This window comes from Muntiacus reevesi, chromosome 2 (assembly GCF_963930625.1).
Source record: "Muntiacus reevesi chromosome 2, mMunRee1.1, whole genome shotgun sequence".
Classification (NCBI taxonomy): Eukaryota; Metazoa; Chordata; class Mammalia; order Artiodactyla; family Cervidae; genus Muntiacus; species Muntiacus reevesi.
The window spans coordinates 124,516,903-124,623,623 of record NC_089250.1 but is presented as its reverse complement, the minus strand read 5'-3'; the positions used below and the strand labels follow the sequence as shown (position 1 = coordinate 124,623,623).

Here is a 106,721-nt window from a genome sequence, read left to right as displayed (position 1 = left end):
TAATTCTATGTAATGTAATTGTCATTAAATTTTACTCCTTTAGACTCTAAACTCAGGCTTGTATTATGGCTGCCCAAATGCTAAACCACACAGTAATCCAGGGGATTGTGGAATCTAGTATTAAATGACATTCAGGGATGACTTTGCAGTTTCCCTGCCCCTGATAATGAATTTTCTGTCTTGTGGTTACTGTCTCTCTCTCCCACACTCTCTCTCTTTCCCTCTCCCTTCCCCAGCATTCTGTGTTAGAAATATCTGAAAACTATTTCAAGAGGCTTAATGTTCTTAAACCTGTCAGTTTTCTGAGACATTTTAACACCAGAAGAATAAGGTGATTTTCTTTTTTAAGGTATGAAAGCTACAGCAGCTATGTAACTACAACACCTACATCCTCACTAATTCCACCTCCTTTTTCCTGCAAAGGCAAAAGAAACTTCAATCCAGATGCCAAACATTTATTTTATTTGGGGGTGGGTGGGATGTTAATGTTCAGAGTTGACTCAGTTTTTTCCCATCCCCTACTAGAGTGGTTGGCTGGGAAGACTTAAGAAATTAACCAAATAGCAGTCACTTACATAAGTGCACCTTTATGGGATGTTTTTGTCAAAAGCCAGACATTTTCCCATTTCTATATAATTGCTCTCTCCCATTTCCTTATGGTTTTCCAGTAGTCATGTATGGATGTGATAGTTGGACTATAAGGAAAGCTGAGGGCTGAAGAATTGATGCTTTTCAACTGTGGTGTTGGAGAAGACTCTTCAGAGTCCCTTGGACTACAAGGAGATCCAACCAGTCCATCCTAAAACAAATCAGTCCTGAATATTTATTGGAAGGACTGATGTTGAAGCTGAAACTCCAACACTTTGGCCGCCTGAGGTGAAGAACTGACTCATTGGAAAAGACCCTGATGCTGGGAAAGATTGAAAGCAGGAGGAGAAGGGAACAACAGAGGATGAGATGTTTGAATGGCATCATCGACTCAATGGATATAAGTCTGAGTAAGCTCCGGGAGTTGGTGATGGACAGGGAGGCCTGGTGTGCTGCAGTCCATGGGGTCGCAAAGAATCGGACATGACTGAACGGCTGAACAGAACTGAACTGATTTCCCAACAGGCAAGCATCAAAACAGCACAGTTGTCTCCTAGCAAACAGAGGGCCTCTGCCCAAAGTCTTGCACATTTTCTCCAAATATGTTTTCTCTTCACTGTTTGCCAGGCAGATTATTTCTTTTTAAGTTTTACAAGGTAGATTGCTCCCTTGTTTTCAATCTCTTCTCATCTCTTGCATTTCCTGATCACCTAATGATAGAGTATGTCTCTTTTCTTTAGGACAGCAATGGATGGCGTTCTCTCACAAATAAAAGCCAGAGACAGTGTGCAAAAGGGACTGACTCCCAGTTGAGTCACCCATCTGCTGTCTCTCTAATAGAAGGGTTGGCAGAGTGAATGCCACATCCCACACTGAAAGATCAACTGTTCTCAAGAGAGGGGGGTTGTTTGTTGAGAGAGCATGTATTATACATTTAGAAAAAGTGTATTCTAGTGCAGTGGAAGGGGCTAAAGTGCCATGGCTAACAACATGGAATATTTGCTCTGTTACTTATAGGTTATGTGACCTCACAAAATAACTTTTTCTCTTTAAATCTTAGTTTCTATATATGTAAAAAGGGCCTACAAGTTATTTCCTTAATTGAAATGTGGACTTTTTTTTGGATTTAAATATTTACAATTGGGATGTCATTTAGAATTTCTGACAGTCTATTTTTTCTTTTCTTTTATTTATTTTCTTTTATATTTTCTTTTCTTTTATTATTTTTTGTTTCCTATACCCTGGAAACCACTATTCTACTTTCTCTTTCTATGAATTTGATACCTCATATAAATGGAATCACATAATATTTGTCTTCTAGTGACTGGCTTATTTCACTTGGCATAATGTCCTCAAGATTTATTCCTTCTTTTTTAGGTTGAAGGCATGGATTTTTAAAGGCTGAGAAACATTTATCATCCTGACGGTTAAGCAAAGTCTCTTGTGCAGTCTTAAGTACAGGGGAGGGAAGGGGAAAGAGAAGGAAAAGAGGAAGGAAGATAGGAGAAGGATACTCCAGAGGACAGTTTCTGAAAAGGAGAAAGAAATACAGAAAGGAATTAGGAATACACACTTTATCCCATTTTGCCCAAGGTAAGCTCAACCACCAAACTCCCCTGGGAAGTCAGAAGTAATCCCCTTTCTGCCTTTCAGAAGGCAGAAATATATGTTGATATATATAAAGGTCTTCCAGGCCAGACTGATTTTTGGAGTCCTTGCTGTTTTAAATTGATTATGCAGTTGGGTTTGCATTTACTGCCCATAATTAGATCCTGTTAGACTTTGCAGGAAAGCACATCCTGCCGTGATTCAGGGCGCCTGGAAATGAGTTTGCTTGTTAAAGGGCTGTATCATGAAGACTTGTTTAACAACTACTTAAAAATTTGTTATTTATTCACTTAGGTAATTTTGGCTGTGCTGGGTCTTCATTGCCACGTGCTGGCTTTCTTTAGTTGTGGCGAGCAGGGGAAACTCTGGTTGCGGCGGAGAGACTTCTCATTGCAGCGGCTTCTCTTGTTGCAGAACTCCAGCAATGGATGGCATTCTCTCACAAATAAAAGTCTCGGGCTTTTTTCTCCTGGACAAATATGTTTTCTCTTCACTGTTTGCCAAGCAGTTGACTTCTTTTTACTTTTAAGTTTTACAATAGTTGCAGCTCTAGGCGCACGGGCTTCAATAGTTGCAGCACTTGGGCTCAGTAGTTGTGGCACGTGGGCTTAGTTGCCCCGTGGCATGTGAAATCTTCCTGGACCAGGGATCAAACTGGTGTCCCCTGCAATGGCAGATAGATTCTGAACCACTGGACCACCAGTGGTGTCCATGTCAAACAACTTTTATAGCATTAACATGCTTAATATTGTTTAAACTGGGGAGGAAAGTCACTGACATCCCTTTCTCAGTAAATTGTCATTAACTGTCCTGGATTACTTGGAGAATTTAGAGTGGGGTAGTCATATATTGCCTCTAAAGAATAATCTTTACCACTACATGGTAATATAAAATGGAAAAGGAACAACTGTTGTAACATAGAACAAAAATTCTCAGAGCAATGAAACGTGGGGGTGAAGATAAAAGGCTCCATCCATAATATTTATATCATAGCCTAATATAACAAGTTGTATCAAAGAATGAAAAAAACTAAGTTAATAAAAATACTTGTGGAGAGGCAAGAGATGTCCTGGCATAGGGAAAGAATTGGTAAATCGAATTGCAAAGGAGAGAGAGAGATCTGAGAAGGAAGAATTCTGCAAAAGAGTAGAGCATATCTAATCAGGGAATAACATTCTACATATAGCTTTCTGCTTTAGGACTGTCACTGCCTTAATCTGTTTTACATTAAAAATTTGAACTGAGTTAATTCATGACATTTTCTTACAGAGATTTTTTTTTCTCATTTTAGAGAAGAAAACATGAGGGAAGACTGCTGAATGGTCATTGTTACTTTTAAAAAAATTTACACAAATGAATTCATGTACTATTTATATAATTTATCAAAATACTTTTTTGATGAGGGCCACATCAATGAGTCCCAAACCCATTTTTCAAGTACACAGAAGCTAATCTTCTAACCAAGTCTAAAGTAGAATCCAAACACAATAGCAGTTAACATTTTTCTGAAAAGTGCCATGATCCCCTCACTGTGCTAAGCGTATCACATGCATTACCTCATTTTATTATATGAGGTAGGTGCTATTAAACCCGTGTTTATATGAGGAAACTTACCCACGTCCACTAAGATAGTTTAGAAAAACAGGTACATACTGAACTGCTCCAGTTCCTTTTGAGGTTGAGAGGAGCCAGGCTTAGAGACTCATCTGCCCATCTGCCCTCACCCCTGTTTTGTCCTGCTTGCCACAATCCGAGTCCTAGCTTCTGGGACTTCAGTGAAACACTGCTCTGCCTCAGAGAGAACAGTCTGGGGCCTGTTTGCTGGACACTGTGCTAAAGAATGAGGTGACTCAGCTGCTCTGCTTAAGAAGAGTTCTAGCTACCCAGATGTGCTTAACTTTATGTGTCCACTTGATTGAACTAATGGATGCCCAGACAGCTGGGTGAGTGTGTGACAGTGACCACTAGATTGAGTAAAGAGGAGCCACCCTCACATATATACAGTGTGTGTGTGTGTGTGTGTGTGTGTGTGTGTGTGTGTGTGTGTGTGTGTGTGTGTGTGCGCATACTCAGTTACTCAGTCATGTCTGACTCTTCATGACCCCATAGACTATAGCCCGCCAGGCTCCTCTGTCCATGGGATTTTCCAGGCAGAATACTGCAGTGGGTTGCTATTTCTTTCTCTGGAGGATCTTCCTGACCCAGAAGATCAAACCCATATCTCTTGCATCTCCTGCATTAGCAGGAGGGTTCTTTACCACTGCGCCACCTGGGAAGCCCTGTATACATACACTACTATATAGAAAACAGAAAACTAATGAGAACTGGGGCAGGGGGGCTTCCCTGATAGCTCAGTTGGTAAAGAAGCCACCTGCAAAGCAGGAGATCATGGTTTGATTCCTGGGTCAGAAAACATCCCCTGGAGAAAGGATAGGCGACCCACTCCAGCATTCTTGGGCTTCCCTTGTGGCTCAGCTGGTAAAGAATCTGTGGGCAATGTGGGAGACCTGGGTTCAATCCCTGGGTTGGGAAGATCCCCTAGAGACGGGAACGGCTATCCACCAGTATTCGGGCCTGGAGAATTCCATGGACTGTATTGTCCATGGGGTCACAAACAGTCAGTCGGACACAACTGAGCGAGTTCCACTTTCACTTTTCACTTACTGAGAACTGACTGTATAGCATAGAGAACTGTACCCAGTGCTCTGTGGTGACCTAAGGGAAGAGCTCAGTCGTGTCCGACTCTTTGCAACCCCATGGACTGTAGCCCACCAGGCTGCTCCATCCACAGAATTTTCTAGGTAAGAGACTGGAGTGGGTTGCCATTTCCTTCTCCAGGGGATCTTCCCAACCCAGGGATCGAACCCAGGTCTCCCGCATTTCAAGCAGACGCTTTACCGTCTGAGACACCAGGGAATTCCTGGTGGTGACCTAAGTGGAAAGCAAATCCAAAAAAGAGGGTGTATGTATATGTAAAGCTGATTCATTTTGCTCTACAGAAGAGATTAACACAACATTGTAAAGCAATTATACTCCAATAAAATAAAAATATAGACGATCCACACTCACCAATGTGGGCAGGTGTCATCCAATCCTTTGAGGGCCGAAAAGAACAAAAAGGCTGAGAAAGGGCAAATTCTCTCTTTCTCTTCTTGAATTCAGACATTCATTTTCTCCTGCCCTTGGACATAGGAGGACACAAGAGTCCCTGATGTGGGACCTTTAGACTCCAGAGTTTACATCAATACCCCTCTCTCTCCTTCCTCTGTTTCAGGCCTTTGGCCTAAGGTTGAAAGTTACATTATAGGCTTCTTTGATTTTTAGACCTTCAGACTTGGACACTACTGGATTTCCTGGTTCTATAACTTGCAGACAGCATATCATGGCATATATCAGCCCCCATAATCATGTAAGACAATCCCCATGAAAAATTTCCTCTTACATATCTATGTACCATATACCCTATTAGTTCTCCTGAGAGTCCTGCCTAATACACAGGGCTGATCAAAACTTTATTAAAATAGATTATGACTGGAACCACAGAACACTTTCCTTCTCAGACCTCATCAAACAGAAACCAAAAAATACTTAAACATTCTTGTGCTTGCTGTTCAGTACTCAGTTGGTTTTAATTTACCATTTAAAAAATAGGTTAAAAAATGGACAAAAACAGTTTTGAAGGACACATAGGCTCCACACGTAACAGAAAATACCCATAAGGGAAGTACCTGCCTGTCATTCCTGAAAAGTTTACGGTTGACTTCACAACCTTCAAGGCTGTCTCACTGTGCCCTTCTTAATCCATGGTTCTGGCCCAGTTTCAAGCAGACGCTCAGTCCACACTGGGTCCTGACTCTATGGAGATTTACTTGCGCACAAGGAAGTTTGTGCTTCAAGCCCAAGCCCCAGGCGGGGAATGGTCCCGTTGAATCTTCTGGTCTGTAGCTAGACAGAGTTAGTGAGGGAGGGTGTAAGGATCGAATCTGTGAGCCAACAAGCCGAACAGATATTCTGGAAATACTTTTAAAGGTATTCAAGAAAGAATGCTTGAATTACATGTGCGCCAAACACCTGTTCTGAGCCATCCCAACCCTGACTGAGTTTCGCTGGTTTTCAGTTATGGGACAATAGACTCACAGGGGAAAAGGCCCTGCTGTGTCTGAAGACCACACTGTGGGTCAACTGTCCCAGGACAAATGAGAGGTCTCATCAACCCAAAAGAGCACGCAGAGGTCAAAGGAAAGAGGAGTACTTGAGTGGGGAGTTCCTTCACAAAGACTTATTTATTCACTTACTTTCGGCTGCACTGGACCTTCACTGCTGCATGGGCTTTTCTCTGCAGAGATCTGAGGCTCCTCTCCACTGCAGCGCTTCGGCTCCTCATCCTGGTGGCTTCTCCAGTTGCGGGGCCCAGGCTCTAGGTGCTCCGGGTTCAGTAGTTGTGCGTGGGCTCAGGAGTTTTGATGTATAAGCTTCGTTGCTCCACAGCATGTGGGATCTTCTCACACCGGAGACTGAATCCATGTCCCCTGCATTGGCAGGCGGATACTTAACCATTAGTCCAACAGAGAAGCCCTGCAAAGACTTTTGACAGCACAGCCACAAAGAGGCACAAAGAAGAAACCAAAAGGAGCTCTTCTATTTGCAAAGACAAATGTGTTTTCACGGAGAACAGGTGGAAGAGAAGCAAAATTGGCAATCAGGGACTGTTCCCAGCAGTGCCTAGGAAACAGGTAACTTCTGTTCCAGAGAGGAAGAGCTGGTGGTGGTATTCCTAGCAGGGCAGTCACTCTGCTTGCCTCACTTATCCATGGTTAAGTTCAGGAACTACAGACTCTGGACTCCTGACGTATGCCCTGTTCCATCATGCCACACTCATCAGGAATGCCTGAATCTTTTCATCAAAACCTTCCTTTTCACTCTACTCTGAAAATTTCTGGTGAGAACCATGTGTCAGTTTTTCTAGGGTCTTCATTAAACTTCCCAGATTGTTGCTTTGATTCTATCAATAGTCAGCACTCTCCTCCTGGTCCCAAGAAGCTCTTCATTCATCTCTTTTACTCCAGAGACTTCTCCAAATGGTTTAATTCCTTATTTCAGTTTCTTCCTCCAGGATTATACTTTTTTCCGCGATAAACAGCATCCGGCAACCACTCCATATTCCAAATGCTAAGAATAACAGTTCCATATCCTGAAATATGAGTTTCTGAAAGTAAGCACAATCCCTCTCATAAAGTCTGTATCATTTGAGTTGGGTCATGAGGGATGTGTTTGTCAGGTGCAAGGTGGGAGATCATTCTATGCAAAGAGAATACATTGTGCAAAGATACATGACCATGTGTGAGCTAAAAGATGAAAAGGAGGCATCCAGGGACAAATCGGGATGGGTATTTTTCAGTACACTGAGGCATTGAACTTCCATGATACAAACCAATAGAAATTTTTAAGCAGTGGAGTGATATGATTAGTGTGTCTTTTAGTAGTATGTATGGTAACCTGGAAACCAACTCTTTGGAAAAGACCCTGATGCTTGGAAAGATTGAAGGCAAAAGGAGAAGGGGGCAGCAGAGGATGAGATGGTTAGATAGCATCATTGACTCAGTGGACACGAATTTGAGCAAACTCTGGGAGACAGTGGAGGACAGGGAAGCCTGGCGTGCTAAAATTCATGGGGTCGCAATGAGTCAGACATGACTTAGCAACTGAACACACACACACGACAGCCTTGAAGAGGGAGAAATTAATGCCAGTGTCTTGGACTCTTAGTGTTTTTTGAATGATATTGCCCTGATTGTCATCTCTGACTGAGTGTGTGTTTTTATCTATCGAGTGGTGATAGACTGACTTATCAGGACTGTCCATTTAACAACACTGGAAGTTTTATTCCTGGTAATGAGCACTTACTTGGAATTAGTGCTTCCCTGCAGTGGGAGTGGCTTGGGATAGTCTCACTTGCTGCATTATATCCAAATACTACCAGCTTGGGAATGTAACTCTCCAAAGTAGACAGTGCCCAAGCCCAGACTGTTTTCCCCCTATTTACAAGGACACTCTCACACTTGCCCTGTGAAAAGGAAGAGCAATGTCTGGTAGGGTCCCACTTTCAGGAGCCCAAAGATGGTGTATCAAGCTCGCCCCAGTACACACTTCTGCAGGATCATATGACCTTGCTGGCGTGTTTCAGAAACCTGTTTGCCCCAAAGTACTTCAAATTTCCCACAGCTGATTAGACCATGGTTGGCAAACTAATTCAAGAATAGTCAATCTATACTTTGCTCACTAGCTGAAAATGCATAGTCTGAAGTAAAAAGATGAGTTGTGTCAATGGGATTCTTCCCTTTAGGGAGATAAATAGGGAGTACCAAAAGGCTTGGCTGTTTAGCAGCAGAAACAGTGAAGAGTGCTTGAAGACTGTTTGTTTGAACAGTGTCAGAAAGTGGAGTAAGGGTAGTGGGAGCTCATACCCTGTACAAGAGAAGTTAAGGGGGAGTTGGAAAAAGGATGGTGGGCCAGCGTGCAGAGAGAACCAAGATCTCAGGAAAAGGAAAATAAGAGAGGAGCTAGACTCCAGACTGGTTTTAGTTTTTATATTTGTTTTGGATGTGGGGGGTGGTGAGAAGGGAGAATGAGAGGCTTCTAAATTAAGTTTCAGATTCTATTAATATTTCTATCATTCTTTCACTATCTTATTTCCCTGAACGTTTTCTTTTAAGTTACCTGAGTGGATTTTTGTTCCTTGCCCTTTGTAAGCATTTGGGGTGGTATGGTAGCTATTGTTTAGGGTTTCCTGGAAAGCTTTCTTCCCACCCTCACCTTGTAACACATTCTGATTCCTGGCCACAGGGAAGAAAGGTGGACATGTCCAGGAGGTTTTGGGACATACAATGCTGAAACTGGGTAGGAGTTTGGTTGGAAAAAGAGATTTTAAAATCTTTATCATATACATAAAAACAAGGAAATAATTTTTATAGAGCACTTTCAACATATTAGGTAGTGTGTTTGGCACATTATATTAATACCAGTTAATTCTTACAATAATATATGGAGATTATCTTCTCTTTGGACACGCGGAAACTGAGGCTTAGAGAATTTAAGTGCTACAAGGTCACACAGTGGATAGGGATCAGAACTTGGATTCCATCCCAGGAGAGGGGTCAGTCCACAAAGCCCACGTTCCTCCAGCTATGCTGGGTGGCCTTCCAGTTTATGGGACGACACAAGGTCTATCGTTTAGATAGACCTTATATTAATGGCGAGAGGTCTGAGACTGGAACTCCAGGGCACTCTAACTCTTGAGAAGAGGATTTGGTAACAGAAAAAGGGAAGATGAAAAAAAAAATTACAGGATGAGCTGTAGCACACATTAGAATCCGGTACATGTTTTTAGAGCTAATTTGTTATTATCATTTTACAGATTGGGAACTCCAGTTTCAGTTACTTGATCAAAATCCATCTGCAGAGACTAACCCAGACCTGGCACCTCTGGGCCCAGACGGTGGGTGAAGGTCTCCGACCCGGGCAGCCGCCGAGTAGGATACAGGAACTACATTTCCCAGTATGCTCGGCGGGAGGGGGCGGGGCCGGGCGGCCGCAGGTTCCTTCCCAGAAGCAAAAGCGGAAACAAAAGAGTCTCGCCGGCGTCCCCGCCCGCACACTCGCACACACTAGCGCTCGGGCGCACTCGGAGCAGGCACCCGCGCCCGGAGCGAGCCAGACAGCAGCGAGCCGGGGACCCACCCGGCTGAGCCAGCCGAGCAGCCGGCGATCCGAGCCCGCACTACCCCACGCCCCCGAGCCCTGCAGCCGTCTCCCGCTGGCCGGTGTCCCCGCCGCCCTCCCTGACCGATGGCGCTGAAGCGGATTCAGAAAGTGAGTGCCGGGGCCGGGCCTGGGGCAGCGGGGCGGGCTTCGGCTCGCTGCCCACGCTGACCCCTGTGGTGGTCCCGAGAGACGCGCTGGGAGGGAACGTGCAGGGAGGATGGGCTAGGGCGGGGACCGGGGGCCAGAGACGCCGGCGGGGCCAGCGGGCACCCGACAGGTGAGGTGGGATCAGAGGCAGGTCCCGGGTGCTGGAGGTGCTTGGAGGCAGGGGGCCCGATGTGCGCTCGCGCCGGAGCAGCGCCCGGCGATCCCTGGGAGAGCCTCTTCTGTCTCCAGACCTTCCCAGAATATGTGCCGCTCGGTCACTGCTGGATTTTGCCTTACACCCGGCTAGCTTTGGCCCTTGTCATGCTGCTTTCTTCACGCTGTTTCTGAAGCCTGTCCTCTTTTATGATCTTGCCTTCCCGTGCTCCCGGGAGGGCATGGAAGGTGTGGTGGGCCTGCAACCTTCCTCCGCGGAGCTGTTGGGTTTGTTCTTTCTCTCCTCTGCGGTTGGCTCTTGCTCAGATGCCCGAATGGGCTGGGAAAGCCCATTTGGGGCCGAGAAACCAGGAGAAGCCTCCTGTCCCTTCTATTTTGGTGCCTCTGCTGCTGCCACTTGAGGTCACATAGCTGTAGTGAAAACATAGTTGCTGATACACAACAAGATGACCTCCTGGCTGTGATTCATGGTGAGTCAAGCCAAGCAGGTTTTTTTTTTTTTTTCCCCTCGCCGTGATAAACTTATATGTAAAGTTTGAGACACAGCAGAAACTGTCACAAATTAAATTGTTCGATGCTTTGACACATGGGTATAGGATGAGGAAGAAATGTGTATATTTATTAAACAAATATGTATCCATCCCAACTCGGTGTAAGGAATTGTTTTCTCTTGAATGTTTTTTGCTACCGTCTGTAACGTGAACATCTTACAGACCTGAGATTGGGGCGATTTCTTTCTGTTTACCCTTGTTTCTTGTTGGGTTATTTGGTCTGTTCACTGATACACGTTTTAGGCTTTACTGTTATGGTTCACGTGGAGAACACTGAGAATTTCTTTTTTAATGGGAAGTGCGTTCAGCGAGTTAAGCCAGCAATGGACGGCATGTTTTGTAAAGGATTTCAGAAGAAATACTAGCGAAAAAAATTTTTTATCAACTTTTTCAGGCACGAATCAATAGGGCAGTGATAGGAAAGTATACATTGTATTCTCAGTCACCGTTGATGTCATCTTCTGGTACAGAGGACAGCAACTTTCTGACCCAGCCAATTTGGTGGTGGTGAAGGGGAGGGGTCAAATGATAGATCTGAGAAATCCTGTTATTTTTTGTGCCTGTTAAGGTTATTCTCACTGTAAAGCACATAGCTAATAATCAGCACGTATTGATTAATATGTTTTCTGATTTGAAGATAATGCAGTTACACACTTTTTTCATACACATGATTCTGATTTTGAAACCCCACTCAGCATCTTTGCCATGCCTTGTATACTTTTAAGTGATGATGTAATGTTGGCTCACATTTGAGGTAAACACATTTTCCAAGGAAGTCTTAAAATTCTATTTCCTTCTTCCCTAGCTGTGACAGTTTTTTTCAAGACTGCATGTACAGTAGCTTCAAATAGTGTAAATTTGTCGACAGTAAGTGAACATTCAAAGAAAATGGACACTGTTAAGCGTTCTGGGCAGTTTATCAATCTCCTTGCTGAACCAGTGTATTTGGCTTATATTTATAATATGGCATATATCCAAATCATATTTTTAGTCACTATTAGTTATTTTTAGTTTATAACAGAGTTGTCTGGTAAAAAAAAAAAATTGGGGATGACACAACATCCCATCTCTGTGTGTCAGTCTTTGGCTTCCTTTCTCTGTTACCAAAAAAAGTGACTTGTACAGATCTCTTTTCCATTAATCACTTGTTCAGACCACTCTCAACTTTAGGAAGTATTTTGTTTGATTCCGCACATTTTCTCTTTCTTTACTACCTTCTTGATGAGAAGTTAATGCCAGGGGAGGTGTGCTGTTTGCCATATGAACAGTTAACGTTACAGAGCCCTCTTTGATATCATCAGTATATAAGTTCTTTTTGAATCTTGGGTGCTTCAACAAAAGAATACATGTTGTTAACTTTTGGCCTTTCTTTTAAAATGTATTAAAGTAACACTGTCAGGTAAGGTCATTGGGTTGCGATTTTCCTGGACCTAGAGTGGCAGGCTTTGGAACGGTGCAGAACCTTAAAGAACTTTCAGAAGTGGAGGGCAGGGGAACAGCTCTTGGGCAGTACATCAGAATCAACCGTGGGACACTGCAGACCATCCCCACTGCTGTAGTCCATGGGTTTGCAGAGTTGGGCACGACTGAGCCACTGAACTGAACGAACCACTGCTGTAGATGGAGGGATGCTGCTGAGTCCCTCAGATGGGCTGCTGTGGGAAAAGGTCGTGAACTACTGACTGTGGTTCAGAGAAGGAGCTTGAGGTTTGGAGTGGAGTGCTTTGTCCAAGTTAATCTCTTAAGAAGTGATTTGGCGTGTTTTAAAAAGGTCATGACTTCACAGTTTTTCACTTCATAGGAAAAGATGAAAGATGGTTGAATTAAATGTATTTGTATGAATATACAAAGCATGTGGATGTGAGTGCTTAAAATATATTTCTATGCTAAGAGTATGCTAAGTGATTTAATACTCTAATTTAGACACCCAGTGCCAGTTTTGCATTTCAGCTCATAAATTCACACACTCTTTCCCTATTTTTAGATACAGTGGAAGATGTTGTCACAGTCACCTAAATCACTAAAGGGAAAAAAGTCGAACAAAGTCTGAGGAAAGATACCCTCAAACATGTCTGAAAAAAGAGAATAGTTTTTCAGGTGGACATTTATTATTTTCCAGAATTAATTCTGGAATTAATTCTGAAGTGTTTCTTCTTCTTTTTTCTTTTCTTTGAAATATTTCTTCTATCAGTGGGGCTTCCCTGGTGGCTCAGATGGTAAAGTGTCTGCTTGCAATGCGAGAGACCAGAGTTCGATCCCTGGGTTGGGAAGATCCCCTGGAGAAGGAAATGGCCACCCACTCCTGTACTCTTGCCTGGAAAATCCCATGGACAGAGGAGCCTGGCAGGCTACATTCCATGAGGTCAGAAAGAGTCGGACACGACTGAGCGACTTCATTCTCTCTCTCTTTTATCAATACAAACTTTTGTAAACATATTTTGGAAATCATTTTTTAAATTGCAAATATCATAGTCCTAAATGTCTTGAAAACCAGGAAAAAAATAAAAGGAAATTCTAACACAGTTATCATCTTAGTATTTTCCTTCTAGATTTGAGTTTTGCTTTGCAAATATAGCAACATAGATGACTATTTCTCAGTGTATAATTCTGTCAACAAAATGGAATATTTATATTTTTAATTTCAATTTAACTTAAAATGTATATACATAATGTAGGTTAAAATACAACTTTATAAGTGTTTTGAGCTGTTTAATCTTTTGATTTGTACAGTTTCACATTAGATTGCTTTATGTCAGTCTAGAAAATCTTCTGATACTTCAAAATTGCAACAACAACAAAACCCCAACAACAATAAAACCCCAGCCTTTTGTGGATGAAATATCAAATGGGAGAAGAAGCTGTGGTTTCTATTCCTGGCTCTGTGACTTACTAGTTTGTTTCCCTATCCATACAATTATGCTGCTGATAAGTAAAACTGGCGTGTATGACATATAATGGTTACTCTCTGCTAGACACTGGATTAAGTGCTTGACGTATATTAGTTGATTTACTCATTAGTGGAGCCACAAGGTAGAAATGATTATTATCCCCATTTTACAGATGATGAAGCTAAGGCACAAAGATGTTGAGTAATGTACTCAGAATCACATTCTATAATTGTAAGTGGCAGTGCTAGGAGTCCAAACCAGACAGTTGGCTCCAGAATCCCTCCTCTTAACTATTTCGGTATATCCAGATGAACTCACATCTTCTATCTATTGTACTTAAATTGGATGACATAGAGTCAGATGAGTTTGTGGACATGTTTTGCAAACTGGGACATTCTATACAAATGTAAAGTGGCATTATAATTAATACCTTGGCATATTTAATCATATTCATAGACACATCACTCAGTGTGTTGACTATGCATTGTAAATTTCTGCTTTAAAGTGATGTGCTCTAGATCAGTTAACATGGTAAAAGAATAATATAACTTAGTTTATCTTTGTTCCATCACCTTAAATTTTTCCCCTCTGAAAGGATTTAGGAAACAATGGTTGTAATTCATAAATGTCCTGTCAAAAGAAAATTTCATTGTGAAGTTTTTATTTGAGAAAATGGTATATGAATTAATCTAGCTATTAGTTCCCATAATAGCTTTGAAAAGTAGTCAACAGTTCAGATATGTTAGAAAGACTTTCAGATTATAAGATTGTGACTCCAGGTTCCTTCCGTTAAAAAGGATACGACTTAAAAAGTTTTAAAAAGAAGGAACACAGTATCTGTGCTTCTTGGTAGATAAATGGTTTGCCTTGAGATGAAAAGAAGAAAATGTTCTTTTTCTAAAAAGACACGGTATGAATTTTTCTGCTTTTAAATCTTTGTAATTAAGTTCAGTCTTTCTTTTGCCTCCAGGATCATGTATTTTTCTTCCTTTTTCACAACAAAGGTGTAAAAAGATTAGATAACCTATCCTACTTTAAAAGTTCTGAGGTTCCTTCTCTGTGGAAATAAATAGCATAGATCTAAATATGGCAGTTTATGCCTATTTTAGGAAGCCAGGCACATATAAAAACTAAACCTAGCAGGATGTGGGATTGCCGCCAGTAAAGCAAAGTAGCATCCTTATTCATTTTAGTTCCCCGAAATACATGTAGAAAACATATTTAATGAACACCACTCATCAGAATGATCAGTTAGTAATACTTTCCATCAAACTGAGTTAATGGTTGTCTATAATGAATTGACTCCCCTCCCCCATTTTAAACACTGGATAGATTGGGAGTATGTTTAATTAAAAATAAGTATTTAAATACTTATCCTGTCTCCTCTTAACCCTGTATGCTGGCTTAAAAAATACTGGATAGGGCTTCCCTCGTGGCCCAGTGATTAAGAATCTGTCTTGCAGTACAAGGGACATGGGTTCAATCCCTAGTCTGGAAGATCCCATATGCCTTGGAGCAACTAAGCCCATTTGCCACAACTGCTGAAACCCATGCATCTAGAGCCAGTGCCGGCAACAGGAGAAACCACCACAACGAGAAGCCCATGCCCCACAATGAAGAGTAGCCCCTACTCACTGCCACTGGAGAAAGCCCACTCACAGCAACAAAGACCCACCACAGCCAAAATAAATATATCGTAAAAAAAACCCTCTGGAATATTTAATATAATCCAGATTTGCAGGTTTGGGTGTTGGAGGGACCCTCAGGGCACCTCAGAACAATTGAAAGCAAGACAGTTTCTGTTTCTGTTGGTCTAGATGGCCTCTGAGAAGCTGAGGGTTTTTCCTCCCAAATGTATCTCGGTTCTGGGAGGAATCTGAAGGTTCAGTTACTTACACTAGGCAGTAGTGATAGATAGGCTCCGGGAGCTGTCCTCAGTATTGGGGGGGGACCACCATGGCACTCTTCATCTCCCACTGTGGGTCGGATCACCACCACGCTCTGCAGCTTCCTGTCTTGCCTTTTCCTGGATGTCGTCCCCACTCTTCTCTATTCATTTTATCCTGTTTGCCTGGCTCTTCTTCACCGACAGCTTATTAGATTCCTACTCTCTTTTCAGATTGCCGAAAGCCTTTCCATCTGGGGAGGGGTGGGGGTTGGTTCCTTCACCTTTATTAGCAGTAAAATTAACCCAATGGTTTTCCCTCCAGGCTGCCACCCTCCTTTTGTGAGATGTTTCGATTGCTCTAGGGCATCACCGACTCAATGGACGCGAGTTTGAGTAAGCTCCGGGAGCTGGGGATGGACAAAGAGTCGGACACGACTGGGCGACTGAACTGAACTGAGAGGGAACCCAGCTGAGGTGTTGACCTGGGGCTGTAGTTCTTCTCTAAACCCGTGAAACTGTTGAGGGTGTTTTTTTTGCTTCCCCCAAGTTTTAATGTGTTGTATTTTCATTTAGTTAAAAATACTTTCTAATTTACCTTTTGATTTCCTTTTTGGTCCTTGAGTTATTTAAAAAAAACATGATTTGTTTTCCAAATAATTGGGATGTTACAGAACTTTTTGTTACTGATTTCTAACTTAATTTCATTGTGATCATAAGATGTGTTATTATTTGATGCCTTTAAAATTTTTGACCTGTTTTATGGCCAAGAATATGGTCTTTATTTTTTACTTACACAATAATAACATCCTTCCGGCATGCAACATAGATTTTTGAATGAATAGTGTTTAGTGATTTCTAGTCTTAATTTTGCCCATCTCTGGTTGGCATCTTTTGTTTAATTGCTCAGTTGTGTCTGACTCTGTGACCCTATGGACTGTAGCCCACTAGGCTCCTCTGTCCATGGGATTCTCCAGGCAAGAATACTTGTGCTGTTTCCTTCTCCAGGGAATCTTCCTGATGACCCAGGGATCGAACCCCGGTCTCCTGCATTGCAGACGGGCTCTTTACCATCTGAGCTACCAGGGATTTCTAGTCTTCATTTGCCAGTGTCTGGTTGGCTTCTAGGCTATGTCTAAGGAATGAATGCAAAACTAAAGTCTACACCTTGCTGATATTTTAGTGTTTTCTTGCACTTTTATGAGCTTTCAGAAAAGGGGTGACAAAATCAGTTTAGTGAATCACAAACAGCAGTTTTAAAAATAGAATAAAAAATATTAGTGCTTTGGATATAGTAGTGGTGGTGTTTCATGAGACCTTAGTTTTAGTTATGTATATGTGTTCCTGTGCATGTGTGTTATGTGCACCAGGTTGTGGTGTATAATCCTTTTTTTATTAGTAACTGCTGTAATGAAAGTTTGAAAATCACTGGTCCCATAGCATAGATCTTTAGGTGAGATCACTGTTGTCAGAAATACATGCCATATATTTATCCATGCATGCATGCTCAGTCGCTCAGTCTTTGTGACCCCATGGACTTTAGCCCACCAGGCTCCTCCGTCCATGGCATTTCCCAGGTGAGAATAATGATGTGGATTGCTATTATTTCCTTCTCCAGGGGATCTTCCTGACCCAGGGATCGAACTTGTATCTCCTGTCTCCTGCATTGGTAGGCTGATTCTTTACCACTGAGCCACCTGGGAAGCCTACCATATATTCATACATGTACCTATATGTGTACATATATATATAGAGAAGGCAAATGAACCTATATACACGCATACACGTACACAACACGTAAAATGTTCTAGTCTTGGAACATTTCTGTTTGATACAAACTGTCAATGCTCATTATTTTCTACTACAAGTAGCAGCATTTTATAGTCACTGAGGTAGAGCTGTAGTATTCAAGAATAGTACTGGGTGATACTAAGAGAGATTAATTGCCTTATTATGAAAATGCTTAAGTGCCTACTATGTGCCAGTTATTAGGGATGAAATTATAAAAATGTAAATATTGGTAGATAGGTTTGTGTTTTAAGTAGGCTTTGAGAAATAGACTGCTGCCTTTTTTTCTTTTTCCTTGAAGCATATCTTTCTTGGTTACTATGAAATAAATAGTAGCTTTTGATAATGTAGCATTTAAACTGCTCTGTGTTGCATGTTCCACCATGTGTCAAAATTCTATTATGTATGTAATTTCCTATCATGTTTTTCTTGCTTTTCAGAGTGTCTGAACACAGACGCTCTCAAAGCTTGTGAAGTAGTGTTCATTTCTATCCGTTTATAAGGTAGAAGCCTCCTGGGAAAAGATAATAAGAATTCCTTTTCATTCCTTCATTCGTCACACTTTGGTTTCTCTTGAGCATGACTGAAAATGTGCAAATGGCCTTAATTCAGTACTGGAGCATTGTTGGCTTCAGTGTTGATTGAAAATAATATGCTCTAGTTATTACAGCCTTGAGATGAGTATTGTTTTGAGGTAGGAAGAGCGCTGCAGTGGAAGTCAGATGGTCTGGGCCTCTGTCCTGGCTTTGGCTTTGTGACCTTGGCCAAGAAACTCATAGTCCTTATTTTCTTTATCTAGAAATTTAATGGGTTGAACTAGGTAACTACTGTGGCCTTTTCTGACTTATAATTTTCAGCACACTTAACTAATGTTATGTGCTATTTTCCTTTTGTCCCTCAAACAGCAAAAATGCTCACAAAAATAAATACGGAGCAGTGGTACTGTTTTACTGCTACATGAGACTTGAATTAAAATTCTATTTTAAATTGTCAGAATTGAAATAAATGTGGGCATCTTAATGTATAATATAAAATTAATGAGTCTCTAAAGATATATTACCTTTTGATTAAAGAGCATTTATTTGAGATGCAGATAAGATTTATTTCTCTTTTTATACTGGTAACATAGTGTGATTTTCTCATTCCATTTAGCACCCATCTGTTTCACAGGTATCTTTTGTACTTTAGAGATAATTTTAGGACTTCCCTGATGGTACAGTGGATAAGAATCCTCCTACCAATGCAGGGGACATGGATTCAATCCCTGGTCTGGAAAGATTTCACATGCCACAGAGCAGCTAAGTCTGTGCGCCCCAACTATGGAGCCCACAGGCTGCAACCACTGAAGCCCCTGTACCGAGAGCCTGTGCTCCACAATGAGAGAAGCCACTGCAATGAGAAGCACGTCCTGCACTGCAAGTAGGGAGTAGTCCCTGCTGACCGCAACTGGAGAAAGCCTGTGACCAGCAGCAAAGACCCAGTACAACCAAAAAAACAAGAAAGATTATCCATACATTTAGACAACTGCCTTGCACAACTGCTTTACATATAGTAGATTTTTTAAGATTCAAATTAATGCATTTATGGAGCACCTTATGTATTTAAGGCATATGCAAAATATGATAAGAAGATGTATGGGAAAGCAAGGTATAAGCAGCATTATCTAAGAACTTTTAAACTAATAAAGATATGAGATGTATCACAACAACTCAGTATACTAAGGAAAATACACCATACTTGAGCATGAAGGGAGTCAAAGGTGGGAGAGGCGAAATTTATTTGCGGGAAATCAGGAAGAAATCTATGGAGAAGATAGAACTAGATATAGGTTTGGAAGATTGGGTAGCATTTTTTTTTCCTATTATAAAAGAAATCATGTTTATTGTAGAAAATTCAGAAACTGCAGACCAAAAAAGAGTGGAATGGGATTTCCCTGGTGGTCCACTGGCTAAGAATCCATGTTCCCGATGCATGGGGCCCAGGTTCATTCCCTGGTCAGGGAACTAGATCCCACATGCCACAACTAAGCCTGATAAGAGCCAAATAAATAAGTAAATATTTAAAAAAAAAAAAAAAAAAGAGCGGAGTGATGGTGTTGGGTAGCAAAGACATGGAAAGCAGGTTCATAGAGGAAGCTACAGAAATGCAAACACTGGAAAGTACATGACTTATTTGGAAAGGAGCAGATGATCCTGTTTTGGGGGGTCAGAAAATAGTACGACCTTAAGACTTCATACTGTGGATAGGCCTTGAATACCTGTACTGACAAGTGTTAGTCGCTCAGCTGTGTCTGACTCTGCAACCCCATGGGCTGTAGCCCACCAGGCTCCTCTGCCCCTGGGATTCTCCAGGCAAGAACACTGAGATGGATGCCATTCCCTTCTCCAGGGGATCTTCCCAACTCAGGGATCAAACCCAGGTCTCCTGCGTTGCAGGTGGATTCTTTACTCTCTGAGCCACCATGCTGACAAATGTGTTCTTAATGCGGAAGTTGGGGGATATCATGGAAGGTTTTTAAGTAAGGAAGTAACATTCTTAATCCTATTGCTAGATACACACTTTTGCTCTCATAGAACACAAGATTCTTTACTGTTTATAGATTTGTCACAAAAAAGGACATATAGAGTGCCATGCGAATATAGCAGGGACCCTTTAGAGGCTTCAGGGAAAGCCCCCTTAAGGAAATGATATTTAAGATGAGACAAAGTGATTGTGTGTGCGTGTGTGGTGGGGGGTGTGATTAGGAGTCTTCTGTCTAAAAGGAAATAATGTTTGAAACTAGAGACAAGACAGCATTTGGGGGAAGTGAAAGTCATTATGACTGATATAGAGAATGGTTGGGGGAAAGTGGTTGCACATGTGGGGCTAGAGAGGGGAGAGATGCTCAAAGTCATTTTAAGGATTTATAAATCTTCTATTAAGGCTAATGAAAAACACTGAAAAGGTTTGACAGGGTACTTTCAGGTACTTTGACCACAGAGTGTTGGTAGAGAAATAGGTTAGTTAAGACATTATTGCACTTGTTCAAGTGAGGTCCAGGAAGGTCTGAGCTAGCCTGATGGCAGAGGACATTTGGAAAGGGGTGTATGAGAAGAGTTGTAGGATGATTGTACCAGCCGGCCTTTTTGGGTTGGTCTGACCCTGTGCTTGGCCCTTCAAGTCACATCTCAGGCTCTGGGCCTTAGAGTCTCTACAGACTCTTTGGTCTACTGCCCAGTCTGATCCCAGAGTCTTTAATAGTGTCTCCCTGGTTCAAACCTTTGGTTTGTTATTCTGGAATGTCTCTCTGACTTTTCTCAGACTCTTCTGCCCTTTGGACCTCAGTTTTTATACACGATGGTCCTCCTCCTGGGACCCTTTCAGTGGGAGGATTTGGACTAAAGGGGAATCTGAATAGCTTGGTACTGGTTAGTGTAGAGGGGGATGGGGTGTGCAAGAAGGAAGGAATCATGGTGATCCCAAGTTTAGAGTTCAAGTTACTGGAATAAATGCATTTTTACCATAATCTTCATAAGGTGGACTCAAACACAGTTTTTTACTGGGATACCTTGAATTTGTCAAGATATATTTTTATTTATGTAAGTCCTATGGTGGGAATATTACATATGGTGGTGGTTTAGTCACTAAGTTGTGTCCGACTCTCAGGGCCCCGTGGACTGTAGCCTGCCAGGTTCCTCTGTCCGTGGGATTTCCCAATTAAGGATGCTGGAGTGGGTTGCCATTCCCTTCTCCAGGAGATCTTCCTGAGGAAATATTATGTATGAAGTGAAAGTCACTCAGCTAAAGTCACTCAGTCGTGTCCCGGTCTTGCTACCCCATGGACTGGAGCCTGCAAGGCTCTGCTGTCTGTGGAATTCTCCAGGCCAGAATACTGGAGTGGGTTGCCATTTCCTTCTCCAGGGGATCTTCCCAACCCAGGGATTGAACCCAGGTCTCCCACATTGCAGGCAGATTCTTTACCAGCTGAACCACCAGGGAAGCCCAAGAATACTGGAGTGGGTAGCCTGTTCCTACACAGTGGATCTTCCTGACCCAGGAATTGAACTGAGGTCTCCTCATTGCAGGTGGATTTTTTTACCAGCTGAGCTACCAGGGAAATATTATGTATAAAGGGAGATTTTTGAGTCTTTTCTTTAAAAGGAAGTCATGTTTTAAACCAGAGGCAAAATAACATTTTGGGAAATTGAAAGTCATCATATTGTGGTACTGTGGAGAGCACTGTGGGAAAGTGGTTACAGATCTGAGACACTGGCTAGATAATGTCCCTAAGTGACCTCCAACATTTATTCTAAGCTGTACTCTTTATAGGACTTCAGACTCAATAAATATTACTTTGATGCAGCAAAGTCAATAGTGTCATTTCTTTCTTCATCATCTTTTTGTGTAGGATTTGGCTGTGATGTCTTCATTTTTAATAGACAGTCTTTGCCAGAGATACCTGATCCAAAGAGACAGTGAAGCAGCCAGGACCTTTTTATTGAAGTGAATTTGGTTCCTTTAACTTAATTAATTGGATGTCATCAGCATTTTGAAGTCTTCCAGAAGGAATTTTCATGGTCTAAAATACTTTTTTTTCTTTTCTTTTTAATTCAAGGGCTTAGAGAGGTTCTGTATTCAGAGACATTTCTGAGAATTGTTTGACATCTCCTTATTGAAATAGCTCTAGTCAACTGGATAAGGAGATCAGAGTCTGAACTGTAAGCCCATGAAATGTTTATTTACAGACAAACCAAATATAGCTCATATATCCCTTTAGAGACAACATCAAAATGCAATCCAGTAAGAATTGCTGTCTTGTTTTAGGAGTTTTGAGATAAAGATGGTTGTGTCACATTAATTAATAGCCTGTTGAGCCAGGATTTTTTAAATAACATTTTCATATGCTTTGGATTCAGTAATTTAGATTTTGGACTGTAAATCAGGTCCTGTGCATGGGCTGCTAATGTCTTTTACGCATACCCATTGGGGTATATATTTTATCTATTATGGAGATTGAGACCTTCTGAATGTTGAGACTGGAGAACAACAAAGCATTTTCAGTCTGGTCAGCACAATTTGTTGGAGAATATTTACTGCATCCTGTCATATTAAGGATGATGGTGAATAAGGAAACTCTGACTTGTCATCTTTCCTTCTCCACTGTTCAGATTGGGCTCTTACCCTTCTGGGAGCTGAGAGATTAATGAGGCTTCTCTTCTCTTACATTCCCTTCTTTGTTTCCTCTTATTTGTTTACTCTCTTTGAATTAGGCTGCCTCATCTACTTTTAGATTTTAAGTCCCCTAGAGGCAGGGACTGTGTCTAGGTTGGTTTTATGGAGAACACTCAGCATATTGTAGGGATGTTATAAACATGCCATCTGTGCCAATTTAAAATTCAGTTTCAGGCCTCTCAGTACTTTTCTTTGTGTCTGGTTGGATATAGAAATCTGAACTAAAGTAGAGGTGCTTAGCCATGTAAGGCTATATAAATTCATTAAGTACATGTTTTTGTGGACTCATAGTGCTTTTATAATGGTAGTCATAATACAGAAACAGTATCTTGTAATCTGCCTTTCATTACTGTATCTTGTATTTTTTTTTGAAATTTAAATACCCTAATTAATTTTTTTGTCTTTAATTTGAGTGTCAGATTGGAATAGAAAATTGCTTCATTGACATGGACTATTTTGGGGTGTACATTCACCTCTTTGATATTTATTGCATAGTCTCTGTTTAAATATAACATTAGTTTGTTTTAAGCTTACTTTGTCTCAAAGAAGACAAAAGTTGAAACTAAGTATTTCAGTTTTCAATTTAAAAAGTCACCAGAAATGAAATTGAAAGATACACACGCAAAATATATGTATACACAGTCTGTTAACTATAACTGAGTTCTTTTCATACATGGACTTACAGCTGTAGTCTCATTATTTGATGACCATCTTTTACATTATATGATTTCTCTCTGTGTAACTAGCAGTAGAATTCTGGATCATGATATATTCCTGTGTTCACCTCTAATGGTTACTGTCAGACTTTTTTACTAGTGGCATGTGAGTTCCAGTTCCTTCGCATTTTTGCTGTCATTTGTACTTTTCTTTTCTTATATTTTCACCATCCTTTGAGGGTTATAGTGACATAGCATTTTTGTTTTAATTTGCATTTCCTCGATGATAAATGAAGCTGGTGTATGTTGGCCAGTTGGATACTCTCTTTTGTAATGTGCTTATTTGTCTGTCTTTGAAAAATTGATCTGAGGAATATTTTTATTTAAACATATTCTGAATTCAAGCCTCTTGTCAGATATATATATTACAAATATCTTTTATTTCATGGCTTACCTTTTCACACTTTTAATGTGTCTTTTCTATGAACAGGTAGATGTTCTTTATTTTAATCAGGTTCACGTTTTTCTCTTTTTCTCTTATGGTTAATGCTCTGTGTGTCTTATTTAAGAAATCTGTGCCTCCCCCAAGGTCATGAATACATTTTATGTTTTCTTTCTAAAGCACTGCTACTTTACCTTCCATATTTAAATCTATGATCTATTTACAATTGGTTGGTTTTTTTTGATAAGTTTGAAGTGGAGGAGATCAAGTTTCTTTTTTTTTCCCCTACCTTTTTTTCCCCCAGTTGACCTGGCAGCACTTAGCAAAAAAAATTTTTCCTTTTCCTTCCACTAGAATGTCACTGTCTTCACTTTTAATTTTTGAATTCCAAGCTCGCTATTTTCTTTCCATTTTCAGCACGTTGTTGAAGTTAAAGTAAGTGCTAGTAGGACCACTCGGATGTCAAACACCGTCTCTTATGCTTCTGCATCAAAAGTGTTATTTGTTTATTCAAAACAGATCATATCCGAAGTTGGGTTTGAAAGATATGCTTTCCATTTTTTAAACGTGCAGCTTTCTGTCGTGAAGTTTTGTAGAGCCCTGGGGAACACCATTCACATTGAAATCTATGTGAGTGGTGCCGCTCAGAGCTGGTGCACGTGGCCTGTGGGGCAGAATGCAGCAGCCCTGAGTGCTGTGTTTAGTAACTGGCAAATCAAAAAAGAAAAACCATTACCTTTTCCTGTGCTCCAGCAATCCACATTTTTAACAAATGAGTGTTATTTGTGTTCAAGTATTGTGGTGTGCCACAATTTTAAAGAAGTGGAGTTTAAAAAGAAAAGAAAACTCTGAGGTGATAGCTCTTACAACTTTTTTAATGTTTCACATTTGAGTTTATTTTTTATCTAGAAAGCAGTTTGTGTCAGCCAGGATATTTTATACCAGTTCCTTTCTAGATCACGCTTTCTGTCGTAGGAGAAACTTTCCAGGACTCCCTTGAGTGATCGAAACTTTAATGGACACGTTCAGGAGGTGACCCTTGAGGCCTGTAGCTACTGTTATAAGTATTTTCCTGGAGACATGTAAGGTTCCAGAGGACCTCTTTCCTATATCTTTTAAGCTATATCTAATGAAGTTACTTTTCTCCACAAATAAGTTCTCCTCAAATTTCATGCCCTGGTTTTAATCATCAGCAAATGTGCCTGACCAGTGACTTGTGAGGATTTTTTTTTAATTAACATCATAATCTTATACCATTAAAAGAAATCTTGAAAACTTTGAGAGTGGAGTTGGGATGAGAATGTAAAGTCAGAATCATGACCCCTGTTAGGAAGGATGTGTAGAAGTGCTTCACTCCTGCTAGGCTAAGTTCAGCTGGTTAAATTGAGCTAGGTACAAGTAAGAAAAAAAACCTCTGTCGGCGCCACAGACTGCAGCTCTGTCTATGGGTTTCTCCACCACCAAGGATCACTGGTGATTGGCAGACAGCTTAACTCTGAGTCAGCTCAGCACAAAACCCTAACTCATCTTGGAAAGGCAGCCCAAAGCTATGTTCTGAAAGTAGGTCAGCAGCATCTTAAATAAACCATAAGGATGGAATATTTCAACTTTTGAGGTCTTCCAAATCAGAAGAACCACAACAAAAAATGTCTAACAGAAATTTTGTGTGGCTTTAGACACTTTGATAGAATATCATACATTCTGTAAATTGAAAATAGTTGTCACGGCAGCATATGTTTTTGATAACTTAATGATGAATATTCTTTAGAAATGCATTTCTAGATGTTGTTATATGTTATTTAAAAGGCTACCCCAGCCTTTTTAAGTGACCTGCACTGTTCTCTAACACCTGTTTTTAAGATTTTTTTTTTATTATATGCGATCTACATAAGGGAGTATTGATTCTGATTCTGTTGTCAAATCTAATTATTTGCATTTTGAAAAAAATAGAAATTTGAGAGATCTATACTTTGCTGATCACACTGTTTCTTCCACTGTATTAACTCAAACAGTATCAAGCACATTAAAAAGAAGGCATTGTGCTAACTCTAATGGAGGAGATCATGAATAAATGCAAAAAAATTCCTAGTGTTAAAATAATATTCTGGTAGAAGAGGAGAGGGAAGGAGGAAATTAGTATTTCTTAAGGTTCTATTACACATGCTAGGCATTAAGCTTCTTCACTTACATGTTTTCATTTAATTCTCAATATAGTTCTTCCAGTGATGTCCTCACGTGAGGCCTTTGAGCAGGAGGTAAAGGGAGCTGCCTAAGGTCACATAGCTAGTAAGGGTCAGTAGTAAGGCCAGGTCTGACTCCAAGCCTCTTGTTTTTAAAGTGCCAATTGAGCAGACAGCCACTGTTACTGTTAGGAAGAAGGGGTAAAATTTGGCCATAGGGAGACAGATGGAAGGTTGTTTTAGGAGAGGGAAAATTTTGAAGGCCAGAAAAGTTAGACATGTTCAGTGAACATCCAGGTACTCAGGCCAGACCTGACTACATGATTCTCAAACTTTTTGGTCTCAGGACCCCCTTATATTAAAAGCATTGAGTGCCTCAATGAGCTTTTGTTTGTATAGGCTGTATCTATTAATATTTACCATGTGAGAAATTAAAACAGAGATATAAAAATATTTAGCAATTTAAAAACAACAATAAACTCATCCAGTTAGAACTGGACATGGAGCAACAGACTGGTTCCAGATAGGAAAAGGAGTACATCAAGGCTGTATATTGTCACCCGCTTAACTTATATGCAGAGTACATCAAGAGAAACGCTGGGCTGGAGGAAGCACAAGCTGGAATCAAGATTGCTGGGAGAAATATCAGTAACCTCAGATATGCAGATGACACCACCCTTACGGCAGAAAGTGAAGAAGAGCTAAAGAACCTCTTGATGAAAGTGAAAGAGGAGAGTGAAAAGTTGGCTTAAAGCTTAACATTCAGAAAACTAAGATCATGGCATCCGGTCCCACCACTTCATGGCAAATAGATGGGGAAACAGTGACTGACTTTATTTTTCTGGGCTCCAAAATCACTGCAGATGGTGACTGCAGCCATGAAATTAAAAGACGCTTACTCCTTGAAAGAAAAGTTATGACCAACCTAGACAGCATATTAAAAAGCAGAGATATTACTTTGCCAACAAAGGTCCGTCTAATCAAGGCTATAGTTTTTCCAGTAGTCATGTATGAATGTGAGAGTTGACCATAAAGAAAGCTGAGTGCAGAAGAATTGATGCTTTTGAACTGAGGTGTTGGAGAAGACTCTTGAGAGTCCCTTGGACTGCAAGGAGATCCAACCAGTCCATCCTAAAGGAGATCAGTCCTGGGTGTTCACTGGAAGGACTGATGTTGAAGCTGAAACTCCAATACTTTGGCCACCAGATGCGAAGAGCTGACTCATTTGAAAAGACCCTGATGTTGGGAAAGATTGAAGGCAGGAGGAGAAGGGGACAACAGAAGATGAGATGATTGGATGGCATCACCGACTCAATGGACATGAGTTTGGGTAAACTCCGGGAGTTGGTGATAGACAGGGAGGCCTGGCGTGCTGCAGTTCATGGGGTCGCAAAGAGTTGGACACGACTGAGCGACTGAATTGAACTGAACTGAACATTATGTATTAACATAAATAACATTTTTATTAAAAACAACTATATATTCGTAAACACCAACAACAAGAATAAAGTGCCACTGTTTTATACATGTTCAGATCTCATTATAGTCAGGCTTATAAATGATAGTTGAATTCTCATATCTCGTGCATTCAGTCTGTCACAGTATTACTTATCTTTAACCTAGAAAATTCTACTATATACCCATGAGATAATTGAGAGTGAAAAATACAAATATTTTAGTCTTATTATGAAATTAATTTTGACTTCATGGATCTCCTGAACGTGTATCTATTGAAAGAGTAGGGTTAGGACTAGAAAATGAAAAGACCTTCATTGGTTGAATTTGGTCTTTAATAAGTAGTAGGGAGCCACTGACATTTTCTAAACAGAAAAATGAAATAAATCAAGCTGTGCTTTTAGAAGATTGTTATGCAAGTAATTCATAGAGTATTGGGAAGCAATTATAGTTGAACTGTAATAGGTTTTTGAGGTAATAGTTACTGGGAGCTTCCTAGATGGCTCAGTGGTAAAGAATCTGTCTGCCAAGCAGGGTTCAATCCTTGGGTCAGAAAGATCCCCTGGAGAAGGAAATGGCAACCTACTTAAGTATTCTTGCCTGGGAAATCCCACAGACAGAGAAGACTGGCAGGCTATAGTCCATGGGGTCACAAAAGAGTCAGCCATAACTTGGTGACTACACAACAACAACAAATAGGTATTGGAGTAGAATATATTATTTTGTTTGTCTGACAAGGTGAACAAGGAAAAGGGGAGTCAAAATGAGCCTGGTGACTAGGAGACTAATAATTCCATTAATAAATAAAGGGAACACATAAAAAGAAGGAAGCTTGGGAAGGAAAATTGTGAATTAAGTTTTATAATATATAAAAAATATTTTTCATTATTTTTATTCTGAAATAATTTAGTCTTATAGAAAATTTGCCAAATTAGTGCAGAAAGTTCTCATAAATCCTTCACTTAATTTCCCCTATTGTTTACAACTTACATAACCATAGATATAGCTCAGTTGGTAAAGAATCTGCCTACAATGCAGGAGACCCCATTTTGATCCCTGACTTGGGAAGATCCCCTGGAGAAAGGAAAGGCTACCCACTCCAGTATTCTGGCTTGGAGAATTCCACAGATTGTATAGTCCATGGGGTCGCCAAGAGTTGGACACGACTGAGCGACTTTCACTTTCACTTTAATTTATTGTATCAAAATAAAGAAAGGAACATTGATACAATATTGTAAACTAAACTACTGACCTAATTCAGATTTTACCATTCAATTTTTGACTGTGTTTTCCTGCCCAAGGATCTAGTCTGGGATCCTTTCCTGTCCAAGGATCCAATCTGGGATCCCAGGTTTAGTTGTTGTGCCCCCTTTGTGTGTGTGTATTTGTGTGTGCTTTAATCTGTGACAGTTCCTCAGCCTTTCCTTGTCTTGTAAAAATTTTTAATTAAAAAAAATAAGACAGAAGGACTTCCCTTGTGGCGCAGTGAGTAAGAATCTGCCTGCCAACGCAAGGGACACAGGTTTGATCCCTGATCCAAGAAGAGAGCATCTAAGCCCATGCATCAAACTACTGAGCCCAGATGTTGCAACCACTGAAGCCTGTGCGCCTAGAGCCTGTGCTGCATGAGAAGAAAAGCCAGTGCAATGGGAAGCCCACGCATCTCAACAGAGAGTAGCCCTTCCTCACCGCAACTAGAGAAAGTTGGTGCGCAGCACCGAAGACCCAGGGCAACCAAAATAAACAAATAAGTTACAGTGACCTTAAAAAAAAAAGAAGATGCTTATATGTAGTGGGGGAGAAAAGTGTCATTTAATCTCTCTTAAAATACATAAGAAGCTGAGTAAAGCAGCATTTTTTTCCTCTAAAAAGTTGAAAAATTAGGGAGAGTGGGAGGGGAGGCTCAAGAGGGAGGGGATATATATGTAAAATTTTATACATATATAAATTATGTATATATGAATTATATATAAATTTACTATATGTAATAAATTATATATATTATTATATATATATATGTATAATGACTGATTCGTGTTGTATGGCAGAAACCAACACAATATTGTAAAGCAGTTATCTTTAAAATTTAAAAAAGTTGAAAAATTATTGTAAAAATTTAAAACAATGTAAAAAAAATAAAAGGTGACAACCCACCCCTAGAGATAACTACTATTAAGAGCTTGGTGTGTATTCTTTTAGTTTATTTTCTATGCATGTATAGTATTATGGAATCTCTTGGGCATACTTCTGCCACATATATTTTTCACTCAAAAACTACTATTTTCACACAACATTGTTTGATGTCAACATACATTTCTCATTCTATTTTTTGTTTTTTTTGGCTCTGTATTATGTGGGATCTTCGTTCCCTGGCCAGGATTTGAACCTATACCCTTTGCAGTGAAAGCACAGAGACTTAACCATTGGACCACCAGGGAAGTCCTCTCATTCTTTTTTTTTTTTTTTAAACATTTATTTATTTGGCTGCGTCAGGTCTTAGTTGTGGCACTCAGGTCATTCGGGATCTTTCCTTGAGGCATGTGGGCTTAGTTGCTCCACACATGGGGTCTTAGCTCCCCAACCAGGGATTGAACTCATGTTTCCTGCTTGGCAAGGCATATTCTTCGCCACTGGACCACCAGGGGAATCCCTCTCTCATTCTTTTTAACAGCTGTAGTATCTGATAATATGGCTGTATCATGGAACCATTCCTTTTGTGATGGGCCTTTAGGTTATCTCAGTTTTTCTTAATTATACAAAATGCCTGACTAAACATCTTTATATGCGTATCTTTTCTGTTTGGATGATTATTACTATGAGGTGAAGCTCCTGGATCAGAGACCGTATGCATTTTGAACTCTGATGATTATTGCTAAATTTCCCTCCAGAAGGTACTATCTCAACTTATGCTTCCTCCAACAGCAAGTGACATGCTTATTTCCTGCCAGTCATAATGGTGGTATTCTAATAGGGTGATAGTGGTTTGATTTGGGTAATAACTTTATGGGTGTCTCACAGTTTATGCATTGCTTTATCTTATTTTTCCCTACAAAGTATTATTTTTGCTTTGTTTTGCTTTTGTACACACACACACAATAATTAAAATGAATGATTCTAAATGCTTTGTCTTTGAGATATTTTGCTTTTGATCAGCATGGAATACATTGGATCTTATGAGGATCTTATGGACTTGAGCAACTTGTATAATTCACAAGACAATAGTTCAGTATTAATTCTTAAACAGTGGAGAGAAGAGCAAAGGAAGAGATTACTGACCCTGGCATTTCTTTTAAAAATAAGAATCATTAAATTATTTTTAATTCTCCATATGTAGCTGCAGTGCTTTAAGTAGATACATAAGAATTCCAGTTATGGTAGAGAAAGCATAAATCAGGTAACAGGGCAGTTTCTGGAAAACTTTGAGTAAACTAAATCAGAAGGGAAAAGTATGAGTAGTCTTTAATTTTTTGTGTTTATCTAAAAGTGCACTGGCCTCTGAATAGACTTAGAGCAAAAAGGTGCAGCTTTGATATGTCTGGTTATAGTTTTTTGTTTTATATTTTCACCTCAAGATATCTCAGAAGTTTTCCTTTATCAAATTTGAGGTCTGTCTTTTTGCAGTCAGGGGAGGGTATATATAGTGTTTTTTGTTTTCTGTTGGTCACTCTGTCTGTGCATATATACCATAGTTTCAGTAACATATTTCCAAACAGTGTAACAGGGCATATTTCCAGATACATATTTTGATAAAGGGGTAGAACATTAGAAATTTCAGTTCAGTTCAGTCTCTCAGTCGTGTCTGACTCTGCGACCCCGTGAACCACAGCATGCCAGGCCTCCCTGTCCATCACCAACTCCCGGAGCCTACACAAACTCAGGTCCATTGAGTCGATGATGCCATACAACCATCTCATCCTCTGTCATCCCCTTCTCCTCCTGTCCTCAATCTTTCCCAGCATCAGGGTCTTTTCCAATGAGTCAGCTCTTCGCATCAGGTGGCCAAAGTATTGGAGTTTCAGCTTCAACATCAGTCCTTCCAGTGAACACCCAGGACTGATTTCCTTTAGGATGGACTGGTTGGATCTCCTTGCAGTCCAAGGGACTCTCAAAACCCTCCTAAAAATTCTAGGATGTGTAAGTCTTCTCACCAAAGCACTTGTGTAGTTTTTAGTAGTAACTAATGATTCGTGTGACTGTTAAGAATGTTTGATGTACCATCAGCTGCCTCTTTTCTATAATAAGTGAGCTTTCCTATAATGTCAGCTTTAAATAGACAGCTTAAGAACCTGACCTTTGCAGGAGTTCACTTGTTAGATTTTATCTTTCTTATCCTTAACTCTCACTTCCAACAGGAGGTAGAATCAGGGCACAAAAATTTAAGAACATGATAACGAGTATTTTTATATACTATTTTGAAGGGATTTGAAAGAACAGTCTGACATTTGAAATTTGAACACTATTCAAGACTATTCCAAGTAAAATATGGTTTGGGGTTTTTTTGTTAGTAAACAAAATTAATTTGTATGTATTTCTGTATGATTTACTCACATATGCATTACTCTGTAAAATATATACATGCAAATCGTTAACAGTTTTTAAAATCTCAATTAGAGATTATTTTCTTCTTTTTAAAATTATTTTTTAATTAAAGTGTGGTTGATTTACAATGTTAATTACGGCTATGCAGCAAAGTGATTCAGTTATACATGTATATATACATATACACACATACATCCTTATGTATATTTTCTTTTCTATTATGGTTTATCATAGGAATATTGAATATCGTCCTCTATGGTATACAGTAGGGCCTTGTTGTTTATGCATTCTATATTTAAAAGCTTACATCTGCTAACCCCAGCCTCCCATTCCACCCTTCCCCCAGCTCTGTGTGTGATTCTGTTTCAGTTTCATAAGACACTGTCATTTTTTATTTAACTAGTTTTCTAGTTAAAATAAGGGCCAAGAGGTTCCATTTATTCATTTACACTAATGTTAGAAAACTCAATGGGATGAATCTTTTTAAAAGCAATCTCCTTTAAAAGCCCAAATTAGAAAATGGGTAAATAAAGCAGTCATTCTAAAATGAGGCTATGGGGAATTCCTGGCAGTCCAGTGGTAAGGACTCTGTGCTTCCACTTTTGGGGCTCCAAGTTTGATCCCTGGGTGGGGAACTGACTCCTCAAGCCACTTGTAGAGGGAAAAAGAGATTTTGCCCATGATCATGTGGCAAATAGGTGATGGTGCTGCTGCTGCCGCTAAATCGCTTGAGTCGTGTCTGACTCTGTGCAACCCCATAGACGGCAGCCCACCAGGCTCCTCCGTCTGGACTGAAAACTTCAAAGCCTTGCTTTTTTAACAGTATCACTGAAATCTTCCACTTTATCGTTGAACTATACTGGACCAAAGAAGCTGCTAACTGTGTTAGTTAATTCTTGTTAGGAAGAGAAGCACAGCATAAGCTGTGGGGCAGAAACAACAAAAACAAAAAGGAAGGTACCGAGTTACGCTGGAAGGGACTAAAAAACTTGGAAGGAGACCTGAGTTTGCACTTGGCTTGCTTACTTAGCTCATGTATCAGTTTCTTTTTTTTTTTTTCTCCTGTTTATTTTTTTCATTTATTTATATTAGTTGGAGGCTAATTACTTTACAATATTTTAGTGGTTTTTGCCATACATTGATATGAATCAGCCATGGATTTACATGTGTTCCCCATCCCGATCCCTCCTCCCGCCTCCCTCTCCATCCCATCCCTCTGGGTCTTCCCAGTGCACCAGCCCTGAGCACTTGTCTCATGCATCCAACCTGGGCTGGCGATCTGTTTCACAATTGATAATATACATGTTTCGATGCTGTTCTCTCAGATCATCCCACCCTCTCCTTCTCCCACAGAGTCCAAAAGTCTGTTCTATACATCTGTCTCTTTTTCTGTCCTGCATATAGGGTTATTGTTACCATCTTTCTAAATTCCATATATATACGTTAGTATACTGTATTGGTGTTTTTCTTTCTGGCTTACTTCACTCTGTATAATGGGCTCCAGTTTCACCCACCTCATTAGAACTGATTCAAATGAATTCTTTTTAATGACTGAGTAATATTCCATGGTGTATATGTACCACAGCTTCCTTATCCATCGTCTGCAGATGTTCATGTATCAGTTTCTTAGGAAAGCTTTTCCCTACCACATCCTCTTTCTTCTTTGTCTCTATTAGAGCAGTAAGCTCATTGCAATGATGCTAAGATGCCCATCTTTTTCATTTTAGCATTTTTAAAATCTGGATGTGCCTTATAATTGATGGTGTCTTAAAATGAATCAGCAACATTTCTTCTTAATTATTGATATATAAGGATGTGATTTACCATTGACAGCATCTTAGATTTGATGAGTGCAGTATTTGTTTACATGTGTTCCCATGAAATTGTTCACATCATCCCCAAAGTTTTCAAATACAGAGTATATACAATAATTTTCTGATTTCTAGTATCATCCTCTTTTAAGCTGTAGCCTTGTATGTTGAATAAATTTTTCTTCGCTATCACAGGGATCACAGATATGGTGTATCTACTTTCCAGATCAACATCATCTAGTATATTCCCATATCTCAGTAAATGGTATCTACACCTGTAGAAGGTCTGCTGCCGGGGTCTGAACCCCAGTTCCCCCCATGCTAGTTCTGGGAGCACATAGTGAACCGTGTCTCTTTTATTCTTCATTTGTAAAATGGGAAGCATAATGACACCTACCTGACAGGATTATTAAGATGACAAAACATTGAGTAAATATTAGCTGCTGCTTGTTTTCATCATATATATTTATGACTTTTCTCCTTCCTCTATACACATAATTCATCATCAACCCTGTCATAAGTAGTCTTTTCACAATATCCCAAATCCATCCTCTTTGACCTACCTCTTCTCTAGTTCAAGCCCCTATTATTGCCTGTAGCAATTAATTTTGTATTTCCCCTTTTTCCCATCTCTGATCCATTCAGTACATAGTCAGAGCCATCTTTTAAATCAGATTATGCCACTTCTTAAAACCCCTCCCAGTGCATTTGGTATAAAGCCCCAAATCCTTAATATGGTGTATATTGTTCTGTTTTCTGCCTGGCCTCTGCCTGCTCTTTCAATGCATCTTATGCTGCCATGCCTGACAGTAGCACTCAGTTCTCCCAAAACTAACTTCTACTCATCCCTTTAGATTCAAGCTGAAATGTCACTTTCTCAAAGACATTGCCTAACTGATTGCCTTACTAAATTAGGTTCTTCAGTCCTAATTTACAGTCTTTTATATTGAATTTACACCTTTCATAGTTAGTGGTGGTCATTTCCTTCCCAATTGAACGTAAATTACTTCCCCACAGTCATAGCGTTAGTTATGGTAGAACTGGAATGCCAACCTAGGACTGACCAGCTACAACTGTGCCATTTCCATGATCTTTTGCTTCCTTGAAAGCAGAAAAGAGCATATGAATCAATGTGCTTGGCTTTAAGATATGGCCCAGCTGCTCTCCTTTCTTTCCATTTAACCTTCATGTTGTTCCTTAAATATCCATCTCTCTGTGAGCCTTCACTCTCCCAAATTAGATTATAAACTTGTTGAAGTAGGATCTGTGTGTGTGGTTTTTTTAATCTATATTATACACCTAGTTGGAGAAGGCAATGGCAACCCACTCCAGTACTCTTGCCTGGAAAATCCCATGGACGGAGGAGCCTGGTGGACTGCAGTCCATGGGGTCGCGAAGAGTTGGACACAACTGAGCGATTTCACTTTCATTTTTCACTTTCATATATTGGAGAAGGAAATGGCAACCCACTCCAGTGTTCTTGCCTGTAGAATTCCAGGGATGAGGGAGCCTGGTGGGCTGCCATCTGTGGGGTCGCACAGAATCGGACACGACTGAAGTGACTTAGCAACAGCAGCAGCATACACCTAGTACCTATATAAGTACTAGGGGCATAATATAGATTTGAGGGGAAAAAAATCCTAAGTTACCTTGTATACAGTAGATACTCAAAAATATTTTGCATTGGGGATGCTAAAGAAAAACAGTATTTTAATTCATTTAATTTTTTTTAAAGTTTGGAGCTGTCTCATGAAGGAATTTAATACCTTATTCCATATTTTTCTATCCATCAGTGACATAGTACATTTTATGTGTCCATATTTTGAATAGAACTGCCTAAAATGATATTTAAATGAATTGCTTGTGTCTTCATGGATTATTGGGCTTGTTTCACTGAAAAAGAATTAATCCAAAGTATTTTTGCTTTGCTTCAGGAGTTAAGTGATCTCCAACGTGACCCACCTGCTCACTGTTCGGCTGGACCTGTGGGAGATGACTGTAAGCTTTACTCTCTTGCTAGGATTTTGCTACCATTAATAGTACAGGTTTGAACTCTTGTTAATGACTCCAAACTCCTTTGTTTGTTTCAGTGTTCCACTGGCAAGCAACTATTATGGGGCCTGTAAGTATGATTCATATATGTGAAATTAATCCCTTCGGTCATCCTTCATTCTTACCATTTCATCTTTGATCAGATGTTTGTGGCTAGGGTTGAATTTTCTTGTACTCTGAGTCACTCAGAAAGCAAAATATGAGTAAAGGATTTATGATGATTTTCCAGGGCCCTGGTGGCGAATACTTGCTCGGAACACATTTACAGTGCTTTGCCAAAGCCCTGACCATTATGCATAGTAATGGATCACACACAGTTTGCAACCAGGCTTTGTGTTTACTTTATCTTTTTTTAAATACAGAAAGTTGTTTGGAACTAAGCGTAATTACTCTCCACGTTTTAGTAGGTTAGATATAAGTCTAATTAACCCAATAATGGAATTCCTACAAGTAACAAGCAGTAAGTTTCATTGCAGTGTTTCATCGCTGTGTGAGATCAGGTTCAATTTTGCAGTGGCTCTGTTGCCATCTCATGAGCTTGCCTCTTTTGTTGCATTGTCCTGAATTCAAAAATCACCTGCTGTTCTGTAACTGGCTTCTCTTTATACTTACTGCCTTTGTTAAGATTATTTCTTTCTACACCTGAGAAGCAGTTGTGACTTTTCTTTTTGTGGGCAAAAATGTGATTGTGTGAGAATGGGCACTGACAGCTCAGGTCTGCTTCTGGATAAGAGTATATTAGTAACATGTTTCCATGAGCATCATTCTGTCCTCCCCCCTTTGAAAGGGCTTTATCCAGGAAGCCATAGAGTTTTTAATCATATTGCCTCATGCTTAACTTTTAAAACATACACCAGTTACTGAATTTTCAGAGCAGGAGTCCTGGGCAAATGTTTTAAATCACTAAATTGTTACATTAAGTTAGTTTTTTAAAGGGTGAAGTGCAACATATTTATTTAACTATTTTGATAGGAATCTTTTTTCATTGCTTACCAAGAACTTTCAAAATAATATCACCTCTCACCCTTATGAATTATAGCCCTCCACAAATATTTCTCAGGTGAATCACATGTAGCAGTTTATGTTACTCATACCCCCCTTTATTTTAGTAATGTAAATATGCTGCTGTATAGTATGATTGAGTATCTAAGAAGATCATATCTGTTGATTGTAATTAACTTATATTTTCTACATTCCTTATAATTTTTGCTAAACTAGAATTAAACAATGTATATAGTAAGAATAATTATACAGTACAGTCCTCTAATATCTATGTAGAAACTTAAGGAGGAATCAATGATAGCCTTCTGTTCTTACCAACATGTTGACAGAGTATAGCATGATACATTTAATGAAAATAAATGAATTAAAATAGAATTTAAAGGTATTTTTGCTACTTTTTCCCCCTCTCCCCTTTTTAAATCATCCTTTTTTTTCTCTTGCTTATAGCATAAATATTTCCTAATTTCTATAAAGACATATGGCCAAATTTGAATTCCTCTTGTAAAGTTGATTCCTAATTCGATAATTCTATGAAACTGAATTTCTCTAGTTTCATTTGCAGCTCTTTCGCATTTTCCACATTATTTTGTAAACTGTTACTAAGTGAAGATTTGAGGTTTAAATTATGTAACAGTGTCACTTAGCCTTTTCTTTTCATAAATTGGTCATTTCAGTTTATCTCTAGTCTTGCCCCTTTAAGGGCAGGAGCACAAAAACTTAGGTTTTATAATTCAGAAGATATATACTAGCCTCAGCCCTTTTCTTTCATACTGATTACTGCTGCGAATCATCATTCTTTTCTGACAGAGTCTTGTGTGTATACTTACCTTTAACAATCTGTACTCACAAACAGGTTTGTTTGGGCAAATCACACCACTCCACTGTGTGTGTCCTAGTTTTGTTTTGTTTTAAACTATAATTTCGGCATGATTCCTGGAAAATCCTCCTTCATGCCTACAAAGAGAAACCTGTTTTCAAGATAAATGATTTGAACTTAAGACAAAATGATGGCATTTTATTTTTCAAACCGTTGTATTTGGAGGGAATCATTTTGGATTACTAACAAATACAGCAGTCAGACACTGATGTAATTGTTTTGTAATTTCAGCCTGATAGCGCATATCAAGGTGGAGTCTTCTTTCTCACTGTACATTTTCCGACAGACTATCCTTTTAAACCACCAAAGGTATTTTTATTTTTTATCATTGATATCACCCCAGTGTCAGGGACTTTACTCTCCATCCAGAGATATTTTCGTGATGTCAAAAGACTGTGGGTGGGTTGACGTGTCCAAACTTTTATATAAAGCCACTGAATCTAAAATATGTTTCCTCATCAAATATTTTACTATGTCTGTAAACAAAAAGCAGTATTTGTTAGGTTAGAAATTAGCTTCCCTAACCTGTCTTACCTTCCTCATTACATATATGTAGTTTGGAAGTTTTTATAGTCAAGAATTAGACTTTTCCTTTCAGGGGATTTTCTTTCCAAGGCTGATCTTTCTTTCTCAATTTTTAAGTATTCAACCAACATTTATTGAGCACCTACCATATGCTGTTGCACTGGGGAATACAAAATATAATAAATAAGATACAGTCTTTTTATTATATTTAGTATAGGAAAGATTAAGAGCTTCCCTGGTAGCTAGCTAAGCTGGTAAAGAATCTGCCTGCAATACAAGCCCGGTTTGATTCCTGGGCTGGGAAGTTCCCCTGGAGAAGGGATAGGCTACCCACTCCAGCGTTCTTGGGCTTCCCTGGTGGCTCAGAAGGTCAAGAATCCACTTGCAATGTGAGAGACCTGGGTTTGATCCCTGGGTTGGGAAGTTCCCCTGGAGAAGGGATAGGCTACCCACTCCAGCGTTCTTGGGCTTCCCTGGTGGCTCAGAAGGTCAAGAATCCACTTGCAATGTGAGAGACCTGGGTTTGATCCCTGGGTTGGGAAGATCCCCTAGAGGAGGGCATGACAGCCCACTCAAGCATTCTTGCCTAGAGAATCTCCAGAGACAGAGGAGCCTGGAGAGCTGCAGTTCATAGGGCAGCTAAGAGCCGGACACAGCTGAGCAACTAAGCACAAAAATAGGAAAGATTAAAACACACTCTTATTAAATTTAGCTTAGCTCTAAAGAAGAAACCAACAGATGATGGGGTGTCAGTGAGGGAGTGAATCATTAACAAATCCTGTCACTCACGAGATAATTACCTTAGATTTTAAAAAACATCTGATTAACTTTATATATTAAATGATATAACAATTCTTGTGAAAGATTAGAATTCTTGGTAGATTTCTTAGGACAGGTAATAAGCTGGGGCCCCTCAACTTTCGTCCAGAATAGGGTCAGCAGTCTATTTCTAGACCCAGGTGTCAATTGATAATCAAATTAAAGAAAGGATCACTTTGAGGGGTGATGAAAGCCATGGTTAATTATCTCAGGTGCTACTCAACTAGTCATACCAGCTAGTACAGACTTATTTATTACACTTTCTAAAATACTTCTCAGTTGCTTGCATTAGGAAGAGTAGGAAACTGAATTTATTTGCTTTCACATTATCAGTAGCTAAAGATACATTTGGATAAAGTAGATGCTCATCCAGTTTGTGTTGAATACATTTCTCCTCTAAGGTTATTTGAAATTGAGGACATTTTACTCTAGAGAAAATTGGTTCTGTTTGCTTTCATAGTTCATGGATTATCAACAGTTTTGTTTTGTTTTATGTTTAGATTGCTTTCACAACAAAAATTTACCATCCAAACATAAACAGTAATGGAAGTATTTGTCTTGATATCCTGAGGTCACAGTGGTCACCAGCTCTGACTGTGTCAAAAGGTAATTTCATTTATCAGATTTAAAACAGTTAATAACAGTGAGAGAAAAAATACAGCAAAAATGTCTTAGGGACCAAAGTTTGAAACAAAAAACCAATCTACTGTGTTTTCTTCTGCTTTGCTTTTGCTTTCCTTTCATAGCTTTTATATTATCTTGCTTGGGGGGATTGATGGGCTGATCTAAATGATGAAATCAGAGAAATTTAAAATGGTAGAACTAGAAATTTGGAGATAAGCTTGTTGACATTTGATTCCTTTAGTTTGGGCTTTATCTTTAAAAACAGAAAGGGACTCCGAAAGAGATACACATACAGAAGTAAAAATAAGATTTTAGGACCAGTTGTCCCGTTCATTAAATGGAATTATTTATTGACATAATAAAGCTTTACCTCTCTTTTACTTCATCTAAGAAGTAATGGCAAACTAGGCAGATAAAGTAAATAATTTAAAAAGACAGGAATTCCCTTGCAGTCCAATGGGTAGGACTCGGACTTTTCACTGCCAAGGGCCCCAGGTTCAATCTCTGGTCAGGGAACAAGCCTCATGGTATGGCAAAAAAAAAAAAAAAAAGTGAAAGACATATTCACACTTTAGAATAATGCAGTACATGTAGCATGTTAGTCTAAACTTCAAGCAATCAATAGCATCATTGTAAGGACTGATAAATACTCCATGCAGATTCTCAACTTTCACAGTTATGTAGCATTATTCTTTGCTAAATTATGAGATGTGTATATAGGGCATCTGAAGTTGTTTGTTTCATTCACTAATGCTGTTTGCTTTGTCACCCTCTTAATTTTGTCTTGTCTCTAACAGAAGAGAGCCTGAGTTACTATTTTGATTTAGAAACGTCTGCCCCTCAAAGTAACTTGGTAGTTTTCCCTTTTTATAAAATTTAAGAACACTGTTTCTCTTGAAGAATTTAGAGGAAGAATCAATGATCATTAAAAAATTTTTTTAAATAATACTACGTGATTACATAACTTGTGTAAAAATTGATAAGCTTTATAGGAACAGTGTCCACAGCCATGATTATTTCAAGTATTAGATAAGTAACAGCCCTTCGGATCATTTAGGTATTTATGAAAGGCAATTTTTCTGACCTAAAATGTCCCTATAAAATGTTTGTGTAGATTCTAGTATTTTTTAAAAAATCTTTCACATAACTGTTACATACTAGATATAGGAAAGATAACTGTCATAAGGTTATTCAAATTAATAAACTTACCTGGAATAGTATCACAAAATGAAATTCAGTTAGCTTATGCAGGAGGAGAAGGGGATGACAGAGGATGAGATGGTTGGATGGCATCACTGATGATGGACATGAGTTTGAGCAAGCTCCAGGAGTTGGTGATGGACAGGGAAGCCTGGCGTGCTCCAGTCCATGGAGTCGCAAAGAGTTGGACACAACTGAACGACTGAACTGAGTGAACTATGCAACTAAATACAAGAGAAAGTGCAGACTGCTAGGTGTTAAATACTCACCTTCTGATATTGGTAGCTTTTTATAAAAAACAATTCATTTTGTCAACTTCTAGAAACTTAAAGAAAGAATTGTTGGAGTATAGTTGCTTTACAGTATTGTGTTAGTTTCTGCTGGACAGCAAAGTGAATCAGCTTTACATACACATATATCCCCTCTTTGTTGGATTGCCTTCCCGTTTAGGTCACCATAGAGCACTGAGTAGAATTCCCTGTGCTGTATGGTCGATTCTCATTAGTTAGCTTAGAAGCTGTCCTTTAAGAACAGTTTCACATAGCCTTAGTTTCCTCATATGTTGAATGAGAATTATAATAGTGTTACCACATATGGTCACTATGCAACTAGCACATAGTAAAGCACTCAGTTCAGTTCAGTTCAGTCGCTCAGTCGTGGCATGCTGTCTTCTGTCCATCACCAACATCTGGAGTTTACCCAAACTCATGTCCATTGAGTCGGTGATGCCGTCTCATCATCTCATCCTCTGTCATCCCCTTCTCCTCCTGCCTTCAATCTTTTCCAGCATCAGGGTCTTTTCCAATGAGTCAGCTCTTTGCATCAGGTGGCCAAAGTATTGGAGTTTCAGCTTCAATATCAGTCCTTCCAGTGAACACCCAGGACTGATTTCCTTTAGGATGGACTGGTTGAATCTCCTTGCAGTCCAAGGGACTCTCAAGAGTCTTCTCCAACACCACAGTTCAAAAGCATCAATTCTTTGGTGCTCAGCTTTTTTATAGTCCAACTCTCACATCCATACATGACTACTGGAAAAACCATAGCCTTGACTAGATGGACCTTTGTTGGCAAAGTAATGTCTCTGCTTTTTAATATGCTATCTAGGTTGGTCATAACTTTCCTTCCAAGGAGTAAGCGTCTTTTAATTTCATGGCTGCAGTCACCATCTGCAGTGATTTTGGAGCCCAGAAAAATAAAGTCAGCCACTGTTTCCATTATTTCCCCATCTATTTGCCATAAAGTGATGGGACCAGATACCATGATCTTAGTTTTCTGAATGTTGAACTTTAAGCCAACTTTTTCACTCTCCTCTTTCACTTTCATCAAGAGGCTCTTTAATTCTTCTTCACTTTCTGCCATAAGGGTGGTGTCATCTGCATATCTGAGGTTATTGATATTTTTCCCAGCAATCTTGATTCCAGCTTGTGTTTCATCCAGCCCAGAGTTTCTCATGATGTACTCTGCATACAAGTTAAATAAGCAGGGTGACAATATACAGCCTTGACGTACTCCTTTTCCTATTTGGAACCAGTCTGTTATTCCATGTCCAATTCTAACTGTTGCTTCCTGACCTGCATACAGATTTCTCAAGAGGCAGGTCAAGTGGTCTGGTATTCTCATCTCTTTGAGAATTTTCCACAGTTTGTTGTGATCCACACAGTCAAAGGCTTTGGCATAGTCAACAAAGCAGAAATAGATGTTTTTCTGGAACTCTCTTGCTTTTTCAATGATCCAGCGGATGTTGGCAATTTGATCTCTGGTTCCTCTGCCTTTTCTAAATCCAACTGGAACATCTGTAAGTTCACGGTTCATGCATTGCTGAAGCCTGGCTTGGAGAATTTTGAGCATTACTGTACCAGCGTGTGAGATGAGTGCAATTGTGCAGTAGTTTGAGCATTTTTGGCATTGCCTTTCTTTGGGATTGGAATGAAAACTGACCTTTTCCAGTCTTGTGGCCTCAAATGAACATTAACTATTGTTACCTTTTCCCTTAAAACATTTTTTTTGTGTGCATAATAGTGAAATCAGGGTACAGGGTTCTTGTTAGCAGGAGGGGGGAGATGAGGAACCTCCCTCTTACTTAGTTTATAAAGTAGCTTGTATTTTCCTTTTATGTGTTCATTTATCACTTCTTAATATTCTAAATGTTTTATTTCACTTTTTATCATGAGTTTAGTTTGGAAACTTTCTGGAGACATGAGCCCAGATAATTTACCCTATTTGTTTAATATACAGACTTAAAATGTCATTGGGTAGATGGAAGATAAAAGAGGAATGAAATGTTAGTTTTTCTTAGCCCTTATCGCCACCTTTTCAGGTCATTTAAGGATCACCTCTGCCTTATAAATTCACCTTTGGATGTGTAACAGTAGGAAAAGATAAAGGAACATAGCAGAGGAAGGTGAAGATGGGAAGATTGTTCCAAAGACTCCATTTATCCCCTTGGAAGTGGTGGCATGGAAGCAGACAAATGAGGAACCAGAGTCCTTATTCCCTTCTTTTTCAGATACTTAGGTTTTTGTTTGTTTGTTTGTTTTTGCTTTTTAAAGTATAGCTATTTATATTAGTATTTGGATTCAACATGGCAAGAGACAGCTACTATATTTTTTCAATTTTAATTTACATTGTAAAATATACAAGTTATGTAATGATAGCTGCACATATTATTTTTAAGTGTATTTGATACAAATAACATACATGTAATAAAAAATTTCATTGAAAATAATTTACAAATCTTCCCTCTTTAGCTCTAAGTCCAAATAAAAAGTGCATGAGCTCAGTCTCCCAAAATAGTTTGAATTATTAACTATAATTTGATTGCTTTACCTTGAATTGATTTGAACACAGATTTTTTGCATTAAAATAGAATAAAAAGTGGACAGTTTTCTTGTTAAAGTAAAAAGGTATCTCTAAGAAACATCTGAGGTTAGGATGCTATTCTAATATTTTCCAGTTGTGTATTTGGAGTCTGTGTGTTTTAATCTCAAATGTAGTTTAATGTGTTCATTTTTCTTTTTTTCTTTATAAGTTTATTGTCTATTAATTAAAATTATTTTTACATATGTACTTTTGTATAAAGTAGAAAACTCATTACCTAATATGTTGTTCTCTTTTAAATCTAGTTTTATTGTCCATATGTTCTCTGCTCTGTGACCCTAATCCAGATGATCCCTTAGTACCAGATATTGCACAAATCTATAAATCAGACAAAGAAAAGTAAGTGTTTGCTTATATTGGTTTCTGTGCATTTCTGTGTAGTCTGCCAAAACATAAGTATTATCAGTGTATTTAAGTACATTTAGTTAAGCTTATTATTTTTGTTAAGTTTATCTTTCCAAAGGAGTAGATCTTTTTCTTTTTAAACTTTGTTACTCTTTTTACAAAAAAACTCACCCCTTCCCACATATTGTTTCATCCTTTACTATTTAATAGTACTTGTTTTGCCTTTGCATAATATGCATGTTTTTTGATTCTAAGTAGTAAATTTAAAATTTAAGAAGTTGGTAATTGGAAAGTACTGAATATCATATTCCTTACTTTCTCCCAGGAGGAGAAGTTATCCCTAACTCCCCCTAAACTGACCTACATCTTGCTGGTACCATTGATTCATTTGCATTTTACAGATAATGACCATTCAGGGTTGACTTTTATAGATTTGTATTAGAAATTGACTTCTTTATTTTGTTATTTATAACTTAGGTACATTTTCATATAGGTTGTAAAGAGATCTATTCGTTTAAGAAATCCCTTATGTTTTCTGTTTTATTTATGTATGAACCAAAGTCACATTGACCCAATAATTGGTATATGTATGATTATTGTGATTAAATGTAAAAAGTTAGACAGTTTTACATAGACAGATCTTCTAAAACATTTAATTTGTATGTTTTTACTGTATCCCTTTTGTATATCTACAGATACAACAGACATGCAAGAGAATGGACTCAGAAATATGCAATGTAAAATCAAAAAAAATTTCATATATACCAGAGTACTGTAAAATCTAGGTTTTTTCAACATTAGCAGTAAATTGAGCACTGTTTACTGTTTCATTGTACCATGGAATCCTTTGATTTTTACCCATTTTAAATGTATTTCTGAAGCAAGACAAAACACACTTCCAGAAATATTCTTGAGACTTTGATGAGAGCATTTATCATTTTGTATGCATTGAGAAAGACACTTATTATGGTTTTTAAGATACTTGGACATCTGCAGCTTCAGCTTCAAGATCTACAATGCATCTGAAAAGCAACCAAATTATTTTTTGCTGAAACTAGATGTTTTTACATGAAAAATACTGTATGTGTTATCTAAGATGTCAGTTTTATAAATCTGTATTCAGATTTCATTCTTTGTTAGCTCACTTTATAATTTGTATTTTTTTACTGTATAGACTAAATATATTCTATTTACATGTATGTCAACTTGTTACTTTTTTCCTGTGAACAGTATTGAAAAAACCCAACAGCTGATAATGAAATGAATTAACTGTCTCCCTTGTCTTGGGGTATTCTGTAGATTGACTGCAGATTTCTTAAACCTGAAATGATCTTTACACTGTAATTCTCAGTATACTGATTATGGAGAAACACTTGTTTTGATTTTGTTATACTTGACTTAACTTTATTACAATGTGAATTAATTGCACTGCTAAGTAGAAAGATGTATAACTTTTATTTGTTGCTATTCACATCTGAATTTTTTTCTGTATAGGCAATATTATATTGACACCTTTTACAGATCTTAATGTAGCTTTTTCCATTTAAATAAAATGCTTTTTCTACTATTTGTCTTGATTACTTTGAAAGATAAAAAATTGCCTTATCTACAAGTAAGGATCAATACTCTATATAAAATTTTGCATGAAAATTAATTCCAGCTTCTAAGGATGAAGTCTGTTGTACTTGGCATTGAGTGTGTGCCTAGTCTCTCAGTTGTGTCCACCTTAAGCACCATTAATTATATAAATTTTGCTTTAGATTTGCATCTGTCTACTAAATTGTCAATCTAAAGGATGATATACATTAGTCCTTTGTTATAGAAGAGAATTTAGAATATGTCGGGGTTTGTCTTGGATCACATATAAAATGAATTATTTTCTAGAGTACTGAGATGAATATAAGGCAATGTCACCCACACTGAAGAAAAGTCTTTATAGACCTGAAGAATAATTAGGTTAATTCATTAAAATACCCCTCTAGATGTAACTAGCATTGTATTTCTTAACATTTTAAAATCTGGAATTTCAAAAATAGAATTTTAGTGCTATCACAGTTTGAAAGAGGACATCCATGTTTTAACCATAGAAATTATAAAGAAAATTCTAAAATGACACTTTTGCTCTGTTTTATAATTTGTCAGTTTAAAGTAACTTAAATGAGCAGATTATCTTTGAAGATTTTAAAGAATATGAGAAAATCCTGATGATTTAACTTAGAAAAAAATACATCTCTAATTATTAGCATGCTTACCAAACTTGAGTGTCATTTTCAAGAAGAGTTGTAGCTCTTCTGATTATTGCAGTAGCTGTATAAGTGTCCAAAAAATCTGTGATGGGTATAGTCGTTAGCAAAGATTTTAAATCACTGAAGTATTTTACCATGGTTCATTATTATTAAAGCACAAAATAACCCAGTGTTAGAAAATGTGTTTTTACAAATGAATGTAAAATAAATAAATGAATTGTGAAATGGATGTTTAAGAAAATATAGGTTTAAAAAGTAACTATATTAAGTGATGTCTTAAAACAGCCTTATCATGAAAAACACTACTTTACTATGTTATTATAAGCTACATTGGCCCAGAATTTGAACACTCAACATCATTAGATTTAAGTATTTAGTATATTTTGATAATAAACGGTTTTGTTTCATGATTATCTTTCACTTTTTAAAAACCTTTTATTTGTGTGACATTTATTTTTGGAAGTGTCTTTTTTTTCTGTATTAAAGTTTTGAAGCTTGCCTAACTTGTTTGCCTTTGCTTACATATGAAATGTACAGCCACCTCTCTTGAGTGGGCACAAATTCTCATCATTAATTAAAAGTCAGAAGCAGCATAATGATCAGTCAGATCTCTGTTTTGGGCTTATTGATGTGTTTAATTCTAAAAAAGAGTACATCAGTACCTAATTAAATCTGAAGACAAGGACCTTCTTTCATAGATTAGCCATTAATTTAAGGACCTCTTGGGAATAAGGAAAATGGGTAGTCTTTTGGATCCCACTAGGTCCTCAGTGCTTTGAGACAGTTAGAAACTGTATTGAGATTGGATTCTGGACACTGACAACTGCCATATACAATAAATCCATGATACAGGCTATGCAGGATAACGTAACCCTTATCCCCCAACTATCTCAAAAGCATACGATTCCTGAACAAGTTTTACACATGCTTGTGTAAACCATATATGATTATTCATTTTTACTGCCCCTCCATGAATTCTGTTAGGGGAATTTTTAAAGTTACTTTGTCAATTTCAAAAGAATCAAAATGGGTTAGGTGAGAAACACAAACAGTACCAGGGTAACTTGTGCTGAGTTAGTATTCGAAAGAGTAACTTTTTAAAAAGTGATAAAAACATGACCATATGTAGTTTTTCATTTCCTTTATTGTTTTATCACAATGACCTGCTTTGTACATGATTCAGTCATTGATGTTTTGCAGAATCCTGCTCTGTCACAGTTCTGTATTTTTAATGTGGAAAGATTAGAGAAATTTATTTTCCCCTTGGATTAAGAGAAATTCTTGGTGAAGCTATTGAAGTGACTATTAATATAATAAAATAATGGCAAATCCAGATTTTAAAAGTTTATTTCCATCACTCTGTCGACTGTTAATTGTGACTTCCAAAAATTTTTCTTAAAGCAGAAGTTTAATTGCAGTTTAATGGCCCTAAAATGTGATGCTGATTATTTGTGGCAGTTCTCATTTTTTATAGTACTTCTCTGACTGCTCTGACAGTTGTGTTGTACAGACAAGATAGCAGGTAGAGATTCATCTAACTTCACTAGTAAAATTCCTGTGTATAGATAACTGCTGCTGCTTAGTCTCAGTCATGTCTGACTCTGCGACCTTATGGACTATAGCCCACCAGGCTCCTCTGTCCCTGGGTTCTCTAGGTGAGAATACTGGAGTGCATTGCCATTCCCTTCTCTAGGGGGTCTTCCTGACCCTGGGATCGAACCCACCTCTCCTGCATTGCAGGCAGATTCCTTACCATCTGAGCCACCAAGGAAGCCCATAATAACTAGCCATTTCTAAAAAAATTTCTTTGTACTGAGATCTGCAAACTCCTAAACTGCATATTGATACACTTTGACCAGGAGTTTTTTCATTAATAGTAATAACTTTGTAGTAGAAATTAGTAGAAAATTTGTGAACAGCTGACATTTTTGGTCCTGGAAGTAATTTGTGATGCAATAGTGTCTTGGTGATAGCCTAAAGTAGTATTCCAACACTTATTTGTATCATGTTACATTTAAATTTCTGCTCTCATTATATATGTAAGAATGTGGTTTTGCAGTAATAGGAAGAGGGAATACTCACCTAAAAGTTTTAGCAGTTGAAGGCATTTTCCTATAATAGGATACGTTTCTTTAAAAACTTACTTTCAGCACTCTCTTAGGTTCTGCGGTTGCAGAGGAAGAGGCATGACTTTCTCACCCCAGGAGGAAGTTGTTTTTATTATGCTGGCATGTGTCCAAGTTCTGAGCTATGCTTTCCTCATATCTTTTGCTTGCTTTTGTTGAAATCTTTTTAGTGCAAAAGAACACTATGAGTTGTGTGTACAGTATTTTATTGTAAACTCTTTATATACAGTTTGGGGAACAGTTGTGATGCCACTTGTGTAAGCACTTCCAATACACTCGTCTTGGTCCCATGACCATCCACACATTCAATGTGTCAATAGAAGAATTCACAAGATGAAGCGTATGCTCATGCTCACAGCTAAGATTTGTTGATTTGTTTCAGCAACACAGAAGAGCTATGCAGCTGCATCTGTAAGGGGAAAAGACAGATCAGAGCCTGGAGGAAACCGTGCAGCTTCCTCTGAAGGGGCCACACAGAGTGCAGTCTTCCTCCAGCAGTGAATGCAGGAACACGGGCACAGTGTTCAAGGGCTTTACTGGGGGCTAAACCATGCAGGCATACGTGGCCCACCAAAATTCTAGGCTCCCAGAAGGTAAGCAGGTGTTCACTGAAATGATGCCAGCACAGCAGATACAACCTCACATTGCATAGGAAGAGTTTCAGAAGCAATGTTCCTGGATGCCAGGTGAGGGCCAACCTGGTACACCATTTGTTGCCAGGACTGTTCTTTCCTCTTGAAAGATCGAGTTTGTTAATTGTGCTTATAATATTTGTTTGTTCTCACAGCCATTATGGGTGATGTGTGCAAGTTTCCCCCTCTTTTTAAAAAATATTTGGCTGCATCAGGTTTTGGTTGCTTCTCTCTAGTTGTGGAGTGAAGGCTTAGTTATCCCATGCAAGGCGGGATCTTAGTTCACCTACCAGGGATTGAACCCACATCCCCCAAGTTAGAAGGCAGATTCTTAACCAGGGAAGTCCCAAGTGTCCCCTTTATGATTGTGAAATTGTCTATTTTTTAGTTTATATTTGCTGTAAAGATTTTGAAGTCATGTTGTTGGAAACACACACACACTACACTCACAGGTGAAATCATGATATTTTACTGGCAGAATGATCCCTTTCTCATTAAGAAATGTCTTTATCTCTAATAATGCTTTTAGCTTAAGGTCTACTTTAATATTAATACAGCTTTCTTTTTGGCTAGTATTATAGTGTATCTCTATGTTGTTTAATTTGGGGCCTTTCTGTGTTTTTTTAAAAAACATGTGTCTCCTGTACTAATTATAGTTTGGTTTTCTCTGATTTGGTTTGTAATCCAACATGACAATTTTAGTATTTTAATTGGAGTATTTAGTCCTTTGCATTTAATGGAATTATTGATACAGTTTGGTTTCTACCTACTATGTTACTGATTTTTTAAAATTAATTAATTAATATTTTGGCCATGCTGTTCAGTTTGTGGGATCTTAGCTTCCCCACCAGGGATTGAACCCTGGCCACAGCAGTGAAAGCACCTAGTCCTAACCACTGGACAGCCAGTGAATTCCCATATTCCTGATATGTTTAAAATCATGTTTTATTTTTTCCTCCTTTCTTGTCCTCTTTTGTTTCAGTTTTTATAATAGTCCCATTTTCCCCTCTAATGACTTATTAGACATCCTTTTATTTTTTTGTAATTACCCTGAATTAAAAGATCTATCTTTGTCTTATCTCAGTTTAATGTAAATTATTACTTATACCATTTTCCCATGATGTAGGAACTGTTTGGGCCCTGTTGACTCCTTTCCCACATTTTGCATTATCATTATGAAGTTTGATTCTACATACATGTTAAATTCCACAAGACAGTCTTATTGTGTGTGTTATTGCCAGTATACTGATCTCCATGTATACTTTTCCAGTGGTCCTCATTGCTTCTTGAATTTTCATGTTTCTATCTGAGATCATTTGCCTTCTGACTAAAGAACTTCATTTAGTATTGCTTTTAGTGCAAGTTTTCTGGTGACAAATACTCTTTTTCTTTCTTTTTTTGTTTTGCTATCATTTATATAGGATATTTTCTCTGGAAGTAGAATTTAGCTTGCTATTTTCTTTCAGCACTTTAAAGATAACATTCCATTGTCTTTGGATCCCACAATTCTGTTGAGAAATCTGCTATTAGGTTTATTTTTATTGTTGCTGCTTTAAAAAGTGTCTAGTTTCTCTGACTGCTTTTAAGATTATATTTTTTTTACTTAAGAGTTTTACTGTGATGTTACAAGGTATAATTTTCTTCATCTTATTCTGCTTGAGGTTCACAGAGCTTCTTGATCTATAGGTTGATACATTTTCATGAGTTTTGGAAAATCTTGGCCCTTATTTCATCAAATATTGCCTCTGTCCCATTCTATTTTTCTCTTTGAGGACTCCAGTATAAAATATACTAGATCTGTTTCCTAACCTTTTTCCTATGTTTTCCTCTTTTCCAATTCACTAATCCTGTCTTCTGCATATCAATCTGCTCATAAAACTATCCCCTCAATTTCAGATATTGTAGTTAACTGCAGATTGTCTTTCTCAGTTCTAGAACTATCATTTGATTTTTTTTAACATATTTTAGTTTTCCATTTTGTTCCAAAATTGTTTATTTTGTCCATGTTTCTTTCTATTTTTGAAGCCCTTAATTATCGTTATTTTAAGTCTTTGTTAACTTCAAGGAAATGAATCACCTGTGTGAGTGTGCTTTCACGCTTTTATTAAAAGCCATTTACTGTGTATAGAAACTGTAGAGTCTCTAGACGCTGTTCTCTTCCACAAGAGGGCTCACCCTCTCTGCCAGACAAACAGTGTGCAAAGATGATCACTGTAACGCAGTCAGGGTCTGTGCTTAGGTGAAGCTGGTTGCAGTTTTATGAGATTCAGTCTATGTCGGGTTTACCCTTGTGTGTAGTGCACAACCCTCTAGGAGTCTCTTGGTTTCCTCAGACCAGAGAAATTACAGGAAATTCCATTCTGCTTTTCAATAGTATTTTTGATTCACAGGTTTAGGCTCTTGCTTCTTAGAGTTACAGAATATGGCAAACATCTTGATGGAGGACTAACCATATGTTTGAAGTCTTTCAAATCCACCATTTTGTCACTTCCGCTCAGTACAATCATCAAAAGTACTACTAGTTTTTCTGTTATGAACAGCCGCTCTAAGAGATCCAGCCTGAATTCTCAGCCTTATGCCACATCCAGATTAAGTGCCCTAGGTTAAAAGGGAGGTTGTAGATCATTAGTGTCAGATCTCCACATCAGTCTTTTAACTCCTAGTACATTCTTTGGGGCCCCTGTCCTCTGGCAAGCCTTTGTCTACTCAATGCTATGAGACTGCAAAAATTTATACTATGTTTTCAAAATTTTATTTCTTTAGCTTCTTGACCAACATAGCTCAAGATTCAGAGAAAACAAGTTGCATGTTGAGGTCCTTTAATTTTCTAGCATTTTCCACTCTAGCACTGTGCAAGCACAGAAAGCTCTGTTAGTTTCTCTGCCCCTGCAGGGCCTGCTGCCTGTGCTAAGGCCAAATTCTCAGCTCTAGCCTGTACTCCAGGAGAATAATGACCACACAAATTCAGAAATTACTTTCGTTGTATTTCATCTCATTCAGGTTTTCAGTAGGACCACCTATCTGGAGACCCCTATCCCTATTTCTGCACTCTTTAAATGCAGTACTGGTACAACCTCCTATCTTTCCCCCTATTCTCAGAAAGTCAAAGTATTCCATCTATTAATAACTGAAATTTAATCTTGTGGGTTATCATTTTGAAAAATGTTGAGAGACTTCCCTGGCAGTTCAATGGTTAAGACTCTCTGCTTTCATTGCAGGTTGAGGGTTCGATCCCTAGTGGAGGAGCTAAGATCCTGCATGCTGCATGATGCAGCCAAAAAAAAAAGGGTTTAATAATAGTTCCCCACAGCCTCAGAGGTTTTGGAGAGGAGTCTGGGAAAGAGAGAATGGAGATACTAATGGGTTAGCCTTTGAATCCTACACTTCTGCTTTGAAACTCATTTTTATCAGATTTATATGTGTCCTATGGCTCACACATTCATTTCCAATTTCAACCAGCAGAATTAAAGTACCAAGCCCTTAAAACTGGACTGTCATGATCTGATGTGGCTTGCATCTCCAGACTCATTTTCCACTCCCTGCCTCCTACCAAACTTCCTGCGTTTCCCATTGGCCACCAACCTCTTCCACCAGTAGAGTGGTGCTTCTCAATCTCACACTTCGGTCAATCTGTTCATGGTGCCTAAGATGCCATCTTCAATCCTTTAACTACATCGCCAAGTGCTGATAGCTTTCCTTTTGTTTTCCCAAAGGTGGTGCTAAAGCTCTAGTTTATGGTTTTCTCTGTGGCCTGCAGATTCTGGCTGGCTTTCCGTGTGTGCTCAGTCGTATCTGACTCTTTGTGACCCCACGGATCATAACCCACTATGCTCCTCTGTCTATGGAATTTTCCAGGCAAGAATCCTGGAATGGGTTTTTATTTCTTACTCCAGGGGATCTTCCTGACCCAGGGATTGAACCTGTGTCTCCTGCATCACCTGCATTGGCAGGAGGATTCTTTACTGCTATGCAACCATTAAGTAGAATGAGGAATATCTACATGCACTAACATGGGTGTGTTTGAATCTGCCCTTCGGAATTCAGGGAAGGTCATGAAGGCTGGAGTCTTGCCTAAAGAAATAGGAATCAAACTGAGGCCTCTGTGCCCGGGGGCCCCGCTCAGTCTCACCACTACTGTTGTCAGAAGTGCACACAGGGAGCTGGACACAGGGTGGGGGCATGTGTGCATATTAGTTGTGCCAAGAGCTGGGGGTGCTTGTGGACCAGTTGGGATCGTGAGTGATGCATCCCCAGCAGCTTATGGTTTCTTGATGGAGTCCACAGCACAGTATGAACCATGTTCCTTCAACACCCTCCAAGAACTCTATCTGGTATCCTCCCAGACTCTTCCCAATCCCCTGTCCTGAAGTTCGTGATTCAGTTCATGGATGGGCTGGAAAGGAAATGAGCTCCTTTCTGCGTTCCACACAGCTGGGGAGGCCAGCTGGTCACTCACACACTCACTTTTCCTTCTTGGAGATATCACAGGCTCAGAAGATAGCTCTTGGCCCTAAGCTTTGCTGTGTGGGGAAGGGTTGATGCAGTAAAATCATGTTTTGGTTTTTTTCTAACCCTTTCTGATAAGTCCAAACTTGTAATTATTTTGCTTCAGTATTCTGGAAGTTCTATGCTGGAAACCTGGAGTTCCACAATGGCTCTTTCATCTGTAAGTGATTGTCTAAGACAGTGTTTTGCAGGAGTTCCTGAGTTGAGGACATGAAGTGGTGGAGCCAGTTCACGGGCCACTGAAGGGTCCAAAGCCAGGACCAAGACAGTGGTTTATATGTCTATTACCCAGTGCACACTTGGGCAAGATTCCTCCCAGATCCCTCATCATAGACACTTATAGCTCCCACAAAGGCACTTTTGTCTGTGGAGAGATGCCAAATTTTTGTTAGGGGTGGGGCACAAGCAAGGGTCAACTTACCCAGCTATAGTGCAGACATCATTCTATCCCCAGTGTGTATCTTTATGAGTACCCTCATAGAGGTACTGTGTTACCATGCTGTATTATCAGTGTCATTAACCATGAGAGCCTTAGTGTTTCTCAGCTTTTATTCCTTAGGACCTAGCACAGTATCTGGCACACAAGAACTCAAACATTTATTGAGTAAACAAATGAGTGAACTGAGTCTCAGATGATACTTAGGATTTTAAATGGCATATTTTAGTGCGGAAGACATTCATTCAAATAAGAGAAACCAAACAGAGATAATAAAGTAAAAACAAGTAAAAATGGCCTTGGTAAGTCTGTGTGCAATTAATGACAGAAAAGCTTAGGTGGAGAAGGCAGATTAACTCGATGTGAAACCTTGATTTGATGGCCTGTAAGAGATCAATGGGGCTTCCTAGGTAAAGAACCTACCTGCCAATGCAGGAGATGGACACAGGAGACCTGGGTTCGATCCCTGGGTTGGGAAGATCCCCTGGAGGAGGGTATGGCAACCCACTCCAGTATTCTTGCCTGGGAAATCCCATGGACAATGGAGTCTGGTGGGGTACAGTCTGTGGGGTCACAAAGAGTCAGACATGACTGACATACTTCGCACACATGCACAAGAAATCAATGTAAGTTTTTAACCAGCAAAATGATGTAATAAAAGTGTTTGTTTAGGGCTACTTACTTAGCAGAGTGCAGAACTGGAATTAGATTAGTTTGTCATACTAGAATCCTCAGAATCATTCCTGGCTTCCACCTATTAATGAAATCCTGCTGATTGTACTTAGACATGCCTTTGGAGTGTGAGCCATGGCAGAATCTTAGCTCAGGATCTTAACCTCTTTCCTAGGTTAGAGCAATAGCCTCCTAATTCATCCCCTTCTTTTCAGTCTCATTTTCATCACTCTCCATGTGCCTACCAAACAGATATTTCTAAAAATGAGCTTAAGCTACCTACAAAGCTATATGTCCATCTTTTACTAACAAATTCCTTAGCATATCACACACAGCCTTTCACAAACTAATGCTCTTTGGTTGTCTCAGACCACTCCTTTTCACATACATTTTATCTTTCTGAGGACACCATATCCTTGTGCATCTGTGACTTGCACATATTATTTCCCTTTTCTGGAAAGCACTTCTACCCTTCCTTGCTTGAAAAAAATAGTTCAAATGTCAGCTACTCTATGAAGCCATTCCCTACTCTCCCAGCAGATTTAAACAGGTGGATCATGCCTTAGTCACTTTTGTATTTTTAGAACTCATTGCAATATTTAGCATAGCAGTGGCTTCTACTAGAAACAGAGTTTTAAAAATGTTTAATGATAAATATTATTGTTGTATTCTGGAAAAAATGCAAAACAATACAGACCTATATAAAGTAAAAACTGAGTAAAGTAAAAGCCATCTACTCACGCCTGCAATACTGGGGGATAATCACCATTAAATCGGATTTTGTGTGTATTATTTTACACACTTGTGTGTGTATAGTTTTTAAAAATTCAAGCCTGTTTTTGAATGACTGAATGGATGAGCGAATAAAAGAACTTCAGATGTTACTTATAAAAATCCACTAATTAGTTGAAGTCAAGAAAGAATTTTTGTGAGGATAGAAAAGAAATAATAGACTGTGAAGGAGTATTGAAAGAAAAAAAAAAAAAAAAAAAACAGGGAATTCCCTGGTGGTCCAGTGGTTAGGACTCGACACTTCCACTGCAGGGGACACAGGTTCCATCCCTTGTCTGGGAACTAAGATCCTGCAAGCCACAAGGGGTGGCCAAAGAACCAAAAACAAAAAAATAAAAAAACTATTGCAACTTGATGACTGAGTTACCTGTGTTACACTTAACATAGAATCAAATATAATTTCAAAGCTGCAAATTGTGGATTCATAGGTGGGAATTTTTAACAAGATGCAACAAGGAAGATAATCCTTCTTATATATCTCTTGAATACCAGTTTTCATAGCTGTACAACACAAGTAATCCCAATTTGTAGGGTTTATGAAAGGATTAGGGATAAAATATATTAACATGTTTGCCATGCAGTCGAGGAATAAATTATAATTATTATCATTTGTATTGATAAAGTGTTTTACAATAATGTGAGGGCAGACAATGTAGGTTATCTTGTTTACTAATAACATTATTCCCTCAATATAATCATGCTGAATTTCTTCTACTCTTTAAGTCAGCTTTTAGGAATATCCAACGATATGAATTTTGGTTTTATAAATTTGCATACAATTACACCTGTCCTTTTTACTTGTCCTTCCTCCTGCTGAGTCACAGAATCAGCTTTAAAATAGAAAAGCTATATTTATTTTGCATAATACTGCTACAGCAATGGCTAAAAATAACTCTGATATGCTCTTAATAATTAAGGCTGCATACCTTGTTCTAATTGAGAAGTAATTTATAAACTAATTTGGATATCTGGGAACTAGTAACATGTAATAGATCCTTCTTTCTTATTTTTCTCTCCCTTTCATCCTTTTGTGTACTGTTTTAAAAGGCAAACCTTGTGAAGTGATAACAGACCCTACCTAAATGAAAATGGTTTGAAGGAAAAAAATGACATATGTAGCTTTCTTTATATATAACTCATTAAAATCTTGATTTACAGGAAAGATAAGCTAGGAGATAATCAGATTATAATTTCTTTCTTGTATTGCTCAATTAATTGTTATACTTCTATAATTTGTGTGTGTTTAGGAGTCCAGAATTACATCTATTCCTCGTGCTAAACCTATTTGATGATTGCTCCTGTCATAGCTATATTATTTATCCACCATAATTAGAAAAGAAACACTGCTTTCTCTTAGGAATATTTTTTTCTCCAAGTGATATTTATATATCTACCTCTGTTATTCACAGAATTATCTTGGTCTCTGCTCCTGCTGTTTATTGGTCCTACCTTCAGCTTTACCACTGTGCAAGCATCAATAAACCATGATCACTGCATGAGGAACATCACATATATGTTCCCAAATTTTACATGATTCTCATGTAACTGTCCCTTCCACACATAACTATCCCTTCTATTGGCAAATGACACTTTTAACAGGTAGTTGATTTTTTCTATGGGGTCAAATTTGTATATAAATAATTTGTGCAGAACTAATCTTTTTACATTTTTTGTCTCCTTTTTTTTTCTCCCTCCCTCCATCTGTCCATCAGTCATGTTCAATGTATCAATACTACGCTAATACTATAGGGAACAGAAAGAAGCATAAGACTTAATCTTGTCCTCAAGTATAGTTTACCATTGGAACTTCCTTGGTGGTCCAGTGGCTAAGACTCCATGCTCGCAATGCAGTGGTCTCAGGTTCCATCTCTCTTTAAGGAACTAGATCCTGCATGCCACAACTGAAAGAAAAAAAACAAAAAAACCCCTATATTCTGCAACTAAAAAGATCCTACATGCTGCAACTAAGATCTGGAGCCAAAACAAATAAATAATTTTTAAAAGTATAGCTTACCATCTATTGAGGAAAAAAATGTGCATATGTGCACGTAAAAGATCAACAACCAGAATGCTGTATGATATGTCACAAGTGACCAACACAAATTCATATAGTCTAGAAGATCCAAGGAATATATCTGGGGCTGGAATGATGTGATGTGTTGACTGAGTCTGAGGAATAGTCTGATATGAAGGGAAAAGCACAATGAATTGGAAGACCAGGTGTTCACTTCCACAGTTCACTATCGTAACCTGAACTTAATTTCTCTCATCTATAAGTTGGGAACCATGATTATAATAATACTTCTCTTCTACTTCAATTTGTGAATCATACAGTCAAATATGGTTATATAAAGAAGTTCTGAAAACATTAAAAAAAACTCCAACCTAAGGGTGTGTTATTTTAATTTTTCATCACCTATCATAGTGTTTATGTTCAAACATCACTAATAATTAAGAAATGTTAAAAGTTCAATAGGAAGAGGGGAGCAACGCTGATATGTATGTTATTTAATCGGGAGAGAAAATGATAAAAGACAGGGCTGTGATACAAATATGACTTTTTTAGGTACAATCCATACTATACCTACACTTAATTAAAAGCTAACAACTGTTATGAATAATGTGGGGATAATAATAGGCAATACTTACTGAACTTTTACTATGTGCCAGGGGCTGTGCTAATAACTTTTTATGTATTCTCTAATTTAATCTTCATAACAATCCTAAGAATCTATCATCATTGTTCCCATTTCACAGAGGGGAAGACCCTGGGTCAGAGAGATTTTCATTTGGCAAAGTCACACAGCGAGTAACAAGCACAGGGTTTGAATCTAGATCTGTCTAACTTCTAAGCCTCTATTTTTTTTAAAAAAACTTTTATTTATTTATTTTTGGCTGTGCTGGGTCTTTGTTGCTGCATGGGCTTCTCTCTAGCTGTGGCTAGGGGTGTCTCTTGTTGCTCGAGGGTGAGGGTTTCAATAGTTGTGGAAGGCCGGCTCGATAGTTGCAGCTCCCTGGATCTATAGCACAGGCTCAATAGTTGTGGCGCACAGGCTCAGCAGCTCCCGGGAATGTGGATCTTCCTAGATCAGGGATTGAACCCATGACTCCTGCATGGGCAGGTGGATTCTTCATCACTGAGCCACCAGGGAAGCCCTAAGCCTGTATTCTTATCCAGTAATTTCCATAACTTTGGCATGTCACACAAAACACAGTGATAAAGTCAGAACCAAATTGAAGTGCTTTGATGTATTTATTAAGCCAGATAAGAAATGGATATTTAATAAATTATTACAAGCAAAGGTGAAGTGAGGAATGAAGCTTTAGAAGGAAGAGAAAGGCCAGTGCATAGAGGACCTAATTTGCCATGTATGACAATTTAAACTTGATTCTGTGGATAAAAAGGAGTCACAGAATGTTTTAAGTACAGAAATGTGATCACTGCCTGCCTGGCATAGCGTTGGTGCTCCATACACACTTCATGAACAAATCAATGAATGGAATTTGCCTTTTAGAAAGACTGACCTAATGACATTGTGAAATATGGTTTGGAGGGAACTAAGACTGAAAGTAGAACAGCTCCTGTAAAAGTTTGGGAAAAGATAGCAGAGCTGTACTGGAGCTGACAGTACTGGTTTGAAGAGGCAATCATGCATACTTCTTCCCAGCTTCAGGTTCAGTGACATTCAGTTGGATGGTTTGAAACCACCCTGGTGGGGTTATCTACACCACAGATCTCAGCAAACACTACAAATTAGGATTCTCTTTTTGGAGAGCAGATTTACCAGCACACTACTGGCCTGAACAAAAGCTATAGCAATGGGACAGAAGAGGAAGAAATACTTACTAGAGGGGTTAATGAAGTAGAATCAGCAACACTTATCATTAGTTGGTTGATGGGTGAGGAGGGTCAGTGAGGGAGACTACACAATGGTTTATCAGGTTATTGGGTAGCATGATTCCAATAGGATACTGGTGCCTCTTACCAAGAAGAGGAGTTCAAGATAGGCAAAAGATAGTGTTCAGGAAAAACTGAGGTATTTGTGAAACATGACGGTAAAGATGTCCAGAAGACAGTGGCTATATAGATGTGAGAGTAAAAGGAGAGGTATGGATTCAGTATGAAATATGGAAACCATGAGGATGTAACTGACAGTGGAAGTCAGTTGGAACTGAAACACTGGGAGTAGATGAACTTTTAAAGCAAAATAAAGGGACAGAACCCTGAAAAACACTGTGGTAAGTCTTCAAGTTTTATAAAGTAAATATACATAAAGCCACATGCTTTTTTGTACAAAGACAGTTTGGGTGAGTAGGTAGAATTATATTTTCTGTGCAAATACTGAATTTGGAATAAAATTATCACAGCAATGTATATGAGTCTTAAAGAATATTCACATCTGATGAGAACAGATTTATAGATCAGATTTATAAGAACTTTATAGCAAGATTTATCAAAATGACACTTTAGAACAACAAAAAGACTTTAAATATTCAAAAAAGTTTAACTTTATATCTATCAAACATCTGAAAGAATAAAAACACTCAGAAAAATGTAAAGAAATGTTGTTGCAGAAATCAGCTAAAATATAATTATAAGGAATTCTATCTGATACTTTTAGCTTGACATTGTAATGTAACTGTTCATTTCTTTGCCTCTGCCACTAGAGTTCACTGGCGGTGAGAAAGCTGTGTTTTTTTTTATCTGTTTGTGGCCTTGTACATAATGTGTACTCAGAAAAGAAGCAAACAAACAAAATCCAACCCTGTTTCTTCCATGACAGAGTGAGAGATTTGAACAGATGACCTAAAAGGTCCCTTTCAATCCTGAGAATTTTTGAAAAGAAAGTGGAGATAGTTGCTTACCACTTAAAAGAAGTGGGCTTCGTGGTAGCACCAAAGGGCCAGTGTTTCAAAGATAAAGACTCTCAGCTCAATATGACACTAGTAAGAATTTTCTTACAAAGCTATCCAACAGAGAAAAAGCTGTTTCAGTATGTGGCTCTTTGAAATAAATGGAACCTGAGAGCTAGAAGGGTCCTTAGATAGCTTTAGTTTAGGTTTTCCCAATCTTTTTTCATGTCATTGTCCACATGGAAAATGGCTGTACTGCACATCGATCAATATCTCAAGGCATACTTGCCACACGTTCTCAGAGATTTGGTTGGGAAGACTGATCTGGTCCAACATCCTCGTCTGCAGTGGGGGAAATTAAATCTTACAGCGGGGAAGTGACATTCCCAGATCAAGACGTTAATGTAAATGATGAGGCTAGAACTCTAGCCTCCGTACAAATAACTAGCCATTCTCCTCCCCACAAAGCAAGCAGGGCTGTATGTCAAGCTTGAAGATTAGGTCAGCGATAGTTTCAGTGAATGGGGTCATGGTCTGGATCGGTGTTGCTTTAAATGTGGTCCCATAACCACTGGCATCAGAGCTTGTTAAACCTTGAGGAACTTGTTTAAAAAGCTGAGACATGGGACCCACACAAACATAGTGAATCAGGCTCTGCGGCAAGGCCCGGGAATCTGCATTTTAAGGTTAGAAACCGTGACCCACCCCACCTCCTCTACGGTAATTGTGGACTATGCGCTCCTACTTGAACCGAGGGGCTCTGCTGGGCGCATAGCACCCAGCAACCTGACCTCAGAGCAGCGTGGGCGGCACAGCTACCGCCGCCCTAGTCGTAAACTGTCTGTTACGTACTAGCCCTTCCAGTCGTCACAGGCCAGTCGGTGCCCTATCCGTGTGAGGACACCGCCGTGCCTCCACAGCCTCCTGGCCCGGCTGCTGAGCAGGCTGCGGGGGTGGGGGGGTGGGGGGTGGGGTTGGGACAGAGGCGGCTCAGCTTCGCCCCCTCGAGGCCAGGTCCCTCCGTAAGCTAGCCGGGTAGTAGTTTCCCTTCTCCGCCTCCGAGCTCCTCCTATTTCTTCGTAGTCCCGCCCACCAAGGAAGCCACTACCGCGCCTGCGCCTTCTACCTTGCCCCGCCTCCTAGCTAAACCGGAAGTTAGCCGATTTCCCATAGTGCCTCGAGAGTGGCGGGCACGATAGTAAATTTGGTAGGCTCTCTAGAGGGTTTAAGTCGGCTTTGTTGAGGTTTCTCTTTTGCCAGGGCGCTGTAGGGAATTGAGGCCTGGTCAGTGCTTTGTCTGCGGATGCAATGGCGCTTCTCCGGGGCATGTGGGGCGTACTGAATGCACTGGGAAAGTCGGGAGCGGATCTCTGCGCGGGCTGTGGCAGTCGACTGCGTTCTCCCTTTAGGTAAGCCTGCTCACCTGCACCTTAGGAGGCGGAACGGTTCAGGACGCCTTGGGGTTGGAATGTAGACGCTGTTCTCCGCTTTCTGTCCCCCCTAAAATGGTCAGGACTGACTTGGCCCTGAGATTCCGACCTCGACCTTGCCAAGGGGATGGTGGCTTTGAGACAAGGCCTTACTCCATCAGTACCCCTTGCCTTCTTTCCGGCCACCTTTCCCCTCCTCCCGTCCCTCCTCACTCTCGTACCTTGGAGCACCGGGTTCGGCGTCCCCTGCGAAGTCGCTCCAGGAGTCTCCTGCCTTCATCTAGGCATTGAGGTAGGGCCCAGGAGCTGTAGATACATGCTTTCCTTCACTCTCTGCCCTTGCTACGAGGTTAGGGCTTTGAGACTTCAGTTTTGCAAGCTCTTTCCCCTGGATAGGACAGGATTTTAAATATCATTAGTGTTCTTGTCGAAGATGTTAGGTGTCAGATATGTAGCATTTTGATATCTTGTTTGGCATCTTTGTTCACATAATTATGAATACGGGTACTTAAATGTTTAACACTGGTTATTTTCTTTTTATTTGTATGTAGTTTTGCGTATGTTCCAAAATGGTTTTCATCCAACATGAGTGGTTATCCAAAGAAGCCTATGACTTCATACGTTCGATTTTCTAAAGAACAGCTGCCCATATTTAAAGCTCAGAACCCAGGTGAGGAGTTTGGGTTATATATTCTTCTCTAATGTAGTAAAGATGCCACTAAGCAGTTAAATTGCAGACTTGATTTTCAGTATCAGGGCATCTGTTGAATGCAGAAACATAACCATTCTCTTTGATGGCCTGTCAAATGGGCTTTCTATGGCGCTAATGGTAAGGAAGCCACCTGCCAATGCAGGAGACACTGGAGTCATGGGTTCAATCCCTGGGTGGGGAAGATCCCCTGGAAAAGGGAATGGTGACCCACTCCTTTATTCTTGCCTGGAAAACTATGGACAGAGGAGTCTGGCAGGCCACAGTCCATGGATTTGCAGACTCAGACATGACTGAAGTGACCTAGCAGGCATGCATAAGAAATCAGTGTAAGCACAGCAGTAAGGTAATTTTTACCAAATAAAAATGCTTTAAATGTAATTGAGAACTAGTGAAAGGTATTTTAAAAATAGCATGTAGAATGGAAAGTACCCAGGAAAGAGGATGAAAAAGCTGAATTTGGGGCCTTGGGGCCATTGGCCCAGAGGACTATTGATGAATCATTTTACCTCTTGCTTAGCTCCTACTGCTGCCACTGGGAATTATTAATAAAGTCGCAGTGAAATAATTTCTGTGGCTGTGTTGCATAAACTTTAAAGCTGAATACAGGTTATTGTTAATTTTAAGAGGTTTTTGACTGAAAGCCAGTTCTTGAATTTCTGAAAGATTTCCAGTTAGGTTTGTTGACTTTCTAGAAAGATTGGGTCCTTATTGGGGCTATAGTATAAAGGTAGTGACCAAATTAGTAATTGCTGAGCTTGTCTTATAATTTCTAAAGCTTTTTCATATGCATTACATCACAGGGCACTTATGAAAATCATATGAGCTGTAATAGTCACATAAAGAACTGGTTTAAGAGACATGCTTCAGTACTCACATCTTTTAAAATGTAGGAGTTGAAACTAACAAGTGGTTTGTTAAATCATTTATACCTTGTCATTCCAGTTAAGATGAGGAAGGAAATGGAGAATAATGAATTGGTTTTAGAATAATTTGGCTTGTTTGCAAACAATATTTCTGTAATTGAAATACAGGGTGGTGTAATATGAATCAAGGCTATATTTTGTTGTTTAGTCAGGTTTTATGAACTTGATCATTCCTGAAAGACTTGAAAAAAATGTTTTTGATTGAATTATGAAGTAGAAAACTTGTAGACACTGATTCCCTAGTTGCTTTAACTTAGTAATCAATTCCTGAGGACCATTTTGGTGGTAAGTGATACTATTCCTTAATTTAATTATTAGATAATAGACTTTAACAATGTTAGATAAAATATTAAATTATTTGTTGTACTTAAATTAGTTGGTTAAAAACTAAATCATTTTGATTTGTGTATGGGAAAATGTCTGTAAAAATACTTAATTTTAGAGCTAATGGATTATACTTTCCTGAAAGTCTTTAGAAATTGATCCTGAGTTGTAAAATGGTGACATTAATTTTTATTTCATTTCATAGATGCAAAAAATTCAGAACTAATTAAAAAAATCGCCAAGCTATGGCGGGAACTTCCTGAATCAGAGAAAAAGGTAAGCATATAAATTTTCAGCATTGCTGACCAGTTATTTTGCAGCTAAGGACAACTGTCATGTCCTTTAAGGAGCCAGATGACCCAGAGTGTGTTTTTTTTTTTTTTTACATTTGTTAACTCAAAGGAATGTCATACTTTCTCATCCACATAAATGATGAGAATATGGATAAATGGCAGTGGTGATGAAGGGTTGGTTTTTGAAGCAATTTGAAGTTGGAGGCCAGTTGCTAGACCTTCACCTTGGATAACATATTTGAAGAACACGTGATTTATAAGTGGGATTTCAGAGTACATTTTCCACTTGGTGGTTCAGTCAGTTTCCTGAAGTTATGCAGTTGTCCTTCCCTGTCAGGTGTGCTATGTTTAATTAGCCAGCAGTAGTTTATTAACTTCTTATTTGGGTTTTATATTTATAGATATATGAAGATGCTTACAGGGCAGACTGGCAGGCATACAAGGAAGAGATAAACAGAATTCAAGAACAACTAACTCCAAGTCAAATGGTATCTTTGGAAAAAGAAATCATGCAGAAACGTTTAAAAAAGAAAGCGTTAATAAAAAAGAGAGTGAGTATGGTTGAAATAGTCTTTTCCTTTGGCAAAAAACTGGAATTTATATATCTGTAAATACAGGTTTGGTTTTTTTCCCCCTTATTTTGATGATATGGTAGAGAATGTACTTCAGTTAGGAAAATAGGATAGTTTCCTTCTGCCACTAGGACCACTTGCCTTTGAGTATATTGTAAACCATTTTGCTCCTTTTGGATGTGTCTGAGTTCGAAATACATAATTAAGACTGGTGTGAAAGCTGTAGGAACAGAGTTATGAAACAGGAAAATCAGGAATAGCAAAAGTCTTGCTTCTGGATCTTTTCTAGAGTAACTTACTGATTTGAATTGTTCTATAGATGATGGTGAATTTGATTCTGAATATTGCAGAATAGACTGAATTCATTAACTTATCAATGTTTTAAAAGTGCCTATTGTAGCTAATAAAGTTAAAGTGGCTTTAGGATGAAATTCGATTTTTCCTCATCAAAAATCCCACATGGTTCAAAATTAGTGGCTGCCAGTTTAAGGTATTAGTTCATATAAATTCTGTTGTTTGACAAACTACATCTTTCCATAGTATTAGGTGTGAGGTGGTGAACTTGCTGATCTAGTATATATACCACAGAAAATGGTCATCAGAGCAAAAACTTACTTCTCTGGAAAAGTAGATTCCAGCCTTTAATGTGAAGTGATGGGATCTCTCTTCCTGATCCCTGTGTCTTAAGTCCTCCTATCTCTTGGGTTGAGGACTCACCCAATTTCAAGTCAATGATAGTAATCTAAGACTGCTAATCCAATTAGTAAAAGGAAGCCAGAAAAGATAGGGATGGTATTTGGAGGGTGGAAAATTAGGATTTACTCTCTCTCCTGAGCTCTTCCTTGCACTTTAATGCAGCCCACTAGTACTTTGAGTGGGGAGGACCAGAAATGAGGGTTGAGCAGATATAAGGAATTTCTTATTCAGGTATTTCTGTTCCTTTCTCTGTTCTCCTCTATTCCAGTTCAGTTCGGCTGCTCAGTTGTGTCCAACTCTTTGCAACCCCATGGAATGCTGCACGCCAGGCCTCCCTGTCCAATACCAACTCCTGGAGGTTACTCAGACTCATGTCCATTGAGTTGGTGTTGCCATCCAACCATTTCATCCTCTGTCATCCCCTTCTCCTCCTACCTTCAATTAGGGTCGTTTCTAATGAGTCAGTTCTTCATGTCAGATGGCCAAAGTATTGGAGTTTCAGTTTCGGCATCACCCTTTCCAATGAATATTCAGTATTGATTTCCTTTAGGATGGACTGGTTGGCTCTCCTTGCAGTCCAGGGGACTCTCAAGAGTCTTCTCCAACACCACAGTTCAAGACATCAGTTCTTCGGTGCTCAGCTTTCTTTATAGTCCAACTCATATCCATACATGACCACTGGAAAAACCGTAGCTTTGACTAGACAGACCTTTGTTGGCAAGTAATGTCTCTGCTTGTTAATATGCTCTCTAGGTTGGTCATAACTTTTCTTCCAAGGAGCAACCATCTTTTAATTTCATGGCTACAGTCACCATCTGCAGTGATTTTGGAGCCCCCAAAAATAAAGTTTGTCACTGTTTCCCCATCTATTTGCCATGAAGTGATGGGACCATATGCCATGATCTTAGTTTTCTGAATGTTGAGTTTTAAGTCAACTTTTTCCCTCTCCCCTTTCACTTTCATCAAGAGGCTCTTTAGTTCTTTACTTTCTGCCATAAGGGTAGTGTCATTGGCATATCTGAGGTTACTGATACTTCTCTCAGCAATCTTGATTCCAGTTTGTGCTTCATCCAGCCCAGCGTTTGTCTTGCATGTGTACTATACATATTGTAGTTGTCCCATAGTGGTTGGTTGGTCTTTTTTTTCCTTTTTCAGTCTTTGTTCCCTTTACTTTCAGATTTTCGAGGATTTTTTTTTTTTCAGCCATGCTGTGTGGCTTTTGGGGTCTTAGTCCCTTGACCAGGGATTGAATGTGTGCCCCCTGCAGTGGAAGCTTGGAGTCCTAACCACTGGACTGCCAGGGAATTCCCTTTATCTCTAGCACTTCTTTTCAGTTCTTTCTTAGGATTTTCCTTCTCTGCTTACAATGCCTATTGCAGGCTGTCTAGAATCCTTACCATATTAATCACAGTTGTTTTAAAATCCTGGTCTGATAATTTTGTATCCCTGCCTGTTCTGATGCTTGTTTTGTTTCTTTACTTTAGGCTTTTTGTCTTTTACTACGCCTTGGGATTTTTTCTTGATAGTTAGGCATATGATATTCTGGGTAAAAGGAACTGCTGTATATGGGCCTTCGTAATGTGGTAAGGCATGGGGCAGGGGAAGCATCCTACAGTCTTATGATTAGGTCTTGGTCCTTTAATAAGGGCTTCCTTGGTGACTCAGTGGTAAAGAATCCACCTGCCAGTGCAGAAGATCAGTCGGGAAGATCCCCTGGAGAAGGAAATGGCTACCCACTCTAGTATTCTTGCCTGGGAAATCCCATAGACAGAGGAGCCTGGTGGACTACAGTCCATGGGGTTGCAAAAGAGTCAGATATGAGTTAGCAATTAAAACACAAAAAAACCTTTAATGAGCCTGTGGCTTTGCGCTTAGGTGGTGCAGGATGGCTAAAGTAAGCTGTAGTCTAGTATTTTCATTGAAGTCTTTTAAGCTCTGTTAGTATAACAGCAGGTTAGGTTCTTAATGTTTATTTATGTGTTTATTTTTTATTTGACAGCACCAGATCATTAGTTGCAGCACGTGGGATCTAATTCCCCAACCATAGATTGAACCCCAGCCCCCTGCATTGGGAGCACAGTCTTAATGGGTAAACCACCAGGGAAGTCCTAGCAGATTAAGTTCTGATTAACTAGTTTCCCTTGAGGGAAGGCCTTGTTAAGAATAATAAAGTACTCTGGCATTTCAAAATAATTCCTTTTCTTTCTTCTGGAAGCAAGAGGGGTTTTTTCCCTTGATATTTACTGTGGGAATCTGGTCAAGTTCCTGGAGAAAAACCTCACAACATTATGAGGCTTTCCTATGAGTGGTAGTAACTCTCAGAGTTGTCCACATGGAGCTTCCAGCAGTCAGTCAGCTGTGGTTCAGTTTCTTGCACACCACTGGTTTCCATTCCTCTGTCTGTTCCAGTAAGTCTCAACTCCTTGTGTTCACCTGTCTGTGTCTCTCTCCAATCTTGGGAGCAGCAATTTGCCCTGTGTCCCCTCTTCTGTGGATCCAAGAGAGTTGTTGATTTTGCAGTCTGATTAGCTTTATCCTTATTAGGATGGAGTGATGACTTCCAAACTCCTTACATGTAGAACCAGAAACTTGAAAGTCTGAGTGATTTTTCCCTAAGACTTCCATTTGCTCTCCCTGTTGGAATTTTTTTTCCCATTAGATTCCCAGTTCCAACTACTTACAGATTAGGTGAGAGGTGTGGGGACCAGTAAGTTGCAAGTGAAGCACCTAGAAGAAATCCCTAGTGGTGGTAGCTCTGGAAACAAAAGGGGAAATGCAGAGTTAAGTTGTAAAATGCCTCCTTTCCTGAGAGGCTCAGGGCCGAGAAAGTGATCTCTATATGTAAATCAGAGGAGCCCTACTTACGAATGAAAGTTGGGTTTGTTATTGACTGTAAACCAAATTGCCATTAAAATCCCCATCATTTTATAAATTTCTGTGTAAGTTCAGAAGCTCAGTAGGTTAGGATGATGCAGTGTCCTTCATTAGATTATGCAGCAAATACCCTAATGTTCTTGAGTTGTCAAGTGGAGGTACGTAATGCTTTGTTCAAGGAGAAGTGGTGCCTTACAAGGATAAAACTTTTTTTTTTAATGTTTAAAAAGATTTCGTACATACTGCTCATTTATTCAGTTCATGGAGACCATGAAAATAATATGTAAAGGAAATGTTTCTGTATGAAAAGTAGCTCATAAAATCTATTAGAATTTTCAAAACAGTACTATCAAAAATTCTGACCCCAAGAGGGAACAATCGCATACTCATAACATTCATTTTAAAGAACATTCTGTAATTCATGGTAGTGAATGAAGTTTCTCTAGGTAAAGTTAAGTATCATAAAGTTTAAAACTTTATCCCATCTTTCATTTTTTTTACTCAGGAGTTAACAATGCTTGGAAAACCAAAAAGACCTCGCTCAGCTTATAACATTTTTATAGCTGAACGTTTTCAGGAAGCCAGGGATGGCACATCACAGGTAAGACAGAACTCTGTATGTTTTAAAAATGTTTATTCTAGTTTTTAATATAACACAGACAGGAAACTTTAGGGGTGCAACCTGTCAAATGGTGAAAAAAAGTGGTAAGTTACTATAAAATAGTATATATAATTAAGACCTAAAAATCCTTTTTCTTAACACTTAAAATGTTTAAAATTTGAATGTGTATATATACATATTCAGCTATGTATATACATAGTCAACTTTTTAAATTAAAAAACAATTTTCACCTTTATAGGCGCATTCAAGTTCTGGAGACTTCTCTTACCCGGCAGTTCGGAGTGGTTTTACAGTCACTGGGGAAGAATGAGAGCAGAGGCGTAATGTTTCATGCTGGGGTTTGAGTGTAATCTGCAGCCTCATGTTACGTCCTTTAAAAATTGTTGGTTATACCCATGGGGATGTATTAAATTACACATATGAATGGCATCTATGACTGTGGAAAGAAGAGAAAAGCTTGTCATTCTTGCTGTGGCTTAGTCATTCCTTTATTTCCTTTTTAGAGGCTCCAAATTGTCAGTTGTATTATTCCTCTTGTAATATGCCTTGGTAAGAGAAGTCTGCTCAGATTCCTAATTCTTGTCAATGTGAGATGAAGGTTTTTGCCACTCTGATTCTTTGGGTTATTTAGATCTGTAGGATCACAAATCCTGTTGGACATATGGTTAAATGATGTGTATATGTAATGTATTTTTCTGGCTATATATGATTTCACTGATTACTTCCCTGGGGATTTTATTTTTCTTTTAAAAGTAGTACCATTTTATTTAGTGTTGTAGGAAATTTTAGGTTACTTCTGAAAAACAAAAAGGGGACCTTCTCGGATCAGGGGTTGAACCCATGTCTCCTGTATTGGCAGGCAGATTCTTACCACTGAGCCACCAGGGAAGCCCTGGATTTTATATTTAGCTTCCATGGCCCTACATTACTAAAACAGCAAGCCTGTTTATTTTTTTAGTTGGAATTTGTTCAGTCATTAACTTATCTTGGATTTAGTTTTATTAGTATAAGAAGGTTTTGTGTTAGAGAATCCTTCTGAGTCAGTAGTTCTCAATCTGACTGCATCTTGGAATCACCTCAGAAGCTTCATGGCTGGCCTTTATCCCTGAAAATTAAAATTAGTTTAATTATATCATTTTTATTCATGTAAAAAGTACAATACTCATAAAGAATGAAAATAAGGCTTGTTATGAAAGATATAAGTTTTACTGTGCTGTTATATTCTTTGCTCCAGAAGCAGATACATTCTATTTTAGTTGATTCTTGTGGTATTTACCTCCATATCTCTAAATAATGTTCTTATATTGTTACTTCCTGATTTTTCTAAAATTCTAAGCATTACCTATATTTTAGGCATTATCTCTCACTATGTAAGATGAACATTTATCTCTATCTCATTCCACAGTTCACTTTTCTATCAACCTACCTCCCAAGATAGTTACCATAATTTTGATTAGATCAGTATTGAGTACTTAATACTATTATGCATGCATGCTAATTTGCTTCAGTCATATCTGACTCTTTGTGACCCTATGGACCGTAGCCTTTCAGGCTCCTCTGTCCATGGGATTCTCCAGGCAAGAATACTGGAGTGGGTTGCCATGCCTTCCTCCAGGGTATCTTCCTGACCCATGAATCAAACCAGTATCTCTTAAATCTCCTGCATTGGCAGGTGGATTCTTTACCACTAGCCCCATCTGGGAAGCTCAGTGGCTCAGCCGGTTAAGAATCTGCCTGGAGAGGAGAGCCGGGTTAAATCCCTGGGTCAGGAAGAATCCCCTGGGGAAAGGAATGGCTGCCTACCCCAGTATTCTTGCCTGGAGAGTCCCATGGATAGAGGAGCCTAAAAGGCTTTGGTCCATAGGGTTGCAGAGTCAGACACAACAGAGCGACTAACACTTTCCGCACTTACAGCTTGGGATTAGCTCTGCTTTTCTGCTCCCCAAATGCTGTGTTGGTAGTGTCTTCTCCTGTTATCTTTGTCTATGTGGTTTTTATGCCTTTAGAAATTTTAGTTGTTTAATTTAAAAAAATAAATCACAGAAATGAATTGCTTACAGTTCTGAAGGTTAAAAGTCCATGATCAAGGCAACATCATAGTGAGGGCCCTCTTCTGGTTCATAGCTGACACCTTCTCTCACGGTCCTCACATGGTGCGAGTGCTCATTTAATGTGATTTTAGATAGCACCAGAAGTAAATACCTTCCCATCCCTTTAATTTTTTTTTTTCCATGACTTAGTTTTTTAGGTGAAAGATTATTTATGCATGCAGCTTCATAAACTATTGTTTAACACACTGAATATGAAACTTTATGGATTAAACATAAGCAAAAAGATACATTATGAAAGAACTAAAAGCATGAAAGCAATTCTTTCCAAAGCTAAGAGAGCAGTTATTTAATGAGTAACTATCCCTGAATATACTAAATGTATTTATAAAGGTAAGCTTAAAATATTCAAGACAGGCTCAGATACTATCTGGGTACCTCACTTTTTGTTGATAGGAAAACAAAATTCAGTGAAAGTTCTGGTCAGAATAGTAAAGCTAATAGTTTTAACTCTACTCATAAAATCACTGATGATATCCTCCTGCCTTTAATAGGTACTTTTCATATTCCTCTTTCCCTCACGTTCTCCTCCTATCTCTCTGCTGCTTCTCTGCTCCGTATTCTCCAGCCATCCATTTTCTTCTTCAGTCTTCGCTCTCTGGTAGCAACACCACAGGCTGTGTGAGGTGTACTCACTGTCTCTCTGCCTCTCCTTCAACTGTAGGATTCCTGTATCCCTTTAATTTTATAGATTGAACCTCCCATGCCTAAGGGAGGTCATAGAACTTTTTCCGGGTCACATAATTAAGTTCAGCTATGTAGAAGAAGAATTGGTGTTGTATTGTTCCTATGACAACAACTAAAGCACGGTGGCACAAATATTAGAATTAAGTAAGCATTTAAGCCACAGAGGAAATAAAACAGTATTTGAAGCTAGTCTATGACAGAGTAACTTATATTTGAATATTAATATCTTTGAATTCAAAAAGATAAATATCTGCACAAAGGAACCATCAACAAAATGAAAAGTAATCCTACCAAATGGGAGAAAATATTTGCAAATAATTTAGAGAACTCATATGACTCATTCCCCCAGAAGAAAAAAAATCTGATAAAAAAATGGGCAAAGGATCTGAATAGATATTTTCCCAAAGAAGACATAGAGATGGCTAACAAGTATATGAAAAGGTGCTCAACATCATTATCAGGGAAATGTAAATCAAAACTACAATAAAATGCTACCTCATATTTGTTAGAATGGCTATTATAAAAAAAACAAGTATTACTGAGGATGCGGTAGAAGGGGAACCCTTGTGCTAAAACACTTAAGTAAAAAAAAAAAAAAAGAGCACATAGACACAAATAACACGTTGGTAATTACTCGAGTTTGTGGGTAGGGTAGGAGGGTAAAATGGGTAAAGGTGGTCAAAAGGTACAGACTTCCAGTAATCATTACGTTGTACACCTGAAAGTATTGTTCTGTGTCAGTTATATCTCAGATTTTTGAGGAGTCTTTGCCTGTGATTCTTGATATCTGAGTGTTTGTTGTTGGAATGAATAATAAAACAGCATCTTTCTTTAATCACTGAAGTCCCTATATCTGGTACTTAAATGTATATTGTTTTTACAGGTAAAGCTGAAAGCTATAAATGAAAACTGGAAAAATCTCTCTAATTCTCAAAAGCAAGTAAGTAGTGGTTTTAGTCCCAAGTGCCTAGTTAGAATATCTGTGAGAATATATTAGGGCAAGGCTTGATTCATGTGAAAACAACCCTATATTACACAGTGTTTTTAAATTATTGTCCTATTCTTGGAACCAGTTTGGCTTTTTTCTTTTGGTAGTTTTTGATTCCATATAAAACTGGTATTTAAAACAGTGTCACTCATAACTTAGTGTCATCATATCCAGTGATGATCACACCCTGCCCCTGTTGCTTTTCCACACTCAATACCCTGAAATTGTAGCAACTTCATTAATACTTAAAAATCTTTATCTCTTACATGTTTCTCATCTAATTTTTATCTCACAAGAATATTTCTTTCCAACCCCCCCTTTAACATATAGAATAGTAAGATAATTTCTAGAATATTTTTGGAGAGCATCCCAGAAATTAAGTAAAAAACAATTTTTACTTAATTGCAAAGATTCCTCTAAAGAAATCATTTTAACAGTTACACTCTTTCTCAGGTATATGTTCAACTTGCTAGAGATGATAAAATTCGTTATTATAACGAAATGAAATCGTGGGAGGAACAAATGATGGAAGTTGGACGAGAAGATCTTATACGTCGCTCAATTAAATACCCAGCAAAAAATGACCCTGAGAAGTTTTAAAATAGAAGACTGAGTTATGTTCATAATGGATAGATACAAGAAACCAACTAGGTCTCAATACCCGAAGCTGTTGTAAAATTAGAATGGATAAAGTTGGTGAACATTTATATTTAATTCCTTTTCTGTAACCCATGGACTTCTGCCAGCCAATTCAATACATTTTGTATTGGTGTCTTGCTTTTGAAAACCCAAACAGATAAGAGTTCATGTTGAATTTATTTTGTGTTTAGGAACTACTGAGCATCAAAATAATCCATGAAATGTAGCAGTGAATCATTTCACCTTTGATAAAGGTAAATCAGACTGTGAAGTTTTTTTATACTTAATGATTATGGAAAAAATATTCTTGTTTCCTTATATTATGGAAGCAGGAGTTTCCTATTCATAAGTATCTCAAAGTTTGTAGAAGCCATAGTGTTCTATGATATAACTACATTTCTAAAAGAGCATCCAGAACTCATGCTGGTAAATTCCAAATCCTGGGTATAATTCATATTGTAATCAGAGTTGATGGTTGTACATGTGAGGAATTTCTGGTGTCAGTTGCAACTTTTATAAAAGGGATAGAGAGATTTATAAACCTTTTCCTCAATATCTTTTTCCTAAATTAAAAACTAAAAAATTATGTACCAAATCTATGCATATTGTTTTATATTGCATAGAATAAAAACTGTGTTTCCTAATTATGTTTTAAGGTGAAACATTCATTTTATAGCTTTCTGGGATTTTTGTCTTTTTAAAGTAGGAGTTTGTATACTGAATTATTTTTTTCTCTTATGTAAAGATATTTATCCAGAAAGTAGAGAACTTGTTTGGTGTAAGTTTTAAAATGAGAGATCTAAAAAAATCTTGTCTCCATAGTCTCTCAAATTGGAACCTATAATTTTTAAACATTTGCATAACATGTAAAAGCCTGTATAATAATAGCGAGTTCTAGCCTGATGCCCATATCCAGCCCACTGCCTGCTTTTCATGGCCTTGTCAACTATGAATTGTTCACAGTTTTAAATAGTTAAAAAAGCATGCTTCAAGACACATGAAAATTAATATGAAATTCAGTGTCCATAAAAAAAAAGTTTTATTGGAACACAACCACACTCATTGTTTATGGCTGTTTTTGTACAACAGTGCAGTTGACTAGTTGCTACAGAGATGTGTAGCCTGCAGAGACCAACCCATGTAGTGTGGAATGAGATGCTCTTAAGTTACTTGCTATGGCTCAGTAAAATACATCTTAACAGGTTTCCAGTTAGCATTTAAACCATACCATCTTCTAGCATTTGATTATCTTATTAATAAGTGTAAAAGGTCTTCAGAATCTACACCATCTTTTTGAGCAAAATGCTCAACTGTCATCGTCAGTTCATGTGAATATATAACTCAAAATTTATATATTTACTTTGTATTTTGCAAAATATGCAAAAAAAAAAAGTGTATTCTAGATCTCCAGAAAGAAGATTTTTGTAGTTTGTGGATAGAAAATAAGTAAAAGAATCACTAAAAAAATGACTTGTTACATACTGAACTAGGCAAAGGTCGGGACTGTAGAGAAAAATACAGCTTAAGAGGACTAGCCTAAGATTTAAATATATGAAGTTGTTTGAAGTTTTCAAACAACTTTCCTCTGTGGATGGTAATGCAGGACAAAGTCTGCCATTATGTAAATGACCCTTGGTCTGAGGGTAGAGTATTCTGGGGAGGAAGACATAGGGAAGAAAAGGACATTTGCTAGTGTCTGTTGCAAGCTTTCTCAATTAGGTTTCCAGGAAAGAATTAAGCCCTAATTCCCTATGGCATCTAGAATGGTACTGATTTTGTACCATCCTTAGGAGAATGGAGAAAATAATCACTCAAATAATTTACTGTGTTCTGTGCTTCAGACGAGCCTAGGGAGCACATGGGAGTCAGTGTTTATAATAAATATTATAGAATGGGTGAGGAAGAGAAATGAATTATAAACTCCTGTAGCACAAATGTATAAAACACATCTTTGTACCTACCTTCTGAGCTCTAGGATTTAGCTGCCTATACTGTTTTACACCGAACACATTCAGATATCTTCCTGAATATACTGGGAAGTTCAGTGTCTGCTAAGTTCTCACGTATATACTTCTTAATATAGGGAGGAAAGATATGAAACAGTGAAAGGAGCTATAGCAAAACCATTTTGTTTCTAAAAGAGTGTCATTGTTAATACTTTAAATATTAGGATAATCTGATTTCACACCTTTTTTTTTTTTTTTTTTCGCACCTTTCTTAATAAACCTCAGTACATGGGATGTGTTAGTCACTTAGCTGTGTCCGACTCTTTGTGACCCCATGAACTGTAGCCCACCAGGCTCCTTTGTCCATGGGATTCTCCAGGCAAGAATACTGGAGTGAGTTGCCATTTCCTTCTCCATACCATGTATTAAATGCCATCCAATTTAACAGTATATACAAATACTCTGTTATGAAGAATGAGAGCTTATATCAATAACCAGTGGCTAGGTGTGTAACCGGTCGCCATTCTTAAATAACTGAACAAGAAACTAAAAGCTAAAGAATTGTGACCAGGGAAAAGATGCTTAAGTGAAAACAGTGTTTATGCTGTCCGAGCAGTCAATCACAAATATGCTTATGTTCACTAGAGTACCAATATTAGATTTTATAAAATAATTTGACAAGGATGTGTGTGTAATTATTTTCTGATGTTTAAGGGATATGTGCAGATTCAGCCTACTGTAATCATGTAATTTTGCTATTGTTTTTGGCTAACTCCTTTGGAAATGCCATTTTTTTTAATAAGATATATGTTTTTTTAAATAGTTTGCCATGAATGTGTATATTTACATTGCTGAATTAAAATGGAATTAAAGTAACTAGAAAATTTTATTAATATTTCTGATATTAACGGTACCTAAAATTAATCACCACCAGATTGTGCTAAAGCAGCAGGAACTTGTTATATAGGTAAGTAATTAATTTCCATTATTTCTCTTAATTTTACCAATCTTTTTGCTGTAAGACTACTCCCAACAAAAAAAGAATACTCTCTTCCTTCCTTTTCTGTCCTCACTGCCACTATTCCTCTTCCTTTTCAAAGCACCAAGCTCTTACAAATTTGAAAATGTTATAAGTGCAGATAATATGTTTTGAAATTTTAAAGCAGTAGTACTCTTTTAAATTGAACTTTTGGGAAGAATAAAAAATGAACATATTTATTATTATTTTGAATTTGTAAAATTTTCCAAATAGTAAAACTGTACAAAGTTAGTATCATCATTCTGTCACATTGTTCACAAATAAAATATTTTTGGTAATTAAATCATTGATTATATTTGATGGAAAATACATGAAACCATCTTCTAGCACATTAAAAATACTTTAAAAAATTTTTACTGGCTAAGAAACTGCATACTTAAAATTTACTGTAAACAAAAGTTTTAAATAGGCTAAGCATTTTAAAATTACCCTAATGGCAGAAAGTAAAGAACTAAAGAGCCTCTTGGAGGTGAAAGAGGAGAGTGAAAAAGCTGGCTTGAAACTCAACATTCAAAAAAGTAAGGTCACTGCATCTGTTCCCATCACTTTATGGCAAATAGAAGGGGAAAAATTGGAAGCAATGACATGTTATTTTCTTGGGTTCCAAAATCACTGTGGATGGTGACTACAGCCATGAAATTAAAAGACACTCCTTGGAAGGAAAGCTATGACAAATCTAGACAGTGTATTAAAAAGCAGAGACATTACTTTGCTGACAAAAGTCTATATAGTCAAGGCTATTTTCCCAGTAGTCAGGTACAGAAGTGAGAGCTGGACCATAAAGGAGGCTGTTCAGTGAAGAATTTATGCTTTCAAACTATGACCCTGGAGAAGACTCTTGAGAGTCCCTTGGAATGCAAGGAGATCAAATGAGTCAATCCTAAAGGAAATCAACCCTGAATATTCATTGGGAGGACTGATGCTGAAGTTAAAGCTCCAATACTTTGACCACCTGATGTGAAGACCTGATTCATTGGAAAAGACCCTGATGCTGGAAAAAATTGGAAACAAAAGGAGAAGGGGGTGGTAGAGGATGAGAAGGTTAGATACCAAACGGTGTCAGATGAGATCCATCCACCTCTGAGCCCTGCAAAGGATTGCTTGTTGAGGACAGTGCTGTTGCATTTTATGGGAAAATAAATTACGTGAATTTAAAATAATATGAATAAATATTTGAAAGTTGTATATTATGCACGATGTTTAAAATAGTGCAATCTTAAAATTTTTAAAAATGCCTGGGAGTCTTAGAATTTCAAAACACTCTTGAACAGCAAAGTGAGGGCAGTGTTTGATATCACTATATGCAGTCACCTTTAACAAAATTTATCATGTGTCAGTTTCATATATATGTTGTGTATGTGCTTTGAAAGTTTTGTAAATGTTCTGCTGACTTGTACTGCTATTTTAACATTCAGTGTTGTTATAATCCAAAAAGTTTAAAAAAACAATCAACTAACCGAAATACTCATTTAGGAGTGGTAATGCTTGTGCTGTAAAACATTTCTAAAAACTAGTAACTCTGGAACAGAATCATGTTTGTAATAAAATTTAATTCTGATGCATTGTTTAGTTGCATTGATAGATAATAGCTTGGATAAAGATAAAGCCATCTAGATAAAGCCATGGAAAGATACTAACATCTGTTGATTTCAGATGAAGCCTGCTCACTGACTCTTAGAAATTTTGTTTGAAATTGTCGAAATATTTGGATAATTTAAAATATATTGGGAAATCTGTTGACCAAGAAAATGTTTATATTGCTTACTGAAATTCTTATGGCTTGAAAATTCCATTTGAGTAAAATGTCAAATGGTTGTGCACGTTATCTAAGAGAGATGATACTTTTTTTCAGTTGGTGTGCATTTTCACAATTCTGTGTATTGCCAGTGTCAACCGAAAAAGAATGTACAACCTAAATGTTGGAGAGTTGTTTTATACAACAGACATTAGGACTTCAGGCTCCGGAGGCGGCCTCTCAAGTAACCTTGAGAAAATTGCTCCAAGGAGGCGAAGGGTTAGCTAGGATATACAGGGGTTTTGCAACAAAGGGTAGATAGTCTGAATGACACAAAATTACTGTAAATTAAAGGAAAACCAAACATCTCAAGGAATTTAGCGCTTTTCTACGCATGGGAAGATACACAAGTCTGGACTCGAACCAATCCTTTGATACCGCACCTCAGCTATGACCAGTATCCTGAGCTTCCTCAGGGCGCACCATGGGGAGTGGTTGCAATCTGAAGGCTGCCAGAAGGCAGCCCACCAGGCTCCCCCATCCCTGGGATTCTCAAGGCAAGAATACTGCAGTGGGTTGCCATTTCCTTCTCCAGTGCATGAAAGTGAAAGTGAAGTCGCTCAGTCGTTTCCGACTCCTAGCAATCCCATGGACTGCAGCCTACCAGGCTCCTCCGTCCATGGGATTTTCCAGGCAAGAGTACTGGAGTGGGGTGCCATTGCCTTCTCCGTCTGAGTTCCCTTAGGGCTCACTAATTCATCCTCAAAGGTGGCCACAACCACTGATGACTATGACATCCTTTGTTTACTGATAAGGCAGGCAGTGTTCCATTTCTCACTAGTAATTCTGAGAAGCTGGTATCATTTTATCATGATTACTACAATTGCCAACAACACCACTCCGAACTGCTGTGCCTCCTGGGAGAAGCCCTATTGTCAACAGGTTTTCAAACTTTGCACTCTAGGTCTCTTCTCCCATCATCTCTTCCACCTGCGTCAGGATCCCAGCTAGTGGAACAGCCACCTCACATCCCCTTCCATACTCTGACCGACGGTTTAGGTCTTACTGCCAGCTTGTGGCCAGGATTACCGCCTGTTGGCCAGATGGGGAATTGCCCTTCAAGTCGGACAGGCGCTCTGGCGCATGCGCCACTTGGCGCGCAGCCTCAGTCGGGTGCGGCGGGACCGAAGCGTTCTTGCGGCGTGGCCGGTGCGAACGGCATGCCGGTCGAGCTTGCGTGAGGGCTTGCTTGCTTCGGCCTTCTCTTACTGCCGGCGGGAGCACTGGGAGAGTGAAAGGTTCGGTCCCGTCCTTGAGGTCCTATCGGCGCCTTCGAGTCACAGGGAAAGCCAATGTATTGCTGGCGGGCACTGCTCTGAGGCCATTGCGTAATCCGTGAGGACCGCAGGGAGTCCTCGCCCATCCACTCTAATAGGTCAGGAAACAGATTCAGAGAGGCCAGCTAGTGCCTCAGAACCGCACCGGCAGCGGGAGACGGCGCTCGGATGCACATCCACGTTAGCTTCCTCCCCACAAAGCCGTCTGCCTAGTCTGGCGCTGTATCCGTCCCTGCACTGAGCCAGAAGACATCGCTTGCAATATAACGTGGACTCTCACCACGGGACACTTGTATTTCTGGGTTTCTTGGTGTTCCTTAAGGGCTCTGGGATCACAATTCATAATGAGTTATGGGCCTGGCCTGATGTGTCCAACCTGTGTTTTTTCAGAAGTCCTGATTTGAGTTTATTGAAAGACCTACCTGAGATTTGGGGGCTCTGGAAGTTGGAATCCTCACGTAGGTTCCAACTAAAATGACTTTGTCCCCTAGGTTCAGCTCCTGGTTCCCAGGAACAAAGCCGATCTTGTAAGGTTAAGAGGAATCTCACCTGGAAAGTGGCTCATCTGAGTGGAGACCTCCCACCAGGACCGCAGAACCCATAAAGAACAAGGCCAAGAAAGAGCAGATCCTAGATTTGCACGGCTGATAGCACAAAGTAACCCTTGTGTTCTGCAAGCCTCTCTTCAGACTGTGACAGCTTGTTTGAACTGGAGAGAAGAGATGAGCTGGGCTAAGACAAGGGGCAAATTTGCCCAGGACATTACACTTTTGAGGGTTTGAGAGAGCATAGTATGGGGGAAAGATATACCACGTACCACTAAGAAAATGTTCTCTCAAACATTCCTAAAAGCCTTTGACTTATTTCAGATTCTCCACTCTTTCCAGTTCCTGAGGAGGCCTCACAACATGCCCCTTATCACATGGGGCACTGAGAGCTGTGTGCGCTTCGTTCATCCTCACTTCATAGACACAGGAAGTGAGTGAAGGAAAGAGCTTCCTGGATTACTTGTTTCTGCCTAGCACGAAAGATGAAGAAAACTCAGCCCCAGAGGATGAATGTCCAGGCCACCTCATTCTTAGCAGCCTAGCCAATAGTCAGATTTTCAGACACAGTTAAGTCAAACCTAGTTTCTATCAAAAGACTGAGAAACTACTGCCAAGGTAGTTAAGGACCAAAAGATGTTCTACAGGAGGACATTTCATCTAGCTAGTGTATGGAGCGTATAGGTAAGAAAACCAGGAAATGCAAGGTAGATCAGATCTCTTGTGATCTATTCTTTCTCCTCCAGCCCCACTCTTGTAGTTCTCTACATGTAGTGTCCTTGATCCCACAGAAAATAACAGATCTCAAGTGAGTTATTCTTTCCCTCCTTCGTTTAGTGTCTTATATGAGACTTTTTAGGGTTAATAAGTTAGAATGGAAATACAGAAATAGATGAAAACCAACTTCAAGGGTAATACATAGGAACACATCAGTACCAGGATGAAATAATATGCAGAAATATGCAGGTTCTATGCTGTTACTATTCTGTGCTATTGTTGACCCTGTTTGCCTGCATTTTCTCATAGCCATAGCAAAAATGCAAATGTTGTTACATGATTTGTGTTGGCCCTTAAAGAAATCATCATGCTAATTTCTCATGAGACAGTAAGAATCCTAAAAAAAAAGTTTCCTAATCTTCCTGTGGGTATCACAGTAAATAATCTTTCAGTGACTATGGGAAATGGGTGCAACCAGCTGCCTACAATTGCTCCTCAGGGAAGCAGCACTTTGTGCTGAAGGAGAATTCAGTTCAGGTTTCTAGGGGATGCAAGACTGTGGTCTTGCAGACCTCTTTGGTTTTGGTATGTAGGCAATGTTGGCTCCTAAAATAAGTTGGAATGGGTTTATTCCTAGAAGAGTTCATATAGAATTGCTACTGTGTCTTCCATAAATGTTTGGTAGAATTCACTTGTACCATCTGGCCTGTACTTTGTGTGGGAAGGTTGTCAGCTACAAATTGTTAGTTTAATAGGGCTATTCAGTTTTCTCTTTCTTCTTGAGTGAGCTTTGGTAGTTTGTACCTTTCAACAATTTTTTCTGTTTCAACTAAGTTGTTGGATTTATTGGCATAATTAATAAAATTTTATGCTACTTTACCCACACCCCACACATTGTTATATTCATTCAAAATATTTTTAGATTTTCATTGTTATTTTCTCTTTATCCCATGGCTTATTTAGAAGTCAGTAACTTCCAAATGTTTGGTGACTCTATAGATATGTTAGTAATTTCTAATTCAATTCTATTCTGGTCAATGTATCTTGTACGATTTCCATTCTTTTAAATTGTTTGCAACTTTTTTTTTTTGCCCATAACATGTGCACTTGGAAAGAATGTGTATTATGCTGTTGTTGGAGTATTCTATAAATGTTAATCAAGTTAGTTGATAATCTTATGTATCTTACCTGATTTTCTGTCCATTTGTGCTATCAATTACCCAAGTGTTGAGATTGATAATTTGCCTACAGCTATTTCAATTTTGTTTTTATTTCATGCATTTTGAAGCTCTGTTATAAATGTATTGGAGCTAGAAGATAACTGTTTCCTATTGGACTCACAAAAGCAGAAGGCAGGTCTGTCCCTAAGGGCCATTTGATTTCTACAGAGAAGAAACTTCTCATGGTCCCTGGTTGACAGTGCACATGGGTTAGGGGAGGAGAATTGTGTTTGGAATGAGGGGAATGTCTCGAATACAACTGAAGATTAAGTTCACTGCTTTCATGTCTCATGTTTATAGTATTACGCATTTCTGAACCTGCAGCCAAACTGGTTCCTTTTTGTCCTTAATGTAAGCAGTATAACTGGCCCCTGCTTCTGCTGATACAATGGTTGTCCTTCATATTTCAAATTTTCATCGAGACCTCCTGTTTACTGGTGGTTTTCCTCTTGTTCTCTTCATTGCTGTGGTTTTATAAATGTAAAAATCTCTAGCATTTTAATGCTGTCCAGAGAGATGTTCAACACAGCACATTCCCCTTACCCTTTTGCTTAGCTGACCAAACTCTGAATGATTTCTGTAGCGGCTGCAATCAGCTGCCGCACACTCCCTGTGTATTAGCTTTTCCCAGCTCTATGTCTTGAACCTGCTTGTCAGTGTCACCTACTCTCAGGTGCCACTCCAATGCCAGTTTTACTCTCACAACTTCTTTGGGCATGTTGCTTTGGACTGTCCCTGGCTCTCATTACCTACCTTGCCTTCATGCTCAGTCATGACCCTTTTTTGCCAATAGAAGTACAGTAAGAAAGGTCATGAAGTTGTAGATGAACTTCCCAATTTCTTCCTGGCTGTGCTGGGTCTTTGTTGCTGCCCAGTCCTTCTCTAGTTGTGGTGCGTGGGCTTCTCGTGGTGGCTTTTCTTGTTGCAGAGAGAGAGTGGACTTCAGTAGTTGTGGTATACGTGCTTAACTGCCCCTCAGCATGTGGAATCTTCCCAGACCAGGGATCAAACCCTGTCCCCTGCATTGGTGGGCAGATTCTTAACCACTGGATCACCAGGGAAGTACCCCGTTTCTTTTTATCCTCTAACTCTGGCTGTCAGTGGGTTAAAAGATTATAATTTAGAAGTGTAACTGCAAGTAGTGATCATTTATTCACCAGTATTTTGACCTTAAGATCTTAAACAGTCCATATAGAAAGTAAACAGCACCTACTGAGTAGGTAAGAATTTTAAGAATTTAATCTGTAACCTAGACTCTTTGCCAAATTTGTGATGGAATTATCAATCGAATACAATTATTGCGATTCTCCAAAGGTCTTTGTTCAGGTACCAGTAAAGGATCAATCTTAGGACAACCCTTGAATTCTGAAAAAGAACCATTTTGTAACACATCTTTTTTTTTTTTCATTTTCACATGTCTGAAGTTGGGATGTCTTTAAAATTAACAAAGTGTTTTCTCTTTGTCAATCTATGGCATCTTTAGGACTTGATGAAATGTGAGACATGCCCTGTTGTTCTTCCTGCATTTTTAAAAAAAAAATAATTTTGTTTAATTTTGGCTCTTCTGGGTCTTCCTTGCTGTGTGAGCTTTTCTGCAGTTGCAGTGAGTAGAGGCTACTCTCTACTTGCAGTTTGAAGGTTTCTCATTTGCTGTGGTTTCTCTTGTTACAGAACACAGGCAATAGGGCATGCAGGCTTCAGCAGTTGTGGGCTCAGTAGTTGGGGTTCCTGGGCTCTAGAGCAGAGGCTTAGTTGGTCCAAGCCATGTGGGATATTTTCAGATCAGGGATTGAACTTATGTCTCCTGCATTGGCAGGCGGATTCTCTATCACTGAGCCATCAGGAAGGCTCCTTTTCCTGCATTTTCATGCACAAGTTCCTTTTTCTGACTTTCTCTCCAAACTTCCTTACCACAATCAGCAAAATGCTTCCCAAGTACTCTGACCACATTTCAATTGTATTAAGAAAGCTAACACTTAAAAGAGAACAATAAAAGCTAACAGAGTTAAAAACATTGCTAAATTAAGGTATGTATAAAAGGAGACTTGGAAAACAGGCTAGTTTATAACCATATGAGACTTGGACTTTAGATCTACTCTCTGGACTCACTACACATGGATTCTTAGGATCATATTTGGCTCTAAGTCCCAAACAGATTATATCTGTCAGCCAATTAGAAGACATATGTGACAAACAAAAGAGTCAAATCCAGAAGAGATGTTCACATATAATCTTATGAGACCAGGAGGAACTGGGAGGGATTCATAATTCTAGAGATCACCAAAGCAAAATCATGAGTTGTGATACCATCTTATGGTTTCCAAACTAGTGAGGGTATTATGCAGTGCCAAAGTGCAGATGCTCAGTCACTACCCTAATCATTTTATGTGGGCGCCACTGAGTCGGAGTCAAATATTCTGGGATTGTCTCTTGAAGGAAAGCAAGTCTCAATCTGTCACTTTCTTCCATTTCTTATTAGACATTAGCTACATTTCCTCTAAATTTAACATGTTACTTTCCTGTTATCCATGTCCAGTTAACTGCTTCAGGTTACCTTCGATCAGGATGTACCAGTTATAACCCCACCTCCTCAAGGTAATAAATATTGCATCTATATTTTCCCCACCATTTTTTCATGTATGGATACTAGTCACTGGTGAATAACTAAAATATAGGTGACTAGGGAGCCTCTTAAGTACCACTTGGGGAATCAGTCATTGTTTAGAAAATCAGGGTTGCAATTAGTTCATTGTATAGTAACTTCTGCTTTACTTATATATTCACTAAAAAACAATTTTCTCTCAACTATTTTACAAGTTTCTTGTTTTAACTTCTAGGAGATGATCCTTAACCCTCTGAGGTGTCCTAGCTCCACACCCCAATTGAATTATGTGTAATAGAGTACATATTTTAAGCCTTGTCATCTCAAAACATACTCTCCGAGCCTTCCCCAAGTTCCAAAGTGTAAATTTAATCAGAGAAGAGAGAAAAATGCAGAAAGAAAGGGAAAAGGTCAAGCAAAACAAAACAATAATAGTTTAGCTATTAAGTGAAGCAAGGACCTGTAATTCCTCCAGAATACAGATAATATTCTGAGCCATGTCCTTTGAGTTGTTTTGCAGATACTGAAACTGCCACCAGATGTAAGAGGTTAATTGTTTGCTGCCCACAAGCAAGCAGACCCCAGACGGGTTAGAAACAGAAGGTTGATGATGTTGACTCCTAGTTGCCTTACCATCAGCCAATGAGAAGAATGTCCATGAGCTGATCATGCACCCCACAGTCCCCTGTTCCTCACCTTATGTTTCCCTGAAAGCCATCAATTTGGGTCTGAAGAGCACTAGCTGCTTGGACTCCTTTGGTGCTCTGCAATAAATGGTGCCCTTTCTTTACAAGCCAGTGTCAGTAGATTGGCTTTACTCTGCTTGGCCAAGATGACACAAGTCTGGCTCAGTAACAAAGCTGCAAAAGCAAATGACTTTTGGGGGTTATAGCAAATATTAAAACATACTGTGCAATCATAGTTTAAAGAGGGCTACTCAGGGCTGGAAGGAAATATGAAAAACACAAGGCACACGGTTTGAGGAGAAAGCCAAAGTTCCAGATTCTCAGAGTGTGAACAAAGGAAACACGTTCTGCTTAGACAAATATAAGGTTCTTGCACTTAGAAATGCTGGGTAGGATATATAGCTCTAGTAACACTGGCTGAATGGCAAAGTACAGACGTTTTCACTCTACCCATCTGAGCAACAAGAATAATCAATTCACTGTGTAGCATAACAAAGTGCTTGGTACTTAAATACCTTAAGTGAATGACTTTCAGTGAGGGAACATATCTGAATAACTCTTACTATATCCTGAGAATGTGAAAGTAAGAGTGATGTTAGAAATATTGAAGTCTTTGGAGTAAGAGCATGTGATTGAAGACCTCATTTAATGGGGATCTTTCCTGTGGACCCGCTGGTGGATGTGGAGGTTGGAGCTCTGGCTGAAGCCCTTCCCACATTTGTTGCACTCGTAGGGCTTCTCTCCAGTGTGGACTCTCTGGTGGATGAGGAGTTTGGAGCTCTGGCTGAAGCCCTTCCCACATTTGCCGCAGTGATAGGGCTTCTCCCCAGTGTGGACTCGCAGGTGGATGCGGAGGTCTGAGCTCTGGCTGAAGCCCTTCCCGCACTCGTAGCACTGGTAAGGCTTCTCCCCCGTGTGTGAACAGCGGTGGATGTGAAGGTTTGAACTCTGACTGAAGCCCTTTCCGCACTCCCCACACTTGTAGGGCCTCTCCCCTGTGTGGATGCGCTGGTGGATGTGCAGGTTGGAGCGCTGACTGAAGCTCATACCGCACTCCCCACACTCGTAGGGCTTCTCACCGGTGTGCACTCGCTGGTGGATGTGCAGTTTGGAGCTCTGAGTAAAGCCCTTCCCGCACTTGTCGCATTTATAAGGCTTCTCACCTGTGTGGACTGAGTGATGAATGAGCAGACTTGAACTCCTGGTGAAGCCCTTCCCACACTTATCGCACTTATAGGGCTTCTCATCTGCGTGGACTTCACGGTGGATGAGGAGACTTGAGCTCCTTGTGAAGCCCTTCCCGCACTGATCACATCTGTAGGGCTTTTCTTCGGTGTGGTCCCTCTGATGAAGGACTAGCTCTGAGCGCTCACTGAAGTCCCTACCACACTGACTACATCTGTACACTTTCTCTGAAAGGCGGATTTTCTCACCAGGGTGACCACCTGGGCTGGTGGTACATGTTTTCCCACAGTCTTGATGGCTATAGGGCTTCTCCTCTGTATGAGCTCTCTGATGACGATGACTGGCCACCCGGGATTTCCAACCGCAAACGTCTTTGGGGTTACAGTCAAAGGGCTCCAAGGATTCTTTCAACTGGCCAATATGGCAAATTGTCTCCCCTTTGAACAATGGCAAGACCACTTCTTTTACATCAGCCACAAGTTTATCTTGAAGGTTCTCTGAACAATGCTCAATGGGAGGACTTTTTCCCTCTGTCAGTTTCCTCTCAGTGCTTTCTTCAGTTACAAACAGACTTTTGCTTTCCTGAGGATCCTGGGGCTCATTCTTACAGAATGAGGAGTACTGGGTGGCCATTTGGATTGGGACTTTCAAAGATGAATATTCTTCACTTTCCATGTTTTTTTAAATCATCACTCTGAAGAGTCACCACACTGCTTGTGGTTCCTGGAAATATGAGAAGAGACTTTTCTCCACTTCTGACAAGTAGAAAGATCCAGTTCAGGGTTACTTACACCTCCCTCTGAATATTCACAATTTAATTCTGACTCCTCCTTACTGTACTAAGCCACCTGGTTCAAAATTTGCCAGCAGGAAAGCTCTTGAGGTAATAGATAACATAAGTACTTTATCTTCATTTTCCACAAAATTTTCATTCAAGTCTCCTAGGGAACAAAGGGAATTTAGTGATAATAAACGAAACTTCCAAGATTTCAGAGCTGCCTAAGGTAACTAGCAAAAAAGTTCAATCTTGTCCTTATACTCAAGTCCTTTGGGTTAATGTCAGGAAGGGAGAGGGCTTGGGTACACAAGACAGAAATCTTGTCTCTGCTTTTAAGTACTGCCAATAAAAGTATTTGTACCCTAGCCTTGTAGAAGGCTATGAATCCCACATCCTTGTTATTCCACAATTAACATTTCATTCCATTTTACCAATTAACTGTCAATTAAAATAAAATGAAGTACTTGACTTTAATAAGTGCTTGGGATACAAGGAAGAAAATACAAATCCTTTTGCTTGATAAGCTAGAATCTACTGGAAAGAAAGACAAATAGGTCAACAATAATGCCATGTAAGTGCTACTGGATAGATAACGCACAGCTAGTCATGGGAACACGGAGGGGCAGTTGACTCAAACCTTGGGGAAAATTTCTGGGAGCAAATGTAAGGGGAAAAAAAGTGGAATGTGGAGAGAAAATATGGTATGTTCTGGCAAAGTATAAGTAGTTTCTTGTGAAGGAAATAAAACAGGTAACAGTGGTAGACTATGCCTGGAGACGAAGACAAGAGCCAGAACAAAGGGCTCAGTGTGTAGTTAGAGATCCCCTCAGAGATGTAAAGCTACTAAGGATTACAGTTGTGAGTGAAATGACTGACTCTGTGATTATAAATACCATCATAAATGAGCAGGACTTTAAGGTAGAGAGAGAGCTGCTGTAGCAAATCAGAAGAGTGATGAGGAGGATGGTTATGGAGAGAAAGGGAGAGATTTGTTCTAAATCACATGATGACTGACTAAACTCAAAAGGGAAAGAAGGCCCCAAGCATGACTCTCAAGTCCCTTGAATGAGTGACTAGGTGTGGGTTACAATATCATAAGTCAGGGGATCTTAATCTCCAAGGCTAGAGTAGGGAAGGGGAATAGAAAGCAAACTTGGGATCTGACTTTTTAAATTTGTGGTGCTGGTGGAATATTTTGATCAGTAAGTAAAACATGTGGACCTGGAGCTCCTGGGAAAGAATTGTGCTAGGAATATAGATTTTAGACTTACTATAGATGGTCCCTGACTTACGATAGCTTCACTTAACAAATTTCCGACTTTATGGTGGTGTGACAGTGATATGCCTTTGAATTTTGGTCTTTTCCTGGGCTAGCAATATGCTGGACAAACCTCCGTCGTGATGCTGGGCAATGGAGCAGCTGCAGCTCCACACAGTACGTTTACAACCATTCTGTCTTTCACTTTCAGTACAGTATTCAATGAACTGCATGAGATAGTCAACACTATTATAAAACAGGCTTTGTGTTAGATGATGTTGCCCAACTGTAGGCCAGTGTAAATGTTCTGAGCATAAAAATTTAAGGCAGGTTAGGCTCAGCTATGATGTTCAGTAGATTAGGTGTATTAAAGGCATTTTTGACTTAAAAGTATTTTTCAATTTACAATCAGTTTATGGGGATATAACCCAACTATAAGTTAAGGAAGATCTGTAGTATGTATGTTAGTCAAAACAATTAGTGTAAAGATCCTTATATTACACTGAAATGACCAAAATAAAAAAATCCACAATGATCTTGGAAAAAAAAAGAAAGACTGCCATTACTAGAATAAAATTACTAGGGAACTCCTTGTGATAAAGTGCAGATGGATGAGGTCTAATGGGGAAACACACAAACAAACAAAAAACAAATGCACAGCTCAAATTACGTACAGAAAAAGGCTCCCGAAGAAGCAGGAGAACATCTGAAGAAGTCCGAGAAATTAAAATTCCAAGCTCAGAAATCAACTATTCTGAAGTAAGAGAGGTTTATTCTGGAAATAGGTTTATTATATCACGTTGGGCATTTCTAATGTCTTGACTAGTTGTTGCCATTAGCAGTGTCACTGTCCCAACTACCCTCTTCCCCACAAAAAAATGAAAAACTAGGAGGTTAAGGGTAGTGGCCCCATATAAAGCTTCAAAAACAAACTGCAAAGAAGGACTCCTAATAGTATGATTTGGGCTGAAGACAGCAGCATAAGTTGAGGTAATGCCAAACCTGCACAATGACAGGACTGAGGTACAAAAAGAAGCAACCAACTCCACATGTGCCCGGGATAAAGCCTCAAGCTAATCTGTGAGGTGGAATTTCTGACCAGAAGGACATCCCAGAGCTGGAAACTGAAGCAGGGCATGTCCCAGATAACATACTGGCCTTAAGAGGCAATCTCAAAAAAAGGGTCTACATCACTCACCATCTGGGTTCTTATTAGATTCATCCCAAGCCCAGTCAGCAGAGATGTCCTCTGTAAGCTGAATACACATGCACCAAAAAAGGACGGAGTGTCAGCTGAGGGTGGCACCCTCCAGTATCATGCTGCAAACAGAAGACTTTTGGAAAAAAAAGAGAGAGAGAGAGAGACAACTTATGTTTACAAACTTATGTTTACATAAGTAAACAAACAAAAAAAGTAGAAACTAACATCAATAAAGAGAGGCACAAACTCATGAAACAGTAAACAGAGGTAATAGAATTGAAAAGGTTCATAATGAAAATCCCAGAGAAATCTGAGGGGCTATTACATTTAAAAAAACTACGACCTAATAATAAAATATAAACACATTGCTATAAAGAATAATTAGAATTTTTCTACATTAATAAAAAGATTGAAAACAATGCAATCATAATATTTGAGACTTGTTGTTCAGACACCAAGTTGTGTTGTCTCTTTACGACCCAAGGACTGCAGCATGCCAGGTTTCCCTCTCCTTCACTATCTCCCAGAGTTTGCTTAAACTCATGTCCATTGAGTTGGTGATGCCATCCAACATTTAAGATTTACTGTCCTCATCTGGAGCACTCAGACAGCAGATGCATGATTCTACGTGAGAAAAACTATTAGGACACTCATCTTACACTGGAAGAACCAAGGTTAAAATGATCAAGTAATTTGTGTCATAGCTACTGTCAGGCAGTCTGATTTTAAGGTCTGCAATCTAGATGGGTTGAATAGCTAAATGAATATTCACCTAAAATGAAGACTGAGGGGTACCCAAGGAATGCAAAGTAAAGGTAGACAGATGGAATGATAAAAGCCTATGTTGTGGGAGTTCAATAAATATAGTCGAGGTAGAATGAAGAGAAAGAAATGATCAAAGAAATAACAAGGAAAAAAAATTTCTTAGAATTTAGGAGTCAGGGCTCACTAAATGTTAAAAATTGTCTGTGAAACCTCAGGACTTCAACGAAACAAAAAAACTCAAAAAATAAACCCCAGAAAATGCTAAAAGCATCTAGACAGAAAAGCCAGGTTATGTGCAAATACAAATGAGAATTATATTGACAGTGAACTATGGAACAGCAGTATTGTATACCTGAAGATAAATGAGCAATATCTTCTAATTTAAGAAGTAAACTGATTGTAAAATTAGCCTTCTATCTCATACCCAAGTCAAGCAGTAGACTGGCGAGACACTTTTTCAGGTAAGAAAGGATTTAAAAAATTACTGAAACAATTATTCAGCAGTGTACTGTAGTAAAAATTTTTAAATTAAGAAAAAGATGACATATAAGAAATAGCAGTGAGCATTAAGAAATAAATAAAACAGACAAGCTGAATCAAGTGTTGATATATAAAAGAAAACAGTAATTAACCAACTCAACCAAAATGCTCTAGAAACTGAATGGAAAGGGAAAAACCTCAAATAAAATATATTTTGAAAAGCAAAAATTAGTTGTAGGAAAGGGAAAAACAAAAAAAGGAACTGTAATCTATGTATACTATTTGACTCTGCAGGAACAAGAGTTATGACATCAAAGCAATGTAAGTATTAATCATTGATGTGACTCTGATGTAAACTCTTGGGATAATGGGCATGTTGGAAATAATGAAGTCAATACAAAATATCAAATATTGATAAACTTAAAAAATAGCAGTATATCATAATACAATAAATTAAAATTAAAACTACCTGTTAACACTGGTTAAAAACCCAAAGCCCGCTGACACATGTTGCTTGTGAATGTAAATTGGCATCACCCCTCAAGAAGGACATTTTAACAATTATGTGTCAAAATCACAAATGTATGCACTCAGCAGTCCATCTCAGGGGGGTTACTCTTCAGGGGAATATTCTTCCCCTACCCAGTCACCTGTTTGATGCCCATTAACACTTTAGGTCTCAGTTTAAACATCACTTCAGAGGCTTTCCTTGAACCTCTCAACAATACATTTATCACTCTCATCCCATCTCATGCCCTCATTCTCTCAGAACACAATTCTCCATCCTTCACAGGACTTAATGAATTCACAGTAACACACTGTGTTGACTATAATGTCTCTTTTATAAGACTATAAGACATATTTCTTTGCTGCTAAACTCCACAGCAGTCAATTTTTAAATCTTGATTCCCTGGTGGCTCAGACTGTAAAGAATCTGCCCGCAATGTGGGAGACCTGGGTTTAATCCCTGGGTCGGGAAGATCCTCTGGAGAAGGGAACGGCAACCCACGCCAGTATTCTTGCCTGGAGAATTCCATGGGCAGAGGAGCCTGGAGAGCTATAGTGCATGGGGTTGCAAAGCATCGGACACGAATGAGCGACTCACACACACACGTGTACATAAAGCAGTGGAGTTTAGATACATTGCTTTCCCTCCAGAAACCTGGCTGGAACCAAAGAAAATAAATCAGACTTACAGATCTAAGGGTTAAAATAAAAGTATACAAAAAAATATGTAATCAGGTCTGAGCCTGTGAGACATAAATTGAAAGTTCTGAGAAAAGAAGGAGATTGAGGACTTCCCTGTTTGGTACAATGGATATGAATCTGCCTACCAATGCAGGTGATACGGGTTTGATCCCTGGTCCAGGAAGATTCCACATGCCACGGAGCAATTAAGCCATGCACAGCTAATGAGCCCATGTCCTCTAGGGCCTGTGTGCCACAACAAGAGAAGCCACGGCAATGAGAAGCCTACTTACCACAACGAAGAGTAGTCCCTGCTCTCTGCAACTAGAGAAAAGCTTGCACACAGCAATGAAGACCCAGCACAGCCAAAGACAGATAAGATTAAAAAAAAAAAAGGAAAAGAGAAGGAGATTGAATGGGAGGGGTGGTTGAAGATCTCACACATGTAAAGTACTTCAAATAAAATCTTAACAGACAAAATTAACAAGAAACCAGAGCATGGTAATCAAGGGCCCCAGAGCAAGGAAGCATGGAGGACCTCAGGAAAACAGGCTTAGCTGGAAAGGAGGGTGACCCTGGGGCAGCAGAGAATAATCCTCTGTAGTAAAAGTAGAGCTCGAAAGGCTCTGAAAGCGAGGGGGGTGTTTAGAGGCTCTACACCAGCAATTAAAGGTAATGGGCATGGACAGGTGGGATGCATGAGTCAAGTGCTCGGGCCTGGTGGCCTGGGAAGACCCAGAGGAATCAGGTGGAGAGGGAGGTGGGATGGGGGATCGGGATGGGGAATACGTGTAACTCTATGGCTGATTCATATCAATGTATGACAAAACCCACTGAAAAATTTAAAATAAAATAAAATAAAATAAAATAAAGGTAATGGGCATGGAGAATTCTCCATTATACTATAATCCTCAACTTGCTCCAACTGAGAGAGCACATCTGAGACATACAGGTGTGGGTGACTGTGCAAAAAAAAAAAAAAAAAAAGCAGTCTCAAACTCTGGCTTATAAAGGATGGACCACATACGATTTCTTGGACAATTCTCCAAGTAAGGCTACCATTCTCCAGTTCTCACCAAGTAAAGTTCTTTCCGGCTTTCCAGGTGGCGCACTGGTGAAGAACTCACCTGCCAAGGCAGGAGATGACAGAGACATGGGTTCGACCCCTGGGGCAGGAAGATCCCCTGGGGCAGGAAACGGCAACCCACTCCAGTATTCTTGCCTGGAAAATTCCACGGACAGAGGAGCCTGGTGAGCTACAGCCCATGGGGTCACAAAAAGCTGGACATGACTGAGCATACACACACAAAGTTCTTTAGCTGCTTAGAATAATCAAAAACATCCTTTGCTGCCAAAAAGAAATTAAGAGAGTGATTCCTCAACTATAGTTCCTGGGGCCCCATGGATATTCAAAACTGAAGAAGCAGACTCCAGGGCACTGTGTTCACGTGCATGTTCTCACCACTGAGACCAAGGGGCCGTAGTTCTCCAGCATCACAGCTCCGTGCAGCTTCCTCTGAACAGAGTCCAGCAACCCCAGTCTTTCTTGGTGAAGTCCACAGAGGCATCCGTGAATGCTACTGGTTCCTAAAACATTAAGCACATTCCTCCTCAACTGACAACCATCTGAACAAATGCCCCGCAAGGAAGGTGAGGTTGGGAGCATTGGAAGAGAGGAGAAGGATGCAGAGGAAGTGTGCGGTTCAGGCTGATCTCAGTCTAGTTTGCTGAGCTGTCCCTTTGCCCCATTCCTACTATTATCCTGATAACCTTAACACTCAGGAGAATGATTTACCCAACATTCTAGCCTCACATTTCTTAATCTCTTTAATGCCAACGATCTTTGCCTCATTTCAAACTCAGGAACCACAATTAGGGCCATTCCACTATTTGGATCACTCTGTTTTTGAAAGATTACCTCAAAACTCACACCTTAAAAACATCTTCCTATTTTTTCTTCTCTTTTTCCTCCCTCACATCTGTTTTACCAAGATCATCATCATTTAATCCTTCCTCTTTTTCCTCTCAGCCAAAGTATACTTCTGATATCAATTTTTCCCCTAGTCATATAAATCATATGTCTTTTCTTGTTCTAAACTAAGTAGTTGAACATTCCTAGAAAAAATAAAATAGCACATTTACCCACAACCATAAAACACTCTTAGGTATTCCCAAACATTTATCTCTAGTCCTAACCTTACTTCTCAATTCCAGGCTCCAACTTCCCACCTACATCTACATTTAGATGTCTAAAAGGCACTTAAAACATATCAAGCCCCAACAGAACTTTTTAAAAAATCTTTTGGCTGTGCCGCATAGCATGTAGGTATCTTAGTTGCCTGACATGGGATCAAACTCATGCCCCCTGCTTCCGCAGTTCGGAGTCTTAACCACTGGACCACCAGGTAAGTCACCCCAACAGAATTCTTGCTCCCACAATCTCCATCAGTATCTGCTCTTCCCTTGTTGTCCCCCAAGTGCCACACAACCTACTAAATTGCTCAAGCCCAAATCCCAGAAGTTCTTTTGATTTTCTTCTCACTTCCTCACATTTTATTCATCACCAAGTCATCTCAACTCTGCCTTTAAAACATATCTGAAGCCACCCACTTCTTTCCAGCTTGCACTATTATCATTACAAGTCCCAGCTGTCATTAACTTTCCACCTACACCAACCTCCTAAATTTGTCTTTTTTGTTCCCCCACATGATGAATCTTCCACAGAGTAGAGAGGGTGATCTTTTAAAACACGTACCATGCCAAGCATGAAACTCTCCAAAGGCTTTTCCATGCACATGGAGTAAAATCCAGACTCTTCATTCTAGCCTGCAAGGCTTTACAGACTGGGTTCCTGTCAATTCTTCAAGCTCAGCCTGGGTCCTTCCCCCCTTACATTTCACCTGGCTTCTGTGACCACACTCAACTAACCTTTAAATCCTCAGCAAACAGCACACCTGACTCAAAATCTAAATGACAAATATTTATTTATAAATTCACAATTTAAAATAATGAAATGATACAAGTAAAAGAAATCTCGAGATCCTCCAACTCGGCACTCAATTTATAGATGAGAAAACTAAGGTTCATATCCGCAAAGTTACTCATTCAAAGTCACAGAGGAAGAGAAGGGTTAAGTGGGACTCCTACCTTTCAGCAGACTCAAGGAAGAGGTCTGGTATATAGAAAACAGTAAGTAATGATGGAATGAGGTCCTTTTCTTAACTTCAAAAAATTATTAACATATGCCAGGATCTCAAAATGTCACTGTTCTAGCAATCCTCAACTTCATCATAGTGCATAATCATTAGGGAAGAGATAGAAGGAAAAAAAAACAGCACAGGTTCTTACTTATGTCAATCTTTGCTGAAGTTCTCAATCATATTCAAGGCACAAAGATGTCACGCTTTCAATACTTTGAGGCAGCTTACTGTCCTCTAAACAAACTGATTTTTATAAGAACTCGTGGTATCTTTCTATGGATGTGGATGTGAGGATGGTTTTTGCCAACCAAAAAGATGGTCTTGCTGGTGGCGCTGTTAAGAATTAGTTCGTTTTTTTTCCCCCTTAAAATTCAGCCTATACGCCTGAAACACTGTAAATCAACTATACTTCAATTTTTAAAAAATCATCTCATATAAAAAAAAACCCAGTCTGATATTTTATTCAAATAAATCCTGGTGTGATGACCTGTTTAGTTACAGAGAAGAAACAGCATGAAGTTAGAAAACATGGGGTTGACTTCTGACTTTGCTAGTCTCTGCAATAAACACATGGTACTTCCCTTCTGCTCCCTCAGAATTAGAGCTCTCCTCTGTAAGATGATGGCACCAAGGCAGAGGTTTAAGAGGGGCATCCCTGGTGGCTGGCTAATCCCTTTCTTTTCAAACATTCTATGATACTAAGTGTTAGTCTTGAGGTAGCTTTCTAGAAGTGGTTTTGTGCAGACAAATGACAAGTTTTTTTAAAAAGCTTACATGGTAATTCAACAATTCATTGTACCAATTAAAATGTAGATACATTGATAAAGGGAACAAAACAAGCAGAACACAAAAGATGAGCAACCCATCCTATCTACCTTAGTGATGCTCACGTCAGGTATGCAGAGAAATACTTTACAATAAATGCAATAACTCTTTGGATTGTACAAAGATCAAAGAGATAAAAAGGAGTGAAATTCCCCTTTCAGTAGGTCTAGGGGAATGTTGCTTATGAACATTTAATTCTTAAAGAACACCACAGATAATTCTGATGCACAGACTGGCTGAGGAGGATTTCTGGGAGTGACATGGTAATTACTGAGCTGTTATGTAACAAATTTTTCTCATGTCTTTAACTCAAATTTAATAAATGATTATTGTTAATGTGCATACTTTTTCCCACACACATCACATGCTCATGAAGAAAAGCACTGCAGTTTATAATTCTATTTGCTTTCCTAAAACAACGTAGCACTGGATTGAGCATGTAATAGCTTTGGATGACTTTCAATGTGAGTGAAATGTCTGGGAGGAAAAGGCATGCTTCCAGAGATTGGACCAAACATGCTGTGTGAAGTCTTTCAATAAAGGAGCATAGCCCAGTCCTCTGAGGAGTGAGTCAAACTCAACGAGGTAGGTAGTTCAGTAAAAACAGGGGTAGAATTTAAAGTCAGCTGATTGTGCAGACCCTGGTGACATCATTTGATAGCTATATGCTCTTAGTATCTTCATGTTCCTATACTCACATTTATAAACACTATATGTCTCACGCTGAAGTCTGACAAGGTAAAAAAAAAACACACAGAACCAAGACAGGACCTGACACCAGCTACACACTCAGTTACACACCTGACACCAGATACAGAGCAGATACAAACTCAGTTAATGCTGATGTCCTTCCCCCAAAAGATAGGATATTCCCAATCTCAGAAAAGAGAAACTCCAACTCACCTGGAACTTGGTCATTTTCTCCTTTCAGGAAGGACAGATTCCTGGAAAAGTGGAGTTAAGGGAAGCGAAAAAGCCGTGAAAATCAGGTCCACTTTGCAGGACACAGACTAGCCAGTTCAGCAAGACTGTTGGGGGAAAAATGTTATCAGGTCCTGTTACCTTTACACACCCTCTCCTGGGATGCTTTTGCTGTCTCTTCACGCGGCGCCTCCCGCACCTCTCTCCACGGGGCTTTGGATCAAATAGGCCAAGCCTCCGTCGCAAACCCATGAAAGCAAGAAAATCCCACTGCCCCCAGCAGCTCTAAGATGTGCCTATTTCCCCAGCATTTGCCCTAACGTTCTAGTTAGAGCAGTAGCTCTCCGGATGAATGTGTCGCCTCTCGGAGATATTTCGGCTGCCCCAGACGCCTGAAAAGTCAGACTCTATCTGGGATGCAGGGGCTCTGACGCAATCTCTTTTCAGCGAGGACAGGGCTATGGGGACTGGCGGGTTGGTCCCTCCCAGGAGCCCCTCTAGGGCCCCTAACGTCCACCGAAAACCTCCTTCGAATAAGGGCGGTCATCGGCGTGTAAAAGGCCGGTGTGGCCAACTGCGAAGCTCCCAGGCCGGCCAAGGCCGGAGCTCAGGCAGTAGAGAGGAGGACCCCTCGGAGCCACTGCCGGCTCAGCGCTTGGGTCCGCCTGGTCTCAGCTGATCACCGCTAGGTCTGGGGAACGCAGCGCCGGCCGCGGCGCGCGGACACACGTGCGGCCCTTGATCGCACCTCCGCCAGGACGCGCGCCCTCCCACGGCCACCCGCCAGGCTTCCGGGCCCCCGCAGCCCAGCGCCTCCCCCGGCGACACTCCCACAACTCAAACGCCAGACGCCTCTCAGCCGGCTGCGTAGGCTGCGCTGCTTGCCAGGCCTTTCTCACCTCTCACGTGGAATCCGATACTTAGAAGCGCAGGATTCGTGATACTGACCTGCGCCAGCGCCTAGGGCCCCGAACTACGAGTCCCAGAAAGCCGCGGGAGGGCCACGCCCACTTCCGGCGCCATTCCCGGGGCTTTGCCAGAAGCTGCGCTAGAGAGTATGGTCCAGTCCCCTGCGAAGTGTTCTTTGAAATTCGCAACTAGTTCCTTCAAGTTATCCCCATGTGTGGTATTTTCTTTATTTCTTTCTTGTATTTACTTTAGGAATACCCGTTAACATGCTTTTCATTTTGTTAAAGTGCTACTGGGGGGAAAAGAACGGAAATATCACCCGTAATTTCTGTTTCTTTTTAAAAACATTCTGAAATGAGTATCCCCTTCTCACCTCTGAAGTTCGTTCATTTAGCAAACATCTGAGGGCCTGCTATGTTCCAGGAACTGTCCAAGACACTTACGCAAAAAAAAAAAAAAAAAAAAAAAAAATCACGTGGATGTTAAATTCTAGTGAGATCTCCCCCTAGAGCAGTATACGATTTTGATAAAAGGTATAGTGTGTTATAAAAGTTATATGTGTTACGGAAAAAGAGTTGAGTCGGGGGATTGAAGGTGTTGGGTGTGTGTGGATTGGGACATGCTGGAACAAAGACTGAGGAGAGGAGGGAATCAGTCAGTCATGCAATACTCAGGGGTTCGAACTCTTTCCTAAATGTACGCAGACATGACTGTACAAACAGATACACTTTTTAAACAAAAATGGGGTCATACCATGTATGGTGGTACTGTGTATCATTGATTTACATGTGAACCTTGCTTTCTGAGACCCTTTTAGTTAATCCCTTCAAAGGAATGGCACCATAATTCTCTCCATTATTTTCACCCCTCACTGAGTGACACAGGACCTCTCAGTCTCTCCAGAATACTTTCTCTTCAGATTTATCCTGGGGGTGAAAGAGCTGTTGCCTAGACCTCTCCGCTATAGCTTTCCCCTTCTTGGTGTATTAGCTTCCAATTGCTAGTGTAATAAGTTACCACACAGTTAGTGACCTAAGACAAACCCAAGTTTATTCTCTAACAGTTCTGGAGGTCAGACGTCTGAAATCAGTTTCACTGAGCTAAAGTCAAGATGTGGGCACTGTTGGCTCCTGGAGGCTCCAGAGGAGGATCTGTTTCCTTGCCTCTTTCAAGATATGTTGTGGCCTATATTCCTTGGCTTGTGGCCTCTTCCTCCATCTTCAAAGCACATGACTCCAGTCTCTGCTTCTGTCAACGTATTATCTTCAGTGCTAATTCTTCCTGTGTCTCTCTTTTGAGGACTGATGTGATTTATATTAGGCCCACTTGGTCAATTCAAGATAAATCTCTCCACTTTACAACCTTTAATCACATTTGCAAAGTTCCTTTTGCCATATAAGGTAACAATCACAGTTTCTGGGGATTAGGACATGGAGACACTTTTGGGAGGCCCATGACATTCGGAGAGGCTCCTCCTCAGGGATACTCTCCTACCTTTTGTCTGAGGAACACAAACTATCTCCCCAGGACTCACTGCTTGCTGATTCATTGATTCTATCACTCTTGCTCTGATGCTCATGCCTTCATATTCTCACTTCCCTCCTAACCCAGTTTAAAGATAATGGCTCAGCATTATGATCAGTCTTTTGCCCCATCTTACCTGGTTTTATTCTCCTGATAAAACACCAGATCTTCTTGAATCCAGCTCCCTGCCTGTTCCATACTTGTACCTGTGTAGCAGATGTGGCCTCAGAAGAATGCAAGACTCTGATGATTCTTACTTTCAGTTTATGAGTGCTAAAGTCAAGTGGGCCCTTAATGCTGTCAAACTATCCTATTACATTTTTTTAGTCCATCCATCCTTGTCAATGACTATCTCACAGTTTTTCCTCTTTCTTCACACCTCCAACAACTGCTTCTTCCATCTCACTCACAACTGATGACGTTTGCTTTCTATGGGAAAAGAGAATTTTATACCCTCACACAAGTGCTTTTACCCACTTCTCTCCATTGGAGTCTGTATGCTCTACTTTCCATTCTGAATGAACAGCCCCCATTTCTGTTTAAGAAAACCCTCTCTTTGTATCCTGAATCTTATCCCTTTTCGTAACACATGAAGGCATTCTCCTCTCTTGTCTATATTAACAGTTTTCATTCTACAAAAATTTGGGAGGTCTTCATTTGTGGCCTACATCTTCTGCATGTTAAGGTCTTGGGATACAGAGAAACACTTAGGGAGCACCTGAGGCTTTAGGTCTTATCTGGGGAGCCCTTGGGTGACACACAGAAAGAAAGGTGGAGACACGTCCATTTCCTTCTGGGTGACCTAGTCGGGGCTTGTAGTCCAGTGTTCATCCTTGCCTATGAGCTGTGGAGTAAGGGCTCTTCCTCACTCTTCTTAAGATGAAGTCACAGAGGATGAGAGAAAGAGAGGCAGTGACTTGCCCAAGATTCTGCTTCTGGCAAATGGCCAAAGCCAGGGACCAAACTCAGTATATTGAGTATTGAACTGGGGTCACTTTCACTATAACATGACTATCACCTCCTCTTTTCAGGGTATCACAATTGGAACAGGCCAGGTGAGAGATGAAGGAAGGAGTTTATGTTAGACCCCTTGGGCCCTGCCTCCAGTCCAACCTGCTGGGGGGGATCACTCCAGCACAGAAAAGCACCAGATGAAGGTGGGTGGTGGCAGATGCAAGTCTGGCCGTGCTGGACTGCCTGGAAAGCTGGAGAAACCACAGTTGGAACTGGAAAAGGGAGTCCAGGTTTCCTATGTAGATATGAGCCCTGTCCCCAGCAGGTTGGCTCCTGACTGGAACAAGGGCACACAGAGCTCCCTCCTTCCAGATCTTTGTGAGTTCAAAGAATGTCTCCAGCTCTAGTACCCAAACTGTTGTCAGGATGTCCTCAAGAGCGGGGAGGATGATAAGGAGGGTCTCGTCCAGACATCTTCAGTTTTCAGACTGAAAACTGAGGCCCAAAGAACAGAATAGACTTGTTCAAGGGCACCCAGGCAAGCAGCAGAGGCAGCAGGAGAGAAGTTAATCTTGCCCAGTAGTGAAGGGCTCTTGGTGCTGCCCTGCGAGGAGTCCAGGGAAGATGGCCTCCGGGCTATTAAAGCCCATTGTTATAGCGTATATTCAGAGAAGGAGCTCAGAGAAGGGGCTCAGCATCATTCCTGCATTTACTCATTCAAGCGCACTCAGTGAGTATATTCAGCGTACCTAGTCGCGTGAAAGGCTGTCTCTCCACAGGGCTCCACCAGCAGTGGGGATGAGGAGAGTTTCAGTGGTTTTCAGCTTTATGAATCCTCTCTCCTCCCCCGTCAGCCTCTTCTCCCTGACTGTGCTGTTGCTTCATTTCTCACCTTTATTCCTACTCCACCTGTCCACTTTTTGAAAGATGTTGGGCACAGCCAACTAAGTACACTGATAAGTAGGTAACAACTTAAAGGGTGTCCCCCTCAATCCAAGGTTAAATGTATCATAGGGTATCCCAAAATGTCTAGAAATCTTAAAACCAAAAAACTGTGGCCTTTTAGATATTGTATTAGGATAAGAGAGATGTTTTTTAGATAAGATCTATATGGAATAAATAGGGTTGGGTTGCCAGATTTAGCAAATAAAAATACAGTATGCCTAGGTAAATTTGAATTTCAGATAAACAATGAGCAATTTTTAGGAAAATGTGTGTCCCCTGCAGTGTTTTTTCCAAAATTCAAATGCTACTGGGTGTCCTGTATTTCATCTGGCAACTCTAGAGGAGCAGTATGCTTCTCAGAACTCCTGGAAAGACTGAGTAGGTAACTGACCTCCTGTAAGCCAACCCAAAAGATGTGCTAAGTCCTGCCTTCAACTCAGTCACCTGCTACAGAGAAAGAGCATCTGAGGCTAGCTGCCCAAAGTTCCCCAACAGGAGGAGACCTAACCAGCCTCTTCTGGCTCACCCTGTCCTCTGTCCTCTCTTCATATTTAGTGAAAATTCACACCTTCATTTCAGGAGCCAACCCAGAGCAGCTAAAGGGAGAGGGGCTGTGGATGAGACAGTCTGGGTTCAAATATAGGTTCTGCCAACAGAAAACTGCTGTTTTCATGAACAAGTTTATCAGTCACTAAGCCGTGATTTCCTCCTCTTTAAAATGAGGCTCACAAGACTCGCCTTTTTGGCTGTGGTGAGGACTGCATAAAATAAAGTGTAAGGTACTTATCAACATGCGTGCTCAGTCACTTCAGTTATGTCCGACTCTGCAATTCCGTGGACTGTCACCCAGCGGACTCCTCTGTCCCTGGGGATTCTCCAGGCAAGAATACTGGAGTGGATTGTCACGCCCTTCTCCAGGGGAATCTTCCCAGCCCAGGGATTGAACCTGTGTCTTTTATGTCTCCTGCATTGGCAGGCGGGTTCTTTACCACTAGCACCACCTGGGAATCCCGCTCATCAACAAGCTTGACCGGAAAAGTTAGCCGAACTATTCTCATTATTGGCCTCCAGGTGGCAGCAGTCACTAGGGACATGGCCTTGGATGTCTTGCACCTGCTCCAGTATGTCTGCCATTGTGCTTGCTCTCTGTGGTGTCTCTCTCCTTGGATCTCTAACTTTTCATTTCTGTTATCTCAGTTAATTCTCATAACAATCCTAGGAAGTATGCAAGCGGAGATTATTAACTGTTTTGTACATGAGTGAACTGAGGCTACATTTTTACCCTCTTTAGAATGTCCAAATTACCATACAGTTGCGCTTATTTCACGTGCTAGTGAGGTTATGCTCAAAATCCTTCAAGTTAGGCTTCAGCGATAAGTGAACCAAGAACTTCCAGAGTTACAACCTGGGTTTCAAAGAGGCAGAAGAACCCAGAGATCAAATTGCCAGTGTTCACTGAATCATGGAGAAAGCAAAGGATTTCCAGAAAAACATCTACTTCTGCTTCAGACTAACTAAAGCCTTTGACTGTGTGGATCACAGCAAACTGTGGAAAATTCTTAAAGAGATGGGAGAACCAGACCACCTTACATGTCTCGTGAGAAACCTGTATGCAGGGCAAGAAGCAACAGTTAGAACCGGACATGGAACAACGGACTGGTTCCAAATTGGGAAAGGAGTATGTTAAGGCTATATATTGTCACCTTGCTTATTTAAGTTCCATGCTGTGTGCATCATGTGAAATGCCAGGCTGGATGGATCACAAGCTGAAATCAAGATTGCCACAAGAAATATCAACAACCTCACATATGCAGATGATACACTCTCATTCTAATGGCAGAAAGTGAAGAGGAAATAAACAGCCTCTTGATAACAGTGAAAGAGGAGAGTAAAAAGCTGGCTTGAAACTCACCATTCAATAAACTAAGATCGTGGCATCCAGTCCCATCACTTCATGGCAAATAGAAGTGGGAAAAGTGGATGCAGTGACACATTTTATTTTCTTGGGCTTCAAAATCAATTAGACTAATACAGTGTTGGTCCTTTTAGTCCACTATAAAGACACAGGCTTTTATTTCAACTGAGTAAGAAGCTGTCAGAATGTGGAGAAATTGGGATCCTTATTTGTTGTGTGTGTGTATGTTAGTCACTCACTCATGTCCAACTCTTTGTGACTCCATGGACTCCTTTGTCCATAGGATTCTCAAAATCCTGGCAGTTCCTCAAAATGATAAATATAAAATTACCATATCACTCCTTGATTCCATTCCTAGATAGCTAACAAAGAGCAATGAAAGTACACATCCACACAAAAACTTGTATCTTATTAACAAGTGAGGAGTCAGAGTTCTTAAGAGAAACAGGACCAATAGTGTGTGTAATTAATTAATTAGTTGACTCCTATATAACCATAGGAGTCTCCATAACCGGAGACTAAGAAGTTCAGTGATCTGCTACCTTCAAGCTGGAGAACTAGGAAAGCCAGTGGTGTGATCTGGTCTGTATCTGAAGACCTAAAACTATGGGAACCAATGATGTAACTCCCAGTTGGAGGCCAAAGGCCTGAGAAGGAAGAAATGGTATGGTGGTTTAAGTTCCTGAATCTGAAGGTCTGACAACTATAAGCTCTGAGGTCTGAGGGCAGGAGAAGATGGATGTTTTAGCTCAAGGGGAGAGACCAAATTCTCCCTTTCTCCACTTTTTAAATTGTATTCAGGCCCTCAATGGGTTGGATGTTGCCCACTCACATTGAGGAGAGCAATCTGCTTTATACAGTTCACCAATTCATATGTTGACCTCTCTGGAAACACCCTCACCGAGGGACACAGAAATAATATTTACAAGCTATCTGGGTATCACTCAGCTCAATCATGGTGACACAAAAAAATTAGCCATCACAAGCATCTGACTTTTTCTCATGTTTTTAGTATTCCAGCCTTCCTTTTTTCAAATAAACCAAGCACACTCTCTGCAGTGTCTTTGGATCTGCTGTTTTCTCTGCCTGGAACAGACTTCCCACAGATACACTCCTTGTTACCTCACTTCCTTCAGACTCAGCTCAAATGATCTCTTATCGAAGAGGGCAGTTTTTACAGCTCTATGTTGAAGAGGAATCCTTCTCCCATCTCTTTTTCCTTTGTTTTTGTTTAATCTCTCCTTCCTGACCCCTATTTGAATGTAGGATCTTTAAGTGGAGGAACATTATTTATTTTGTTCACTATGTTAAAAATTATTCTGACATTTGCTGAAACCTGCAAAGACTATATTCAAGACTCTTGTTCTCCTTTCATGGTGAGTTGAAGGTCAGCAGCTGCAGCAGCACATGATTTAATCCTTATAGAGGGAAATGGCCGTGCCCAGGGCAACTGCCAGTTTGTAGTTGACAATATCAAGGGTTGCGGGAGTGGGGAGGGGAGGTTGGGATTCTTGGATAAATTGGCTTAGCAGAATTCTCTGCTGAAATTGGACCCATCAGGCCAAAGACAAGGTCTAGAGGAGAAGAGGATCCATAGGATCCTGACTGAAGTTTGGTCAGGGAAGGAGTCATTGACATCTGCTCTATCCTTAGCATCTAAAACAGTGAGTGGCATATAGTGGGACACTATAATCATTGGTAGGTTGGTGAATACATACCCCATTCTGAGAAATTTTCTTTGAAATAAAAAGTCCTAATTGAATTAAAGAGATGCATTTTTCCTTCCTAGCTGTCAGATTGCTGAATTTCATAGGTAGATTTTTTTTCTCCTAGAAAATAATACATTTATTAAAATTGATTAAATCTTGTTCCATGTTCTATGTCAGTTAGTGGTGAGAAAATATTTTTAGTGTTCACGCCTTTTCTTTGTTTGAAATCAAAGCAGGATTATTTGGAAACAAACCATAAATAGCTCACCCAAAGGAACTTAGAACATGCTTTGCAGATCCAAATCAGTTTCTAGCAGTGGGTGCAGTCTTGGCTGAATATTAAAATCGTTTAGGAACTTAAAAAAATCCCGATGCCAGGATCACACCCAGAGCATTAACGTAAAATCTGTGGAGCTGGGACCAAGGCATAATTACTTTTCCAGGCGCCCCAGGTGATGCCAACCTGCACGTGGGATGAAGAACCTAAGCCACTGGATTGTATCCCAGACTACATTTCCCAGAAACCTCAACGGGCACTTCCGTTTCCGGCCTCGTCTGTCTTCGTTTGAGTGGAGCGCGGCATCCGCTTTCTTCTGGGTTTCGGCGGTAAATACAGTTTGGTGTTCTTGTGGCTGTTCTGTGCGGAGCTTTGCAGCAGCGCCCTCCCAGCTCGGTCGAGAATGGCTGCTGCCGGGCAGGGACACAGACCGGTGCGCTCGTCCTTTCCTCGAGGGGCAGGTTGAGGAAGGAGCGCTAGGAGGCCGGGCAAGTAGTAGGGCGGTGCGGGCGGTGGTGGCGGTGGAATGCCTGGAGCCGTGGTGTCCCAGCAGGATTAAAGCCTTGCGCTGAGGCCCAGGGATTGAATCTCCGACGAGACTTTCCACCCCTGTTGGCGAAAGCGCCTGAGTAACTCACAGTCAGAGCTTGGCCTGGAGCTTGCTGCAAGGCATGAGTCCAGGCAGGTGTTCCGTGCCTTCTTCCTGCTCACTTCTTTTTATTAAGAAAGTTTTGTTCTTTCAAGTTAAGCATGGACATTGAATTTTATCACATGCCTTTTCAACATATGTGGAGATATTTGTCTTTTCCCTTTTGATCTGTTAATACGATAAATTTTATTCTTAATGACTGCATTCTTAGTAGAACCTCACTTGGTCATGGCCAATTATACTATTTTAACATCAGTAAGATGTTTCTTTTTGCTCGTGTTTTATTAAAGTATTGATGATTGGACAGTTCTCCCCCCCGCCCCCCTTTGAGCCATTTTCATTGCCTTTGGTTTAAATTTCGTAATAATTTTTGTAAAAGTTTTTGACTATTCTTTGTTATACTTTAATTTACGTGGTAGGTGGTTCCATGAAGGTTTGGATGCTTTTTAAAAAAAAAACAAACTTTTTTTGTGATATAGGGAGTAGGACAGAGGAATTGGGGGATAGTTCCTAACAGTATTCTCTCTTATACAGTGATTTGGCCAACTGAAATTCTTGCTCTCTCTCGAAACAGTTTTGATAATTTCCAATTTCCTAAAAAATATCCAGTAATTAAAGTTCTCAAGTTTGTCTGCATAGTTAATAGCCCTTTTTGGTTCTACATTTATCCTTTATATTTATGGTTACTTTTATCTTCCGTATTCATGGTTACTTATAATTTCTTACAGTATTTGGGCTTTTTTCCATTTCACCCCCTTCATTAGCTCTGTTTTATTTTTTAAAGAACTCTTAGGTGTATTTATTAATGTTACTATTTTCCTTTTTAAAAAATCTTTAATTCCTTTTTCTTTTCTCTTCCTTAGGTTTATTTCCTTTTTCTAACCTTTTGTAGTTGATTCTTTAATCAATTCATAGATTTTCCTTCTTGTTTATGCAATGTAAATACTTAAAGCTGTAAACTTGTTTGTGTAGTGTTTTGATTGTATTGTAGCTTTTATTATCATTATTTTTTAGATATTTTTCAATTTGCATTTCTTTGATCCAAGTATTCAGGAAGTCATAAGCTAACTTTTT

The 106,721-nt window shown here is 39.5% G+C and overlaps 3 protein-coding genes across 13 annotated transcripts; 2 read left to right on the top strand and 1 right to left on the bottom strand.

The window, feature by feature from the left end:
• Positions 1 to 9,832: 9,832 nt before the first annotated feature.
• UBE2D1 (ubiquitin conjugating enzyme E2 D1) lies at positions 9,833 to 45,569 on the top strand. 6 transcript variants are annotated; one of them, XM_065922822.1, is made up of 8 exons: positions 9,833 to 10,065; positions 13,021 to 13,191; positions 35,619 to 35,682; positions 35,775 to 35,806; positions 37,847 to 37,924; positions 39,460 to 39,565; positions 43,906 to 43,999; positions 44,701 to 45,569. In XM_065922822.1, the coding sequence occupies exons 1-8, from the start codon at positions 10,042 to 10,044 to the stop codon at positions 44,744 to 44,746; spliced, it is 615 nt and encodes a 204-aa protein (XP_065778894.1). In that variant the 5' UTR covers positions 9,833 to 10,041; the 3' UTR covers positions 44,747 to 45,569. The 6 variants fall into 6 exon arrangements, with proteins under 6 accessions (XP_065778894.1, XP_065778897.1, XP_065778895.1 ...); XM_065922825.1 differs by lacking the exon at positions 13,021 to 13,191; XM_065922823.1 differs by lacking the exon at positions 37,847 to 37,924.
• Positions 45,570 to 61,447: 15,878 nt separating this feature from the next.
• Positions 61,448 to 75,967, top strand: TFAM (transcription factor A, mitochondrial). Its single transcript, XM_065922821.1, has 7 exons — positions 61,448 to 61,678; positions 62,251 to 62,369; positions 63,864 to 63,934; positions 64,353 to 64,502; positions 68,599 to 68,694; positions 72,394 to 72,450; positions 72,952 to 75,967. The coding sequence occupies exons 1-7, from the start codon at positions 61,578 to 61,580 to the stop codon at positions 73,096 to 73,098; spliced, it is 741 nt and encodes a 246-aa protein (XP_065778893.1). The 5' UTR covers positions 61,448 to 61,577; the 3' UTR covers positions 73,099 to 75,967.
• Positions 75,968 to 84,627: 8,660 nt separating this feature from the next.
• Positions 84,628 to 97,735, bottom strand: ZNF239 (zinc finger protein 239). 6 transcript variants are annotated; one of them, XR_010661541.1, is made up of 5 exons: positions 97,665 to 97,705; positions 96,748 to 96,788; positions 94,967 to 95,102; positions 93,282 to 93,406; positions 89,383 to 89,519 (listed from the first exon to the last, which is right to left on the bottom strand). XR_010661541.1 is itself a non-coding variant. In XM_065922815.1 (3 exons), the coding sequence occupies exon 3, from the start codon at positions 86,822 to 86,824 to the stop codon at positions 85,610 to 85,612; it is 1,215 nt and encodes a 404-aa protein (XP_065778887.1). In that variant the 5' UTR covers positions 86,825 to 87,090; positions 96,748 to 96,788; positions 96,907 to 97,569; the 3' UTR covers positions 84,628 to 85,609. The 6 variants fall into 6 exon arrangements, 1 of the variants encoding a protein (XP_065778887.1); XR_010661540.1 differs by lacking the exon at positions 97,665 to 97,705 and adding an exon at positions 96,907 to 97,572; XR_010661539.1 differs by lacking the exon at positions 94,967 to 95,102 and having other exon boundaries at positions 97,665 to 97,735.
• Between the last annotated feature and the right edge of the window lie 8,986 nt (positions 97,736 to 106,721).

Excerpts from the sequence above, each read along its gene's own strand:
- UBE2D1 (XM_065922822.1), top strand. The coding sequence starts at position 10,042 with ATGGCGCTGAAGCGGATTCAGAAA. Across the intron at positions 13,192-35,618 it reads GGCAGGCTACATTCCATGAG|GAGTTAAGTGATCTCCAACG; the intron begins GTCAGAAAGAGT and ends GCTTTGCTTCAG. Across the intron at positions 37,925-39,459 it reads ATCCTTTTAAACCACCAAAG|ATTGCTTTCACAACAAAAAT; the intron begins GTATTTTTATTT and ends TTTTATGTTTAG.
- TFAM (XM_065922821.1), top strand. The coding sequence starts at position 61,578 with ATGGCGCTTCTCCGGGGCATGTGGGGCGTACTGAATGCACTGGGAAAG. Across the intron at positions 61,679-62,250 it reads CGACTGCGTTCTCCCTTTAG|TTTTGCGTATGTTCCAAAAT; the intron begins GTAAGCCTGCTC and ends ATTTGTATGTAG. Across the intron at positions 63,935-64,352 it reads TTCCTGAATCAGAGAAAAAG|ATATATGAAGATGCTTACAG; the intron begins GTAAGCATATAA and ends TTATATTTATAG.
- ZNF239 (XM_065922815.1), bottom strand. The coding sequence starts at position 86,824 with ATGGAAAGTGAAGAATATTCATCTTTGAAAGTCCCAATCCAAATGGCC.